We start from the raw sequence: 144,179 nt of genomic DNA, 5'->3' as shown, positions 1-144,179 counted from the left end.
GAGTAGGGCAAGGTAGAATAAGTATTCTCTTTGAAAAGGAGTTAGTGGATTGAATAGACTTGCCAGCAAGAGACCCAAATTTGAATTCTGCCTCATTCATGGGTAAGTCATTTCCAATGAATGAATGAATGAAGAAGAATTTTAGTAGCATGTCTTGTACAAAGGACTCTACTAGCCCAAAATGGCAATATGGATAGAAAAGTCAGACCCTGCCTTCAAAGATCGTACATGTTGGTTGTGTGACCCTGGGTACATCACCCAAGCTCTTGTAGTTTCTGAGTCTTAAAATTATCACAGAATAGTTTCTGATTTGCTTAGTGGAGGGAGTTTTCTTGTCAGCAGGTCTCATAGTAAAGAAATCACAGCTCTAGTCCATGTGTGACGTGCTGGGGGTGCAAAGATAAAATGAGAAAGTGCCTGATTCAAAAATGTTTACAGAGCTTTACTGGGCGGGAGATAGAAGTTGGAGTAAATAGGGGAAGTCTGAATGGATACAACAGGTAAATAAATAGATATAAGTAACAATACCCTGTTGTAAAAATTAATCATTTTAAATAGTGGGGCAATATAATTGTTTCAAAGGCTCAATTGTTTCCCAACTATTCTACTTTAGAGACTTTTAGATAAAAAAAATTCTGATTTCAGTCACTATTTCTAGGAGACCATGGTTAGAAAAATTCCTAAACCTAGGGAGAGGGTGGGCTCTCTGCCTAACCTAACATTTATATCTATCTCTAGTTAATCCCTGGACTCTTTGTGGTGAAAGGTGATATACTGGAAATATTTAAGTAATGAAACAGCAGCTTATTGGATAGTTTCTGTGGATTCATGGGCATCAGAAAGGGACCTTGAGGAAAGCGTATACCTATGCTTGGTTACCATGGAGTGCTCCTACTCTGGGATACCTGTAGAACCCAGGACAATCCTCGATACTTTCCTTCAGTGTTCAGGCCCCTCTTTGCTTCTCAAAGGCACGTTCAAATGCAAGTCCATCCCTTGGAACCCAAACTCAGAATCTCTATCCTACCCCCAATTTTGAGATGTTTACCTAATTAGGTTATTAGGATTATTGCAGTGTGTGTATGTGTGTGTATATATATATATAAACAGACACCTTGAAAACATAGGTTCATTTCCAGACTACCAAAGTAAAACAGATATTGCAATAAATAGAGTCCTATGAATTTTCTTTGTTTTCCAGGACTTACTAAAGTTATATTGACTCTATATTATATATAGTCTGTTAAGTGTACAATGATATTATGTTTAAAAAAAACAATGTACATACTACACACCTCTTAGATTGGCTAAGATGACAGGAAAAGATAATAATAAATGTTGAAGGGGATGTAGGAATACTGGGATGCTAATACATAGTGGGTGGAGTTGTGAACTGATCCAACTATTCTGGAGAGCAATATGGAACTATGTCCAAAGGGCTATAAAACTGAGCAAACCCTTTGATCCAGCAGTGTCCTTACTGGGCCTATGTCCCAAAGAGATCTTTAAAAAGGGAAAAGGACCTGTATGTGCAAAAATGTTTGTAGCAGCTCTTTTTATGAGGGCAAGGAACTAGAAACTGAGTGGATGCCCATCAGCTGGAGAATGACTGAATAACTTATGGTATATCAATGTTATGGAATATTATTGTTCTCTAAGAAATAATAAGCAGGATGATTTCAGAGAAGCCTGGAGATATTTATATAAACTGATGCTAAGTGAAGTGAGTAGAATCAAGATAATATTGTTCACAGCAACAACAAGATTATGCAATGGTCAATTTTGACAGATGTGGCTCTTTTTTTTTTTCAGGATTAAAGAGCTGAAAAGAACTTTATTTATTTATTTTAAAAATTTTAATAGCTTTTTATTTACAAGTTATATGCATGGTTAATTTTACAACACTGACAATTGCCAAACCTTTTGTTCCGATTTTTCCCCTCCTTCCCCCTACCCCCTCCCCCAGATGGCAGGATGACCAATACATGTTAAATATGTTAAAGTATAAATTAAATATAAAGTAAGTATACATGTCCAAACAGTTATTTTGCTGTACAAAAAGAATCGGACTCTGAAGTAGTGTACAATTAGCCTGTGAAGAAAATCAAAAATGCAGACAGACAAAAATAGAGGGATTGGGAATTCTATGTAGGGTTCTTAGTCATCTCCCATACTTCTTTTGCTGAGTGTAGCTGGTTCAATTCATTACTGCTCTATTGGAACTGATTTGGTTCATCTCATTGCTGAAGATGGCCACTTCCATCAGAATTGATCATCATATAGTGTTGTTGTTGAAATGTATAATGATCTCCTGGTCCTTCTCGTTTCACTCAGCATCAGTTCATGTAAGTCTCCCCAGGCCTTTCTCAAATCATCCCGTTGGTCATTTCTTACCAAAATATTCCATAACATTCATATACCACAATTTACCCAACCATTCTCCAATTGATGGGCATCCATTCAATTTCCAGTTTCTGGCCACTACAAACAGGGCTGCCACAAACGTTCTTGCACATGTGAGTCCCTTTACCTTCTTTAAGATCTCTTTGGGGTATAAGCCCAGTAGAAACACTGCTGGATCAAAGAGTATGCACAACTTGATAACTTTTTGAGAATAGTTCCAAATAACTCTCCAGAATGGTTGGATGTATTCACAATTCCACCAGCAATGTATTAGTGTCCCTGTTTTCCCAAGATGTGGCTCTTTTCAACAATGAAGGGATTCAGGCCAGTTCCAATAGACTTGTGATGGAGAGAAACATCTACATCCAGAAAGAATCCCATTGGAGGCTCGATGTGAATCACAACATAGTATTTTCACCTTTGTTGTTTGCTTGCTTTTTGTTTTCTTTCTCATTTTTTTCCTTTTTGATCTAATTTTTCTTGTGCAGCATGATAATTGTGGAAATATGTATAAAAGAATTGCACATATATACATATATTGGATTACTTGCTAAGGAAGGTGGTAGGAGGTAGGGAGGAAGAAAAAATTTGGAACACAAGGTTTTGCAAGGGTGAAATGTTGAAAATTATGCATATGTTTTGAAAATAAAAAGCTAATTAAAAAAAACAATGTACATATCATAATTAAAAATACTTTATTGCTAAAAAATGTTAACCATCATCTGAGTCTTCATTGAGCCATAATCTTTCTGCTGTTTGAGGATCTTAGGTTGATGCTGATGGCTGTTGGACTAATCAAGAGTGGTGATTGCTGAAGACTGGGCTAACTGTGGCAATGTCTTTGTTCCTTTTTTTGGGAGGCAATTGGTATTAAATGACTAGCCCAGTATCACACAGCTAGCAAGTGTCTGAAGCCACATTTAAACTCAGGTCCTACTGACTTCAAAGCTGGTATTCTATCCATTGCACCCAGCTAGCTGCCAAGCAATTTCTTAAAATAAGAGCGCGATGAAGTTTGTGTCATGGATTTATTTTTTTTTTTCCACTTGAACACTGAGAGGTTATTGTAGGGTTATTAAGCAGCCTAATTTCAATAATTCTGTGTCTCAGAAAATAGGCAGGCCCAAGAGAAAGAAAAGAGACTGGAATAGCCAGTGAGTGGAACAGTCAGGAGATCCACAATATTTATTGGTTAAATTCACTTTCTCATATGGATGTGGTTTGTGGTGTCCCCAAACAAGTACAGCAGTAAGAGCAAAGACTACTGATCACAGATTACAATAACAAAGATGATCACAATGGAAAAGTTTGAAATATAAGAATTACTAAAATGTTACACAGAAACATGTTGTGAGTATATACTGTTGGGAAAATGGCTCTGATAGACTTGCTCAATGCAAAGTTGCCACAAACCTTCAATTTGTAAAAAAAAAAATAAATAAAAATACAATATGTGTCTGTAATTACTACATTATATAGTATATTAAAATATCTGTTATATATAAAAATTAGAATTTAACCTAGCTGCCTGGATTGTTTGATTCAGTCTAAAAGGGTTCTCTTCTTGGTAAGCTATCAAAATTAAAATGGGATGGTTTCAATCCTGCCCGCACATATATAAGGGGTAATTTTAGAAGAGAAAGGCTTCCTATAAAAGGTGGCATATGAAATGAACCTTGAATGAAGCTGACAGCACATGCGAAAGACAGCTGAATTCAGAGGATCCCAGTGAACCATTTTGCCTCTATTGCAGATTGTGAATGGAGTCTGGCACTATAGGATGGATATGAAGAGCTTTCAGTCCTTAGATGAAGAGACAATAGGGAACCAAAGAATGTTCCTGAGCAGGGGAGTGACATAGTCACTGATATTTACACAGCCAGGGAGGAGATATAACTGGTATTATTCCACTCTCATTTTTACATATGAAGAAACTGGGGTTGATAGTTTGTCTATGGTCATACCTATACCTATAGTAAGTATTAGAAATTTGAATCTAAATATTGACTATTAAGTCTAGCAATTCTTTTCATGATTATTGCTTTATCCCTTGAGGTCTGTCCGTGCTTTAGAAAGTTATATGGAGGATGACTAGAATGAAAGGGCTAAAAGCAGAGAGACTTATTTTAATAGTCCATTGGAGATGTGATTAAGATAAAGTGGGCAGAGGGAGATGGATAGAGCAGAGGCTAATTCCCTTTAGTAAGTTATTTAATCAGTGAACATTTATTGTAATTCTTCGGTTGTGGTCCACTCTCCATGACCCCATTTGGAGTTTTCTTGACAAAGATACTGAAGTAATATACTATTTTCTTCCCCAGATCATTTTATAGATATGGAAACTGAGGAAAACAGAGTTAAGTGACTTGCCCAGGATCAACCAGGTGGCAAATATCTGAGGCAGATTTGAACTCTGAAAAGTGAGTTTTCCTGACTCCAGAACCAGCACTCTAATGTATCACCAAGCTACCCCTGAACATTTATTAAACTAAGTGCATTGGGGGGAATACCAAAAATCCCTGTTTTCAACTCATTTTCCCTGAACACAACCCTTCACCACAAATAGAAATTAATTAAAAGAGGAAAAATATTAGAATTTAGAGGAGTTGGAAAATGCTTTTTATAGAAATAGGATTTTATTTGGGATGTAAAGGAACACAAGGAAGCCAGATATGAGGAGGGAAGAAGTTCTAAGCATGGGGGAACAGCCAGAGATGATAACTAGAGCCAAAAACACGAAGTCTAGAAAAGTGGAGAGGGTTAGATTATAAAGGGCTTTGAGTGACAAAAAAAAGTATTTTGTATTTGCTATTGAAAGTGATAAGAAGCTACAGGAGTTTATTGAATAGGAGGAGCAACATAATTAGACCCACACTTTAGGAAAGTCACTTTGGTGGCTGAATGAGGAGGCTCAAGGCAAGCAGAGCCACTAGCAGGCTATGGCAGTAGTCCAGATCAATGTGATGAGTTCCTGCATGAGAGCCCTGAAAGTGGACATTGTTCAATCTCTTAAAAATGACAATATGATAGATAAGAACGCATGTTCCTCTCACTCCTACGTGGGGAAATCGACAGGACTTGGCAATTCCATTCCACTAACACCTTCCCTTTTGTTCACAAGTCTGAAGAGACTTGTCTTACACAGTCCATTTATAGCCAGCTTAGGATTTGAACACAATTCTCCTGCCCCATTCCAAGGAACTTTCCACTTGCTATATTGTCTTTTTATTGTTGTCTAAGTCTTAATAGCAACTGTCTGCATCACCATTTGTATATCACTTAACTTTTGGCACAAGCCTCAGCTTCCCGGCTGTAACAAGGTGTTTTTGTGAGGATCAAATGGGATAGTGGGTTTTAAGTGCTTTTCAAGCATTAAAGCACCATCTAATGTCAGTTATTAATGCCATCTCCTTGCTTGACTCCTCTGTCTCCAAACCTCAGTTTCACCATTTTTAAGATGAAGAAAATACCCTCCCGGATTTAAATGTGGGGCTTAAATGTTAAATGAGATTAAACTTTAAGTGCTATATAAATATGAACTATTGTCAGGAGAGCTTCTTGAGTGGCAACCACCACAACAGGGTTCTTGGAGGCTGTGGTAACTGAGCGGCAGGTATTTAGACTGCCGGTCTTATCTTCCATGGTCTCCACTATTGATGTAGGACCTCTCTGACCCATCACGTACTTCCCCTCTCCCAGCTCCCAAGACTATCCTGAGTCAATCTAGGTAATTTGCTGGAAGGTCAACCTAGAGATCACCTGCTCCCAGGAAGATTTAAAACTACCAAGGGAGCATTTACTGGACCTGAATCGGGGCTACTCCAGCTGTCAGAGGGCAGTAGCTTAAGTAATTCTGATACTTGGTTTGACATAGGATCTCTTGAAACAGAAAACATCATGGAGTACAGACCACGTGGTCCTCTTATTCCTACATGACCACAAACGGTAGAGGAAACAGACCTGAACAATTTACATGGCAAATAAGAAAGGAAACATGACCTCTTAATATGTTTGTTTGACAGTAGATAAAGCTAATTGATGTTATTTCCTTTGCTGGATAGATTTAATGTTTTCATATTAAGCATAACAAACCTTTTCTTACAAGGGAAACACATGAGTAACTGTAACCAGGGCACATTAGGTAGAATTTCTTTGCTAGGATATTTAATACTGGTCTAGATAAGACAATAGAAATAGTTTATGGGAAACAGCTCCCATGTGAAGGTATAAGTGAATTTCAACAATTCTAATTCATATTTCTACTGACTTTAATTTTCTTCTACTATTTATTTTTGTAAATGAGACTGGGTATCTCAAATGTGCCCAGAATGGAAATACAACAGTCCCTGTGGGGCCTGATCCCACTATTTATCAGCACACAAGCTTAAACCTCCTCATTTCTGAGCTGAGCCTATGACATTCCCTCCTCTCCTCCCCTGCTTTCCTTCTTTTCTTGCCTTTCCCCCTACCCCTATCTCCCAGGAACTAATCAGGCCAGTATACTTGTGGACACCAAATCAACTATAGTCTTACTGCAATTTAAAACTCCCCCAAAGATCCTCAAACCTCAGTCTTCCTGGTTGCTAGAATTTATAAACCTGAATAACCATGCTTGGCCATTTTTTCTGCTTTCAACACCATCTTGGGCAATGCTATGCTATCAGATAAATTTTATTGGTTAGAGAAAAGCATTTCAAGACTTTAAAAGTCACAATTTAAAAAACAAATTGATCCCTGATCAAATGGCAAGTGCTTTAAATCTTTTATTGATATTTTTTTCATCACCTTTATTTACAAATCCATCTCTTTTCTGATCTCTCTGAGAAAACCCTACTTGGTAACAAAGGATTAAAAAGGAAAGAGATAAAAAGGAGTTCAGCAAAATTAACCAACACATTCACTAAGTCCGTATGAATGAAAATACATTTATTAAAAGTTTGATATGTTTCAGGTGCTAGGCTAAGTACTGGGGATACAAAAACAGGCAAGCAAAATGGTCCTTGTCCTTAAGGAGCAAAATTATAAAGGGGAAGACAACACAAATAGGGGAACATGAATTGGGAAGAAGGAAGAAGGGGAACACCAATGTGGGCTGGGAAATAATTTAGGAGCTGGCGCTGAGGCAGATAAAAATAACAGTTCACCTGACAGCATACGCAATATTCTATACCCATAGTCCAGCACTTCTATAAAGAAGAAAGAGGTACATTTCTTCTTTCTTTACTAATTATAGCATCAGAGCATTCAGAGTATGTTGTTGTTCTTTTCCCTTTATATTGCTGGTACTCATTGTAAATATTGTTTTCTTTGCTGTTCTTGCTTCATTTTGCACCAATTCTTTAAGCTTAACTGATGCCTTACACTGAAGTAGTGTTGGGTTCTTTCAGTGTAATATTCTCTCTAAAATATAATGTTCTATGTTGGGATTTTCTTGGGGTCTCTGGGAGCAGCCTTTGTTTCAGTTCAGTAATCACAAGTACAGCCAGGGATTAAATTCCAAATCCTTTATTGTCTCCTTTCCTGGAGCCTGTTAGCTTTCTTAGAGGCCTATCTCTCTCCTTGGTTCTGAGAGCTTGAGCTCCTGCTGCCAGTACTTTGTCTTCTCTGCTTCTGCCAGCTTCTTGAGCTCCTCCTGAATGTGTCTTGGTTTCTGTGGGAGAAGCAGGAGGACCACCACCACTTCTCTGGTCTTCCCTCGTTCTGATTCTGGCTGAGTTTGTCCGAGCTTATATGGTCTCTTATCATAGGTGTGAATCTTGTAGAACTATAGTAAGTACTAAGTATATATACTGAACTAGAGAACTGTTAAGCACCAAGCTAAATAACCATTGTCTCTATCAATTCCACCAACTTAACACCTTGTTTCAAGTTGTGGCCCATAACATCTCCCGCTTTCTTTTGTTTTAGAACATAAGGTGGTCATGACCCCCCTGACTTCTCAAGAAGGTGAGAACCCCCCAAAAAGGTGATCATGCCTTCCCTGACATCTCAGGAAGGGAGATGAAAACACCAAAAGAAATAGGAAATCAAATCATATTAGTGGGTTTGTGAAGGGGCTCACTCTTAAAACAAGTATACATAAATCCATCATTATGGGAGGTATTACACATAATTACATAAATTACATAAGCACATAGTAATATAACACAGGCTAGTAGTGATGTAACAAATAACATGAATCAACATGAGGAATTATACATGTGGTGTGAATCTTGTAGAACTATAGTAAGTATTTAGTACATGTCCTGAACTAGAGCACTGTTAAGCACCCAGCTAAATTAGATAACCATTGTCTCTATCAATTCCACTGACTTAGCACCTTGTTTCAAGTTCTAGCCCATAACATTTCAGAAAAAGGAAGTAATCTCTAATTTAAGTTTGGCAAAAGCATCTCCAACTCTACTTTTTCAACAGGATTCTGCAGCAATGCAAACAAGTATTTTCTGTCTTTTTAAAATTCTTAGCAGCAGAGGGCAATACAGAGCAAAGAATGCTTTATCCATTAGTGAAAAGAAAATTTCAGCATCTCTTTGGTTAGTCAAATCTGCCTGGCAATAAGTTGACAGTGGAGAGAGAGGTACAGCACCTTTAAAGTCTATTCTTTTACCATCTTGGTTCATCAGCTGGACCCTTTCTTGACAATAAATCTCAACTTAACCCATAGTTAATAATCAAATTCTCATTTTCTATCACTAAGCCATAATCAGGTAATATATAGCCATTCCATAATTATAAAGCAGCACTTGTTTTTATATTTTCTCCAGTATTAATCTCAGAATTCTCCATTTTAAAATGTATATATAAATCTTTGAACTACAATCCTCTTTTTTTGTTCTACTATGTATATGCAAATACCCTTCCTACTTGGTGTTTATTAAATTAAAAATAAAAATTAAGAAAAATTGATATTAAATTATTATATTCTTTTAAAAAAGAAAATATGTTCTATATGATGAAAATTCAGTTTCATCTTTCAGCCTTTGTCCTTTATTCACAAAGTTCCACATCTTGTTATATCCAAATGAACAACTGCTAGCTCTGGATACTGAAGCAACTTAACAGAGCAATTACTTGCTAAGAATGTGGAAGCAGATTTATGCCTCAGACTTCACAGCTCCACACACATAAATTAGTAAAGTTTTAAGATCTATATTTTATATAGCAATTTGTAATAAAGCAAGATATGGTAGTTTGCTGCTATATTAAGAAGTATCTATAATATCAATATATTAATAATAATAACAATAATCAAATGAAGTATTAGGATATTAAGGTTGAGGTGGAGTTTAGAATTATAGTAAATTTTTTCTCTTTCAATTAAAAAAATGTAAATGCCTTCTATTTACAAGGCAATCTGACAGCCACTGGGGACAACAATTTTTTTTTCAAGTTTCTGAGTTCTAGGAGTTTACAAACTGGTAAAGGAGACAATACATATAAGATAGTAAGAGCCATCAAAGGGGTGTTTTTTTTGGGGGGGAGTCACAAAAATGGTGAGTGGAACAACAGGGAAAATTGGCTTGATATGTACTTTCTGCTAGGTATAGCAGTATTGATTTGATTATGGTTCCAGAGCTAAAGGGTAGTGGGAGTGAGTAGCATTCAGTAGCAGAACACATGGCCAGTTTCAGTCATCCAAAGGATATATTAGTAAGCAGGGTAGATACTAATAAAATGGCTGGAATAGAATGTGACACATGAGTGGAGCTAGCTTTAGCATAATTCCAAATTTTTCTCCAGGATGATTAGACTTAATTCATAACTCTACCAATAGTGCATTATTATTTTTGTGAAAAAGGGCATAATTACTAGATCTCTCATAACTTGAGGCATTGGAATTGAGTCCAAACTGAACATAATAGGATCAATGCGATACAATATGTTCAGATATTTAAGAGTCAAAGGTTGAGGAGTGAGTAACGTTTCTGAATTTTTCAAACAGGAAAAGAAGGCAAAAGAGGTTAATAAGAACATCTGTCCTTCTTCCTCTATTCATTATTTTGTTCTGTGGCTCAGAGTGCTCTCTTTTTTTTTTTCAGCAGCCACTTTTGCATATTAATATTAATAAACATTTGTTCTATTATGTGCCAGTGTTAAGCACTGAGGAGGCAATAGTCCCTATCCTCAAAGAGCATATTAGTCATGTAAAATTTCTCATTAATTCTAGCAAGGACCCAAGTTCATGTAGAGACAGCTAGGTGGCAACTAGATGGCAAAATGGGCAGAGCACTGGCTCTCCAGTTAGGAGGACGAGTTAAAATTCAGCTTCAGGTACAATAGTTGTGTGAACCTGGGCAACTCAATTTATCTGTTTCTTTCAGTTTCCTTCTCTGAAATAAGGATAATAATAGCACCTCCCTCCCAGGATTGTTGGGGTGATCAGATGAGATACTTTTAAATAGGTACTAAATAAATGCTAGTTGTATCCATCCATATTGACTAAGACCAATACTCTCACAGCTCAAACAGACAGAATAAAATTGTGTCATTGGCCACTCTTTTGTTTCTATTTTCATTTTATTTTTTATTATGAATTCAACAAGGATAAAATAAAATGAACATTTCCATATACATTTTAGAACAGAAAAGGGCAGGAATTGAAAGATGAAATTGAATTTCCATTATGTAGAGCTCATTTTCTTTTTAAAATACATAATAAATTAAACATGCAACTCCTTTTTATTGTTCTTACATTTTTTATTAATTTTTATTTTGAACTTAACAAACATAGGATGGGTATTTGTAGAAAAAGAGGATTGTGCATGAAACCCTTATATATAGCCTGTTTTTCTTTTTAAGCTTATATAACTCAAGCTGCAGCCTTCAATGATATTCTGCTTTTCTGGGGTTACTTCTTGTCTTCTCTGTTTCCTTCTATTTTGAAGTTCTTTGATCTTTTAGGAAACATGGAAACCTCATCCTATTCCTCCTCTCCTTTCCAGCATTCCCACCCTGCTCCCTCCCCTAAATTCATTGGAAAAAGAAAAAAACAAAATCTTAATAACAAATATCTATAGTCACTCAAAGCAAATTCCCATATTTGCTGTCTAAAAATGTATCTTTCTGCTGTTGTGCCACAGTTCTCATTTAATGTCCTGACCCAGTTTCCCTACTTATCCTATTCAGTTACTCTGCCTCAGGTTATAACCATTCCTCTTAATTTTTGATAGGATTTAGGGTTAGGGTTAGGTCGTATATCTTAGACCTCAGGCTATAATCATTCCCTCTTAATGTTTGCTGGGATAAAGGTCTTTATCCATTTTAAACATCATTAAAAGACTCTTGTATCTGACATTCCCAGCTGGATTCTTGGAGGCGAAAGTCTCATTCAGCTCTGAGACCAAACCATGGATCCATCTGGTCCCAGTAAATCTCCCCATTTGATAAATTATTAAATACTCTCTAATCTCTATCTTGCTCAGTTTCTCTGGCATTACATTTTGAAGATTCCACTGAGATATTAGAAAATGAGCAGGATTAGAGATGAGACTTTTGGATCTCTGCCTTGGGCCTAGCTGGGGATCTGAATTCTTGGCCTGGATTTTTTTTAGAGCCTCTGGGAAAGAGAGCAGTTTCCAGCCACAATAGCCTGATGGTAGACACCCCCATTTCGGTCACTGGAGAATAAGTCTGCCTGGGTATCTTTTGGGGTACCATCTGGTTAAGTCTTAAGACCTGTTCTGTTCTGTCTGTCTGTGCTAGCATCTGGATTCCCAGAATTATGAAATGCTGGGCATAAATTCTGGGAGTAGGGTCTTCTGGACACAGGGGATCTTACCTGGGTGTCTAAGACACATCTGTGTACCAGTTGGCACAATTCTGGGCATTCCAGAGTATAAATCTGGGTGTCTTTTTTAAAAGACACCATCTAGCTTAAAAAAAAAAAAAAAAAGCCTCTGTTTGGATTATGGGAGGAAAGACTGGAGCTGACAACCTCCCTCAGGGCTATTCTTCCCAGATAACCTCTTAAATGTCTTCACTGCACAGTCTATGTGTGTTCTGTGTCCTGTGTTGTGTGATTTGTTTGTTTTGTTAATGTAAAGCTCTGTTAAACTTAACAATGATCAAGAAATTTGGGAATTGGTTATTTCAATGTTGCAATTGTACTTAGTAGAATTCTAAACTCTAGCTGGAGAAAACATTTGATTAGGAATTTTAGGATGATTCCAAATTTATGGAAAATAATTTTACTATTGTCTTTGCATGCCAGATTTGTTCTGAGTATTCTTTTGGGCAGTTTTAAAATTGTGGGAAATAATTTTACTGACTTATCTTTAAGTATAAGATCTTACAGGAACAATAGCTTGTTAAAGAAGTTCTGTTAATTTGCCTGACAGGGTCATGTGCTTCTAATGAGGTAAAGCAAAAAGGATCTAACTTCTGAAGGCTTCAGCTCTGGCCAAGTTGGAGCTTAGGAGGAGTCCATTGGGAATAATGGCCACGTGGGGCCAGTGGGAGAGAAGGAAAAACTATGCTGTTTCATTATTTGAAATATGATGGAAAAGAAGTTTTATATTATTGGGAATTTAAAGCTATAATTGATTGGATTTTAAGTTAAAATATAGAATTTTAAAACAAAATGCCAGTAGCTTACCTTGGGAGGTCGTGTTGTACCTCCCTACTTAGATGGTATGTTGCTTTGTAGAAGTATTGGGTAATTTTTAAATTGTAAGTTATGCTTTCAATCCAGCTCTGCTAGACATGTGGGTTTTATGCAATGTTGCCCTTCCCCCCCCCCCCTGATTTCTGCTATTTTAAAGGTAGGGTGGGATAAAGATCTTTTGTCTTTAAAGGTGAAAATTAAACTCAGCCCCCATTGCTCTTTGCTACTTCAGCTATTTGAAAATTCCTTTCCATAAGAAAAAAAAGGGAGGAAGACATAGGAAATTGGGGAAACTGGTGTATTTTCTTAGGTACTTCTGCCCCACCCCCTATCTTACTAGTTCTAAAGTATTAAATTGTTCTTTAATCTCTATCCTGCCTCAGTTTCTCCAGCATTACACTGCAAATTAAGCCCATTATTTTTTCTCAGGTGTTGAGTACTGTGATTTATTATTTCATTGATTAAGGTTCTTAAAGTCTTTCATGGTTATTTTTCTTTCAAATGTAGTTATCCATATTTCTACCATGTTTAACATATATTGAACAACTTGCCATCTGGGGGAAGAAGATGGAGGAAGGGAGGGAAAAATTGGAATACAAGGTTCTGCAAGGGTTAATGTAGAATTATCCATGCATATGTTTTGAAAAATAAAAAGCTTTAATTAAGGGGGCTTTAAAAAGCTACTGTGCAATGGGAGACTGGCCAATGAAGGCACTGTGTATGTTAAATGAGCCTTTCTGGAAGTACCTGATGATGTAGGATTCAGGGGATTCCTTAGGAGTATGTCCCTGACTGTTTCTAGTCCACAGGTTGAATATTGGCTATTAAACTTGAATTGGGTGTGCATTCAAAAGATACTTACTGGCCAAAATAAACTGTCCCCCTGCTCAATCAAATCTGACTGGTTTTCTTAATTTTACACAGGGCTAAACAGAACATTTCCAAGGTTCCTCAGGCAATTGAAACTCTCCCTTATATAACATCATTCTAATTGTTCAGGGACTTTTTTTGCACTCTAAACTGATGATTGATTATTCAAGACATGTTCTCACTTGATTAAGAGTCTGGGAGTAGTTTTTTTAATCACTTATTTAAGTTGGGTGGGGTGACCAAATTTATTCATTCAATCTCCACCCTTTTATTGGAAACTTAGGTAACATAGGGTAACACCCTATGGTGCCTTTATAACACAAAATCGGGTTGGAGATGGGGATGGGGATGGGATGGGGGTGGGGATAGACTGACAGGTGAGGGATTTGGCTAATTGCCTTTTCAATGAACATTTAGTTCTAGCTTAGCAGTAGTCAATAAAAAGTGAGTTTCTCTACCATATTGTTAGTAGGATGTAAATTGTCATAGAATACTTGCTATTCTCCTTTTCTATTCTGAAAGAGAAAGCAGGTCTCCTTCCATTCCATGTCAGGTACTTCTAGAAGTGGGCTGTCATTGACTAATCCCTCATATTGACCAATCCCTCATTTTACTCATAAAATTATCCTCCTGGTTCTGCTCAGTTCACCTTTCATCTGTTCATTCAAATCTTCCCTTTTGTCGTTTCTTTCAGCACAAATATATTCCATAACATTCCTACACCATAATGGATTTGTCTATTCCTCAATTGATGAGTTCTCTTAGTTTCCAGTTTTTTGCTACCACAAATAGAAACTATAAATATTTTTGTACCTACAAGTCCTTTTCCTCTTCCTTCTTGGAAGGTTTTCTTGGAAAGTTTAGTGACTTTGGAGGCTCAGTTCTCCAAACTACTTTACAGAGCAGCTTAGAGATGGGCACTATTTGATCCAACCCACTTAGAGCTTTATTGAGTCCCACTACTCCTTTATAATCATTATACAGATCTGTTTTAGTAGATCCTAACGTATAATTCAGGATGTGTTCTCTTTCTCTTTTTCTTCCCCTAAAAGCAGTGAAGAAATTTGGTTTAGCATAAGTTTGCAACATTTATCCCCTCACAATGAGGGCTGCTTTCTAAGACAGGAGAAAGGGCTGTTTGGGAGAAAGAATTCTACTGAGAAAGAATTTCAAGTATGATAACCATCAGGGTTAGCTTCTGGTTTTAAGATTGCTTTGCCTTCCTGAATAGCTTTCTTCTCAAGTCAATTCAACAAGCTTTTCTAAAGCAACTACTATGGGAAAGATATTGTGTTAGTTGCTAGGGATACAGAGACAAAAAAAGTTAAGTCAAACAATATTTGTTATAGATGGCAATGAGAGATTGAAAATTTAGATTTCTAGGTCATCTATTTTCAACCCTTCCCATTGTTTTCTAAGGATGGATAAAGTGCAGTCCAGAGAGATAAAGGGAGTCCAAATGACAGGGTGAACTCTGTATGACTTCAGTAAGCTCTGAAAAATTATGTAAAATCACAGAAACCAAGTCACCTTTGATCTATACCTCCAAATGGTCTCAGAGCACAATAAGCTGTGCCATTCAAGAGCAAATCAAGCTCCTATTGATCTTGTTGGGAAGACACAATCCCAAACAAGATTTCACATTCAATTGAGAAGTATCAATCTTCCCCTAGACTTACACATAAAATGCGTCTTCGAAAAATGATTATTTGCAGATCTATCTCTCCGTTGAGAAAGATATGCTGTCTAAGAGAATGCTTCTTGGCATCTTTAAATAAAGTCTCCTTTTGCCATAGCCTCTGGGAGTTAGTGAATTCTTTCACTTCTGAACTGGTCTCCCAGCAAAAGGTACCTCTCTCTTCATTCCACCTTATCATCACATATATAAATAAGTAGCAGAAGCCAGGCCTTTTAACTTCAAATATTTGACTTTCTACTAGACTGAAGGTTCTTAGCCTAGGAGTGTAAGACCTTTAAAATATATATAATTGTTATCTTAAAATAATTGGTTTCCTTGATAATTCTATGTATTTTATTTTGTGCATTAAAAAAAAATTCTTCTCATAGTTTTTATTTGCCATTCTGCCAAAGGGATGATGTTTGTTTCTTTTTAAAGAACTCCTACTCTAGACCAAACCTTCTTAAACTTTTCCCACTCGAAATCTCTTCTTGCCTGAGAAATTTTTATGTGACCTGAAGCATATAAAAAAACAAATCAAACATTTACTGATAATAAATCGTGATTTTGTGATCTCTATATTCAGTCATGAAACCCTATATGGGGTTACAACCCATACTTTAAGCTTTGCTCTAGACCATATTGCTCTTTTTTCTTGAGATTACAATTCTTCTTACCCAAACAGAAGGATTATAATTTATTGTACTGGAAATATAAATAGAAAAGACAGAAAAATGCAAGAATGGAAAAATCCAAGCCAGGAAGATTATAATTTATTATACTGGAAATATAAGTAGAAAGGACAGAAGAATGCAAGAATGGGAAAATCATTCCGACTTAACAAGGAGTGAGAATCACAGACCCAATCTAGTTGAGAAAAAGTGAGTTGGGAGGTCTCAAGCATCTTTTAAATTTCCTTTTTTTGGTTTATGTGTCAGAGGTCATGACTGTCAGCCTGAATAACAGCAGAGCTGGAAATGTGTTGACCAGCCCCAACCAAACAACTTCCAATTAATATAGCTGTGACTTCCTGTAGGAAATAGCAACTGCCAGAGGAAGCAGATGGCAGCTGTGGAAGTAGAATACAGTAAGAAAAGCTGAGCTCTTATCTATAGGGGATGTTAGACTGAAGGCAGTGGTGAAGTGCTGGGAGCACACCTGGGCCACCAGGAAGAAGGCACAGATTCATGGTGTAGAGAAGCAAACCTGGGTGTCCTCCAATAGGACTTGGTCGTGTTTTGTATAGGTTCTGAAAGATAGGTGGACTTAGTAGGGGGGAGGATTGTTGGATTCTTTAAACCCAAATTATATCTCCATTTGAATGGGAGAGTTTTGATTTCAAAGATGAACTACAAAGACTATAAATTGCATAGCAATTTCTGGGAAAAATGGGTCTTATCAAAGGGGAGTGCCTTCTTGACTCACTAGTCTATAAAGGCTTAGATAATTTTTAAATTTGTTATGTATAATCTATACTTTATCTTATTAGTTTGGTGTTGGCAAAGAAACTGAAACTATCTAGATAAGATCAAGGAAGGAGCTCAAATCAAAAATTCCCAGGGCATGAGCCATAGATTGTGATTTTATTATTGATAAACTTCCCAGATTCACCTGATCCATCTTTGCCTTAATGCATTCATGGGTTACAATTTCTTCAGTATACTAAATAAATAATATGTCTCATAGATATATTAGGTAAAAAGTATGAGATAATTAGGTAATAAATAGATCTGGAGACAAGAAGACCTGAGTTCACATTCTCTCTTAAATACTATTTAAGATATTTAAATATTATTATGGGGATAATAGCATTTACCCCCTAGTTATGAGGTCAAAATGAGATCATATTTGTAAAACACTTTGCACATCTCAAAGTGTTATATAAATGCTAGCTATTACTATAATTGTTGTTCTTAATAAAAGGGAAATTTAAGAGAATTACCAAATTCAGAGTATTTTTTTGCTATGTGTTTTCTCAGACCATAGAAATAACTATTACTCATTTCCACCAACTTGAAGAACTGGCAGTATTAGTCAGTCAACAATCAATAAGATTTTACTAAGTGATCATTATGTGTCAGACCTTGGGCTAAGATCTGGGATTATAAAAAGTGCAAAAAACAAAATTTCTGTTCCAAGAACTTCACATTCCAAAGCAGGAAATAACATATAAATAGTCACATACAAATCAGTTACATATATTACAAGTAATGATTGTTGCACAACTACAATCCCTTGAATGTATGAAACTTTTTATATTTAAAGGGTTTCTCAAATTGCAAAAAAAAAAAAAAAGGAATTATCACTCTAGTCTAAATATCCCATTTAACAGATGAGAAAACTGTGATATAGTTTACTTCAAAAGTTAGTAAGAGAACTGACATTTGGGTACAGGTCTCCTGATTCTACAGCCAATAATCTTTCCACCACACTACATTGCCATTCTGAGGGAATAAAGCTCCTTTATAAGAAACTGGACTTGGAAAAAAAAAAAAAAGCAAAATATTCATAAATCATGTGACAGCATGTTGGTTTGAATCGTGTGGCTCAAAAGAAACGTTCTTTCCCTGCCCCCACTAAGCTGCCACTACTGGTGAGGACAAAAATACCTACTGACGAAGCTTCTATTTATGACATGGCATTAAAGGTAAACAGGGCTGACTCTGCAAAACTGTGAAGTGAACCAGTCTCCTCCCTTCTTCCCTTTCCGTTTTTTCTTCTCTCCTATTCCTTCACTTCTCCTCTCTTTTCCTTTCCTTCTCATCTTTTCTTTCTCCTCTTTTTCCAGTCCTCTTCTTTCTTCCTGTTCCCTCTCCTGTTCCTTTCCCTCGCTTCTCTTCCTTTCCCCTTCTTTTTCTTTCTTTTCTCCTTCTTCCCTCCTCCTCTCTTCTTCTTTCTCTTTCTTTCATTTCCTGCCCTATTTCCATACTCTCTTCCCCTTCTATTCACGTCAGTTTACTGCCCACTCTACTGCCAACACCCAGTCTCCTGTTTTATAACTTTACTTTTGATAGGGCAAAAGTAATCTCATTCAGTTATTTACACTTGCTGATGAACTGATGACATTTGAGTGAGAATGCATTTCATTCAAGTGAACCATTTGCATGAATGAAAGGCTTTACTCCTTTTCTAGCTAAACAGATTTGGGGTGGAGATTTTGAGGGAATGAAAGGAACCTTACTATAAAGTTTAATCTAAAGTGAGGTGAAGGCAGCTGCTGAGAACCAGTTATTCTTCAAGAGTTGTTCTTAAAAAAAAAAAAAAAAAAAAAAAAAAAAAAAAGAGTTGTTCCTAGCTAAGAAGTTTCCATCACTAGCTTTTTTCAGGATCTAAAGGCTATCTCAATTTAGCATCCCTTCACTATCTAAGTACCCTCTCTTTACACCAAATGATGTAGTGGCTAGAGCAATGGCCTGGGAGTCAGAAAACCTGAACTCAATCCTGCTTTAGGTACTTATTAGCTATGTGACATTAAGCAACTCAACTAAGGACTGTCTGTTTCAGTTTCTTCAACTGGAAAATGGAGATAAGAATACCTACCTTGCAAGACTGTTTTGAGAACCAAACAAGATATTTGTAAAAGTGCTTATCAAATAGGATCACGATATCAGCAAGGTGATGCTATGACTGCAAGTTAGGGAGGGCTGTGCAGTCACCTGCCTCATTTCCCTCCCCAGATACACAGTGGGTCCTATGTATATGTGTATTTTCTTATTTTTTTCCCTGCTTTTCCCATTGGGTCCCTTCCCTATCTGAGCTTTGAACTTCACTTTTCCCTACCACTATAATTGGCTTTAAGACCAGATTTAAAGCTGGATGGGACTTTGGAGGTCATCTGTTTTAACTGGCTTATTTAACAAATCTGGAAGCTGAGGTCTAAAAGGAGGAAATAGTATGTTGAAGATAACACAGGTAATGAATTATGGGGACAAAACTTTAGTCTCTGAATCTAACCTAGTACTATTTTCAAGATATCATACTACCACTGCCCCTAGCTTTTCAGAAGCTTATTATATTTTTCATGGCCCATCTCTTATTAGTTTAAGAAGTATTTGTGTTTTTTGTATCCTAATCCCTCTGTTCAAACACTCTAGAATAAAATTTTATATCTATTATGCTGTCTAACAATGCATTCTCTACATTAATGGAGATATTTTTGCAAATCTTTATCTCTTCCAGAATTATCTTTCCAAGAGATTCTTTGAAGTTTGGAATTAAAATATACCAGTATGGGTTGCCACTTTCTAGTATATCATTTATAAGTGAGTAACCCTCACTTAACAGAGGTTGCTCTCCATTGATAGAATTCAAGCTCCTTCTGGGCAGGGACTATCTATTTTTTTGTTTTTTGTTTTTTGGCATGAAGAGATTATTTTTACCAAAACAAGGATATTGACAACACAAGCCCTTAAGGAAGAGGGTATCCTCATAGTTATTGGAGGCAGAGTTTCAGATGTGGGTAAGGCAAGGTTTACTCACAAAGCCAATTAGAATTCCTGCAAAAGATGAAACAAAATTTTAAGAAGACTTATTATAAATGAAATGAGAGCTCTATAGGAAAGATGTGGAAGGAGAATAAACAGTTTTGTACAAGTCATAAAAAATGGATTTACTGAAAACTAGAATTGATCAAATGGAAATTATTGACTCCATAAGGCATTAAGAAATATGAGAACAGAATTAAAAATTGAAAAAAAAAAAGTAATGGATTTCCTATTACAAACATGTTTAAATTAATAGTGATTGATATGTATTTTTTCTTTCTCAGGATTACATTCAAGTTTGCTGAGTAAGTTATTCTTGGTAATAAGTTCTTATCTTTTAACTTTTGGAATATTATGTTTCAAGCCCTCCTGTCCTTTGTTGTGATAGCTGCCAAATTCTGTGTGGTCCTAATTATTTTTCCTTAGTACTTGAATTCTACCTTTCTGGATATTTACAGATTTATTTATTATTGTTATTTTTTTACATCATACATGTACATTCATTTTTTACATATTTCCATATAAGTCAAGTTGGGAGAGAAAAATCAGAACAAATGGGAAAAAACATGAGAAAGAAAAAAGAAAAACAGTGAAAATAGTGTGTAATGATCCACATTCAGTCTCTATACATTTCTCTGTAGACGTGAATGGCATTTTCCATCCAAAGTTTACTGGGATTGCCTTGGATAACTGAATTGCTGAGAACAAGCAAGTCTATCACAGTTGATCATCACACAGTCCTATTATTATGTATATTTCCTAGTTCTGCTTGCTTCACTCAGTATCAATTCTTTCTAAGCTTTTAAAAAATCAGTCTGGTCATCATTTTTTAAGGAACGATAATATTCCATTACTTTCAAATACCATAACTTATTCAACCATTGATGGATATCTACTAATTTTCCATTTTTTTTTTTTTTTGCCATTTTTTGTTTGTTTGTTTACAAACAGAATTGCTACAAACATTTTTGCACAAGGAGGTTCTTTTACTCCTTTTATAATTTCCTTGTGATACAGACCCAATTGAAACACTGCTGGATCAAAGGGTATGCACAGTGTGAATATTCCTTGGGGCATAGTTCCAAATTGTTTTCCAGAATGGTTAGATCAGTTCACAACTCCACTAACAATGCATTATTGAGGGATTATCTTTCTATTTCCTGCATCTAGTACACTGCCCAGCACCAGGGGACTAATTGCATGTTGATTTAGTGCACCAAATAGTGATGATATGGCTTCTGTGCTTAGCGGCATACTACTTGTATCAATTGTCACTGCTCACATTAGAGTGCTATCTCTTACATACAAAAGGCTGATGCTTCTACTGTTCCTATACTTAAGATCGTAGAAAGAAAAAAGATCCCATTAAGAAACCAAAGGCAATTTGCCAAGTGGTACCAGATTGTATCATGTACTTCACTGTCTAGCTTGTTCGGTCCAAAAAGAGCAGCATCTTTGGTTGGAATTGTGGCCCAGAGGACTTTAGTTCAGAATCCTGATATTTTAAAAGGTAACACTCAGGAACTTATTGTGTAAAAAACCCTCACGCTACAGTTGTTTCTTAGAAATCTTTTAAACACAGGGGAGACTACTTTTCAAATAAAATAAAAATTAGAATATTAGGACAAGGGATTTTTCTAGTTCAAAAAGGATCAGATAAATAGTTGGTGTAAGGGCACTGACAACTTATTCTGAAGTAATACACAGCTGTGTTTTGCTACTATTAATTAAGAATTAACTAACATTTTTAAAGTGCCTCCTATTTGCAAAGTACTGTACTATGTGTGGATCATATGAAAAATAACAAAGTTTTTGCCCACTAAGATGGAATATATATATATATATATATATATATATATATATATATATATATATATATATACACACAGATATACATAGGCATAAGGTAGAATGTGAAAAGGGGCTCCAAATAAAATGCTCTAAAAATCTGAGAAGGGAGTCTTAAAAGAAAAGAAGTAGTGGAGGGTGGCGGGAATATATTCCTGGCATTTGACAACTGTGAGGATACACAGAGACCAAAGTGGGAGTTGTAGGGTATGTTGGTATAGAGAACAGTGAACAGCAGAGTTTGATTGGAATGTAGGATCCCTAGTAATGTTCTTGTTGGTTTTCTGGAGGTCTTGCAGCAGTCTTTCCTTCAGCGGATTAATCACAATTGCCAGGTATTAAGGTCCAAAGTCCAAGTTCTTTATCATCTCCTTGCCTGGGGGCCCATTAGATCCCCAAAAAGATGATCACCACCTTCCCTTACTGCTCAAAAAAGTGAAAACACCATAAAAAGAAGGTGGTCACTCCCTCTCTGACATCTCAGGAAGGGAGATGAAAACACCAAAGGAAATGAGAGATCAAATCAGATTAGCGGGTTTCCAAAGGGGCTCACTTGAAACAGATATACATAAATCCATCAATGCAGGAGGCATTACACATAATTTACATAAAATACATAAGCACATAGCAATATAAACACAGGCTAGTAGTGATATAACAAGATGAATCAACATGAGAATTTATGTCCATAAGTCCTAGAAATAGTCCAAAAGGAATCTATTGTCCATTAGTTCATGTGCCAGGAATTCAATAATTCCTGTAAGCTTTGAAGTACTGCAATAGTCTCATCAATAATTTTTCATCTCAAGGAATCCAATGATTCCTGCTAGTTTTTGTTCATCTTGTGTTAGGGAATGCAATGATTCCTGACGATTTTAAAGTTCTTTTACAGTCTCATTGTCAGCCATTATCTTTCAGTGTCAGATGTTTCTTAAATCTTCTCCTTTGTTTTGAGGTTTTTCTCTTTTTCTGTTTCTCTCTGATGGACAAGGCGACTACGGCTCGTTGGCACCCACCTGATTCCTTCTCCATCTGTATCCTTCTCTGTCTGTAAAAATACAAGCAAACCCTTTCTCCCAGGCAGTTAACTTATCTAATTCCCTTCTATTCACCACTTTTGGGATTTCTCCTCATCATCTGGCAATTACATTGGAGCTATTTGCACTGGACACTGCCCTGTTGGGTTAAAAAGCCTGTATTCTCCCCAATTATAATCCTGATTTGGCCCCATGTTGGGCACCAAAATGTGTTCTCTTCTTTAAAATATAATGGTTCTCTCTGGGGGCAGGTTTCTTAGGGAGGTTTTCTGGAGGCAGCCTTAGTTTCAGTTCAGATCAATAATCACCCCAAATGCAGCCAGGTGTTAAAAATTCAGATCTTTTATTACTTCCTCCAAAATAGCCTGTTTAGTTTTCTTGGTGGCCTATCTCTCTGCTTGGTTCCAAGAGCTCCCTCTGAATGTCTCCAAATCCAAAGGTTTGTCCTTCAGCCTCCAGCCAGCACAAAGGTGAAAATTGGAATGAATCTGACTCCGCCTCCGAGAGTGGGCTTGTGTATCTCCCACAGTGCTCTGTGTCTGTCCCAGAGTGCCTCTGTATCTCTCCCAGAGGGATCCCCTCTCTGTCAATCTTCGGAACTAACTAACCTGAAGCTAAGAGCTTCTTTATATAGGATCTCCCAAAGGTTGACTCCTCCTCTGAGGGAGGGATTAAGGGAGGTGTGAATTCACAAAGTTACAAAGTTAGCTTTGTGAATCTCCCATACTTGTGAACTCCAATGAGTACTTAAATACATTAGTGAGTTAGAGAATTTGCTAAGTACCATGCTAAATTAGGCAACTGACTTAAAACTTTGTAAGGATTCCAACATCATAGCAAGATGATTCTGGTTGCTGTATGACGGATGCACTGATGGCAGGGAGAAGCTATTACAATTGCCTAGTAATGCGGAATTGTTCTAGAGTGATAGCAACACAAATAGAGAAGAGGGTAAACATATGTGAAGGTTACTGGTAAAGTACAAGAGAGAATCAATAGGACTCAAGGGTTAATTCAGTATAGAGGATGAGGAGCAGAAAAATCAGTAACAATTGAGGTTTGATACTAAAGTACTAGGAGCAATGGTGTCATCAACAGAAATAGCAAAGTTGAAAGGAGACTTAGATTTTGGAGCCCGAGGTTTTAAAATTCATTTTAGGTATGTTGACTTTGAGTGACCATCCAGGAACAGTCAATAGGCAATTAGAACTCAAGGAATGAATGAGTTTGGATATATAAATATGGGAAGCAATCACTGGAGCTATGGGAGTAGAGGAAGATTGTTAAGGGAAAGAGTGTGGAGAGAGAAGAAAGTCAAGAACACACCTTTGGGAGAAGCCAGGAAGCCAGCTTGTGGACAGAAGGAAGATGAAACAAAGAGGGTGATGGAAAGAGCAGCTAGATATGGTGGTAGATAAGAGTTCTAGACTCAGAAAGGCCTGGGTTCAAATCCTGCCTCAATAAATGAGGAAACTGAATCTGAAAAAGGTTAAGTATCTTATCCAGGGACGTCCCTGGATAAGATACTTAACCTTTTTCAGATTCAGTTTCCTCATTTATAAAATGGCAATAGCATCCTCTACTCTAAGGGGTGCTGTGAGGATAAAATAACAGACTTTAGAGGGCTTTGCAAACCTGGAAATATTTAGAACTTGAATTCATAACATGGAAGCTAAGGTAAGATGACAAGGAGTTTGTAGTGGATAAATCAGCATGGTTCTCAGAACCACAAAACCACAGAATCTCACAGTTGGAAAGACATTCAAAAAGGGATAAATCCATCAACTCAGTTCCTTCATTATAACATTAACTCACAGTCCATCATCTTGGTCATGTTCTTTTTACCCTCCAGTTTATCCATATTTTTCCTCAAATGTGACATCTAGAATTGAATACAATTGTCCAGATCTTGTCTGACCAATATGTCATAATCTCTTCTCCAATCTCTATGCCTCTCTTAATAGACATTAAGATGGCTTTAGTTTTTTTTTTTTTTTTTTGGCTATTACTCAATTCATATATATCTTAGACATTTATAGTTCTAAAAAATTTATTTAAATCAAATGTACATCTTTTACATTAAACTCCAATTCACAGGAGGCATCAGCAATTATACTAAGATAAAAATCTGACCATGAGACAGTTCTGCCCCACAAAAGCTCCAGTGACTACCTATTGACTCTGGGATCAAATATTAATTCTGCTTTGGCATTTAAAGCATTTAATAATCTGGATCCAACCTACATTTCTAGACTTATATTATTCCCCTTGAGCATTCTATGTTCAGCTAAACTGGTTTATTTAATTTTCCCAGGCTGTATCCTCTCTACCACTACTCCCCAAACCTAGAATCCACTTCTTTATCATGCAATGGAGGTTTGGCACATGTTCAGGCCACCTAAGATGGCATCATCCTTGTGGAAGCACTATGGGACTACTTCTGGGAGAATGGAGGTCTTTAGCAAGATGAGATTTTGTGATGAACTACCACATGGTTGGGAACAGCCTTTTTTCCCCATTGGTTCTATAGCCAGGTTAAGTGTTTTTAAAAAGTCAAGGTTTGGGGAGGCATTTATGTCCTAAGGTAAAGGATTCTTTCATTTTACCATGGAGTAAATTGTGGCGAGAGAGTGGGAAAGGGATGCTTCTTTCCCTCACCCCCATCTGTCCCTACTTTAGACCATATGTTCCCAGAAATGAGCCTATTAACTTGGCATTTTTGCGCATTCTTTTCCATTCTAATTTTAGGGAGTAGAATCTCAGATCTGACCCAGAAGTGTGAGCCATGGGGATCCAGGAGTCCAAAAATCCAGGTCAGGTGTTGCGGATAACCCAGCAGAAGCAAGCCCTGAGGAGCCAGGGTCTAGGGATGCTCGCCAATCCAGCTGGATTTTGGACTTGGAACTTGGTGGTGGGAATTAAAAACTATGTAGAAACTGAGCTCAACTATGAGCCTAATCTCTCCCTCCACAGAGGTCAGAATAGTGTTCTGGGGGGAAATAGGGAAGGAAATTATGCCCAAGGTGTTGGGAGAAAATGTTATATCTTTTAAATAAATCCTTTTGTGAACGCTAACTGGAAGTTAATAGTTAAATAGAACTAGGTTTGTCAGCCATTGAGACCCTAAAATGGGAGGGACCAAGCTGTTGATGGCTGAGGTCCTCCAACTCTCCTAGGGGTATTGGAGAGCCCTCTGGTGAGTAAAATGTAACAGATCAACAGCAGTTATAGATGTTACATTAGAATTCGTTTGTCATTGTTGTTGAGTTCAGTTCTGACCCACTTTGTGACACCATTTGAGGTTTTCTTAGTAAAGATACTGGAGTGATTTTCTTCTTTAGCTCACTTTATAGATGAGGAAACTGAGGCAAACAGGATTAAGTGAGTTGTCCAGAGTCACACAGCTAGCAAGCATCAGAGTCCATATTTGAACTCAGATGTTCCTGATTCCAGGCCTGGTGTCCTATCTACTTCACCGCCTAGTTATCCTTAGAATTTTTAGTTTTCCCCTAAATTCTCCAAAGCACATATACTCTGGTAAATCTTTCCCAATCACCTTATTAAATCCCCTCATTTTAGAAATCACTTTATACAGCATTAAATGTATGTATTTTGTAATTATTTGCTGTTTGTCTTGCTTCCTCTTTATGCCCTCCTCTCACTCCTTTCCCTGCAAATTCCTTTAAGAACCGGCTATTTTCTTTGCTGTCTGCCCCCTACATAGTAGGCAACTAACAAATGCTTATTAAGTTAGAACTCTTCTTTTGTGTTTAGATTGATCAGTGCTCAACCCTAGGATGGAAAAGCAGAAAAGATATTACAGTCAGGAAATCTAGGGCTGGTGATTTGCAAGGTGGAAACGGCTAAAAGATAAAAGTTTGAAGGAATCTGAAAGCAAAGGTTGTGAAATCAGAACTGGATGATCAAAATAGATTAAAATAGAAACAGATCAAAATAGAAAGGATGAAAGCAGGAAGGTCTTCAGCATTTTGGGTAGACACTGTATGTAGTTAACTTTTGGGAGAACTCAGACAAGAGTCACATAGTATGTGCAGGTATGGATGGGATTCCATCTGCACAAGAGGATCACAAATATACGTATTTGTGAGTATATATACAAAAAGAAAACAATGGAAATTCAGCAGTGGGTTGAACTAGACATTTGAGAAAACTACCAACTCTAAATTCCACGGTCTCTTTCTCTTTCTTTTTTAAAGAATAATTTTTATTGTATTTAATTATTTTATTTTCCTTCAATTACACGTTAATAAAACATTTTAACTTTTTTTTTTCTTTGACCCAGGAGCAGCTTTCCACTCACCTCATCTCTCATTTTCATAGGAAATTGATACTTAAGTACACATCTACTACAAACTATGTATTACTACAAACTGGTATTTCTTTTTTTAAAATTAATGTTTTTTCACTTAACAAGCATTAGTTTTCTCTTTCTCCCACTTCATTCCATCCAAGAGGAAGAAAGTGGGAATGGAGAAGGAAAAAATAAAAAGAATGAAAAAAAAAAAGTCCTTGTTAAGTCAAGCAAATCAAATTCCTGAATTGATTGGCCATGTTCAAAAATAAAGGTCCCATCTCTCTCTACCAGGGAATGGGTTTTAATTTTTGGTCCTTACGCTGATCAGGGTTCTCAAATCTTTCAAGGAAAGTAGTTCTTTACAAAGATGCCATTACCATATAAATACTTCTGCTTCTGCCGTTTCACTTCACTTTGTATCAGTTCGTCCTGGTCTACCCCGTTTTCTCTAAATCTGTCCGTTTCCTCACTTCTGACGGGGCCAAGACTTTACATTACCCAGCGGCTGTGCCCTAATGATCAGCCCTCATTCTGACGCTTGCTGTAAACACCTGCACGTATTCTTGACTTTGTTCGCGCCTTTTCTCCTCCTCTACGCCCTTTGTGGGGAGGGGGAGGAGACTGGCCTGCAGGGAAACTTCGTGGTCAGGGAGTTGCGGTGACCCCAGGATGCTCTCCAATGACTGGCCTCTTTAATTCAGTTCAGCGGCCAAGCACTAGACGGCTGACCTTTCTCTATTTGTGGCCCACAAAATAGTGAAGCCTTTAAATGGATCATTATCTCCCCGGTTTACAAGAGTCAACACCTAGGGCAGAGGCCAGCCAGCACTTATTAAGCGCCTACTGTGTGTATGTGGGCACTGAGGATCACTGGGGAAGGGCGGCTGGACCACATTAGCCGACCAGGGCTGGGGCGGGCTGGCCCGGGGCGAGGAAGTGATCTGTCCCCCCCACCCCTTGCTGGTTTCCAGGCCGGGGAGGCTGTAGGGGCGGTGTCGGGCTCGCTGGCCTGTGTTGGGGTGGCCTGACCGGCCCGGCGGCAAGCTCCGCCTCGTGGGCTGGCATGCCACGGACGTGCGGGGCCTGCCGGCTTGGGGGAGCTCTAGTCCCCGCAGCAGCTCGGACTCGGCGAGGCTGCCTGGACTTTCGGGCTCCTGAGCTGACTCAGCTTAGCGAGCGCCGGCCGACTCCCTCGCCCCCTCCTCCCAGCCCACACCCGGGGGCTCCCTCGCAGCACAGCCAACCGCAGGGCGCCTCGGACGCGGGTCCCTTGGAGCAGAGCTCCGAGAAAGAGGCCGTCAGGGGTAAGTGGGAAGGGGCGACGACAGCGAGGGGCAGCAGGAGCACGAGCGCGCGGGGGCGTGGAGAGGTCACCGAGCGGAGCTAGCGTGCGGGGCCGGGGAGGGATATGGATGCGATGTGGCAGGGCGGGCGTTGGGCAGGACCGGGACTGCTGGAGTTGGGGTGGGAACGGAGCGCGCGCAGCTGGGGAGGGGGGTGGTGAGGGAGCGCGCGGGGCGCCAGACGGGGAGTGGGTGGGGGGGCAGAGCTCGCGGGGCGTCAGGCAGGGCGGGGCGGGGGGGGGACAGAGCGCACGGGGCGTCATTCAAGGTGGGGAAGGGAGAGCGCGCGGGGCGTCAGATGGAGGTGGGGGGAGCGCGTGCAGCAGCCTGCGCGGGGTTAGAGGGGAACGCGGGGCGCGCGCCCGCGGTGTCCCGGGGCTGAGGGGCCGCGAAGGAAAGCTGGAGCTCTGTGGGGCGGAAGGCAGGGCGGGAGGCGGGGCCGACCGCCGGGGTCGGGCCGGATTGACTCATTCCCGGCGTACAGTTTCCGAGGGGGCGGAGGTGGCTGACCAAGGGGCAAGAGCGGACGGGCCGCGGCGGAGAGCAGGTCAGAGGCCGGGCCGGGGGCCGGGGCGGGGGGCTGGGGGCGGGGCCGCGCCTGGGGAATGAATTCCGCTGCTGCGTGGAAGAGGAGGAGGGGGTGGGGCAAGCCAGGAAAATGTCCCGGGAAAAGCGGGCTGCCCTTGGAGGCCTCGCGTGCACTCGCTGCGATCGGACCCCTGCCCACGCTGCGGGCGCTTTGGAAGAAGGAGGGACGGGGTCACGACGCGGCTTGTCCTGGGGTTTCCACTCCCGAGTCATTACGTAGTTGTACTTGTTATCCCAGCCGACGTTCTTGGGGGGCGGCGCGTAGCCCTCTGAGCTTTAACCGACGACCCTGCGAAGTAGGTCTCCGTAGGTCCTAGCATCCCTACTTTTCAGGTCAGGAAAGAGGCCGAGGGAGGGTAAGTGACTGGTGGCTCAGGATGCCCCAGACGCGCTCCTCCCCAGCCTGGAACGGGGAAGTTTGTGACTGAAGGGAGATGAATGAGGCAGGAAACCAGTCAATGACCCGTCCGCCTGGAGCCGCACGTTTGGGCCCCCGCGTCCACCCGAAACCCATGGAGCGTCATGGGTGGGAAGGGAACTTGTGAGATCGGGAGAGGTGGAGGGGAACAGAGCTGCGTTCCAGGGCGAAGTGAGCAGCCGGGAATGGGTCCTGATCTTCAGCAACTCTGCTGGTTATTTCCATTTTCCCTTGGAGGAGGGAGGGATCGTCTAAGATGACCCAAGTCAGTGAGAGCAGCCAGGAATGGAAATAAGATGACTGGAGTCCCGAGCCGGAGTGTTCCCTGTTCGCCCAGGTCACGGAATCTCTAAAGAAAGTCCTCCACACTTCTTGGTCTTATTTACCCTTTCTTACCACGCTAACCCCGAGTTTGATTAGCAAAAGGATCTGCCTTTAAATAGTACAAGTGATAACGATCACTTTGTGGCTGAAAAATATGTCCCTATTAGGGGAGTAGTTACTTTGGATGCAGCTGGGTTAAGCGGTAAAATCATCAACCCTGTAAAAGATCATCAGTTTTCCTCCATTCCTGTTTGTACATAACATCCTGTTTCCTCTATGGACCAGTAGGAAAAAAAATTGCATTATTTCAGCATTATGCATTTATGGTTAACTATATTTATTGCAGTAATTTAAACTCTACTATGACCAAAGAATAAAGACTTTTCAAGGTGTGAACTAATAAGACTGGGCATATAATTTTTAAAAGTTTATCTTAATTAGTGGTTACTTTGGGACTATAAGTTTGTTGGTAATGCCTATATTTGGAGTTTGAATTCTCTAATTTGCTCTGTGTGTTGATGAATTAAAAAGGACATTAATGAGATTATTTATTCATGATTATTATTTTGCCTTTAGACTGATGGCCCGAAGGGAATGCAGACATCATCTAATCCACTCTCCTCATTTTTATAGATAATAAAACAGTCCTAGAAAAATCAGCGTTTTCTGAGAATGATGGGCTCAGCCACATATGGACCTTCCAAGATTTTGCTGAATTAAAAAAATTTTTTTTAAATCTTAACAATGACGTGAACCATGAAAGTAGGCAAGTTCCATGATCTCTCTAGCTCTTGGTTTCTTTATCTCTAAATTAAACTATATTATTTTAAGTGCCGGGCTTTAAAATTCTAGAATTTTCTTATGTACTTGATGTAATTTTTTTGAATTCTTCCAAGGGAACCTTTTGATGTACGTGATTTTAAAAAGATGCTGTTGTGATTACAAAAATAGAATTAAACGCAATAAATATTTCATTTAAAACATTCACATTTGAAATATAAAATGTTTTCTCTTTTGCTCTGTGATAGACAAGTGTGGTATCAAACGGATTGTATATAAGGTTCCTTGCAGCAGCATATTAATTTAGAAAACCACATATTACCGTCTATATCCTATTGTATTTTTATTTATATTCAATATTTCCCATTTACATTTTAATCTGATTTGGGCCTCAGCAAGCAGTGTTTGACACCTCTGATGTACATAATATACATTGTCAGACTAGAATGATATGCAATGAAATGCAACAAAAGACGTCTTCTGTGATGTACTTGAGGAACTTTGACTCAGAGAAGTGATCCCTGCCTAAATGAACATTAGCTGTGTGCAAATTTATTTGCTATATAAATATCTCCACTTGTCATATTTGTACCTGTTCTCATTTTCACTTCTTTTTATAGAAACATAACTACAGTCCAGTTCTCACACAGAGAAAATAGAATGGCTGTTCCCTCATTTGCTTTCATATATTTGAAGTTTGAGGAACAAGGTGTTGAGCCTTTCACCCTTGTGTGTCTCAGGTGTTCTGCTGAGTGTTTAATGTCATATTTCTGTCAGAACTAACTCTTGTTTTGATTTGGAAAGTTTTAAAAATTGAATCATAAAATGAAATCTTAAAAGTTTATTGAACTCTTTAAAGATAAAATTATATTTTCTTCTATCTTTAATATCTGTACAACTCCATAATAGCAAATAGTTCATTCATTCAACAGATATTTATTAGAAGCCCAATGCAATATGCAAGATACGATAGAAGATCCTATTTTCAAGGAATTTATTGAAATATATCACAAAGGCAGCACTAATAGTGTCCCGTAGAGACTTGGCATTATCTCTCTTATTTTGAAATTATTACTTTGATATTTCATTGATCTATGATTTCCTTCTCATTATAGATCACATTTCTAGCCCTTGGTAAATTGCTTCATTAATAATTCAGAGGGAAAATTAATGTTATCTGGTGGCCAGCCTTCTGATGATGAGTCTATCTAAACCCTTTAATGTCTAGTTGGGGGTAGGAGTTGGGACTAAGAGGAGGAAATGACCAGACTGCTCACACTATAAAAGATGAAAACATGAAACAGTTGTCTTTCTCTGATGCTTTGTGCCCAATTAGTCATCAAGCATTTGTTAATCACCTATGAGGTCCTGGGGATATAAATTAAAAAGTGAGACATTTAGTCCCTATGTTAAGAGAGTTCTTGCAAGCCCAGGTGAGAAAGTAGAGCATTTCAGGTAAAGGGGAACAGCTGCCTGTTGAAAGCCTTTTATCTGGAAAACAGCAAGTACAAGTGGGATCTCCCAAAGTAAGGGGAATAGTGGCAGGGCTCATCCTGGAAAGATAGATGAGCAGGTTGTAGATGAGCCAGGAATTTGTTTTGCTTCTAAAGAAGAAACATTTTCCTGATTTCTTCCATTTTGATCTCTCAGCAACTTTGGAACACTGTGCTGGCCTTCATTTATTTCATCACCCCCAACTAGCATTCAGGATTAGTTACCCAGGTGAATCTGTGTAGAATGGAGAATGGAGAATGGCAGACAGCATTCTACTTATCCTTTTAAGTCATGCCTCCAGGGGTCCTCAAATTTTTTAAATACGGGGCCAGTTCACTGTCCCTCAGACTGTTGGAGGGCCGGACTATAGTAAAAACAAAAATTTTGTTTTGTGGGCCTTTAAATAAAGAAACTTCATAGCCCTGGGTGAGGGGGATAAATGTCCTCAGCTGCTGCATCTGGCCCGCGGGCCTAGTTTGAGGATCTCTGCCTTAGACTATGTTCTTCCCACCAACTCAGGTGAGTTCTTTCCCTCTCTGCTCTGTAATTGTCCCTAATCCTAGGTTCCCTTTTGGCCCATATATTTAGATGTGGAAAATCTAAGACTTTTGCCTCCTGTCGACATCACTCTCCAACCTCAGATAATGATGGGGCCTTGCTAAAGGGCCTCAAGGTAGGACTTGGTGCTGTAAGTCAAGATTACTGTACTCTGGCGGTGACTGGATCAAATTCAAGTGGAACTACTTGACTAAGCCCAATAGAATTACTGGGCTATTATTTTTCAAGATTTTGCTTGTTTTTTTTTTTTTTTTTTTTTTTTTATATCAGCTAAATCAATCAACATATGAGCTGTGTATAACAATCTTATACAGTATCCTATACCCACAGGCTGTTATCACTGCATTTTTTCTCTAGGGTCAAACTTCTGGATGTTCAGTTTTGGATTTTTGGTCTGTCTAATAATAATAATTAGTATTTACATAGAACCTGCTATACGCCAAGAGCTTTACAAAGATCACAACCTTAGGAGATAGGTGCTGTTATCATTTTTGAAGAAACAAAAGCAAACAGAGATTAATGACTTTCTTGGGGGTACAGAGCTAATTCAGGATGGATTTGGAACTCAGATTTTCCTAATTCCAAGCCCATAACTAACTATTGTGGCATCTAGCTGTCCCAATTTTTTTACACTGTATTTGTTGGCTTCCTGGTTCTGCTAATTTGATTCTGGATCAGCTGAGTAACATGTTAAGTGTTTTGCAAACCTTAAAGCACTATAAACACTGGTATGTCTTCCCATATTTCTCCGAATTCTTCATATTCATTTTTCTTACGCACAATAATACTTAATTACATTAACACATTATGTTTTGTTTAGCTATATGCTAGTTAGCATCTATATTGTTTTTAGTTCTTTGATACTCAAAAAGCATGGCTATAAATATTGTATATAGGACATTTCTGGTTTTGATCTCATGGTATATATCTAACCATGGATCTCTGGGTGAACTTATTCTTTTTTTTTTTTTTTTTTTTGGCTGAGACAATTGGGGTTAAGTGACTTGCCTAGCGTCACACAGAAGGGTGAACTTATTCTTGATGAAAAGCAACAGCAAAAAACCAAACTGCAATGGATTTTTTAAGCTACTGTACTCTGTGAGCACTTCCAGTGAACCAAATGATACATAGTGGAAATAGTTTCTATAAGGATTTTATTTGAAATGTGTAGATATAGAAGGAACAGGAATGGTTAACTAGGAAGAGAGAAGTAAGGATAGAAGAAGAAGCAGCTGTATTTAAGGGGCTTTGGGTCCTTTAAGCTTTAAGCTATCAAAGACATTTGTCTTTTCAGATTTCTCTCAATATCAGAAAACATCATAAAAGAGATAGATGTGTTCTTAATTGGACAAACTGAACCATTTTTCCATTTCCTGCTGGGTGCTATCATTTCCTTTTGCTATCACCCCTCTCTTTTCTTAGATTAATATCTGGATTCAAAGTATTTTTTCTCTCTCAGAAATCTGAATTCCTTTAAAGTATGTTAGACATTTTTCTTGAATTTTATATTGATTTTTTATATATTCAGAGAGATTTTAATCTTTTATACCACAGTTTAATTGCTTATTTAGATTAGTCTGAAGACTCCCCAAAGTCTTCAAAACTCTGAGGCTCTAGCCCTGGACAGGAAATAATATGGATTAGAATTTTTAGTTTTTTTCAAATTTGTTTTTGCCTTCTTACATTCTGTTCTTATAGTTTAGTGTGCTTGACAGGCTGGGGAAAAGAGAGCTGCTAACCATAGTTAAAGGGCTGTCATATGGAAGAGAGACTGATTATTATTATTATTATGCTTATTACCATTCATCCATTCAATCAGGTTCACAACTTAGGAGTCCTCCTGTTCTTCACTGTCTCTCATTCTCCTCCTACATATCCAACCTGTTGCCAAGGCCTTTCATTTTCACCTTTGCAGTCTCTCTCAAATACACTCCCTTCTCTCCTCTGACACTGCCATGACTCTGGCACAGGCCCTCTTCCCTTCATTCTGTGATTATTACAGTAGTCAGCTAGTGGGTCTACCTGCCTCTAGCCTGTCCCCTCCTCAATCCTTCCTCCACTCAGCCACCACAGTGGTTTTTCTAACGTGTAACTCTGACCCTTACTCAGTCAATTCCAGTGACTCTCTGTCACTTCCAAAATGAAATAGAAAATATTGAAAATACTGTTGGGCGTTCAAAGCCCTTTGTAAACTGTTTCTCCATTTCTAGACCTCACCTTTTGCACATTTCCCCTCCCATTCATGCCATGATACTAGCCTCCTTGCTGGTCCCTGAACGAGTCACTCCATCTCTTCCTTTGGAAATTTTCCCTGGCCCACTCCAGTGCCTGGAATGCTCTTCCTCCCCATCCCTGTTCCATATTGTTTCCCCAGTCAGACTGAGTTCCTTGAGAAAAAGGTGCTGCCTTTTACTTTCTTTGTATCTCTATCACTTAGCCCAGTTCCTAGAACATAGTAGGCACTTCATAAATGTTTACTGGCTTGACTGTCTGACATGTTACTCTTTCTGCTGTAGAGTTTCAAGCAGAGCAGCTGAAGTATAATGATTGTTTTTTGGAATTCAGTGCCTCTGACGGCCAAACTATTAGGGTTTGTGACCAACTACAGACAGGTAAGCAAGTCAATAAATCCAACTGAGTTTCAATGTCCTTGTCTGTAAACAATGGATTTATTTCCCTCAAAGATCCTAGGCAAAGTAAGATGTCCTTAGAATGTGAATGGAGGACTGTGTTTAAAAGACTCAGAATACAAAATCATAATTTAAAATGTGGAAAGATTCCAATTCACATCATACATCACTCAACTCTAGCTGGCTCATTCTCAGGCAAATATTTTATTTGCCAAGTAGAGAAAGATAATTACCAAAAGTAACTCTGGTTTGGTATATAACTGCCTTTGTAAAATCTTAAAGAAAAAGATGATAGAAGATGGAACATTATAGAGAAGAGAGAAATAGTAAAAGGTAAAAGAAAGAAACTTTGTTAAGAAGCCTAATAAATGCCTAATGGCATTGAAAGGTAAAAGGGAAGAAGCCTAATAAGTGGAAAAGAAATGAAAAATGCTGCAGAAATTTTTTTAAACAAACCTTTTCTCACAAAGACATCACAAGAGGCAAAAGAATTAGGCCAAATATAACTAGAGGAAACCAGTGCTCAAGGTGAAACAGCCAATGAAAGCATTGCAGGATTGATTTATTAGATGTCTGAGAGGGAAAAAAGCATTTTATGAATGTGGGAGGAAAAAAGCCTCAGACTTTACTAATATTACCACAAGGCAACAAAACCTCATTAACTTTTGACCTATATGCCTACTTTCCAGTTTATATATTAGATTTTTTCCCCACTGAAGCAATTGGGGTTAAGTGACATGCCCAGGGTCACACAGCTAGACAGTGTTGTCTGAGATCAGATTTGAACTTAGGTCCTCCTGACTTCAGGGCTAGTGCTCTATCCACTGCACCACCTAACTGTCCCATAATAGGAGTTTTCAAGTGATATAGAGTAGAGCATTTTTTTTTAAATCAGAAAATTATTTAATTCAGCCTTATCATTGCATCATTTCAATATTATGCTGGTGGTAAATTTTATTTTTATTTTTTTCTTAAAATATACATATATAATTTTCAACATTCAATCTTGCAAAGCCTTGTGTTGCAAATTTTTTCTCCCTCCCCACTCCCTAGTCAGCAAGTAATCCAATATATGTTAAACCTTCTATACATTTTTCCACAAATATGCTGCATAAGAAAAATCAGATCAAAAAGGAAAAAAATGAAAAAGAAAATAAAATGCAAGCAAACAACAACAAAAAAGTATTAAGTATTCTGTTGTGATCTACGCTCAGTCCCCACAGCCCTTGCTCTGGGTGCAAATGGCTCTCTCCATCACAAGACCATTGGAATTGGCCTGATTCACCTCACTGTTGAAAAGAGCCATGTCAGTCAAAATTAATCATCAGATAATCTTGTTGCTGTGTATAGTGTTATCTTGATTCAACTCAGTGCACTCAGTATCAATTCATGTCTCTCCAGGTTTTTCTGAAATCAGTCCTGCTGATGATTTCTTATAGAACAATAATATTCCATAACATTCATATACCATAACTTATTCAGCCATTCTCCACCTGATGGGCATCCACTCAATTTCTTGTTCCTTGTCACTACAGAAAGGACTGCCACCAACATTTTTGTGTATGTGGGTCCTTTTCCCTATTTTAGGATTTCAATAGGATACAGACTCAGTAGAATGACTGCTAGATCAAAGTGAACACATAACTTGATAAACCTTTGAGTGTAGTTCCAAATTGCTCTCCAAAATGGTTGGATCAGTTCACAATTTGACAGTACATTTTAGATTGTTACATTTATTATGTAATATGCCAGCAAACTTTAAATTCAGTAAATTTTAGAAGTCAATTCTACGGTACAATTTGGTTTAAACCAGATATAAAACCACTCACCAAGAGGCCATTCTTTCTGACTGAACTCCTTGCTTGAAGATCACCCACACTATAAAATGAGGTGATAGTCTATCCTCAGGATTGTTATACAACAAAAGACAATGAAATGCCTTTCAAATATTGAAAAAGCAGTGTTTTAATCAAATCATAGTAATTGGGTTGTTTACCATTAGGAAAATTAGGGAATTTAAACTGGAAATGCATGTTTTTCTTCTTAAGGGAGAACAAATTTGCAACACAAAGTTTTTCAAGGTTGAATGTTGAAAATTATGTATATTTGAAGAAGTGGTCTGTCTTCAGCCCTTACCTTTAGAAAGACTGAGGAATACTGGTTTATAAATGGGATTTTGTAAATTAAGGGCAACTTTTTTCCCCTCAAACATGTCATGAGTTAGTCATATGAGACTATTTAATAGACTTTCCCCACTAATGATACTAATAAATATAAAAATGTTGAACTTGACTCAAATGCTAAGCCTAATCATATCTTTTAAAAGAAACAAAAGTGTGAGAACCTGGTTTTTGTAGCAGTTTTAACAAAACAAAAAAAATGTCATTTAAATACAAGTTTCCCTAACCTACATAATACCTTTTTTAGGAGTATTAAAACAAAAATTTTGAACAATGATTCATAATTACAGTTCTCTAATTAATGTAACCAACTTAGAGAGTAGAGATGTATGTGATTAAAAAAACTAATTTCATAAGAAACTTTTTGTAATAAGGCAAAAGGCAAGTATTATTCATTGTTTTTTTTTTTTTTTTTTGAGATAATGCTATCAAGTGTGTGCTTTTTACTTTGTTAATGAAGGTGAAGAGATTTTTGTTTCAAGGATATATTTGGGGTTTTCCAAATAATCTTATCAATGTATGATTTCCCCAAATCATTCCTTTGCTTTTTTTGGCATTTTATAAGAGAACTGTGGTGTCTGACCAATCTTTTTTTTTTTTAAATAACTTTTTATTTACAAGATATATGCATGGGTAATTTTTCAGTATTGACAATGGTAAAACCTTTTGTTCCAGTTTTTCCCCTCCTTTTCCCTACCCCCTTCCCTAGATGGCAAGTTGACCAATACATGTTAAATATGTTAAAGCATAAGTTAAATACAATATATGTATACATCTGACCAATCTTTGGATCCATTCAGACTAGATTCTGGCTTATGCTATTTTTCTAGCTTGGCAAAGTAGATCGAGTTTTGGGCCTGGAGTCAGGAAGATCTGAGTTCAAATTTGCTATCAGTTATTAACTGTGTGACCCTGGCAAGTCAGTTGAACCTTTGTGTGCCTCAGTTTCCTTAACTATAAAATGGGAATAATAGCACTTACTTCATGTAATTGTGAAGAGCAATGAAGTAATATATGTTAAACTGCTTAACAGTGCCTGGCACAAAGAAGGACTTAATAAATGTTTATGCCCTTTTTTCCTTTTCCTTTTTGACTCTGTATGTACACATTTCTGACCAAAAATCTTGTCCTTCTCAACATCACCATTATGAATTGACTCACCTTGCAAACATGCTGCTTGCTTGCTTACCTCTTTACCATCTTGCATTTATTTATTTTTCGAAAAATGTATGTGTAATATTTTGTTTTCCCAATTACATGTAAAAACAGTTTTAAACATTTGTTTTTTTAAATTTTGAGTTCCAAATCCTTTCTTTAACTCTCCCCTGCCTTCCTCTGAGAAGGCAAACAATTTGATGTAGATTATACATGTGCAATCATGCAAAGCATATTTCTATATTAGTCATCATTACACATTTAACTGAAAGATGTAGACAATACAGGAACCCGCTATGCTTATTGCTTGTTGTCAATAAAAAAGAATTTATTTTGTAGAACAAAATGCCATTTTAAAGGCTTAATTCTGAGGAAGTGTTTGTTTTCCTGTTCGCACATTAAAATTATTCATAATTCCTTGAAAGATGGAATAGAGATAACCTTTTTCAAAGCCTCCCTGATAATAAATATCTGGTAGGTCATAAAATGGAAAGATGTTGCTTCTTCATTGTGTTTGCCCCAATCACGGAATAGATCCAGCACCAACAAGAGGATTTTCTTGTGAGGGCCTCCAGAGGTTTCTAGCTGTGGATGTCCTTGTCCTGGCTGTCTTAAGAACACTGAAGAGCCTTCTTGACTGTCTAGTGAATGCTTTCTTCAGCATTGCTTGTTTTTTTTTTTTTTTTGTTTTTTTTTTGTTTTGTTTTGGTTTGGTTTTTTTCCTGCAAATGCGCTTAAAATTTCTTTTCTTTTCTTTTTTTTTTTTAAACTTTTTATTGACAGAACCCATGCCAGGGTAATTTTTTACAGCATTATCCCTTGCACTAACTTCTGTTCCGATTTTCCCCTCCTTCCCTCCACCCCCTCCCCTAGATGGCAAACAGTCCTTTACATGTTAAATAGGTTATAGTATATCCTAGATACAGTATATGTGTGCAGAACCGAACAGTTCTCTTGTTGCACAGGGAGAATTGGATTCAGAAGGTATAAATAACCTGGGAAGAAAAAAAAATGCAAGCAGTTTATATTCATTTCCCAGTGTTCTTTCTTTGGGTATAGATGCTTCTGTCCATCCTTGATCTATTAAAACTGAATTAGCTCTCTTTATTGAAGAGATCCACTGCCATCAGAATACATCCTCAAACAGTATCGTTGTTGAGGTATATAATGATCTCCTGGTTCTGCTCATTTCACTTAGCATCAGTTCATGTAAGTCTCGCCAGTCTTCTCTGTATTCATCCTGCTGGTCATTCCTTACAGAACAATAATATTCCATAACATTCATATACCACAATTTACTCAACCATTCTCCTATTGATGGCATCCATTCATTTTCAAGCTTCTGGCCACTACAAACAGGGCTCAGCATTGCTTGTAAAACAGTAGCAGTAAATATGTGACCAGCTCACATATGCATCAGGTAGAAGCAACTTGCTTAAAGCCACTGCTTTCAATTTGCCTTCCTTTTCTCACCACTTAACTTCTTTTTTAATCTTTAAGAAGGCATGTACAGAGTAAAGATAAGTTTGTAGCTTATTTTCTAGTTTCTGTGTAGTTGTAATTAGCTAATTGAAATACATTTAACCTTATTTTTCTCATTTTTTTTCAACTTGATGCAGTTTTTTTTTTTTCAATGAAAAGGAATTGACAAGAAAGGGAATGGTAAAAATCCCTGTTTCCCTAAACGTATTCTCAGTAGTAGAAGGTGACCAGGTCACTGTAAAATTAGCATGGTGAGGTTCTGGGGCAGCTCAAAGAAAAGGCAATGTATTTAACCTTATGAATGTGGTGGCTTTGCTCCTGGGTGACAGCAGCAGCCTCACCTTGGCTAGCCTTGGAGTTATATCCAGCTCTTGTCCCAGTCCCTCCCCTCAAGTGTGCCTTTTCCTGAAATTAACTGTGCTGCTGATAGGCACATGGGAGGGAGGGGGGATTAAAAGAGAATGGCCCCTGCTGACATTCTGGCCAGAGGTTCTGGGCCCAGCACAAACTCGGCATTGTTATGAGGTGATTCTCTTAGGATAAATGATTCCGCTCTATCAGCAGAAAAAAGTTGTAAAGGATGTGCCTTATATTGTGTTCAACTCCCCATCCCCTCATCCCCTTCTCTGTCCCTTTCATTGTAGTTCAACAATACTAACATCCCCAGCAATAGAAAAATCTTTCTGCTTCTCTGCCATCTCTGAACAATGACTCACAACTCTTCACAGAAGTCACAAGTTAGAGAAATAAAGGAGGAAAGAAAGCTCACTATAGGGAAGATGGCATTTGTTAAGGACCTACTATGTTCCATGTTAGGTGGAAAGGGAGAATTTTGAATCCCTCTTACTAAATCTGTGTGACATGGACCTTATTTCTCAATCCAAAAAAATGAGATTGGGCCAAATGATCTTGAATTTTCTTTCTAGCTCTATCATGATTATTTGAATCATATGTTTTATCCATCTTCTCTATCCATGAGAATGGGTTTCAAACTGAAGTGTGTTTTTTTTTTTTTTTGTTTTGTTTTCTTTTTTTTGCTACTAGGAACTCTGGGACAATTGCAAAATAGTTCCTTTCATTGCTTTGTGTAACTGAATAACTGAATTAGACTTTTAAAAGATGTCACCATAAATATCCACATTTTTATTATAATTTTAATATTAATTTTGACGTCTATTTTAGGTAAAGTTTTTGTATTTTTAAAATGATTGGCTAACTTCTCTTAGAATTTAGTGTGTTATTCAATGGCATAATAACCCACTTTGTAATATGAGCATCTTCCTTGTTGTTATGGCTAATTCCTTTTTAGGGTTAGTCTGGCATTCAATGGCTGAAGACATCATTTCTCTTGACTTCTCTTTAAGCTCATCTCTTTATTTCCCTCCAGTTCATGGGTTTTTGTTTAGATGTATAGAAATCTGTATAGGGATATTTCTTCTGTACAAGGAAGGTGTACAGCTAGGTGGCTGTATAGACTACCAGGCTGAGGGTCATAAGGACCAAGCCCCTGACACTTACAGGCATCCAGGGCCACCTCTAGTTGTTAGGATTCTTACAAGGTACTTAGATGGTGGAATTGATAGAGACAATAATTATCTAATTTAGCATGTTCAGTATGTTAATCTGATCCTACAAGGAGATGTTATGGGCCAGAAATTGAAACAAGGTACTAAGTGGAATTGAGGAGACAATGGTTAAATCTAGTTTAGCATTGATTTAACCCTACAACAAATAATGGTTTCCTAGTGATACAATGATTGGTGTATACTTAGTGTGGAACATAGAAGGAGGCCAGAAAGAACAAGACCACTAGAAACTCTGGGAGGAGGAGACAGATTCATTCCGTCTTCCACCTTTGTGCTGGCTGGAGACTGAAGTACAAACTTTTGGATTTGGAGACATTTGGAGGGAGCTAGAGGCAGAAGCTGGCAGAGGCAAAGGACTAGTGGCAGGAGCTTTTAGAACCAAGGAGAGAGATAGGCCTCTAAGAAAGCTAACTGGGCCCAAGGAAGGAGACAAGATTTGGAAAGAGACAATAAAGGATTTGGAATTTAACGTATGGCTGCGTTTGGGGTGATTATACTGAACTGAAACTAAGGCTGCCTTCAGAAGATCCCCAAGAAAGCTACTCCCAGGGAACATATTTTAGAGAAGAATATACATTTAGTCGTTCTAATCTCGGTTTGGCCACTGGCCACAGGTAGCTCTGGAAAGGAGCTTGAGGCTGGTGACTTTGCCCAGCCCTCTCTCCCTCATTCAGTTCCCTGGCAGGTCATGGAGTTCCCTCCCTGATGGCATGGTCCTTTTTGAGAACAAAGGAATGTTTGTAAACAACCAGGCATTTACTTCCCAATGCTCAATACAGTGCCTTCCCTCTGTTAATTAATTCCTGGTTGTTCTGTACATAGCTTGTTTGTACATAATTATTTGCATATTGTCTTCTCCCTTCTATTTTGAGCTCTTCTTGAACAGGGATTGTGTTTTACCCTCCTTTCTTTCCCTTGTGGTTAGCATAGTGTCTGTCGCGTGGTAGGTACTTAATAAATGCTTATTTGATTGACACAGTACAGCTAGATATAGCTATACAGATAGGAACAAATCCATTTAGTTGTACTATCATCTAACCTCATTTCTCTTTCTTTATGTTGTATCACAATAAGGCCTCCAGCATTTCTAAGAAACTAGAGGGTTAGAGACACTTTTCATGTCCTTTTTCTCCTTGAGAGACAAGTTTGTTCTTGAAGATATAATTATTTACCTTGGGGATAAAAAGAAATAATGGTACCTACTTGTTAGATCACTGCAATGGGTTTGTTCGTATCTTTATCTCATGGGGAAACATTTTCCTTGTTTACTACCACAGAAGTTGCCTGTCTCTATTACTCTTCATGCATCTCATGTGCAGTGATGCTACACTTCTGAATATCAACTTACTTTGCAAATAAGAAGTTTATTCAATATAGATCTAAGCAATTGTTATATACAATAATTTGTGTAGTTAAATTTTTATGTAGCTAAATTGCTTAGCTCAGACACTTCCAGGATATTCATTAGTCATAAACTTAAATTTCACCTGTGATTGAAATGCATTCAAGATACATTACATGTAAATTTGTGTATACCTCTAGCCCTCCCCCTCATGGGGAGTCTTAGTTTCATCCATTTGGAAATTTAGCTTTTTAATAAAATTTTCTTTAAGCAAAAGTTAAGAGAAGTCCATTGTTAAGAGAAATGTGTCCAGGGAGGCCCTATATTTGTTTCCTGGGTTAATTGAGCCAATTTCTTTAAATATAGATAGACCTAGATTAAGCATAATCCATTAGTAGGTGATTATTGGTATAGGTTAAATCTAGTCCGAAACACATCTTCATTTAATCCATGTGAAGCCCTTTGTAGTACTGAATCACCTTCCAGAGAACATAAAATTCCTTAGGAAAACAAAATAGTGATGGGAAGCAAAGTGTAACCCAATATGAGCACTATGAAATCATGTTAACACAAGCAAGAGAATATGATGGGTTTTTTTTAATAGCATTTTCCCAAATATATGTAAAGTTAGTTTTCAGCACACAATTTTGTAAAGCTGTGTATTCTAATTTTTTTCCTCTGTCGCTTCCCTCCCTTCTTCCCAAGACAGCAAGCAATCTGTCATAGGTTAAATATGTGCAATCCATTTAAACATATTTCCGTTTTTGTCATGTCGTGCAAGAAAAATCAGACCAAAAAGAAAAAAAAAACTTGAGAAAGAAAAAACAAACAGGTGAAATATTATGCTTCAGTTCACATTCCGTCTCTATAGTTCTCTTTCTGGATGTGATTGGCATTTTCCATCCCAAGTCTATAGAAATTGCCTTGAATCACCACATTGTAGTGATGATCATCACAAAGTAGATCAACATCAAACAGTTGATTATCAAATAATTTTGTTACTGTGTACAGTATTCTCCTGGTTCTGCTGAGTTCAGCAACAGTTCATGTAGGTTTTTCCAAGCTTTTCTGAAATCATCCTCATTATTACTTATAGAACAATAATATTCCATTACCTTCCAATATCCAAATTACCATTTGATTCACCCGTTTTCCAATTGATGTGTATCCACTAAAGTTCTACTACAAAAAAAGCTGCTACAAACATTTTTGCACAAATCATTCCTTTGCTTTTTTTTGTTATCTCTTTGGGATACAGACCCAGTAGTGAGACTGCTAGATCCAGGGTTTGATAGCTCTTTGGGCATAGTTCCAAATTGCTCTCTAGAGTGGGTGGATCAGTCCACAACTTTATCAACAATGTATTTGTGGTCCAGTTTTCCCACATCCTCTCCAACATTCATCATTATCTTTTCCTGTCATCATAGCCAATCTGAGAAGCCTGAGGTACTACCTCAGAATTATCTAAATTTGCACTTTTCTGGTCAGTAATGATTTAGAGCATTTTTTCATATGACTAGAAATGCCCTTAATGTCTTCATCTGAAAATTGTCTATTCAGATCCTTTGACCATTTATCAATTAAGTAATGACTTGTATTTTTATATTTTAGAAATATGTGTGTGTGTATGTATGTATATATAATATATTTATATGTATATATTTTTTAAAAGAAATTTAACAAATAGGGAGTGTAAAAAAAAAATTCCCCCCTGCTTTCTACTTCACTTTTAATCTTAGCTGCATTGGCTTTGTTTGTGCAAACTTTTTTATTTAATGTGATCAAAATTATCCATTTTGTATTTCATAATGAATATTCTCTAGTTTTTCTTTAGCCATACATTCCTTTCTTCACAGATCTGACAGGTAGACTATCCTTTGCTCTCCTGATTTGCTTGTAGTATCACCCTTTATGTTTTTTTTTTTTTTTTCCTTTGCTGAGGCAATTGAGGTTAAGTGACTTGCCCAGGGTCATACAGCTAGGAAGTGGTAAGTGTCTGAGGCCAGATTTGAACTCAGGTCCTCCTGACTTCAGGGCTGGTGCTCTATGCACTGCACCACCTAACTGCCCCCACTCTTTAGGTCTTAAAAGATGTTTTCTTTAAAAAAAAAAATCCCTTGGATTAGATTCTGTAAACGTTTCGTACCCTAAGATTCAGCATTATCATTTTATATTTTAAAAATTCCATTTCTAGAGAAGCAGTGCACTTTACAGACAGGCTTGGCAGAAGTCAGCCAGGACTTTGTCTTCCATCACATCTAGTGGAAGCTTCGGAACATGCTCAGACACTGGCCAGGGATCACTTTGGCCTCCCCATTTGGTATACTTTTGGCATAAGCAAAGAAAGTAAATTGTCAGTTGATGAATCCCACGTACTTCTCTTATTCAGGTCTTTTCTCCTGGTTTTCCTAATGTGGCCACAGTAAGAACATAAAAAGGAGCTCTTCCTCACAATTCATATCAAACGCTTATGTGGACTCAAAAGGGAGAGAGAGAAAGAAAAAGAGGGAGGAGAAGGAGAGAGAGGTAAGAGAGAATGAAAGAGAATGAATTGAGAATAGAAAGAAGATACTGTTGGAAAGCAAACAAAAATTATTAGTTGACTAGATAGAATGGTCCAATAGTCCAAGGCTTGCAGGTCTGGGTGAGCAGGATTTTATTGAGATGAGTGAAATTTCTGCTGTTCTTCTGCAGCCAATTCCCTGTGTAATTACCTATAAAGATAATGAACTTCAGTTAACATAAACTAGGGGAGGAAATGTTTCCCTTGCTTCTCTTTTTTCTTTGCTGAACCAGATTTAGTCTTTATTTCCTGATGTTTGCTATCATTCTCTCCTATTACGAAGGAAGAATGCTTTCTCTAGCTCCTAACTCCAACGGTCTGCAAAAGGTGAAAGTTTTGTTTTTAAGGTTGCAAAAACATTTCTTTTAGACAGTTTATGTTCTTCTGAAATGTTGATTATAAATAAATGAAATAATGGTTGTTCAAATATTCAGTGATTTCTCTTAATGGCAGTGCTTATGTTTGTAAGACTTTGAAAGAAAACCTAGAAAGATGGTGTAGGATTTTACACTTTTTTTGGTAATATAAGTCACACCAAAATCAAAGAAGGAAGAAAATAAATAAGCTTATACCTAAGGAGAAGAGGTAAGGAGATTCACCTCCCTCCTTTACTCAGAAATGAGTGGGTATCATTACTTGTACCATCAGACACAGGTGATGTGTTAGTTTTGTTGAATGCCTTTTTTTTCTTTTTTCTTTTTGATATAAAGAATGACTTGCTGGAGGGAGTAAAAGATTTTGAAAATGAAGGTTATTTAAATACAGAATTTTTTTTACTTGATGTAATTTTATTGGTGTGGGGAATTCCAGATTAAAAAAACAAACAAACAAAACTACATATATCAGTGTAATATGACATTTGCTCTCCAATGTACAGTTTTAGAAAGTTGCTTAGACACTGAAAGATACCCATGATGATCCACAGGCATCACTGAGGCTCTTTCTGCTTCTTTTGTCCAGTTTTTGGGGCATACCTTAATATCTTTTGTAAAAGATCAACAAAAATTTAGAATAATTTAAAAAGGTATAGTTTGGTAATTACTTAAAGAATAGAAGGACTCTGAAATTTTTGTTTGGTGACCTAGATTACTTTCTCAATTCAGTTGGTGAGAAAAAGTATTGCCATTCATTCTGAAGGAATAGATATTCATGATCTTTGTGTCATATTCCTAATAGCAAAAAGATTCAGTCAGGCTTTTGAAATAAGAATTACATTCTGATTTCAGCAAATTTTTCAAGAATGGTATAGCTGGAGACTGAAGTTTTCTTTAATGAATTACTTTAACTGCCTTTGAGAATCATACATGCTAGCCAGTCAACAGGAGCCACTTCACTATGAATTGAGTGATATTGGAAAAAAAAAAGACTGTATGAGTTAAATGAATGACTGATGAAGAAGGGAAGGTTGTAGAATAGTAAGTAATACCTTGAAACCAGGTTTACCCTTATAATTTCTGGAGAAAAATCTTTATAGCCCTGTTATTTTTGTTTTTGTCTTTTCTTTTGTTTTTGTTTTGCACTAAATGTTCATTCTCACACTTAACCACTTTTCATTTAGTAGTGACTTTTATTTGCTAACCACAACTTATCAGCAGGGTGTAATTCTCCATCTTATAGATTCAGATATACTGTTTTATCTACAGGCCATTTACTGGCTAGTATGTTCTTCTGTACCGTCCCCAGGTTTTCCAAGAAGGTTTTCCTCTGACATTCATAGCATCCAGTATTATCTTCTTTCTCAGATGAGCCTTAAATTAGATAGAGAAAGATAGCTTCTTCATTAATAACAACAATATGAAGGTGCCTGTTCCAGATGTTGCAGATAATGTTAAGAATCACTACCTGGTTTTGAATTTAGAGATGGCACATCCAAAGTTTTCATTTCTATAACCATTTCTTTACCTTGCACTACAAAAAAGTAGCAGTCACTACAGTATTCTATTTGACTTGCCCGTGAAAGGAAGATTTTGGAACAAACTTAGGCAATTAAGTACTTATTTAGCACCTATTATATGGCTCAGTAAGTATGTGCTAGGTGCTAGAGTTAAAAGTTTAAAAAAATGAAATGTTTTAAATCTCTCCTTGCCAAGAAGTTGCATTCTAAAGGGGGAGGAAACAAGCATATGAAAACATATACACAGTAGAAATATTAAATGAATAACTACCACTAGATAAAAGATAATTGTAGAGGGAGAATATTACTGCTGCAAACATAAAAGGCTTTGTGTAGAAGATGAGATCTGAACCATATCTTGGTGGAAGAAGGGGGCTCTGAAGCGAAGATAAAGAGAAAGGACATTTCATGCTGGAGGGACAATCTAGGCAATAAGGTTGAAGTTGGAAAATGGAGCTATCAGCCAAAGGGAGAAAGAAGAGGAATGTCCAACATTGGGAAGGTAGCAACTTGGGTAAGACTTTAAAAACCAAACAGCAGTCTTTGTTTATATCTTAGAGGCAATAGGGAACCACTGGAATAAATTGAGTAAGGGGTTTTATGGTCAGATGTGTCTATAAGGAAAATATCTTTGGTAGTAGTGAATAGTTGCCATGTCAAATTCAAATGGAATTGGGGCCACTAAAATATATACCATGATATCTTTTGGCCAAATACTGATTTGGAAAACTACATGTTAACATTATCTGTGTTCTATTGTATTTTTTATCCTTGGGTATATCTTTTATTATATTGTTATTATATATGTAAAATGTAATATTATTATATTATGCTTGGGTATATCTTAATCTTGTTTTATTATTTGGCTGTACTGTGAATCAATGTGTCTCAGGGATAGTGTATTTGACATCTCTTATGTATAGGATGGACTAGAGTGATAAGAGATTTGAGACAGGGAGAAAGAATTCACGAGTTATTGGTTTGTGGAATGAAGGAGATTAAGGAGGCCAGAATAATGCTAAGATTACAAACCTGAGACACTGGAAGGATGATAGGACCATTGGGGAGAAATTGGGGAAAAGATAAGAGTTTAGTTTTCAAGATGTTAAATTTTATGTTTTCAATGTTTTCTAATAATACAAATTTGATAGGGAATTAGAAGATATAGAACAATGTGTTAATCAATGCTTATTGATTTCTTTATGGATGGATGATTTAATATAATAGAACATACTATGAAAAACTCCTACTGGCAGAGAGGTAAAAGTCTTGGAAAAAACCCAGAAATATCTGAGAACTGTTAATAAAAAAAGTTTTTTTTCCTCCTTCAACGAATTTTCTTAACCTCTCTTCCTACATGAACACAATTGCAAACAACAAAAAAATGTAGTTCAAATCAATTTTTATCATAGACCATTTCATTGCCTCACCTTGACTCCCTCCTGCAATATATTAGCAAGACCTTTGCATGACACATCTGAGACTCTCATTTCTTGGGTTAGATTCCTCTGGGTTCTGAAGTGTGAAAGGAATGTCTGTGTTAAGAATAACACCAAGAAAGACATAGAATAAAAGGATTATGTAAAAGAGTCTCAATCCAGCCAGAGCCAACCTGTAGTTTTAGAAGAGTGTGAGGATGAAAATGATGTACCCAGGAAGCAGAGTTCTAACAAGGGCCTAGTTGAGTCAGACTGAACAGATTAAAGTTCATATGATAAAAAGTTTATTCAGTATTTTTTATTATTGTTGTTCTCTCTCTCTCTCTCTCTCTCTCTCTCTCTCTCTCTCTCTCTCTCTCTCTCTCTCTCTGTGTATGTGTGTGTGTGTGTGTTTTGAAAGAAAATAGGAGGTTGATCTTTCCTTTTCTTAGCACTTAACACTCTGGAGGACACTAAGCCCAGATCTTTGTATAACTTTGTTTTCTATCATGTAGAACATTTGGTCTAACATTTTTCTCTGCCATTTATAAACTGCCCAGAACTAATTGACTACATAATAACAAAAATAGTTCTAGATAGAGATAAATCTTATATAGTGATCTGAATAAGCTATACTTTTCAACTTAATATGCTTAACCTGATAATTTTATGAGTAAGTCAAATTATACATGAAACTTTATTATTCAGAAGTGCTTCGGAAAATAAATATATATATTTCAATATTTCTAATAAAAGTTTATAAAAATTTTCCCTGACCAAACTTGATTTAATATTCAATTAATTAATTAATTAATTAAGTTTATTAGCCATTAATTATTTATTTAATTTGATAAAAGTAGGAAATTCAGTTTTGTGTCCATGATATGTTTCTGCTTTTGTTCATTTTTTTTTCCTAAAGCAGCTTTTTTATTGTCAATTTCAGACACTTGTTTAGATGGTAGGACCTAAAACTATTTATTAAATTATTTGGTCCCAGTCAGTCAAAAGTTTGAGTTTATGGCCTCAATAGGCTTAGTAGGAATGTGTATGTCAGCAGTCTTTGGATATATGTAGTATATCTATAATGAATAAAAGAATTGTTGAAAACCTCCCCATCATATTATTTTACTCCTTTGGAAGGTGGTCTGGCACTTATATTTTAAAAATTATTTCTTTGGAAATTTTAAGGGTTATTATAAAAGGACTTGTTAATTTCAAATCATCATCAAGCCCCTGTGGGAATTTTAAGGGTGGGCATCCTGGAAGGAATAGCTATAAGTAAAAGAGTATCCACAGAAATGGATAAGAGAAAAAATTGTTGCAGGTAAGTTTGTGGGGTGAGAGAAATCTATTATTAGAAGTATTGTACTTAGGAAATCAAGAAGTAGAAGGAACTACGGTACAGTGTTCATCCAGTTATGTTTACTTTGATAAATAGCAAACAGGAATTCTCTAAGGAGTGGGGTGGCGTTTTATCCAATAGAAATATAGAACTTTTTGGAACATCATCTTCAGCTTTTGCAAAAGATTGTGCCCATTTGGTAGGATATTGCAGGTGACTAAAGGCCTATTTTCATTTAAAAGTATGTGCAATATAAGGAATATGAAAAGGACTTGTCCTAGTGAAAAAGGTATCCTAAGAAAGATAACAAAGGACATTCTGTGATGAAAATTTTATTTAAGTTAAATTGAGGAGGGGACAGGTCCTACAGAGAGATAGCTCTGACTAGGGAGGCTCCATAATTCTTTAGAAGTGATTGGCAGTGTGAGTTGCAGGGGAGAATGGAGCAACCTCACTTTTTAAGGAGCTGCCTGCTTCTGAATATCTGGCAATTGGAGGGAGATCCAGGAGAGATAGATGGCAGGCAGCAGAACCCAGGCTTTTCAGAGAACAATGCATTCCAGGTGTCATTTGTCCCAAAGATAATGTAGCTGGAGAAGGCCAGTCCTTGTTTTGGGAGCAGTGCCACAGCCCCACCTTGCAGCGCTGCCCCCTCCTCTCAGTGGTTCCTTTGTCTGCCAGTTCTTGTGACTTGAGTTCTTTCATGGTTCCTTCTCTCTCTTCCTCACCAGATGTTGGAATCTTTACAAATTGTTAAAGTCATTAGAGTTGATAGCGACAGTAATTATCTAATTTAGCATGGTTCAGTTTCTAATCCTATAAGGAGATGTTATGGGCCAGAAGAAACAAGGTACTAAGTAGAACTAATTGATACAATGCTTGTGTTCACACCTTTATTCATTGGAGTTCACAAGTATGGGAGAGTCTCAAAGTAAACTTGGTAACTTTGTGAATTCTCACCTCCCTTGAAGCTCTTAGGGCCAGAGAGCACTCTGGGAAAAAACCCATAATCCCGCTCTCTGATATATAAGCAGAGGCCCAATTAGGAGAGTTCAGCTGAATTACATTGGAGAGGAGCACTCTGGGCCAGACACAAAGTACTCTTGGAGAGCCAGAAGCCCTCTCTCAGAGGCAAGAAAGATTCATTACAACTTTTACCTTGGTGCTGGCTGGAAGCAGAGGCAGAACAAAGGACAAAGTTGCAAGAGCTCCTCGGAAGCAAGACAGATTCAACTTGGTGCTGGCTCTGGATGCTGAAGAAAGCAGAGGCAGAAGCAAAGGACAAAGCTGCAAGAACTCTTAGAACCAAGCAGAGAGATAGGCCTCTAAGCTAACCGGGCTATATTGGAGGCAGTAAAAGATCTGAACTTTTATCACCTGACTGCGTTTTGGGTGATTATTACCTTTGACAACTTTGGCAACTAAGACTGCCTCCAGAAAACCTCCCCTGAGAAACCTGCTTTCTCCCAGAGAGAACCATCATGTTATATTATTTTAAAGAAGAACAAGAACTCAACAACCAGAGTTTAATGTTGAGAAAGATATGGCAGCTCCTCACACTGAAGTGGGAGTTATAGGTCTCTTCTAAGGGTTTGCCCTGACTGGGGTTGCAGCCCTCTGCCAGCAGGGGGGCTTTTTCTGGGTGGGGGTCTTCCACTTCTCCTCCAGTTGGGCTTTTCTTTGTGCTGTCCAAGGGAGGTGTCTGGGGAGCTTCCAGTAGACACTGCAGTTGTGGCCTTTTAACGCATTATTGGGTTCTTCATACATCCCGAATGAGAATGATGACGACTCTTATATGCAGCACTCAGAGATGGAGATGAGTTTTAAAGTATCTGGGGAATAGTGCCATTGCGGTCCAGCCTTTGCTCATGAACCACTTCATTATGGAAGTCTTGAGCCATGATTGAACTCCTTTATGCTTGATCCATTTCCTAGGATAGAAATAAGGTTTTCAAGGAGAGGTGCTTTAACCTTTTTTCTTCTTTTTTTTCCCCTTAAATAAGACTACAACAGTCTTGATCAGTGTCTGGTAAGCATAGATGCAGGGTGCCATTTATTGCAGATAACTTGAGGCTCAATAAATACTTTTTAGAAGAACTAATAGTATTGTCCTATGCTGGTATCAGTTTAATATGATGCTTCCTGAGGGATATCTTCTACTAAAGTCTGGGGACTTTGTAAGGAAGAAAATAAATTCCTGCCTTCACTTAGCATTTAAAAGTTATTCCAGGGGTTTATGAAAAGAAAAAAAAGTTGTTTTTACAATAATATCCTTTCAACCCTTTAGAATCTTGTCAAAAAGTAAGCAAAAAAAAAAAAAAAAAAAAAGCAAACAACCAAAAACTCATTCACTGCCTTATAAAAGTTACTTCAAACACTAAAATCTTGCTCTTTCTCCTAGGAAAAGACCTTTAGGCTCACTCTTGAAACCTGGTTTGCATTATTTATATAAAAGTATTTTGAACCTTTGTTATTTGGTAACAAGTAGATAGATTTATGGTGGTAAACTGGATAAAGAAAAACCTGAGAGGCTGTTTATGTCTAAACTCATTATAAACAAATAATTTTTAAAAAAATTTTATTTTATTTAATAATAACTTTATATTGACAGAATCCATGCCAGGGTAATTTTTTACAACATTATCCCTTGCACTTGCTTCTGTTTCAAATTTTCCCCTCCCTCCCTCCACCCCCTCCCCTAGATGGCAAGGAGTCCTATATATAAACAAATAATTTTAATAAGAAATAAGGACAACTAGGAACAAATAGGAACCAAAAAATGGTTAGAATTTACAGGGCAGTACACTAGTAGATCTTAATAATAATGAGTGTTAAAGAAAATATTACATGTAAAAAAGCAAGAATGTAACCTGAAATCTTTATTCTGAAAATGTTTTGTTATCTGGAAAATTCACTTTTGCCAGATAAAAGAAATTTTAGTGTTGTAAAACTGAATAGATGCCTGCAAAAATGGCTTTTTCTATATCAAATTGTACTTTGTATGGTTAAAAAATTTGTAGGAAATGTATTGGTGGAGGAGAAAGCAGGGAAATGTGAGAAATAGCTCCTCATACCTCCTTTCTTCATTTTCCCATGGGTATATGAAGTCAAAGATTTAATAAGTATTATTTGTATTCAGAAATTTCTTTTTAATTTAAAATTGTTATTTTATTCTCTCATTTACATGTAAGAACAATTTTACCATCTTTTTTTTTTTTTCCCAATTTTCAGTTCTAGATTCTCTCCCTCCTTCTTTCCCCTCCCCTCCTCTTTGAGAAGGCAAGCAATTTGATGTAGGTTATACTTGTACAATTATGCAAAACATATTTCCATGTAAGCCATGCTGTGAAAGAAAACAGATAAAAAACACCAATAAAAACAAAGAAAAACAAAGAAAAGTATGCTTTTACCTTTATTCACTGTCAGTTCATTAGCGGTAGATAGCATTTTTCTAATTTTGCTCATATCACTTTGCATCAGTTCATGTAAGTCTTGCTAGGTTTTCTGAAAGCATTGTGCTTCTCATTTTTTTTAGAGGATAGTGATATTCCTTCCCAATCATACAACAACTTGTTCAGCCATTTCCCAATTGATATATGTAGTTTCAATTTTCAATTCTCTGCCACCACTAAAAGAGCTGCTATAAATACTTTTGCATAGATAAGTCCTTTTTCTTTGGGTTTCTTATTTCTGGCATACAGATCTATTACTTGGTCAAAGGGCATGTATGGTTTTATAGTCCTTTCGGCATAGTTCCAAATTGCCCTCCAGAATGGTTGCAGTAGTATACAGTTTCTGGAGTGCTTCGGTATCTTAATTTGTCTATATCCCCTCCTGCTCTAAATCACTATTGATTAGAGAAATGCAAATTAAGACAAGATGACAGGAAAAGATAATGCTAAATATTGGGAGAGGATGTAGAAAAACTGGGACATTAATACATTGTTGGTGGAATTGTGAACTGACCTAACCATTCTGGAAAGCAATATAGAACTATGCCCAAAGGGCTATAAAACTGCATACCCTTTTGATCCAGCATTTTTTTCTGCTAGATGTGTATCTCAAAGAGATCATAAAAAAAGGAAAGGGAAAAAGAAAAATGTGGTAGCTCTTTTTGTAGTGGGAAGAAACTGGAACAGGGTGGATGTCCATCAGTTGGGGAATGGCTGAATAAATCATTGTATGTAAATGCTGTGGAATATTATTGTTCTATAAGAAATGATGAGCAAGATGACTTCAAAGAGGCCTGGAGGGACTTACATGAACCAGTGCTGAGTAACGTGAGCAGAACCAGGAGATCATTGTACACGGCAACAATAAGTTTACATGATGATCAATTCTAATAGATGTGGCTCTTTTCAACAAGATGATTCAGACCAGTACTATTGATCTTGTGATGGAGAGAAGCCATCTGCACCAAGAGAGAGGACTGTGGGAGTTAAGTGTGGATCATAACATAGCATTTTCACTTTTTTGTTGTTGTTTGCTCGCATTTTGTTTTGTTTCTCATTTTTTCCCTTTTTGATCTGATTTTTCTTGTGCAGCATGATAATTGTGGAAATATGTATAAAAGAATTGCGCATGTTTAACATTAAATTTTTTTTTTGTCATTTTCCTTGGGCAATCTGATATGTATGGAATGTTAGCTCAGAGCTGGTTTAATTTTCATTTCTCTAATCAATAGTAATTTCATGCTTGACATTTAAAAAAGAGTAAATTTTTTTGATGGTAATTGGGATTAAGTGATTTCCCAGTGAAAGTCAAATGTCTAAAGTCAGATTTGAACTTGGATCCTCTTGACTCCGGAGCTACTGCTCTTCCTACTAAGCTACTTAGCCAATTCTCCTAAATTTCTTTGTAGATGACCCCAAATCTTTTAAGGAACTTTTAGATCAATTTTGAAAATTTTGAAATTTAACTATATCAACATAAACTGTCTTATTCTTAATTCCCCAATAAATGTAAATAATGTGATGTCCAAGGTTTAGTTTTATAGTTTTTGATTCAAACTATTAGATGTTCCTTTTAGACAGTTGATTGGATATACTTAACATTTTCCCCCTGAGATTATAAACTAAACTTAATGTTATCTAACTATACATATGGAGATATTGTATTGCACTAGTTTAGAGGTTTCTAATGTATGAGCTGTGAACTTGATTTTTTTTTAATAGCTTTTTATTTACAAGTTATATGCATAGGTAATTTTATAGCATTGACAATTACCAAACCTTTTGTTCCAATTTTTCCCCTCCTTCCCCCATCCCCTCTCCCTGATGGCAGGTTGACCAATACATGTAAATATGTTAAAGTATAAATTAAATACAATCTAAATATACATCTCCTAACAGTTATTTTCTGTACAAAAAGAATCAGATTTTGAAATAATGTACTATTAGCCTGTATGGTTAAAATTACTAATTCTGTATTTCCTGCCATCATAATATCCCCGGATTGTGCTTTTCTTTTTCTTGCCCCTCCTTACTTCCTTCCCTAGTATTAAATTTATGGGCCCTACTTGTGTCATGCAGCTCTCCCTCTTTAGGATCCCTCCCTTCTCCCTTTGAATCCCTTTCCCTTTCTTGTACCCTTCCCTTATTACTCTTTTTCCTTTTCCCTTTTCCTCTCCTACTTTTTAATGAGGTGAGAGAAGACTCTCTTTAAAATAAATATGTCAATTATTTTCTCTCTGAGCCAACTCTGATGAGAGTAAGATTCATACAATGTTCCTCCCCCGCTCTAAGTTCCCTCAGATATGATAGGTTTCCCTTGCCTCATTGTGGGATGTAGTTTCCCTCTTTTTATCTCCCCCTTTCCCTCTTTCTGACACTATCCCCTTTCCATTTCTATTTCCCCTTTTTATGTTATATCAGTAAAATCAAATTATACATATGGTTTTTATGTATATCCACAACAGAAATACAGTTCTCAAGAGTCCCTTTTACCTTTTTCTGCTTCTTTTAAGTCCTGTGGTTGGAGATGAAATTTTTTGCTTAAATCTGGTTTTTTTCTTTAGAAACAAATAGAATTCCTCTGTTTCATTAAATGTCCATCTTCTTCCATGGAAAAAAAATGTTCAGTTTAGCTGGATAGTTTATTCTTGGCTGCATTCCAAGTTCTTTTGCGTTTCTGAGTATCAGATTCCAGGCCCTTCGATCCTTTAATGTTGAGGCAGCCAGATCTTGAGTGACCCTTATTGTGGCACCTCAGTATTTGAATTGTTTTTTCATGGCTGCTTGTAATATTTTTCTTTAGTCTGATAATTCTGAAATTTGGCCACAAAATTCCTTGGAGTTTTTATTTTAGAGTCTTTTTCAGAAGGTGTTCGATGAATTCTTTCAACTCCTATTTTCCCTTCTTCTATTACTTCTGGGCAGTTCTCTTTGATGATTTTCTGTAAAATAGTATCTAGGCTCTTTTTTTTCATCATAATTTTTGGGTAGTCCAATGATCCTCAGGTTATCTCTCCTAGATCTATTTTCCAGGTCTGTTGTTTTTCCAAGTAAATATTTGACATTTTTTTTTAATCTCTCATTCTAAAAGGAATCCTTAGGCTTCACAACATTGTCAGAGGAGTCTGTGACACAGAAAAAGTTAAGAACCCCTCAACTAGATGATCTCTGAACCAAATATTAATTTTTTTTCTATTATTGAGAGTGACACAATGTACATCAGGAAACTAAACAATGCGATGACCATATTCTTAAGAAGCTTAGTACACAGGGAGTAGACATAATTTCTATTCATACTTATTACACACTAGGATTCAAGATCCTACATGTAATATCAGTAAAAGCATTTTCTATCTGTATAGTATTTTCTTACTATTTGATAAGTTTGTCTCAACATTTCATTTTTTAAAAACTAGGTTACAGGGCAGCTAGATGGTACAGTGGATAGAGCACCAGTCCAGGAGTTAGGAGGAGCTGATTCTGTGATTGATTCCAGAGAAGTTACTTAACACAATTGCCCCACAAAAAGGGGAAAAAAAAGATATTTAAATATATTTGATTACTTGATGTCTAGGGAGGAGAAAGGGGGGGAGGAAGAAAAATTTGGAACACAAGGTTTTGCAAGGGTGAATGTTGAAAACTATCTTTGCATGTATTTTGAAAATAAAAAGCTATTATTAAAAAAAACAAACAAACAAACACCTGTCACTTGAGTGGAGCTTGCGGCACCCTCTGAGTAGGTCACTTGATAAGTCAGAAAGCATTTTTTTAGTTCTTACTGTGTCCTAGGCTTTGCTAAGTGGAGAAAAAGCAAGAGTTTAAAAAACAAAACATGATCCTTGCCTTCAAGGAGCTCACAGTCTAATGGAGAAGCAGCTTATAAACAATAATATAAGTAAATAATCAACAGTTATGAAGCACTTACTGTGTGCCAGAAATTCTGCTAAGCTCGTTATAACTGGTGTCTCATGGGTGCTATTACTCCATTTTACAGGAGAGACTGAGATAACCAAGATGGACGGGAAGTGCAGGGAGCTCCACAGCATAGTGAGTCTGAGGCTGCATTTGGTCTCCAGCTCTAGCTCTCGCTTCATGGCCCCACCTAGTGGCCACCTTTGTAGTACAAGAGAGCTAGAGGGAAAATGCTTCCTCCTCAGAGTTAAGGCACCAGCGGGGAGGGGGATCAGGAAAGCCTTCCTAGAGAAAGTTTGAAATGCTGGAGATGAGGAGAGAGCATTCCAGTGCATTGGCACCCAGTCAGGAGATGGATTAAGGAACAGGAAATAGAGTAAGGAGGCTAATGGAGCTGGATCCCGGAGCACACAGAGGGGAGCAAAGCATGAGAGGAGGGAAAGGCAGGAAAGCACCACTTTAGGAAAGTCTGTTAATAGGGAGCCCCTGGAGTTTATTGTGAAGAGAGGTGGGGTGACATGGGCTTACATTTTAGGAAGATCATGTTTGCATCTGAGTGGAAAAGAGACTGGTGTGGGGGAAGGTAGGGAGACTTTCCTATCTGTATGGGTAGAAGGGGTCCTGCTTCTGCTTTCCTAAGTCATTTTAGTTTATGAACCACTACTACAAACCTACATTTCCCTAACAGGTATCTCTTCTAACTCCCATAGGTATGGAACATCTATTACCCTCCTTCTCTCTAAGAGCAATCATCAAATCCAATGAGAAAAAGACCTTGAAAGATTAAAAAGCACTTCCAAGTGCAAATTACATGGGATCTAGTAAGAATTAGTCTTGTTATTAGGGATGTCCCCCAAAATAGGATAGTGACATCTCCACGTCTCCTTGATTAATCTGAACAAACTATGTTATCTAATGACGACTTTCTACATCAAGTTGCTTGCTGTCTTGGGGAGGGAAGAGGTAAGGGAGGGAAGAGGAAAATTTGGAACACAAAATCTTCCAAAAATGAAAATTGAAAATTATCTTTACATGTATTTGGAAAAAATACTATTGAAAAAAAAATAAAGGTGGTTTTGTTTCTATGACGTTTTCAGTTTCTAATAGAACTATTTTTCATCTTTTCAGGTTTCTAAGCCATGGAACCTGGCTCAGTGGTTCGTGCTATCTTTGACTTCTGCCCAAGTGTATCAGAGGAATTGCCCCTATTTGTAGGGGATGTCATTGAGGTGCTAGAAGTAGTAGATGAATTTTGGCTGTTGGGAAAGAAAGAAGATGTTACAGGTAAGAGGTCCACCACTTTTTCATCATACAAAAAATGGAATCTAATTCTTTTCCAGATTATAATTAAAAGTGAATATAAGGGAAAAAACAAATAAACAGTAGCATCTTATGATCTTATAGTACTTCTTTTATTTGAACAGAGGACTATGAGAGGCAGCGTTATTTAGGGAAAGAATGCTGGCTTTCAAATCAGAGGAGTTGGATTCATACCCCACTGATACTTGCTCCTTCTGGACAAGTCACTTAACCCCTCTGAACATGAAGGATTGGGCTAAAAATGGCTTCTGTGGGTCCTTACAACTTTAAATATGTGCTTCTATGAAATGCTGTATCCTATATCCATTTTGAATGCCATTCATTGGTAGTGACTTATCTCTTTTCTTCAAGGAGTACAATTTGAGGCCATTCAATGGCACCAACCCCTAGCCTTAACTTCATTCACTTACTTCTTCCTTCTCTTTTGCTATGAATTCTTTCTCTTCTCTAGTCAGTCCTAACTGTTCTTTTCAAAATCTGAATAATTTTCTCATCAAAACCTGATTTCAGATTTGGAAGGAACCTCAAAAGCTTTTCAGAAAGTAAAAGTTTTAATCCAAACCTGAATAAGAATCCACTCCATAACATAATCCACAGATGGCCATATAATTTTTGCTTAAAGACTCTAGTGAGGATGAACCTACTATTAAAACAGCCATTCCATTTATTGTTCTATGAAAAATGAAAAAGCTGATTTTAGAAAGGCCTGGAAAGATGGTCGCAAACTGATGTCGAATGAAACAAGCAGAACCAGGAATACATAGTACACATTAACAGCAAGATTGTGTGATGATCAACTATGAAAGACTTGGTTCTTCTCAGGGGTTCAGGGATCCAAGGCAATCCCAATAAACTTTGGCTAGAAAATGCCATCTGCAATCAGAGAGAGAACTATGGAAAATGAATGTAAATCAATGCATGTTATCACTTTTTTTCTTTATTTTTCTTTTGTTTTTTTTCTCTCATGGTTTTTCTCTTTTGTTCTGATTTTTCTCTCAACATGATTCATAAGAAATGTGTATTAAAAAAATAATTATACATATACAACCAGAAAAATAAAGAAAAGACAGTCCATTTCACATTGAATAGATTTTATCAAACAAATTTGTCCTTATACATCAAGCCCAAAGTTGTATCTTCGTAACTTATGATTTCTTGTTCTCTACTTTGGGGCCATGAGTATAAATCTAATCCTTCTTTCATTTTGCCACCCCTTCAGATACTTGAAGACAGCTAATATATTCTCCCTAAGCCCTCTTTTTTCTGCTCTAAACAATCATAGTTGTTTCAACTAGTTATCTTTCTGGCATGAATTTTAGTCCTTTAACTCTTTTGAGTACCCTCTTCTGGATGCTTTCCAGTTAAATGTCTTTCTTAGAATGTTATGGCCAAGACTGAAGATAACATTTTAGATATGGTATGAATGGTAAGAAAACTTTCAGTTCTGTAGATTTGGATAATGTGCCTCCCGGAATGCAGCCAGAATGAAATCTTGTTCTTCTAATGCTCTAGGACTTTCACTACCTTTGACATCATACAGCATCATCTAACTATGATCATTAAGATCCTTTGTTTATCTTTCCTCATGCCCTCATCTCCTAAATTGATCCCGTCTTCTTTTATTTCAGTCAAACTGACTTTTTTTTTAATCATTCTTTGTAGATTGACATTTTAAATCTATCTTTGCTCGTTATCTTCCATTCTAGAAGTAGTTTCTTAGTTTTCATTCACCAGATTGCATTACTTTTTGTAAAAATTAGATTTATGTGTTTCAGAATGTCCTCATTAATTAGACTACACTTTAATAGGTTTACATTTTCATTTGAATAATTAACTTTGTATAAATTTTTTCCATTAGTTTTGTTTAATGTAGATTTAGAAGTCCTTGAAGATTGTCCTTTTATCTTCTGTGTTATATACTTAATTTATTCCTTTAAAATGCCAGTAATGTCAGATAGCAGTAGATGTTCAGTAATTGCTTCATACTAAACACATATCTCAAGGGGAAAAGTTTCATGTGTTTTTTTATGTCTTTCAGAAAAAAAAAGGTACATCTGAAGTTTTTGTTTCTATTTCTAGGACAATTCCCTAGCAGTTTTGTGGAGATTGTGACCATTCCCACCATAAAACATGGAGAAAGGCTGTTTGTCTGCATATCTGAATTTTTATCCCAGGATATGGATAGTCTCTCCCTCCATCGAGGTAAACTGGTGATCTGGGGAGTAGAAAAAACTGCTTTAACTCAGATGAAGAGAATTCTTATTAGCTTGGTGACTCTTAGGCTAGAATTATGTTTAAGTTCTCAGTCTTGAGCTAGGAAGATCTTCTGTCATGGTTGAGAGAAATGAAATCAAGAATTAGGTGATGAATGACAAAGCAGCCTCATTCTTCTCTTCTAGTTCCTAGATGTGGTTGGAGGTTTTGTCTCAAATTGAAATCTCCCCACAATCACTAGGGGTTAGTGTGAAATCAGTAATTTTAGAAAGATAATTTTATGCACATGTTTAGCTTATGTTGGATTACTTGCTATTTAGTAGAGGGTAGTGGGGAGTGAGGAAGAAAAATTTGGAATACAAGGTTTTGCAAAGGTAAATGTTGAAAACTATTTGCATGTGTTTTGAAAAACAAAAAGCTATTATTGTTACTTTTTTAAAAACCAATTCTAGCCACATTTTTTAATGTATACCTGCACTTTCTTAAAAACTACATTGTTATGGTTTTTTTGAACTTTTAAGTATGGGATATATCACAAGGAGGATCTTGGGATCATAGTATTACAGAATGTTAAGGGAATTTAGAGATTGCTGAGTCCAGCCCTCTTACTGTTTTTATTTCAAGGAAATATTTCTTTATATAGAAACTTTTAAAAACATGATGAATCCTTAGAAGACTAGAGAGCAAAAGTGGCAGATATTTTAAGTATTTAATTGAGTTAGTTTCACAAGAAATCAAGAATTATGTTGGAAGGAAATCCATTCAACTCAAATTTCTGTTTGTAAAGAAAAAAACTGAAGATAATATTAAATGAATCATTTTCACATTTTTCCATGTTATTTGTAGCAAGCAACTGCAATCTAAGACAGTCTCCCAAACAGTCTTGTTTTACAGACAAGGACACTGAGGTTTAGAGGTAAAGTGGCTCTTTACTGTCTGTGTCGCAAACTGCCAGTTTCTGAGGCTGGCAGGTAAGAACCACCCTACTGTGCCTTCAGTCCCCTTCACCATCTTCCTTCCTTCATGCTACTCCCTCTCAGACTCTTTACACTCCAAGGTAAATTTTAGCAGATAAGAATACTGAGAAGCTACAATGAAGCCTGTATACTCCTGGTTAGAAGGTGATATAGAAAGGAAACATGAACCAGAAAGAATATGGATCCTTTGGCACTATGAGAAACTGATTATTAATTAATTATTAATAATAATAATGAGAGGGTTGAACTCATCAGTCTCTAAATTCCATTTAGTTTCTAACATTCTATAAATCTATGATTCCAGGACTCTCTTTTTAAATGCTGAATAAAGAGAAATGAAGGCTCAATTCAGCATTATTTAAATGCCCACTCTATTCAAAGTACTAGATGAGGTACTATGAAAAAGGAGATCACGAGAGTCCTAGAAAGCATGCATTGTGGATAAGAGTTTAGGAAAAGTGAAGTTTAGGAAACTGATACACATGAGTATTTTATTTGCGATGTGTATTTATGTTTTTAGGATTTAGGGGAATTCAAGTAAATGTTTTTGTTCTAAAAAAAAAGAAAGCTAAAGGAATATGCTGTATTTACCATCTTGTAAATACCTTATGAATATAAAAATAAAGGGTCCCTATATCTTGGGAGAATGAAGTTCTGTGGATAATAGCTACAAATTTCTATCTTTCCTCAGAATCTGAAATTGTTCTTCTCATAAGTGCTTTTTCCCCTCGTTTTTTCCTCCTTATTTCCCCCCTCATAGTATTGCTACAACTCGCTTATCTCCTCACTCCAGTATTGCCCACTAACACTATTTTGTTAGCTTATCCCTTCTTCTTTGAGTTTAAAAAAGTCTTTGATAGAGGGGTGCTATAGGCTGGTAAAGATTGTGGAAGCCCTGGAGCCTTGTGGGATGGAAAAGTCTGTGGCCTCTGCATTAGCTTATGCTGCCTTTTTAAAAACCTTTCCTCCTTTCCCTACCTCCCAGAGAGTTCACTAAGATGAATAGAAATAGCCAGATAATACTGTAATCTTCTTCTGAGGAGTAAAATGTTCCACCCTTGGATCTCCAGCAGGTGTCACCTATCTCTCCCCATTTTCTTTGATTTTTTCTTTACAATTTCTCATTGACTCCGGAAAAATTAAGGTGTTTTTGAGTTTTGCCTTTAAGTTAGAAACTAGCTTCTTTCTGCTGGAGTTCCAAGAGCTGGATTAAGCCCTGGCTTTGAGTGCCATTGTTCTCTGAAGACACTGGGAAGAAGGAAAGTGAGAGGAAGGAGCTGAAATGTAAGAGGAAAAAGAAAAAGAGAAAGGACAAATATGGAGAGAAATACAACAGTGCTGCCCATAACCATTTCAAAAGGCCTACATTACTTGTCCCCAGTTAAGACCTGTTTTGCAAGTCTGGTGACAACTTAAAGGATGATAACAGTCAAGAAAGTGAGTGTTTCCTTCAATGATGCAGATCAAAGCCTCTCATTTCTGTTTTACTTTATAATACTATCTATTATTTGGTATTTGGTATACTTAAAGTTTGAAAAATGAAAACAAAAGACTAAGAAAATCTAAATTAAAAGAAAAAAGGTCTGGAGGCTTTAAGGGCTCAATTTGAGTCAAAAGGGATAAAGCAATCAGAAAAAGCTAATGTGATTTTAGTCTTCAGTATAATGCAGATTGGGGTTCAGGTTATTGCAGCAATTGCTCTGTCCTTTAGCTCTTTCAAACCATATTTAGAATATAATGGTTAGATCTGCAGTATTTTAGGAAGGATACTATTGTATAGCTAGTTGCACAGACATGCAACCAGAGGATTTAGGGCCTAAATGGAGACACTTTCGTCTCGCATATCTACTCTAGCAAAATCTTGAAATTTTCATTTGCCTGAATGATGATCAAAAAATCCAAAAAGAAACTACATTAATTGATTTCCCCTATACCAGAGTTGCACAAAAAGTCAGTCACTCACAGATAGTAGGAAAGGAGATCTGCAGTAAAGCCAGTAATAGTGAACGAAGGCAAATAAGTCAGAAGTCTCAGTGCAGGTGGGCCGCTTACATACTTAGCCTAGTGATGTCTGCATCTGGGCGGGGCAGCAAGAGGATCTCTTGCCAGTGTCCTTTTCTTTGACTCTGGCACAAAACCACTTCCCACCTAGAAAACCCCAGAAGTTTGAAAGCTGAAGAAAGGAACCGTGGAACCCTGATAGAGCAGTGGTGTCAGGTCCAAACAGAAAAAGAAAATCACAAATTCTTCAGGCAGTGAGTTTGACATCTTTGTGTTAGAGCATTAGCAACTAGGATGGTACCCAGATCTCCTTTCAGGATGATGCAGGCACCCAGAAATTTAGAAGCCCTCATGATTTAGAAGGTCCTGAAGATCAGTGCTCTTAATCTAAAAAGATCCAGGGAGGCCTGACTGTGGGATATGAGAGTCACTGCAAGAATTCAGAGAACCCTGGAAGAGACCAAACAGAACAAATCACTATACCCCTCCCCATCAGAAAAAAAAGGCACAGCAGAGGACAGAGCCTGACATTCACTCCAAAGTAAGGAGGGAAAGCAGGAGAAATGAACCAGTCAAAGTGATGCTCAGCATAAAAAATATTTTAGATTAAGAGAATATCTCTGTAAAAAAGTATAAGCAGTTACTCAAAGGGGGAAAAAAAGATTTTCTAAAAGGAATATCTAGAAGAAATGAGGCAAAAAAAAAAGAGAAATAAAAACTGGGGAAGAAAGAATTAGGAAGAAAATAAATAGCTTAGAAAAGAAAGTAGAAAACCTTACCTAAGAAAAGGAATCTCTGAAAATTAACATGCTGGCCCTGGAGCTAAGAAACTTGAGTTAAATATGTTTTCAGATGTTGACCTTGGGAAAGTCACTTATAAACTTTTTAATTTCCTCACCTATAAAATGGGGAAAATAACAGTATTTACCTCCCAGGGAGATAATTGTAATGCTGGAGAAACTGATGCAAGATAGAGATTAAAGAGGTTTTTTTTTTTTTGTTTGTTTTTTTTTTGAATTATAGCTTTTTATTTACAAGTTATATGCATGGGTAATTTTACAGCACTGACAATTGCCAAACCTTTTGTTCCAATTTTTCCCTTCTTCTCCCCATCTCTTCCCTCAGATGGCAGGTTGACCAATACATGTTAAATATGTTAAAGGGTAAATTAAATACAATATAAGTATACATGTCCAAACCGTTATTTTGCTATACAAAAATAATCGGACTCTGAAATAGTGTACTATTAGCCTGTGAAGGAAATAAAAAATGCAGGCGGATAAAAATAGAGGGATTGAGAATTATATGTAATGGTTCATAGTTATCTCCCAGAGTTCTTTCCCTGGGTAGCTGGTTCAATTCATTACTGGTTATAAATAAATTACATTTATTGGAACTGGTTTGGTTCATCTCATTGCTGAGGATGGCCAAGTCCATCAGAATTGATCATCATATAGTATTGTTATTGAAGTATATAATGATCTTCTAGTCCTGCTCATTTCACTCAGCATCAGTTCATGTAAGTCTTTCCAGGCCTCTCTGAAATCATCCTGCTGGTCATTTCTTACAGAACAATAATATTCCATAATATTCATATACCACAATGAGATTAAAGAGTTTTAGTAATTTATTTGAAAGGGAAAGATTTACTGGGACCAAACGGATCCATGGTTTGTTCCCAGAGCTGAATGAGACTATTGTCTTCAAGAATCTAGAAAACAATGTGAGTTCTCAATGACATATATACATGTGGCTCAGCCACAGGGGATAGACAGAGGCAGAGGTGGAATCAGAGTGCTAAGATCCGGGTGGGGAGAGGCACTGGGGATGGGAGAGGCATCTGATAAAACAGTACCTAATATTCTGTTAGATTGGGATGGGGAGAGTATTTTGATATTCTAAAATATAAGATCTTTTATCCTTATCAAATATTCTGATGATTAAGAGGGAGGGGTGGTTTTGCTGGATTGAGCAGAACAAGTAGAAACTGAGGCAGAACAATTCAGGGAAACTGAGTTAGGACAATTAGGGAAACTGAGTCAGGACAATAAAAGAGAACTGTGGCACAACATTCCACACTTCTCTCTTCTGAATATTCAAATCATTGAATTACCTTCCTCTAGATACGTCTTAAAACCATAATTTTTTTTAATGGCTCCCTATTGCAATCATGTTAGGTCCTCTGCAGTTGAGTAGCATCTTAGCCAGAGAATCCAGTTGGAGATGGACAGTTCACTGTGAGTTAGGTGGTCTGCAGTCATTTGTGTATTAAACTCAGCCTCTGCTTATAGGGAATAGCAGTGCTCAAGATAGTCCTGCTGCCCATCCTAAGAGGGATACCCCAAGTCTGTCAGGGACTCCAAAGGGGGGAAAAAGTGGGGCCTGGAGTAGCTCCACCTGTCCCCTCTCAATAGAACAGGAGCTGCTAGTAGGATCCAGATTTCTGAGCAGATTATGCACGGTTAGACCAAGGCAGGCATCCCTGAACTTTTAGAGACATGATACCAAACTGCAAGGTCCTTTGAGATTGCTGAATTACTAATTAAGGAACTGGAGTTATAGGAGTGGAGAAACAGATCAGGACAGGAAATTGCCAAAACTGAGTCTGCCAGGACAATTCCAACAGAATAAGGGATTTCAAAGTTAAAGCATAACCAGCAATTCATAGTCCAGTAATTTTAAGCAAGGAGAAAAAAGGAAAAAAATGAAAAAGGATTTCCAATTCAATTGGAACTAGTGAGATAGGGGGTGGAGCAAAAGTGCCTAAGAAAAATACATCAGTTTCCCCAATTTCCTATCTCTTCCTCCATTTTTTTCTCATGGAAAGGAATTATCAAATAACCATCCCACATATAAATCCCAAGAGTAAATCAAAATTCCTATACATAACAGACTAACAGTAGGGTTTCCTAAAAATCCCTCAAACATAACAGCAATAGTTACACAATTTTAGCAATTTCTGTCCCAAATCTTAAAACACAGTAATAGTTAAAATTTTAACAATAATTCATCAAGCACTTTCTTACTCCCCCACATCAGTCCAGATTACATCAGGAAGAGGGGCAATGGTCTCAATCTAAGCTGCTTCAGGCTGAGAAATGGGCGAAGGTGCTCAGTCCAGGGAGGAGGATGGGTGTGGTATGGCGTGCTGACGATCAAAGCTGTATGGTCCCAAATATGGCTGTAATTTGACTAAGATCTAGAAAAAACACAAATCTAACAAACAGAGGTTAGAACAGACTAATACAAAATGTGAAGAGGCCAGTATGAATTGGCCAGCAGCTTAATAGGTTTTCTTCACAGACAGGCAAGTGGCTGTCAGCTATAGTCCCAATAGATAAAACAGCAATTAGGCTTTTGTCCTCTCGTTAGTTAGAAACCTTAAAAAAAAAAAAAAAAACTTGAATATCCAGATACGATATCCAGTAACAGATAGATGACCCAGACTAAATACTTATTTGCCCAAGTATTTAAGATGTAATGATTACAGATAACTAGACTGGAAACAGCAAGGTAAGACATAATTGAATTGCATTAACAGTTTCTATTGACCATTGCTCTGATTATAGAAATCAGTCACAGTAGGAAAAAAATGCAGGGACATAACTATAACATATCATGAACAATCAAAACTGATCCCTAAGCTTATAAAGGATAAATAGCTACTTTAACCCAGTTTTACTCCAGATAATTGTCCCAATGGAGCTTTAAAACTCCCAAATAATATTAACTACAAGCCCAAGAAATTCTGTCTCCAATAACAAATCCCATTAACCAAAGTTTTGGATAAATCCTAAATAGATTTTTACCATGACCTTGTATGGATACAAATCAGTTTGCTTTAAAATACCCAATACATAGACAAATATCCCAAATTTCATATTGTCCATAACAGAAATATTTTCAAAAGGGCAAAGAAAAAACCATTATTTTCAGAAGTCTTTTAAATGATGGGCATAACCTCAGGATACAATCAATACAATTAAGTAAACTTTATACAGAATATCCTAATTCACATAAGAAAATCTGAAAGAGTTTAGAAATAGCCCTACCAAATTATGGATCACATTTATGACCATATTCTTTAACCAAGGAAACCATTATGTATATTTAGTCAATTAATTTAAATCACAGTTTACTATTTTTAGCCAAGAACCAGGTGGCTACAACTTGATAAAAAACCAGCTGGAACACACTTAGTGGGGGAGGGAAGGGGGAAGGGAGGAGGGAGAATTCCACGTGGCTATCCTTCCTTCCTCCCCCCTCCCCACTCCCCCCCATCCACCTCCAAAGAGTCAGGGGGGAGAGAAGGCAAGCTAAACTTCTCAGAAATTAACACCCATTGGTGTCTTATAATTCTGAGAATCCAGATGCTAGCACAGACAGAACAGATAAACAGATCAGATTATATCCAAAAACATCCAGATTTACTCTTCAGTGGCCAATATGGAGTGTCCACCATTGGGTCATAGTTGTGGCTGAAAACTGCTTTCTTTCCCGGAGACTCTGGAAACAAATCCAGAGGGCCAGCCTCTCTAGGCCAAGATCCCAGATCCTCAACCACCCCAAGGTCCAAGGCAGAGACCCAAAAGTCTCTAGTCTCTAATCCTGCTCTCATTTTCTAAAATCTCAGTGTAACCTCTAAAATGTAATGCCGGAGAAATTGAGTCAAGATAAAGATTAGAGAGTTTTAATAATTTATTTGAAAGGGAGAAATTTACTGGGACCAAATGGATCCATGATTTGGTGCCAGGGCTGAATGAGACTATCATCTCCAAGAATCCAGTAGCGAATGTCAGATACAAGATTCTTCTATAGGGTAACAAGAATAATAACACAAGGGGGGAAGTACTTGTGGATGTTCCAAAGGTTTGAAGAGGGTAAGGAAAAAGGAAGGTAAAAAAGGAAGATTCTAATTAGTAGGGGGTGGGGGGGGAGTTGCAATTTCTTTTAGTTAGGGAGTGAGAAGAATATTATATGAAAAAAAAAAAAGAAGGAACATGGGGAATAAGCCCTGGATGTACCTCGTATTTAGAGGACAGAAGTGCTGAACTTGCTTCTGAGCATGTGCCCACTAACTATTTGGTTTAGAAATGTTTTCAAATTCACTTTTTTAAATAAGAGTCAAGACAAAGGAGGTGAATGATTCTGGAGTGGCAGTAGCCATAAGCAAAGCAAACTTATTTATGCTTAAAGTAAGTTTAAAAGGGAAAGGAGAGTAACTAGAACCATGAGGGTGCCCCATGAATTGGAACACGGTTGCATAAATCAGTGTGATGGGATATCACTGCACTAAGAAATGATGAAAGGGAGGACTTGAGAAAATCCTGAGGCAAAACAAGGCAACTAGCATCACTATTGTGCTTTAATTGTGGCTTGTTTGGGGAACATGGGGAAGAAAGAATAAAGTAGAAAAAGTGCTCAGCAGAGTACAAAAGAACAGCCTATGAGGAAGCAAATGAAAGATTGAGCACTCATGAATATAATTTTTTTTTAATATTATATAGCCTTTTTTGAACTGGTAATTTATTGTTATATATTTTGATTCCTCCTTAATGTTGTGCTGGGCATATGACAATGTTCTCTCTCACTCTTTCTCTTTTTAAAATTTTCCTTTTGTTTTTTTAAATAATAAAAAAAAAAAAAAAACAAGCATTACTATGTGCCAGATACTATGCTAATAAGCTTTGGGGATACAGATACATGCAAAAGGAAAGTTCCCTCATAAGGAACTCACAAATGGGAGAATGGCATGATGGAAGGATGTTCAAGGGTAAGAAGGTTCCAGGAACAGAGAGAGGATCCAAAATGAGAAGGCAGCTAAGTTGTGGTAGCAAGACTCAAGAGTCAGTAGCACGATTGGTAGGGAAGTAAAAGTACCATGTACTGATGCAGAATGAAGTGAGTAGAACCATGAGAGTAATGTCTACAGGAACAACTTTCTGGAAACCTGCTTTGAAAGAATTAAGACCATTGAGTAATGCCATGACCAACCCTTTCTCCAGAGGAACAGTGATGAAGAATGTTATTTACCATCTGACAGAGCTAATATACTCAAGGTGCAGAGACATGGATTTTATACTCTGGCTATTCTCTGGGTTGGTTTTGCTTGACTATGCTTGTTTATTACAAGGAATTCTTTTTTTCTTTATTTTAATTTGGATGGGAGGAGAGAGCATTAACAATACTACTTAACAATTTGAAAAGATGAATGCCAATGAAACAATTTTAAAATTCACAGAAGAAAATAGAAGGTAGTTCAGAAGGAAACACCCATAAGTACAATGGTTTTAGAAGTAACATGGACTTAGTTATATACTTTTTTGGGGTTATTGTTAAAAAGTAAGATATATGTTTTACCTATATTGGATTGCTTGCTGTCTTAGGGAGGGTGGAGGTAAGAGAGGTAGGGAGAAAAATTTGGAACACAAAGTCTTAAAAAGCAAATGTTGAAACTATCTTTACATGTATGTGGAAAATACAATATTGAGAAGTAAAGTAGTTAAAAAGCAAGGTGCATGAAATGGGGATTCACAGTTTTATATATACTTCTTTTTGTATGCTGCTGTATATATAGTTATGACCTTTTTTGGTTTTTAAGTTCAGAATAAAATTTTTTGAAAATGCAATCAAAGGTATGGTTCATAAATTTTGATTTGTAGGGATGCAAAAGATTTTTGGCTCTAAAAATAGCCATGTTAACAATTATTCTCTTTTGAAAATCTAGTCTTAAACCTCCCATATTGGTATTCAGGAACCTAGGAATGACCACCAACCTTCTTCTCCATATGAGAGACCCATCGGAGCCAGTGAGAATGTTCTTAGAGAATTGCTTCTTGTTACAGTGAAGAACTCCTGCAAGGACTTCCCTAGTCACGTTGGTCTGACTACAATTACTCCATTTAGAAACTGGAAGCCTCCTGCCACAAAAGCAGATGTTGGCTACCTTAGTTTGTGATGATAGCCACATGATCAACAGCAGATTAGCATCCCCTCAGAGGGGCCCATTACTAACCTTAACAGGCCTTCTGGGCTGTCACATGAGCCACAGCTGCTGGGTTGAAGTAGATGTCTGCTCATCGCTTCTTCTGGTCTTTGGGTCATGATAGTCGCAGTAGTGAATTAGTGCCTTCCATCCTACTATAACACTGACATGCCAGGCATTGTGCTAAGCACTTTACAATTATACTTCTTTGGGATCCAAAAAACAGCCTAGAAGATTGCTGTAATCGAGGGATCCAAGCTCACACAGCTAGCAGGTGGCTTGAGCTGGATTTCAAGTGTGGTCTTCCTCATTCCATGCTGAGTGTTATATTGGGGCTGCCCATCCTGAAGTTCAGATTCTTGGATTAGAACTGCCTTCTTGTGTGGTTATTATAACCATATGTTGAAAGCAGCCAGAAAGGATTTGAGAGGTCATCTGGTCCAGCCTTCTCATTTTGTAGGTGAGGAGTCTCTGAGGAGCTCAACAACTTGCTTACAGCCACCTAAAACCAGATGGAAAAGAGCAGAGGGAGGATTTCAACCCAACTTCCAGTTCCAGGGTTCTGTCCACTGTACAAGTCTCCTCTTCCCATCTTTCAATCTTTGCTGCATTGCAAGGGGAGCCAGTCACAGCCTCCTGCACAGTTCTTGTCCATGCACTCATCTAAGTCTAGTGGATGCCAGTGCAGCACCCAGGCTTGTATGCCTATGGTACCAGAACAACACTTTCTATTAAAGAAGCAGTTAAGAAACATCGGCTAATTGGCTGTTTGTAATCCTTCTGGGGAAAATCACAGTGACATTTGGATAGTAGTATTGGTGGCGATGTTTCAGTAAACATCTGTATTACGCCAGAGAGAATTAGTGGAGAAAGACCTGGCCTTGAAACTGGGAAGCTGGATTCAAGTTCTGCCTCTGAGGTATACTGGCTATGTGACTTTGGGTCCATAACTTTCAGTAGGGAAATGAATAGGAAGTAAGCATTTATACAGTGTTGCCTGTATACCAGACACCGTACTAAGAACTTTTGCAAATATTACCATTTTATCCTCACAACAACCTGTGTGGTAAGTGCTGTTATCATTCCCATTTTACAGATGAAGAAACTGAGGCAAACAGAAATTATGTAGTTCACACAGGTCACACAGCTAGTCAGTGTCTGCAGTTGGATTTGTATTGAGGCCTAGCACCCTTTGCACTGTACCACCTAGCTGTCAACTCTGGACACATAAGATTTACCTATAACGTTTGTCTCTGTGACTTTATCAAGATTAGGGGCTCTCAGTGTGGAAATTTACCTTTGCTGATGCGGTTGCATTTTATAGCTTTAGGGAATTGTCTGCCTCTTCATTGTGATCTCTCTGCATCCACTCATTTCTCCTTTACCCTTCATCTTTTTTGTCAGAATCCACATCCTTTGCTTTTAATAAACAGCTATACTCTTGAGTCATAATCACTCTGTACTATATTTTATGTTTTTGTGGAGAATTGTTTCTGTGTCAAAACAAAATAACAGTTTTAAAATAATCCATTATGCCTCATTCCCACTTTTATTCAGTCCATCAACACCTTTACAATTCTTTTTGACTACAACTTTTGGTCCCTGTCTCAAAAAGTATGTTATAACAAATTTAGCTAGGAGCTCAGGGATTGAAAAAGGTTCAAAATATTGTTCCCTTTCTACTTGACTGGAAATTAGGAAACTTAAGCCCATTCCAGTATTAGTAGTAACTGGATATGTAACCTGGACAAATCACTGACCCTGTCTGCACCTCATTTTTTTTCCAGCTATAAAATAGGAGTTCAGCCAATCATTGTTCACCCCTTGCTGTAAGAAGAAAATTAAATAATGCTATGTATTGGAAAGTGCTTTTAAGAGTAGAAGTTGTTATATATATTGTTTATAATATCTCATTATGATTGATTTAGGATTGGGGTTATTTTGTTTTTGCAGGCAGTTGGGGTTAAGTGACTTGCCCAGATTAAGTGATTAGTTTAACAGCTAGGAAGTGTTAAATTCTGAGGCTGGATTTGAATTCCTGATGAACTCCTGGGCCAATGCTCTATTCAGTGCTGAGATACCAAGCTGCCCCAGGGATTGGATACTTTGATAGGGCCTTCGAAAAGACAAGGTTTGGATACAGATATCTTCTTGCCAAAAGTTTTAATTTTGTATTAGGAGACCTATCCTGGGCCACTTTGCAAGGAATTTAGTTACTGAACCATCAAAGGTATTTTGCTTACATTTATCTTTACATCATAATGCATTTTTGCCTTTAAAATAATTAACAACACAAATTCCCCAAGACATTGTCATTAAGGAGATGTTGGGAGATTCAGTTGTTCCCTTTGTTTAGTCAACATTCTGAAGATATACTCTCTCTCTCTCTTTTTTTTTTTTTAATAACTTTTTATTGATAGAACTCATGCCAGGGTAATTTTTTACATTATCCCTTGCATTCACTTCTGTTCCGATTTTTCCCCTCCTTCCCTCCACCCCCTCCCCCAGATGGCAAGCAATCCTTTACATGTTGAATAGGTTATAGTATATCCTGGATACAATATATGTGTGCAGAATCGAACAGTTTTCTTGTTGCACAGGGAGAATTGAATTCAGAAGGTATAAATAACCTGGGAAGAAAAACAAGAATGTAAACAGTTTATATTCATCTCCCAGTGTTCTTTCTTTGGGTGTAGATGCTTCTGTCCGTCCCTGATCAATTGAAACTGAATTAGCTCTCTTTATCGAAGAGATCCACTTCCATCAGAATACATCCTCAAACAGTATCATTGTTGAGGTATATAATGATCTCCTGGTTCTGCTCATTTCACTCAGCATCAGTTCATGTAAGTCTCGCCAGTCTTCTCTGTATTCATCCTGCTGGTCATTCCTTACAGAACAATAATATTCCATAATGTGAAGATATACTCTCTAAGGTTGTCATAACATGGTCCTCAGTCTGTTTTCATCTTTTGGCTTTAGGTGACTTGGTGATTCTGGATGGCCCTCCCACCTCTGGCTGGCAAGAAGGTCGAAGTTGCTGGGGCATCAAGGGCTTTTTCCCGTCATCATGCATACGAGAACTTTGCCTTTCCTCCAGAAGCCACCAGTGGGAATCTCAGAGTGCCCTACTTCACATACCTGAGTATTCGATGGGCCAAGCCCGGGCACTGATGGGACTTTCTGCTCAGCTGGATGAGGAATTGAATTTTAGAGAAGGGGATGTAATTACCATTATTGGCATACCTGAACCAGGCTGGTTTGAAGGAGAACTTGAGGGCCAAAGAGGTATTTTCCCAGAAGGCTTTGTGGAGCTTTTAGGACCTTTGAGGACAGTGAAAGAATCTGTAAGTACAGAAAACTCAGGATACATCATTAATGGTATGTTAGATGTACCTCACAAAGAGAAGAAGACAGGACCAGAGGAAGATGAAAATGAATTGGGGGCTTATGGTATTGCCCTCTATAAATTCCAAGCCCTAGAGCCAAAAGAACTGGATTTTGAGGTGGGAGACAGGATCCAGATTCTGAGGACATTGGAAGATGGCTGGCTGGAAGGAAAACTGAGGGGCAGGACAGGCATCTTTCCTTACAGATTTGTAAAATTGTTTCCTAGTCCTGCAGTGGGAGAACCTATAAGTATATCCCAGGAGAGCATTCAGAGTAAGAATTCCACAGCTTCTTTGAGTAACCTGGAGACCTCCTTTGTAGTCCATGAGAAAAAGAACAAGCTTCACGAATGTGATAGAAAGGAATCCATTTGTACTGAAGCATCCATTTTGTCTCTGAATCATCTGACTTCAGATTGTGAAGAAGATAAAATTCTTTTCCAGGAAAGGGAGAGTATGAGTGAGCTTCTAAGAATCCCAGAAAGGGGCCATGATGAGACTCCTAATAGAAGCTTTCTTGAAATTGATTGCACAAAATCAGTCAATGGCATTTTCCCACAAACTTCAGTTATTTCTCAGGCCCCAAAGCAGAAAAACCAGTGTTTCCACAGTACAGAAGAGACTGGGCACCCAAGTTCAGAAGGATGTTTTAACACTCTTCCTTCAGAAGCAAAGGACAGGAGTAGCCCTTCTTTATCAATCCCAGAAGGATGTTCTCTGCCCCAAACCCTTGGGGGTCTTGTGAGCACTCTTCAGAGCAGTTCTGTAGCTTCGGGCTGTGGACTATTAAAGTCCAGCCAGCCAAGCTCTAAGCCTGAGGATAAGAGTGACTGGACTAAGGAGCAGCAGCATAAGATAGGAGAGCCTTCCTCCAGCTTTAGCAGCATATCAAAAAGGGATAAGTTCCAGGGTGGTCTGCTAGCCAAGGTAGCTGTCACTACAGCATCAGTCCTTGCGCAGGGAGAAAGCAGCACTGATCTGGATTCTAAATTGACTGAGCAGTTGGTACAATTTGAGAAGAGCCTGTCTGGATCCAAGGCAGAATTGGACAAGAAAATATCCCGGCACTTTTCCATCATGGACTTTAGCTCTGAGAAGGACATTGTCCGTGGTTCTTCCACTCAGCAAGAGCCACCTGGAAGGCGGAAGGTCCTGAGACCACCCCCTCCCCGTCCTTGTGCTCCAGCCTCAACCTCTCCACACTTGGTGGTGAGCCAGAACCCGAAATCAGAATCCCCCTCTCTTCCAATGAGGCCCTCCCGCCCAGCTCCTCTTCCTCCTTTGGCATCACAGAGGATGAATTCAGCATCAACCAGAGGCCATCTTCCTGGTCATCATTACTGTGATACATTAGAGAAAGAGAACTCTAGTTATATGGACAGAACCCTGGACCCAGCCTCCCAGTGTTCCTTTCTGCTTGTCAGAATTCAGGAAATGGAGCAGGACCTGGAGGAATTCAGCAGGACTCGGGAGGAGCTGAACCTGATGCTGGAAGAAAAACAGGATGAAGCACTGAGGGCAGGGACACTGGAGAACCTGGAGTTGTGTGACTATCACATTGAAAGGCTGAATATGGAACTTCAACACCTTCGAGGTCAGTAACACGGAATTGAATTGTACATGATATACATTCATGTAAAAAGTTAGGGCTGTGTTCTGATTTCTCACTTATAAAGATAAGTTACTCTGCTATTTTACTTCTGGGTCTTACACGATTTTAATTGTTCTCAGCTTGCCCTTCTACTTAGGGGAGCCTGTGAAAGTGACTTAATCTCTTTCAGCCTCAATTTCCTCATATAAAAGTGAAGAAACTTGTAAGGAAATTGTTTTTTTTTTTTGGTAAACTTTAAAGGATTATATTGATACACAGGTTATTATCATTTCCATAGGGTTGTTCTGAGTAAAGTTTTTTGTCCACTACGTAAATGGGTCCTTTTTATTAGCTTTGACTTGGTAGTTGGTTGACTTCATTTAGTCCTTCATGAAATCAAATTTCCTTTTAATAATGACAATTCCATAAAAATGGCAGGCTCTATATATGGTGCCTAAGGATAGAATACTCTGATTATGTCTTCTATCAATCTGACTGCAAAGTCAGTAAAGAAATAGGTGACAGGATCACCTGTCCAGCCCTGGAAAAGTGATTCATACTAACCATACTGATAAGAAACTATGTAAACTAGTATGCTATTTTTTAAAATAGCTTTTTATTTACAAGTTATATGCATGGGTAATTTTACATAGGTAAATTGACAATTGCCAAGCCTTTTGTTCCAACTTTTCCCCTCCTTTGCCCCACCCCCTTCCCTAGATGGCAGGATGACCAATACATGTTAAATATATTAGAATATAAGTTAAATACAAAATAAGTATACATGTCCAAACCATTATTTTGCTTTACAAAAAGAATTGGATTCCAAAATATTGTACAGTTAGCCTGTGAAGGAAATCAAAAATGCAGGTGGATAAAAACATAGGGATTGGGAATTCGATGTAATGGTTCTTAGTCATCTCCCAGAGTTCTATCGCTGGTGTAGCTGGTTTAGTTCATTACTGCTCCATTGGAACTGATTTGGTTCATCTCATTGTTGAAGATGGCCCCGTCCATCAGAATTGATCATCATATAGTATTGTTGTTGAAGTATATAATGATCTCCTGGTCCTGCTCGTTTCCGAACTCAGCATTATTTCCTGTAAGTCTCTCCAGGCCTTTCTGAAATCATCCTCTTGGTCGTTTCTTACCAAACAATAATATTCCATGATATTCATATACCACATTTACCCAACCATTCTCCAATTGGTAGGCATCCACTCTGTCTCCAGTTTCTGGCCACTACAAACAGGGCTGCCACAAACATTTTGCCACATACAGGTCCCTTTCCCTTCTTTAGTATCTCTTTGGGGTATAAGCCCAGTAGAAATACTGCTGGATCAAAGGGAATGCACAGTTTGATAACTTTTTGAGCATAGTTCCAAACTGCTCTCCAGAATAGCTGGATATGTTCACAATTCCAATGTATAATGTATTAGTGTCCCTGTTTTCCCACATCCCCTCCAACATTCCATATTATCTTTCTCTGTCATTCTACCCAATCTGACAGGTGTGTAGTGGTATTTTAGAGTTGTCTTAATTTGCATTTCTCTGATTAATAATGACTTGGAGCATCTTTTCATATGGCTAGATATAGTTCCAATTTCTTCGTCTGAGAATTGTCTGTTCATATCCTTTGACCATTTATCAATTGAAGAATGACTTGATTTTTTATAAATTAAAGTCAATTCTCTATATATTTTGGATATGAGGCCTTTATCAGAACCTTTGACTGCAAAAGTGTTTTCCCAGTTTATTGCTTCCCTTCTAATCTTGTCTGCATTAGTTTTGTTTGTACAAAAACTTTTCAATTTGATAAAATCAAAATTTTCTATTTTGTGATCAATAATGATCTCTAGTTCTTTGGTCATAAATTCCTTCCTCTTCCACAGGTCTGAGAGGTATCCTGTGTTCCTCTAATTTATTTGTAGTCTCATTCTTTATGCCTAGGTCATGAACCCATTTTGACCTTATCTTGGTGTACGGTGTTAAGTGTGGATCAATGCCTAGTTTCTGCCATAGTATGCTATTTTAAACAGTTAGCAATATTAAACTTATAATTTGTCTGAAGAGATCTATCTTGCCTGAGAGCCAAGACCTATTATGCTTCCTGGTGGGTAGGTGTTTTGCATACCAGGTTATAGATGAGAAAGTTGCTTGCTAAAATGATCTTTGCCATCATTTACTGAGGTTGAATTTCAACCAAATAGAAATTATTTGTTGATCTGTAGGTATAGACAAGAAGAGTCCTGCAGTACTGATAATCAGGTAATATTTTAGGTTGGGAAGCATAAACCAGTTCGTTATATTTACCTCCCAGTATGGACAATGAGAGAGCATATACTTCCATACTCAGTTATATTTGTTCTAGAAAATTATAATTTAAAATAATTGTGCAAATTATTTAGTTACTTGGCTGTGGCACTCACTTTCAGTGACTTCTTAGTGCTTCTGGAGATATTTCTCAGCTTGGTATTGAAAGGCTTTTAAAATTTGGCTCTAGCTGGCATTTGGTATTTCTTATTTCACATTGCTCTCCTTCCCACACTCTACATTCCGGCCAAACTGGTATATTTGCTGTTCTTTCAATTCAGCTTGCCTTTTTTCCATCTCTATCCCTTTGCACATGTGATGGTTCCCTTTAATCTAGGACATATTCGCTCTTCCTTTCTGCCACTTAGAATCCTAGCTTCTTTAAAGGCTCCACTTATAAGCTATCTTCTGTGGAAGTCTTTCCTGATGCCTAGGTAGCTAGATTCTGACTAGCCCCAAACTGTCCTGTGTATAATTATTTATTTTATATCTATATTAATATATATATTATCTAATATCATATATAATAGTACATAATCTACTAATATAGATATATAGATATAAATAGCCTTTAGGGCAGCTGGATATAGCAATGGATATGTTATGGGCCAGAACTCTGTACTTGAAACAAGGATTCTTACAAGGTCTTACTGAGTTAGCACAGTGGAATTGATAAGACAATGGTTATCTAGTTTAGCATGGTGATTAATAGTTCTCTAGTTCAGTATGATTGATTTAATCTTACCACAAATAATGGTTCCCTAGTGATACAATGATTGGAAACTCAGCCAGGATCAGACTCAGAGGAGGGAAGTAGGAGGTGGGAGCTCAGAGCCAAGGAGAGAAATTCACTCCATCTCACACCACCAGGGTGGCTGGCCTGTTCTCCTACATTTCCTCCATTGAGACCAAACTAGCTTGGGTCCCAGGCAAGGAGACAATAAAGAATTTGGACTTTAACACCTGGCTATTCTTGTGGTAATTACTTTGTTGAAACTAAGGCTAATCCAGAGACCTACAGAAAACCAACTAGAACGCTACATGGCTAGATATATATAATATAATATAATCTATTAATATATATCTATAAAATAGATATAGATATCCTTTGAGGCAGTTGGATGGAGCAATGGATAGAACGCCAGTCCTAGAGTCAGGAGGAGGACCTGAGTTCAAATGTGGCCTCTTATACTTCCTAGTTTTGTGACCCTTGGGCAAGTCAGTTAACTCCAGTTGTCTTGGGGGAAATATATTAAAAAAATATCCTTCCACAAGAATAGAAGTTCTTTGAGGACAGAGACTGTTTTTGTTTTTGTATTCATACTTAATTGGTAATTAATGAATATTTATTGGATTGGCTTCCATTAAGAACTATAGAAAGGTTTTCAAAAAATAAAACTACCTAATGAAGTCTGTACTTTTAATGCTCTAACCTTGATTGTTATTAAACACCCTAGTGTAGCAGAACACATCTTGAATCTGGCTTATTCTGAATAGCAGCTCCAGGCTGCAATTTAAACATGAAAATTTGGTATTCATTTTTTGCCTACAAAAAGCATTTCATGCATTTATCCCATTATTTGGCCAGGGACGGCCTGTCTTCTTGTTTTTGGTTCTTTCTGTGGCTTCTCTCATCTCTTACACCATACCATTGGGTGCCTGGGAAGGTGAAAGAGTGAAAGAGCTCAGGCCAGTGCGCACCCACCAAAGTGTCCTCTGGCAGTTAACCATTTGCTCCTCTTTCTTTTTAACAAGTTTGGCTTCCCTTTAAGTCTTCCGAAATATCTGTAGAAAATTGCATTAACTCTTGGAAATGTATAACCTGACTAGTTGCTAACAATCTCAGGAAGTTTTTTTAAAAGGGGCAGGAAATTATTTCTACTGAAAATTTTAAACAGTTTGAATAGAATAGAAAAAAATTTAAACACAGTTGATGTATTGGTTTCCTCAAAGTGGGATACCTATTTGTTCTCATTGGAACCCCTCCATACCTCTGTACTTCCTTTGTGTCCCACTGTATTTTAGGGCATTACCTTTGCTTTGATTTAACTTTGTCCCCCATATTTTGATCATATTATCAAGCTGTATGACTTGTATATCTCTTCTGTCTTCAAGCCTCCTCTCCCCACCAATCAATAAGTATTTATTAATCTCCTATCAGGTTCTGGGAATGCAAATAAAAAGAATGAACAAATTCCTGTTCCCAAAGAGCTTATGTCCTAATGGGAAAGGCAGGTATATAAATGAATATGTACAGAATTAATCTTAGAAGGCTAAGTACAAATACACACAATCCTAGTAGTAACCTCAACTTCTCCCGATCAGGCTACCACAAAGCTATGGATAGGATCTTAAAGCTCAGATCTAATCTTTCATTCCCCTATTCAACTAACTTTATTGGTCCCCTATTGCCTCTGGGCTCAAAGATAAATTTATTGATGGCTTTAAGGCCTTCATGAACTTGACTTCATTGATCTTAGTTCCTTTTTTGCATTCTGTTGCTTAGCCAGTTTGGCCATTTCTCTCTTCCTCATATTCCATTTTCCATCTCTCTGAATTTGTGCTCTCTCCTCCCTTCTCCAATCTTCCCTGATTTCTGCAATAGCTAGTGCCCTCCCTTCTAAACTACCTTTTATTTATTTTACATTAATTTTGTATTTACCTATATGTCTGCCTGTTGTCTTCCCAATAGAGTGTAAGTTCCTTGAAAACAGGTTTTTTTTCCTTTTTCTTTTTTTGGGGGAGCCTCTGTATCTCTAGTGCCTAATACAATGCCTGGTAGATAATAAGTGCTTAATAAATACTTGTTGAATAATTGAATGAATGATATTTTAGAGGGATTTCTGTTACAGTATGATAATTTGTATGGATATTTCTATCCATAAAACTAGAACCAGAATCTAGCTTCAAAGAACATTCTCAGATCATAATTGAGAGACAGTAATAAATTCTTATTCTTTGTTAGGTTTCCATGGCTGGTTATTGCTTTGATCAAAGGTAGTTGTTTTTCTTTACAGTATTATTTAAATTGTTCTTCTGGTTCTGCTTACTTTATTCCTAGTCAATTCAAACTAGTGAGGTTTCTTACAGTATAATTCGCTGGGGCAGAAGTTACGAGGACCTGGCCTTTGATACTTAGTGGCTTCCAGGGCCATCTCCAGTCCTGATCTCTCTCTGGCCTCTGGTCCCAGCTGGTTCTGGAGGGGAAAGCAAGGCCAGTGACCTTGCCCCAGCCCTTCCTCACTGAAATTCAGCTCACTTGTGTCTCATGGTGTCACCTTCCCGATGTCATGGTCCTCTTGGAGAAGGAAGGACAAAAGAGCAACAGTATAATAATATTCTGTAACATTCACGTAGCACTCCCTTAGATTCTAGATATTTTCTCTCCCTTCCCCACCTTTTCATCTCACTTGGAAGATCAAGAAGTTTGTTTTTTTGGTGACTATTTGCTTTCCAGTGTTCCTAGGGAAGATCAGTATTATCTACCCTCTTAAATGCCTCTCTTCTTTGTCCTCACATATTTCCCTTTTGAGTTTGGTGGCGTTTTGAGTATGTATGTTTTCAATCATCTTTTTTCCATTTCACATAAGAGCAAAATTTATCCAAGGTAATAAGGTAGTACAGTTTAGGTCTAGATTCAGGAAAACCTGAGTTTAAATTTGGCTAGAGCTACTTCCTAGCTGTGTGACCCTGGGCTAGTCTCTGTTTCTGCAGCTGTAAAATGGGGGTATTAGTAACATCTCTCTCGCTCTCGCTCTCTCTCTCTCTCTCTTTTTTTTTTTTTAATAACTTTTTATTGACAGAACCCATGCCAGGGTAATTTTTTACAGCATTATGCCTTGCACTCACTTCTGTTCCAATTTTTCCCCTCCCTCCCTCCACCCCCTCTCCCAGATGGCAAGCAGTCCTTTACATGTTAAATAGGTTACAGTATATCCTAGATACAATATATGTGTGCAGAACCGAACAGTTTTCTTGTTGCACAGGGAGAATTGGCTTCAGAAGGTATAAATAACCCGGGAAGAAAAATAAAAATGCAAGCAGTTTATATTCACTTCCCAGTGTTCTTTCTTTGGGTATAGATGCTTCTGTCCATCCTTGATCTATTGAAACTGAATTAGCTCTCTTTATCGAAGCGATCCACTTCCATCAGAATACATCCTCAAACAGTGTCATTGTTGAGGTATATAATGATCTCCTGGTTCTGCTCATTTCACTTAGCATCAGTTCATGTAAGTCTCGCCAGTCCTCTCTGTATTCATCCTGCTGGTCATTCCTTACAGAACAATATTTTCCATAACGTTCATGTACCACAATTTACTCAACTGTTCTCCAATTGATGGACATCCATTCATTTTCCAGCTTCTAGCCACTACAAACAGGGCTGCCACAAACATTTTGGCGCTTACAGGTCCCTTTCCTTTCTTTAGTATCTCTTTGGGGTATAAGCCCAGTAGAAACACTGCTGGATCAAAGGGTATGCACAGTTTGATAACTTTTTGAGCGTAATTCCAAATTGCTCTCCAGAATGGCTGGATGTGTTCACAATTCTTCCAACAATGTATCAGTGTCCCTGTTTTCCCACACCCCTCCAACAAGTAACATCTATCTCACAGCATTGTGAGAATCAAATGAGATAATTTTTGTATATGTGATTATTATTATTAGCACGCCTAGCACATATTAGATACTTTATAAATGCTTGTTTTCTTCCTTCTTTCATAGTTTTTACCAGTTTTACCAATATTAATATACTTTCTCTGTGCTATAGTATATATGTATATACACATAAATATATTCACATGTATATAAAATAATTTTTTAAAACATTATTTCCTTTTAAAATTTTGAGCTTCAGATTCTCTCTCCCCTCAGGGATCAAAAGATCCCTTTTGTTTCTCACCCACTGAGAAAGCAAACAAAATGGTGTTAATTCTACATGTGAAATCATTCAAAACTTATTTCCACATTAACCATATCACAAAAAAAAGAAAATAAAAAATTGAGAAAGGTATACTTCACTTTGTACTCAGCATTCATCAGTTTTTTTCTCAGGAGGCGGATAGCATTTTTTCATCATGAGTTCTTTCAAATTGTCTTGGATCATTGCATTGATCTGAGTAGCCAGGTCTTTCACAATTAATCATCATTACAATAATGGTGGTACTGTACACAATGATCTCCTGGTTCTTCTCACTTCACTTTGCATCAATTCATATAGTCTTTCCCTAATTTTTTTTCTGAAACCATCCCCTCACTAGCGCAGTAGCACACCAGTACAATCATATACTACAACTTGTTCAGCCATTCCCTAATTAATGAGCATCCCTTCAATTTTCAATTCTTTGCCACTACTAAAAGAGCTGCTGTAAACATTTTGTACACATTGACCTTTTTCTGTTTCTTTGATCTCTTTGGGATATAGATCTAATTGGTGGTATTGTTGGGTCAAATGATATGCAGAATTTTATAACCATATGGATACAGTTGTTTTCTACGATGATTGGATCAGTTCATGGCTCTACCACCAATTCATTAATGTTCCTATTTTCCCACATCCCTTTTAGCATTTGTCCTTTCTGATAAGTATGAGATGGTACCCTAGAGTTGTTTTAATTTGCATTTCTTTAATTAGTAGTAATTTAGAACATTTTTAATATGACTACAGATAATTTTTAATTTCTCCTTTTGAAAGCTGCTCCATTCATATCCTTTTAGCATTTATCAATTGATAAATGTCTCCTATTTTTATTATGTATTTGAGAAATGGGATCTTTATCAGAGAAAGTTGCTATAAAAATTTTAAAATATTATTTCATTATTTATGGTACTTAAGCATAATAGATTATGCTTCAGCACTTTTTAAACTTTGTGTGTGTCTTTCTGTTTCACTTGTGCTTCTTACAGACAACATATTGTTAGAGTCTGATTTTTAATACATTCTGCTCTTTGTTTCCATTTTATGAATGAGCTCATCTCATTTCTATTCTCATTTATGTATTTTCTGTATTTTCCTCTATCTTATTTTCTTATGTGTATCTTTTTTTCGTTCTGAGTCTCTCTCTCTCCTTCTTTTCCCTCTTTCCCTCTTTTTATTCTGTCCCTTCTCAAAAGTCTGTTTTGTTTCTGATCATTGTTACTCTTAATCTTCCCTCCATTTTATTATTTCTTCACCTTCCCCTCTTCCCTATTTAGTTGGATAGATTTCTGTACCCAATATATATAATTTCTTCTCTTTGAACCACTTCCAGTGGGAATAAGGTTCAAACCTTGCCAATCATTCCCCCCACCTCATTTCCATTTTTTCTCCCCATTGTAAAAGCTCTTCCTTGCATTCTGAGAAAAGTTTCGTTATTCAACCTCTCCCTTCTCCCTTTTCTCAGTGTACCTTTTTTCTCATTTTTTGATTTTTTTTGGGGGGAGACCATCCCAAAACATTTAACTTAATACATTCATGTTTTCTTTCTATATAGACTCCTTCTAATTGCTCTAATAATGATAAAAGTTTTAGGAGTTACAAGTATTTTCTCATATAGAAATGTCAACAATTTAAGGTTAAATCTTGTATGATTTCTCTTTCATATTTACCATTTTGTGCTTCTCGAGTCTTGTGTTTGAATGTCACATTTTCTGTCTTTGTTTTTCTCATTAGGATTGCTTTTAAAAGTCCTCTATTTCATTAAATATCCATTCCCTTCCCTCCCTTGCTCCTTCAAGGGATTAACTCTGTTTTGCTGGATAGGTTATTATTAGTTGTGATCCTAGCTCCTTTGACTTCAGGAATATCATATTCCAAAGCTTCTTGTCCTTTAATATGGAAGCTGCTAAATTTAATGTGATTGTGATTGTGGCTCCATGATTTTTGAATTGTTTCTTTCTGGCTTTATTGCAGTATTTTCTTTTTGATGTGGAAGTTTTAGAATTTGGCTATAATATTCCTGGCAGATTTCATTATATTTTTTTTTTTATCAGTTCTTAGCATATAAAATAGAGGCTTGGGGTATTGAAGCGGAAAACGGTTATTTTCATAGACATGTAAATCTACCAAGTAGGTTTATTAGAACCTCTCTGTGTTCTTCTAAACTTTCTCTTGAATACCAGAAAATAATATACCCATCTTGGCAGATAGATTCTGCTTGCTGCTTTTTTCATGTCATGTCATTGAAACTTTCACATGTAGAGAAGAGGAGAAACTACAGAAAGAAACAAAGACAAGGGCAGTTTTGAAAATAACCTTTGGAACTATTTTTTAAAAAGCTGTGTGATATGGGGAAATTCATTTCCACTAGAATCTTCTTTTTTCTGTTCTATTGTTATGTGGAAATGTGTACCTGTGGTCATGTGCAAAATAAAATACATTTTCTAAGTTGCCTATAGTGCTTAGAGGGTTAAAATCCAAATACTTTATCTCTTTCAAAGTCCTACCTCCTTCACTTGGGGCTTGGCTAGTTTTCTGGAGGGCTTCCAGAGTCTTGGTTTCAGTGGAGAAGCGAAGGAGGAGAGTCTGCCACCAAGGTGGTGTGAAATGGAATGAATCTGTCTAAGTCCAAGGATTTGTGTTCCAGCCTTCTGTCCGCTTGTCTCTGAATCTCCCTGGCTGAGGCTTCTAGCTTATAAGCTCCATACTGAGTACAAACCAATCATTATATCACTAGGAAACCATTATTTGTTGTAGGATTAAATCAATGCTAACCTAGATTTAACCATTGTCTCCTCAATTCCACTTAGTATCTTGTTTCAAATTTTGGCCTATATCATCTCCTTATGGATTAAATCAATCATACTGAACCATGCTAAATTAGATAACTATTGTCTCTATCAATTCCACTGACTTAGTACCTTGTAAGAATCCTTTGTTTCAAGTTCAGGGTTCTGGCCCATAGATTATGTTCCTTGAATAATAAGGCTGGTATTAAAAATACATTTCTTTTGGAGAATGAAGGGAATGCTCATAGATTAAGCAATATCTAAACAACCTGATTATAATGGAATAATGTTATTGTGCTATAAGAAATGATAAGGAGGATGATTTCAGAAAAACTTAGAAAGTCTAACATGAATTGGTGCAAAGTAAGGTGAATAGAATCAGGAGAATGTTATATACAGCAATATTGTATAATGAAAAACTATAAATGACTTAGCTATTCTCAATATCACAGTGATCCAAGATAGTCCCAAAGGATTATAATGAAGCATACTATCCTGCAGAGAAAGAACTGATATTGTTTGAAAACAGGGAAACATGGTATTTGAAAAAAAGCTTACAATTCTTTCAGTCACTAAGCAGCAAATCATGAAAGTTTTTATAAAGTGTGATCATCTAATATAGTTATATATAGCACAAAGTGATGATTAAGTGGAATTTTAATTGTATTTCAGTATTTTAGAAAATTTAAATAACATTTCAAATGTTTGGGTTTTTTTGTGGTAAATTTGTGCCATTTATATTTAAGTTAAAAAAACTCCAACAACTTAAAATTGCATCTAGACTTTTGGACAACTTCATATATTTATTCCTTAGAATGCACCCTGAGTCCATCACCTCTTTTTTAGAATGTTAAGAGAATGTTTCTTTCTTTTATCCCATCTGTTATTTGAAAGAAAGTCAGGGGAAGAAAGCATGTTTGCTGTCAGAGTTTACCAAAGGGGAGAAAAAACATGTCATTGAAACTTTCAAATGTAGAGAAGAGGAGAAACTACAGAAGGAAACAAAGACAAGGGCAGTTTTGAAAATAACCTTTGGAACTATTTTTTAAAAAGCGGTGTGAGATGGGGAAATTCATTTCCACTAGAATCTTCTTTTTTCTGTTCTATTATTATGTGGAAATGTGTACCTGTGGTCATGTGCAAAATAAAATACATTTTCTAAGTTGCCTATAGTGCATAGAGGTTAAGTTATTTGCCCAGAGTCCTACAATGATTATGTTTCAGAGGTGGTACTGGAATCCAGGTTGTTCAACATTTTATCCACTATATCAGTTCTCCTTTTTAAAATGCTATGTAAATGAAGACATTAGCATAATTGCTAGAGAAGCCAATTTTTCCTCCCACATAAAAAAAGATTACACACATAAACATATATTACACACATAAACATATATGTTTAACCACAATAGCAAATGCTGTTCAGTAAAGCCCCAAGAATATCTCTGAGCATGTCTGTGAGAGGCACATACTTGAGAGGCTGGACCATTTTGTATGTCTTATTCTAAATTACTTAATTGAGAAGGGATCAGGATTCCAAGAAAACCATGGTGAAATTAGAAACCTGATACTTTATTGAAGTCTATATCCTTTTTCTGGGATAGGAAAGATGAAATTCAAAAATATGTGTTGAAGACTGTTTTAGTTAACAGGTGTTCAATTGACCAAACAAATTTAGGACTTTGTAACCCAAATTAGACAGCTTTTCCTAAAAGGAGAAACTAGTTTTCTGTCTGAGGCTTTGAATGTCTTCATTAAAATTATTGCTGTATGCTGGGATGTGTACAGGGAGAAGAAATTTTGCTTCTTTTTGTGCAGAGCCAACACCCTGAACCAGATGTTAAGCATGTTGAGCATATTTGTTATTCTACATCTACTTAGAGATCAGAAAGTCTGCCTCCTGTCCAGGCATCCAGCTTGGCAGGAAACTAGAGGCAGCTTTCTAAGAGCAGAAATCTTCAGACACCCAGCTGTGGAGGCTCCCTTCTCTGCCTTCTCTTAGAAGGACATCAGCTTCACATCACCACTCGGAGTATAACTAAGAGAGCTCTACTGTTACTTAGTTCTGGTCTCTGACCTGACCTTTAGGCCTAGACCAATTTCCTCTTGGACATTTAAGCTGGATGTTCCAGAGCCATCTTGAACTCATTATCTAGAACAGAACCCGTTATCTTTCTTCTTAGATCTCCTCTTCCAAACTTTCCAATTTCTTTTGGTCTTTCAATTTCATAATCTCAGCATTCGGTATTATCTTGCCCTCTTCATCTTTCCTCATCCTAGACCTTCAATCATTTGCCACTCTTTCTGATTTATATCGGACCATGTATTACCCTTGTCTTTACTCACATGCAGCTTCTACCATAGCTCAGAGCCCAAGGTAGAAGTACATTCTAATTAGTTTTCCTGCCTCAGTTCTCTCCCCAGTCTTAGTCCTTGTACACACTTCTGCTGAATTCTTCTTCCAGACTAGCTCCAGTTGCTTTCTCTTGCTTGACTTTTTTAAGCCCTATGCCAAATTTTTCAGTTTTGTTAACCATTATTGCCCTCTCTCATTTTGAGATCCAGCCATATTGCCTTCTCTGCTTTTTAAAAATCTCCAGTTCCTATTACTCTGTGTTTGCATAGAGATGCAGCATATCTGATGTGTACTATCACCATCCTTGCTTTTTATTTTTAGAATCGCTCTCATTTTTAAGACCCTGCCCCACTTACTATTCTGCAGGAAATCTTTCCTGGCGACCCTGACTGCTTAGTATCTTCCCTCACCGAATAGTATACTTAAGTACTTTGTATATATCTATGATTATTGATTTTATGTTTGTCTTATTTTTTTAATATTTATTTTTTGTTTTTCCCAATAAAATGTAAGTTCCATGTTAGCAGGGATTGTTTTTACTTTTTGTACTTATATCACCAATCACAAGCAAAGTGCTTGGTATGTAGTAGGAATTTTAAAAATACTTGTCAATTGATATATTTCCAAGAAGCTGCCATCTTGCATTGAGAAAGGGAATTTCCTCATCCAAAAGTTCCTTATATTAATGAAATCACAGATCCTGTCCCATTCCTTTAAAAATGTTTATAAAATGCTTTCCTCAGAAAGATTATATGCCTGTCTCATTAGTTTAAAGCTCAGATTTGAAGCCAAGTCACCTTAGTCCTAGTCTATCAGTCTGTTTCATTACACTAAGCTGCCTTCTAACTACTCAGACGTTTGTCTGAATGCCTTTAGGATAAGTGTCATCTATATTACACTGATTTTCTAGTTCTGGGGGTAAAATTCTGTTTAGGAACTCCCCATACTACTTTAGATCATCTCAAGGCAGAAAAGGCCGAATCACTTGACTTTTTTCCAGTCTCCATTCTTCTTGACTTCTCTGCAGCCTTTGATACTACTATCAATTACCCTCTTTTCCCTAATACAGTCTTCTCTGTAGGTTTTCATGTTATTATTCTTTCCTGGTTCTTCTCCTGTCTATCTGATTATTCTCTGTGTCTCTTTTGCTATTCTATGTCTCTTTCGCTGGATCTTCGTATCCAAGTCATTCCTGCTAATTATGAGTGTCCTAGAGGGCTCTGTCTTGAGCCTTCTGAGCCTTCTTCTCTTCTCCATACTATTTTACTTGGTTATTTTATTTGCTCCCATGGATTCAATTATCATCTCTGCTGACAATTCTCAAATTTATTTATCTAGTATCTCCAACTGCTTACTAGACATCTTTAACTGTATGTCCTGTAGACATTTGAAACTCAAATGAAATTCATTATCTTTCCCCTCTCTCTCCTCCCCTTCTAAACTTCCCTGTTACTATTAAGAGCACCATCATCCTCCCAGTCATTGAGGCCTGTCTCATCTTGGACTCCTTACTCTCCCTAACCATCTCCCCTCCCCCACATATCCAATCTGTTGTCAGGACTTACATTGATTTTATTTTTGTAATGTCTCTTTTGTATTTACTGACTGACTAATTTAAACTTTCAGATTAGATCTAATTCTAGTCCTTTTGGTTCCTTTGGATCTAAGATAATCTGAAATCTGAATCTGAACTTCTTTCTCTTCTTCCAAGGATCCTGCTTTATATTAAATAGACTGCTGAATTTACCTTAAAATAGATCTGATGGATCCCTCCTTAAAGATGTAGTTCATAAAATTGAGATTGCCATTGCACATATCCCACAATATTCACTTTAATGTCAGATTTTATATGCTTATATTATATTCTAATGCCTCCATTAACAAAAAAAGCAAGAGGTTATAACATTTTTTTCAATTTTATCTAATTTCTTTAAGTTTTTAGACTATTTTCCATGTTGTAATCAAACTCAGATGGTTTGGTTCAAATCAGTCTGCTTCATATTTTGGATAACTGAGTATTTTATTCGTGAATAATTGGCTTCAGATACATTTCATTTGAACCCCTATTTTCTGAAGTAGGGGAAGGGAATTGCATCGCATAGTGTTTCTTTCTAGTTTCATAAGATGCAAGTGAGATGAAAGAATCATAAAGACAGGATTTAGAAGATCCTAGGATCATTTAGTCCAAACTAATTATGTTATAGCTGAAAATAATTGAGCTTTGGAGAACCTAAATATGTTTTTATATAGTAGTGAGGAACAAAATGTCTTGAAGTATAATAGAAGTATTGCCCCCCTAATACTCAGTCATATAAAGCATCAGTGGAAGAATATAGTTACTGGTATAAGAAGAAGCAGGAGATTCTGTTACAGAAAATGAAGAGAGGAAATTTATAAATAGGAGGACCAGGAGTTGGAGAAATTATTTCTTACTGTGATATTAAGACTGAGCAAAGAGATGAAAATTGGGATCACTAACACATTTCCTTCTCTCTCTCTCTTTCTCTTTTTTTTTTTTTTTTTTTTTTTTTTTTTTTTTTTGCTGTTGTTGTTGAGGCAATTGGGGTTAAGTGACTTGCCCAGGGTCATACAACAGCTAAGAAGTGTTAAGTATCTGAGATCAAATTTGAACTCAGATCCTCCTGAATATCCAGTGCGCCATCTAGCTGCCCCTCTTCTTTACAATTCTTAAAACACTCACTCTCTCTCTCTCTCTCTCTCTCTCTCTCTCTTTCTCTCTCTCACACACACTCTCTCTCTCTCTCTCTCTCTCTCTCTCTCTTTCTCTTTCTCACTGTGTAATCATGAGGGAACCAAGGCAAAGTTCTTCCCATTCAAAGTTCTTGTTTCAGGATTCAGTAATGGTCAAAATAGTGGAAAATGCAGAGCTAAGATAGTATTCGAGGATTATAGAAAAGGAAAAAGAAACCCTGAAATAATTTCTGAATCCCAGATGTATACTGAAAGCAGAGAGATACTTTCAGTATATTCCCATTTTCTTACCAGCAGATGAATCCAACCCAGACTTCTGGATCAAAGGTCCTTTATTTCACTTTTCTTCCCTTCTGCTGTTTTGTTATATACTATACCTAATATGCCTTTGACCCATTATTTATCCTTAGCTATTATCTCTTCTCAGTTGATTTAGTAGGTGTGTTTACTATCGTTCTAACCATATCAAGGCTTTTCATTTGCACTAGAGAGAACAAAGTTCCCTCCATAATCATTCTTGGAAGGTCTCTTCAGATCATAGAATAATAGATTGTGATAGCTGGAAGAAAATAATTATCTAATCTGACCCGTTCATTTTACAGAATAGGAGTCTGGGACCTAGAAATGTGAAATGATTTACCTAAGATCACACAATTACTTAGTAATAGGCTAGCATTTCTGTCCCTTACCTCCCAGTCATTATTCTGCAGATTCTTTCTCAGGATGATTTATGGATCACTGATGTCCTGAAAAATGGTTTTGCTAGCCCATTGGCATGGTGATGAAATCAGAGTTTGGGCTGTGATAGGCAGCAGCATTTGGGTGAGGAACGCTCCTGGGCACGCGTTATTAGCCTGTCCTTATGTTCTTCAGTGTGGTGAAGAAATAGGGCAAAGCAGAAATGGTCAGTGCATTGGGGAGAATGGCATTGGGGTCAGGAAAGGGAATGGCAGATATTCTATGGATTCAGTAGTGGGGGTCTCTCAGCTGGCCTAACAGCCATTTGTGAGGAGAGTTAGTAATCTCTGGTAATGTTTGAGTTGTCCTTGTGGTGATCATAGAACCAGAGAGCCAACTCTACATTATAACCTGAAAGGTTTGTAAATGGGTTGTTGACTCTGGAAGTCCCGGGAAGGCATCCACTATGTCTCCCACCAGGATTCTATGTGTAATCCTAAAGGGTTCACTTGTGAACTCACATCCACTGAATTCCTCCTAATATTAAGTCAGAAACTGAGGATCATCTGGCCACTGATTACTACCCTAAAATCATTTTGATCACTTGATCTCTCTTCGACATCAATTAGCCAACTGTAACATTACACACACACACACACACACACACACACTCTCTCTCTCTCTCTCTCTCTCTCTCTCTCTCTCTCTCTCTCTCTGAATTTGAGCCTTTGAAATCAGGAGCTCATTCTCTTCTACTACTTCCATCCCTGGGAATAGGAGATTCTCTCCCAAAGTGGTGATTGTTGACTCTGAGTTCCTCCCAAGTTCACTTTTTTTCTTGTAGGACTTGTTGTCTTGCCGCCTAGTCCAGTTCATCGCTGGGCTTGCTTCATCAAGTTGATGTTCAGGGCTGGCTCCTCATTGAGCCACCGGCAGACTCTGCTCTGAACTCCAATTTCTGAAAATCTGAATTTTCTGACCTTTCACAATTCATAAGGTCATAACTTGTCCTTTATTTGTCTGATATTATCACATAAAATCAGAAAAGAATAAACAGGAAAAAATAGCACCTACATGAGGAGATAATGCGGCTTGTGCAGGTGGAAGGTCACTGCCCCTTTCACTGCTGCTACCCCTCAAGAATTACAGCTCTTCTTGCCTATTGTAGTGTCACTTGAGTGAAGTTGGGGACCCCAGGATGTAGACAAGGAAGGCTAGTGCTACAGTGCTGCATACAGCATGAGATGGGAGCTAGCAGAGGAAGATAAAGCTAGCAAAAGTCACTGAGGGAAAAGAATTACAATATAGGTGGGGCTTGGTTAGGGAGGATGGTTCTCTAGGGATACCTGGTGGAAAGAAGCACCAAACCTGCAAGGGCTAGTCAGATTTTAGTGTTCTCTGAGGGTGTGTGGGACCATACAGTGGGGAGGGAGTAGGGAGTAGGGAACCTGGACCTGCTGTGGAGATAATGGTGAGGGAACTAGTGCTGATTCATGCTGGGGAGGAATGTCCAAGGAATTGGGCATTATTACTGATAATCACATTCCCCTTTGGCCAGAAAACAGTCTTTTGTCTGTTACCACATGCCTTCCTTTAGCTAGGTCACCCAGGGAATTTGGGCTTCCCTTTTCATTGCCTCCATGAACATGAAGAAAGAGAAATCAGTTTCATCTGTTCAGGCCTTAGCTCAAATCTTACCTTCTGAATGAATCCTTTCCAGGTTCCCTTCCCCAGCACACATGCAGATTACTTTCACTGTCCTGCATCCTATAGTTTTTCACAAGTTGTCACTCCCATTAGAATGTGCTCATCTGGAGAGTAAGGACTAAACCCAGGTCTTTTTCCTTTTGTATCCCTAGTTCATTGCCTAATTCAGTCCCTAAATGCTTTTTGGTTTTAGGCAGAAATTGTTTTTATAAATATTTCTATGGTCTGTACATTGGCTGAAGTCTTTCTACTTTCACTGTCAAAGTCATAATCTTTGCAGTCCACATATTTAGCATTAATTTCTCTATAATTCCTTGGTCAAACCAAAGGCTGACGACACTCAGTTCTGGCTTATCACCATTTAAAAGGTTGATTACATTGCATTGCTTGCATGGGGAGCCAAGGACATATGGACACAGATTCAGCATGTTTAAGGGGAATTTAAGTCTAGGAAATCATTAAATATATCAGTATAGTATCATAGGATGTATAATATATCAGGGACTTGAGAGAAGAAGGAATGTAGATGTTGCAAGGAAATTTGAAGATCATAGATTTTGGGTTCACAGGAACCTTAAAGTTCAGTGAATTTGACTTCATTTTAAAGATGAAGTGACAGATTAAAACCTCATCACCTCATTTTATAGATCGAGCTCTCAGAGAATCTTGATTACCATTAATTGACCAGCAGTTAATAGCAAGTCTGGGACTAGAAGCCAAGCTTCCCAACCAATTCTTTGGTCTTATTCCTTTTTGCTGTGATCAGGAACTGGACAGAAGTTTAAGAACTCGGAAATGAAAGAGATGAGTTAAAGAGCCTTAATAATTCTAAATATAAAAAAGAACATGAATATTCTTGAGACTTCTTAGGCAGGGTCTACATTTTAGTAAAAAGTTTGAAGTGGTCTTCTGGGGTAGTCTAGTATTCCACTTATATTTTGTAATACAAAAATTATCTTCATCTGACTGGAGTAGGGGGAAATAAGTCTTTTTCATTTCTTCAGCACATCTAGGAGTTTTAATATTAGTATCTTATAATTTTATTATTCTATTTCTGGTAACCTGATATTTTCCATAATAAAGCCATACAGAAAGAAAGAAAAGCTGACTTCTAGAGTCTGGGAGAAGGCTTGAATTTTGGAGGACAGGGAAAAGAGAATGTTGGATTCAGAAAATAGAGGAAAAGGGAAAAGAATTGGGAGGCAGCTTGGATTTTACATGAAATAATTTTATTTGACCACTTAACCTAAGTATTTTTAAGGTAGTTTTGCCTTTCACCTTGCTTTTCTCGACACCCCTATCTGTTCCTCCCCGCCATTCCAAAGGCTTCAGCCTTTACCATGACAAAGCAGCCTAGCCAGTTTGACCAGCTCCTGGGAAACACCAAACAATACTTCCAACAAAGTCACATGATACTAGTTACTAATTACCTTCCAGCCCAGATGGGGAAAGATAAAACAGCTCACTTACTGATTGGGCATTTAGGTTTAAATAACTATATACTCTACTGCGTTCCAGCAGAGACATCAAGAGAAGGGAGTGTTTAATATAGAGAAATACCTGAAGAGGAACACAGCCCTGGGCGAAGCTGCACCTGCCTGAATTTTAGCACAGCATATATCCATAGAAGAAAGAGAGTTGTGGAGTCGAGAATGTGCCCTCATGCCAGGTTTATTATACATTAAATATGGGTGAATCCCAAAGGATTCGAGAAGAAACAGAGACAGTGAAAAAGGATCATCGAATTCCTAGCTGGGAGTATGAAGATTGTAGCAGTATACAAAAGAGAAACCCTACAAAATTGAATAGTCATTATAGAGAACGTTTGGATTTGAAATACAGGACCGAGGAGCAAAAAAATAGAAAACGGGAATGTGGTTATTGGGAATTCGGAAAGGCTGAACCAAGCTTTGTTGACTCCTGGAATGTGGATTGTTACCATGAAATTCTTAAGGAGACCACACAAAGTATGAATGAGGACCATGGTGATTATATAAAACTGAAAAATGTAGACTCTGGAAGACTGAATTCCAGAAATGAGGATGACTGTTTTTCAGAAAGAACAGATCTAGACGGGACAACAAGGTATGGGAAGAAGTCTCATGACCACTTTGCAGATTACAGGAATTTGAATTGTGATCCTGAAGATTTTAAAAAACGTGGTAGGCAGAAGATAGACTACAGTATTTTAGATGATTGTTTGGGGAATTTTGATGACCTTCAACCCCCCAATATGTGTCCCAGAAGTTTTAATGACAAATCTGAGGATTTTCAGAAAGCTAATTACTTTGATGGGAACCTGAAATATTTGCATTATGAACCAAGGAATTATAGAGAAATTAATGCTGAATATGTGGACTGCAAAGATTTTGATTTTGACAGTGAAAGTAGGAAGATTGTCAGCCAATGTACAGACCATAGGAATATTTATAAAAACAATTTCTGCCTAAAACCAAAGACTCAAGTTATTGATCAGATCGCTTTTCATCATGAAAAAGAAAGTTATGACACTCAGTTTTTAAACTGTGAGTATAAACTTCAGAACTGTAGAAATCTAGATTTTCAAGACTTGAAATATAACTGCAATGACAAGTCACTGAAAGACAGAAGGCTTACCCTGGATAGTTTGGAGAACAGTGGGAAAGGCACAAAAGGTCATCGACCTGGGATTCCTCAGAGTCCCCCAGAGCTGAGGCAGGTCTGGGATTTGGAGGACAAATTGAGGGGCTCTGACTTGTGGGGAAGGAACAGCCTTTACCGGCGGACTGCACCCAGCACCCTGAGGCGCTCAGAATTTGTGCAGAACAGGAAAAGAAAAGGTACTAAAAGTAGCTGCTTAAAAATAGACTGGAAAAGTCATTCCCATGATGTGTCCCTTAGTATTGTGGTGATCATATCACTGCATTCTTATTTAGACTGACGTTGAGGACTACCAGCCTTATTATGAGGCTCTTTTGAAGTACCTTCCCAAAGCAAGAAAGTTCATTATAGTGTAAACGTGTAACATGGTCATTGAAATAAGACTGGTTTCTCTTAAGGATCTTTTTTGAACCCTCAATGTCCTTTCCAGTGTCTGTAACTAAAATAATCTTTCTCTTCACTCTGAAGCTTGTTTTGATTTATTTTGAATGCAGTCAGTGTTCCATGATTGATCAGAACACGCAACCTAAGAATTATAATAATGAACTAACTCTATTATCCTACTTTGTTTCTAGGATCCCCCACACTTACAAAAAAATTCTAAAATCATTAATCATAATTTCTTTGATCTGACTGTAAAATGGTTTTTTTCCCCCTTATATTTCTTGCTGTTTTCTTTCTTGCTCATTTCTCTTTTCTTCCTCCTTTCTAGCGACCTTTGGGTTTGTTTATTCTTTGTATGAGCTCTCTATTAACACCTTAAATTAACTCTCTCATTCTTCTTGTCATAGTCGAAGTAGAATTTATCAGGGTACATTATGTTGCTCTTAGTCCCAAAAGCTGGTTAGTTTTCAGAGAGAGACATAAGGAAATGAAGGATTTTTTTTTTTTAATTTCAAAGTGAAACTCTGATTCAGAGTGAGACTCAGGCTTTACCCTGAACTGAAACTTATCTTCCAGATAGAAGACTGATTCTCTTCCCAGATTATCCTGATGTAGTAGAAAGATAATTTAAAATCAGGTGAGATTTGACTTTGAATTTAGTTTATGAATTGTGTGGTCATGGACCAATTAGTTAATTTTTTCAATACAGTTTCCTCATCTGTAAAAGGGGATTAGTAATATCTATAGTACATGCCTCACAAGATTGTTGTGAGAGTCAAATGAATGAATATTTCTTCAGCACTTTATGAACTTTTAAATGCTATGTAGATTAAAAAAAATATTAGTCAGATTTGAAACATGGATCACTATAAAAGGCCCTTAAATGGCTCCCTGAATGATACTCTGAGTTTGAATCTTCTATGAGATTACTCTGAACCAAAGCAGAGCTCTAGGGAATGATCTGTAACTCCAAAGAACCACTGGAATCAGATAAAGCTCTTCAGTGTGCGGTAGAGATAGTATTGTGGCTGCATCTGACCTCATGTTGATTTTTTTCCTTTTTCACCTTCCTTTTGTGGTTCATCCACCTTACCTTGATGTTTTTTTCCTCCTTTCTTTGGTTACCTATTGTATTGAGCTGCAGGCCTCCTTCCAAATTTGATTTGCTGAAGTTGCATTCCTTCAGGGCTATTAGATTATGCCCAGTAATTTCTCTGAAGATTTAACTGGTTATAGCTCAGACACAAGTTGACCAACTTCATTTCTATTTGTAACTTTCACTTCCATACCTCTCTTAATACAGATAGTATATTTTCTCCAACTCAGTTAATATCCCTTTCTCTTCTGTTTTGCAGAAGTGATATTCCTGTTGATTTCTCAAAGTCACATTTAAAATTTTGTTATTATTCTAAAAATATGATGTTTTTCATTCATTAGGCAGGCTGGTATAGCACATGGTAGACAACCCTTATAGAAAGTCCTAATTAGAATGAAAAGAATTTTATACCTTGGAGATAATCTAGTGCAAATTAATTATTTTGCACAGTGATTAAATGACTTGCTCAGGGTCATGCACAAGTGAATTACTGGTACTGCAGAGTCCATTTTCATCATTAACCTTTACTTTGCTTTGACTTATTCCAGGTTATTCCAGGAGATTTTGCTGCCGAATAATCTTGAGCAGGTGATTAGCCCCAAGTTAGCTTATCCTTCCTCCCATGAGGGGTATATGTTAAATCTAAAGTTGTCATACAGATGGTTTGGTACAATCCAGCATATACTCAGGAAGGTAAACTGAGGATGACTGCAGAGACCTAAGTCCTTAGTGTTTTGGGAGTCACAGAAGTCTTTTTTAGCTCCTAAATTCTAAATTTGCACTCCTACATTCTCAAGATCTGCTAAGTTACAAAATAACACATCCTCTTTAGCATGGAAATAAGATTTTGCATATGGTATGTATAATGGGCCTTAAGGGTGAGATGTGATTGCTTCTCTTCTCACATTCCTCCTTTCCTTTGTGCCATTTCAATTCAAGGGACATAGGTCCTGGACCATCATATCACACTGTGTTCATAAACAAAGACAGCACACACCCAATTACACATTTCTGTTTTTTATATCTCTTCTGAACAACATACTCTGATCTCTACTTCTCAGGCTCTACTTTGGACTTTCTGGCATTTAAACTAATATAGAGGTGAGACGTTATCACTTCTTCCAGATTCTGCATCTTCCATTTTGAGATCTTTCATTTTTTTAATTAGTCATAACCTCGTTTGTGTGGTGGTTCTTTGATGTATAGTCAAATTAACTTTGGACAATTCATTTTCTAGGCCTCAATTTTAATATTTGTCAAATAAGATGTTTGGAAAAGATCTCTGATCCTAATGTGACCTTGGCAAGCTATCTTATATCACCTTATAAGAATATTTTAGGAATATTGCCAAGAAAGCATAAGCTTTATAGATGTCTATATATCTTTTAAGTAGATTTCTGATTTTTTGAATTATCAAGCATTTATTTATTTTTTAAAACTCTCCCACTTCCTGCACTCACTTAAAGAGAAGGGAAGAAAGAAAAAAAAGAAAAGGAAGAAGGGGGGGAAAAAAGAAAAAAATACAGAATACTTGCATAATCTAAACATTGTTAGATAAAACATTTTCATGTTCCCTTCATCCAAAAATGCATTACTCATTCTGCATATTAATCCAGCATCTCCTTGTGATGAGGGAGATGTTATTCTTCATCAGTCCCCTGAAATCATAGTTGATCATTTTATTGAATAGAGGTTTTTTTGAATAAATTTTTAATGTCTTTGGGTTTTTGAATATCACTATGATTTTTCTCAGCATCCTTTCCCTTTGTCACAGAGAATCATCCAATATGACAGTATTTTTTACTACATGATAAATGGGTAAGTATCTACTTGTACAAAGCTCTGGAAAAATCAGAAAAAGAGATAATCCCTGCCCTCAATAATGGGGGAAGGCAGTACTAAAAAAGGAAGCTAAAAAGGAGAGGAGAGGTGGTTTGATGATGGTGTAATCACAATCAAGCACATTTCTCCAGCTTATTTACATCTATTTTTATTTCTAAATTGTTTTGTAGTTGTATTCATATAATTCTTGTGTGTATTTGATAGACAGAGTTTGTATTTTGTGCTTTCTATAGTTATTTCAAATGGAATTTTTCTTTCTTTTGCTCATGGGTTTTATTAGTAACATACAGAAGTGTTGATTTGTGGATTTATTTTATCTTCTGCAGCTTTCCTGAAGATATCAATTTAAGTTGATTTTGTAGGGTTCACTTTAAGTCTACCTTCACTTCATTTTATTTATTATTATTATTTTTTAACATATGCTTATTCTTTCAATTTCTTTTAATTGGTTTATTGCTATGGCTAGCATTTCTAACACTGTATGAAATAGGAATGATGACAATGGATGGCCTTGTTTCACTCCTCAATCTTATTAGAAATGACTGATTTATCCTTTGATAAATATGATATTGACTCTGAATTTTAGATATATTTTATTTACCAAGTTAAGGAAAAATCCCATTTATTCCCATATTTTCTCATGTTTTTTAACAAAAATGGGTATTATATTTTGTCACAAGCTTGTTCTGCGTATTTTGGAAAAAAAATCATTATTTGTTTTGTTGTTCTTATTAATATGGTACTTTTGTTTATAGTTTTCCTCATATTAAGCCAGTTCTGGATTTCTGGTATAAATCTGACCTGGCCATTATGTATTTTCTTTGCAATACATTGCTATAGCCTATTTACATTTAATTAAAAATTACTAAAATTGTTTGCAATTTGTTCATTAGGGATACGGATCTATAATTTCTTTTTCAATTTGGATTCTTTCTAGTTTATATATCAAGACTATATGTGTCATAGAAAGAATTTTCTTGTATCTTCCTTTACTATCATTTTAGTTTGTAGAATATTAGAATTAATTGTTCTTTGAATGTTTGGTAGAATTCACTTGTAGATCTCTCTGGTCCTGAGTTTTCTTTGGGAGTTCATTTATGTTTATGATAAATATCTTTGATTTAAGATCTCCCCTCCCTCCAGGAAAAGAAAAAAATCAAAACAAAGCAGCTCCTACTTTTATTAATCCAATTTTTTTTTGCTTTCAGTTTTGTTACTCTCTTCTTTGATGTTTAGTTGAAGTTTTAAAATTTGTTCATTTTCAAGTTTTTTTAGTTACATGGTCAATTCATTAATCTAGCCATTCTTTCTTTTACTAATTAAAGTGCTTAGAAGTAAAAATTTTCTTGTAAAAACTACTTTGGCTTGTGTTTCAGAAATTTGAGTGTAGTGTTATATTGTTATCTTTAAATTATCCTTTTATGATATATTTTTAGTCACCAACATTCCCCCCCCATGACATTTACTAGAATTAAATTATTTAGTTGCTAGTTATTTTTAATACTTCCTTTAATAGTCCTTTAATTAATCATTGTAGTTACCGAAGAATTGTGAAATTTACATACTCTGTATGTAATTGGTTTTTGCAAAGGTACCATAACAATATGTGTGTTCCTTTCAGTTTCCCTTCAATAATTACCAGTTAGAAGTCTATCTTATTGAACTTTTCTAAAATTCTATTAAGGTTCTTTCTTAATTGCTTTTTTGTTTAATTTTTTCTAACTTTGAGAGGTGGTTATATTGGTTTCCCCACTTATTATTAAATAAAATAAAACAAAATATTAAAAAAAAATTTATATATCAAATAGAATAGCACCTAAATATTTAAAAAAAAAAAAAACAGTAACTTTATATTGACAGAATCCATGCCAGGGTAATTTTTTTTACAACATTATCCCTTGCACTTGTTTCTGTTCCGATTTTTCCCCTCCCTCCCTCCACCTCCTCCCCTAGATGGCAAGCAGTCCTATATATGTTAGATATGTTGCAGTATATCCTAGATACAATATATGTTTGCAGAACCGAACAGTTCTCTTGTTGCACAGGGAGAATTGGATTCAGAAGGTAAAAATAACCTGGGAAGAAAAACAAAAATGCAGATAGTTCACATTCATTTCCCAGTGTTCTTTCTTTGGGTGTAGCTGCTTCTGTCCATCATTTATCAATTGAAACTCAGGTCTCTTTGTCAAAGAAATCCACTTCCATCAGAATACATCCTCATACAATATCATTGTCGAAGTGTATAATGATCTCCTGGTTCTGCTCATTTCACTTAGCTTGATATATAAATGTTAAGTATTAAAATTAATTCACTGTGATATCTTTTGGCAAAATAGAAATTCCTCATTTGTTTCTTTTAATTAAATATTTTTGGTGTTGACTTACCTGAAATTTTGATTGCTGTTGTTGCTTTTTTAAATTCATTTGAGACATAGTAGATTTTGCTCCAATCCCTTATTTTTAACTGTGTGTGAATTTTGGTATTTCAAATGTGTTTCCTACAAACAGCATATTGTTGAATTTTGCCCTCTTCCTGTTTTATGGATGATTTCATTATTTATATGTTTGTTTTAATGAATGACATGGAAAGGACAAATTTCTCAAATGAAGAGCTAGAATTCATTCATTTAAATGATCATTTATACACTTCAAAGCTTTCCAGAATTGCAAGATAAAGTGTTGTATTTATTAAAATGTTACAAGAATACTAAGAGGGAAAGGATTCATCCAAAAAAAAAAAAGTCATCTATACTTAATAGCTGAACTATTAAAACCTTAAGTAATTTAGGCTTGATCTGTTAGTCATTTAGTCTTTGGGATTTTAATTAGACATATTTATGCATATGAAAGGTATTCTTCTTATTTGTGGATTTGGAATTTTTTTTGAGGGGTAGTTGGGTCCTGTCCAACTCTTTATGACATCATGGATCCTTGCATACCAGATCCCTTTATACTTCACTATCTCTTGAAGTCTGTCCAAGTGTATCTTTGTTTTTTTCCATGACACAATCCATCTTTCATCCTCTGTTGTTCCCTTTTGTATTCAATCTTTCCCAGTGAGTCCCATCTTCTAGTTATGTGACCAGGCTTCAGCTTCAATATTTGATCTTATAGTGAATTGCTTGAAGTAATTTCATTTAAGTATTAACTTATTTGATCTCCTAATTATCCACAAGACTTTAAAAAGCATTGTTTTTGTGGCATTCAACTTTTCTTTTAGTTCAACTTTTACAGCTACACAATTTTTTTAAAAAAGTTTTTTTTCCTCATTTAGATTACTTTATTGCTATTTTTTAATCATATTGATTTTTTTAAATTTTATTTTTTAATCATATTGATTTTCAAAACAAGTATGTTAAAAGTGGTCAAAATTCTCAATCACCAAATTATGTGCAGGGATGGAATCTTATGTAAAATCAGATTCCCAATACTTTTTAAAAAATTTTTATTATAGCTTTTTATTTATAAGATTTATGCTTGGGTGATTTTTCAGCACTGACCCTTGCAAAACCTTCTGTTCCAACTTTTTCCTCATTTCCCCCTCCCCTTTCCTGTAGATGGCAGGTAGACCAATACATGTTAAATATGTTAAAGTATATGTTAAACACAATATATGCTGCACAAGAAAAATCGGACTTAGAAATAAGGTAAAAATAACCTAAGAAGGAAATCAAAAATGCAAGTGGACAAAAACAGGAATGGAAATGCTATATTGCGGTTCACACTCATTTCCCAGAGTTCTTTTGCTAGGTGTAGCTGGTTCTCTTCATTATTAAACAAATGGAACTGATTTGGTTCATCTCATTGTTGAGGAAAAATGTTTTTTATTTCCAAAACATATGCACAGATAATTTTTCAACATTGAGTCTTGCATAGCCTTGTGTTTCAGATTTTCCCATTCTTTTCCTCATCCCTTTCCCTAGATGGCAAGCAATCCAATATACGTTATACATGTTAAGATACATGTTAAATCCAATGTATGTAAATATATTTATACAATTCTCTTGCTGCACAAGAAAAATCAGGTCAAAAAGGAAAGAAAATGAGTAAGAAAACAAAATGCAAACGAACAACATTAAATAGACTGAGAATGCTATGTTTTTGGTCCACACTCAGTTCCCACAGTCCTCTCTCTGGGTATAAATGGTTCTTTCATGACAAAATTGTTGGAGCCTACAGTCATAGAATTCTACTGGAAAAAAAAAACATAGCTTTGATTATAAGGACCTTTGTTGGCAAGGTGATGTCTATGCTTTTTAATATGCTCTCCAGATTTGCCATAAATTTCCTTCCCAGGACCAAGAATCTTTAATTTTCTAGTAGCAGTTGCTGTTTGCAGTGATCTTTGAGCCCCAAAATATTAAATCTGACAATACTTTAATTTCTTCTCCCACTATTTGCCACTAAGTGATGGGACTAGTTGCTAAAAGTTTAGTTTTTTGGAAGTAGTAATCCTATTTTGAGTAGACCTTTGGGTAAGCCTTCTATGGAGGAGGAATTATGCTGGGTGATCTAAGAGAAAAGAATTCCTTTTTCAAGCACTTTACTTTCTACTGGGGAATATATAGACTGATAAGCAAAGAGATAAGTGCATACAAAATAATCTGAAATAAAGTAACAACTCAGTCTTTGAATAGGAAATAACTCCTGAGTAAATTCTTGAAGGTAGAAATTCTACGAGAAGGGAAGGAGGAAAATCATTTTATGTATGAGAGAAAAGGCCATGCAGAGATCCTAAGTTAGAAAATAGAATGCTTTGGAGCTGCAAGGAATAAGTGGGTCAGTTTGGCTGGAATGGAGAAGGGCTAGTAATGTGAAGGGAATCTGGAAATGTAATCCAAAGCCAAATGGTGATTATGAGATTTGAAACTATGGGGATTCCTTGGCAACATTGTCTGATGATACTTTATGAGAAAATAAAGAGAGTTATGAAGAAACTTCACATCCTCTGAGAAACTTAGGGACCTCCAAAAGGTGAAAGAAAGACACTGGACTTTGAGTCAAAGGACATGGGAGGAGCCCTGTCACTTATGTATGTATGACTTTTATGACTTTTGAATGAGTCACTTAACCTCTTTATCTTCCATTATTTTTTTTTCTATAAAATGGGATTAATAGAAGGCCGTTGGGGAGGAAATTAGTGTGTAAAACTGTCAAGTACTACATAAAAGTGAAATGCTATTATTTAGAGCAAGGTAGCAGGTAAAGTAAGGTTGGAAAAATCCCTTCAAAAAATTAAGAGTTTCTGATCCCAGGGAAAGAAAGAGATAAATATAAAAATATGTTTTATATATGTCTCTCTTTTTGTGTGTATTATACATAAAATATTCAAATGAAATAGTTTAAGTTGATTAGTTTCTAAGTGGGAATAGTATAAAACATTCAGCTTATTTACTTTTAAAATAAAAGAGAGGGATCAGAAAACTCTATATGAAATCATTAGTACAAGTGTTTTGCCTATTTTCAGAAGAAGATTTTGAAGCTCAGGGAGATTAAGTGGTTTGTCACAGGGTTCATTCTCCCCCCTCCCTCCCCTCCAAGTTCAGTTACGAAGCACTTCTTATCTGATCAGTCTTAAGATTTCCATAATTAGATTAAGAAAAAGGAAAAGGAAGCCTAGGATTTAATTCCCTGTTGTTGTTTGTTTGTTACCTCTCTTTATAATAGTAGACAATTTTAGGACCATAGTATTATAGGTTCTTGAATTTAAATCTAGAAAAGACCTTTGATATCATCTAATCCCGCTGCCTCATTTCACAAATGGGGAAACTTGAGGACCAGAGAAGTATGACCTCTCTCTGGAATAATCAGTCAATCAAGTAAACATTTATTAAGGGCCTACTATGTGCTTAGGCAAAAGACAGTGCCTTACCTCAAAGGAATTTACAATCTAATGAAGGAGATTACACACAAACAAATATATACAAAGCTGTATACAAGATAAATAGGAAATAATTGACCGAGGATAAAGGGGTTGGGAAAGTTTATCACCTGATTGGTTATTTGAAGAAAACTCTATTTGCTAGCGGCCAAGGAATCAGGAAATGCCTCACTCTGGAAAATATGCTGCCTTAGCTTAGCTTTCAAGGGAACTTGGGATCCAAAAAAAAGAGAGAGCTAAAGGGGAAGCCCTTCTTGGGCCTTGATGCAGCCTATCCAAATGCCTGGAGATGCAATATATTGCAAACTAGCTATTAAATTAGTTTGGCTGCTATATAGAGTGCCTAGAGAGAGTGTGACTGAAAAAGTAGTTTGGAGCCAGATTAGGAAGAGCTTTGGCAGATGTCTGTATTTCATAATAGAGACTATAGAGAGCCACTGGAGTTTAGGGGGCAAGGGAATGACATTGTCAGATTTGGGTTTTAGGAATATTACTTTTGCAGGTGTGAGAAAGATTAGTAAGAAAGTAAGGAGATTTGAAGTAGAAGGACCAAAGTGAGGTTATTTTAATAGCATTTTATCAGTGTTTTCCCTAAATTGTGGTTTCTAGACTGAACACAATATTCCAGATGTGCTCTTACCAAGAAAGAATTATAGGGGATTATCATGATACTTACTGCTTACGGTTTTAAAGTTATATTTGTTGTAATGCAAGCCAGGATCACCTTGGTTTGGTTTAGTTTTTGTTTGGTTGACATGTTACATTTTTCATTTATTTTGAATTTGCAGTCTCTAAATCCTCCCCCCCCCCCCCCCAGATAAATTTCTGTCTAAATATAACATCCCTGTTTTGTGATTTTTTTTTGAACAAAAGTGTTAAGACTTTGCCCACATTCTTACTGAGTTTTTGTTTTTAGTCATTTGGTCTTTATCTACCTTAACTGGTCAAGATCTTTTTTTGAATTGCTGCCTCTGTTATACTAGAGACTAGTTCTTTCTTCTAATTCTGTGTCATCTTCAAATTTCATAAGCATGTTGGTTATACTTTTATGCAGATCACTGATAAAGATGTTAAACAGTTCCTCACCAAGTCTGGATCCTTGGGACACTCCACTAAGACACTCTTTCCAGGTTGACTTGGGACCAACTACTCTCTAGAGGCAGCCATTCAACCAGTTGTTAAATCACCTCATTGTACTATTGACCACAGTGTAGATTGCTCAGAGCTAAGCTCCTTTCCCAAGTCAACATTCCCCAAAGTCTCATAGCTAACTAGAGTCAACCTCTTTTCCATTCTGCCCTCTTGATTCTGTTTTTTAACAAAGTAACCCATACTTCTCTCCTCAGAATAGCATGATAAACTATATTGATATATAGATAAAAGAGTAGTTACAATATTTCTATACTACTTTTGTTACTTTGTCCAAAAAGTGGGGAAGGGTAGGAAGTGGGAGAATACAATGCATGTGTGGTACTAACTGAAGCCATACTTCCTTTTCTAGATATTTACTACCATGCTTAGATACAATTTAGAATTTTGCCAGTAATTGAATTCATATTCATTGGCTTCTAGGTTACAAGTTCTATTTTCTTCTTTTTCTGGAAAATTGGAACATGATTTACCCTTCTTCTGTTTGTAGCCCTTCTTCTATTCTTCACAATTTTTCAAATATCATATCTACTATCTTCTTTGTGATAGTTGATAGAATATGAATTTTGAGTCAAGAATATCTGAGTTCAAATTCTGCCTTATTAGCTATGTTATTAGCTGTGTTAACCCTTATTAGTTAATACTTATTAGCTATGTTAATCCTGGGCAAATCACTTAAGCTCTTTTTAACCTCAGTTTCCTTAATTGTAAAATAAGGATTGTTAATAGTAAATGTGGGATGGCCCAGGCAATTCAAGTACAAAGAATGTTTAAATAATTCTGTTGCAATGAAGTTTGTTGTCCACTTTTATCGGGCTCTCAGTGATCCCATTTGATTTAGGGTTTTCTTGGTAAAGATAACTATAGTGCTTTCGCATTTCAAGTTCATTTTACAGATGAGGAAACTGAGGCAAACAGGGTTAAGTGACTTGCCCAGGGTCTAGTAACAGTTTATTTGGCTAGATTTGAACTCACATAAATGAGTCTTCCTAACTCCAAGGCTGGTGCTCTATATATTGTACTCCTTAGTGACCCTAGTGAAGATTAGGGGAGGCAACCAGTTAAGTAGACATAAAACCCTAGGTGACTGGGACTAGAGTTTTGGGAAAGTATCCCATTATAGTTAAGTTTCTTTCTATATAGCTGATTACTTATCTTGAAAATCTCATTAGGGTGGTTAAATAAAATTCAGGGAAATAATAAGACTAAGTAAGATCTGGAAAAGACCTCAAAAATCATGTAGTACAATGCCCTTATTTTAAGAGAAAACCCAGCCTAAGTATGAACCCCCTTGATTTCTCTGTACAGATAATTTTGTGGTGAGTTCTGTCAAGGGAAGAGGTGGGAGAAAGCATAGGAACAGCCTGCACAGGACTAGAATAGGACCAGAAGTCAGAAGGAAGACTCTTAGGTACAGGAAATTCCTAAAATCCACTTAAGTATGAACAAGTGAGATTTTATGGCATAGTGCAATGTATATGCTCTGATTTTGAAGTTTATTTTTTGTGATTGGTTATTATGAGGTACTGGGGTATATACTCAGTAGTAAAGGGCATGTTCTTTTATCATTGACCCCATTTTAGGAGTTTAATCCATTTTTTGACATCATATTGGATTATCCTTATTTCTACTTAGGGATAGTTTCTGTTTGAATTCTAGAAAAGAGAGAAGTTCTCAATTGATACTTACATTTCATTTTCAGGTTTAAAAAGTGTTTTACATAATTATTTCATCTAATACCCACATAACACTAATATAGGTAGTTCCAGGCATTATATCCATTTTACAAATTAAAAAATTAAGGCTCAGAGAGTTAACTTGTCCACAAATTACTGGTTCACAGTTACACAGCTAGTGTCAGAATCAAGTTATTCTACTTAACCTTTCCTAATACCTGTTTCTGGCATGAATATGATTTTACTTAAATTATGTCATCTTCATGTTTTATATAAACATATAAATTCTAAGATTATGTCTTCTCTCTTTTGTATCTCTTAGAGTCAATAATGGTGACATAGTGATTTTGAAATACTTATTCACTGATTGAATAACACTTTGAAAAGTGGACTTATAGTTGACAAAATGCAAAAGCTGTACGAAATTTGATGACTTGGGAAGAGGCCAGTAATTCCATAGGTAGAGGGTTAAATACATTGTCAAGAATATAGTCTTTCACTCTATGTTGTTTTTATCCTCCCTTAACTTTTTCTTTGTTAGGAGAGAGGTAATGAAGTATGGAGAAGAGGTGGGGTAAGTTCAGAAATGACTATTGTAAAAATAAAAGGCATCATCAGTAAAACATTTTTTAAAAATAAAAAAATGTAGGGAGAAAAAGTTTTTGAAGTGTAGTAATTTGAAATAATTCTGGAAGAAAGGTAAACAGAATCCAGATTGTGAAGGACTTTAAATACAAAATGGAGGAGTTGATGTTTTCTTCTAGTGTCAGGAGCCCCTGAAGATTTTTGAGCTGGAGTTTAAAGTAACATGATTGGGATCTGTGATTTAGGAAGCATATAATGGGAACGGTTAAAGAGGAAAAGTTGACTGAAGGGGTGGTGGGACAACGGTGCCCAGTTAGAAAGCTATGGGATATTGTAATATAGGTCCTAACTAAGCCTTATCAGTGGAGGGGAAAGTACAGATTTCTGTAAGATTGGTTATAGAGAAAGTTGACAAGACTTGGTAAGGGTATTGAACCTGTGAGTATGGCTCCAAATTTGTGATTCTTGTTAAGGGCAGATTTGAAGGAAAAAATGAGTTCATTTTGGGCAATTTGACTTGGACATTCTAAGTGTCAATAGGTGATGAGGGATTTAGAGCTCTGGGAAGAGATAAAGTCTAGATATGTGGAGTTGGGAGTTAACTGTATAGAAGTGATCTTTGAATCCATGGGAATTATTGAGGTCATAAAATAATAATGGTGACAATAATACCTGCACTTTAAAATTTTCAAAGCACTTTACACAAACTATTTCATCTGATTTCATAATAACCTTATACAGTAGATATTATCCACATTTTTCAGAGGAGGAAACTAAGGCATGTCTAAGTAAATGTCTGAGTGGGATTTGAGCCCCACCCAATCTTAAAACCTCTTAATTCTTCTCTTCATTCCCCGAACTAGGGCCTCTTTTGAGTAGAGCCTGTTCTCCCTTCCCCCTTCCCCACTTTCCACCCAGGCTCAGGGGCAGGGCTTGGTATGTGGACAGCCTCACTGAAGGAATCCTGCTATGGCCTGCTTTGGGAGGGGGCCTAACTGCTGGCATCCCCCATAATGTTCACTTATTTCTGCCTCTCTGGCTGGGAGAAAACAAAAAAGTACCCTCTCCTCAAGGAGTTGATCTTTTGGGTGAGAAAAAAGATGTGTCCATCTTTTCTCCGGCTTTAGAATGTGAGCACCTTAACTCAGGCATTACTTTCACTGTTTTTAAATCTTAGTGCTTAACTTATCCAACCAAGCAATAAACATTTATTAAGCACCTACTATTTGTTTATCAGGCACTTTGCTAAACCACTGGATGCTAAAAGGCAAATGGCAATCCCTGCCCTCGGGACTTCACTATTCAATGGGGGAGACCACCTGCAAGCAAACAGATACAAAGCCAGCTATGTACGGAATAATTAACTGGGGAATGAAAAGGGCTGGTTGGAAAAGCCTTCCTATAGGAGGTGGGATTTCAGTTGGGACTTAAAGGCAGTCGGAGAGGTCCGAAGTGGGAGCTGTGAGGCATGGAGAATGGGGTTCAGAGAGGCAGTCTTGTTCTGGGCAGTGCCGGGAGGCCAGGCTTCCTGGATGGAAGAAACCCCATTGGGGGAATAAATAAGAAAACTGCACAGGTAGGAGGGGCCTGGGCTAGAGGGCTTTGAATTCCTTTTAGAGAATTTTGCTTTTATTCTTGGAGCGAGCCGGAGCTGGGGTGGGGGATGGGGCTTATGACACCCTGGGACGTGTTTAGGAGATGAGTTTGGGGGTGGGTTGGGATGGGGAAGGGCCCAGGTGATAAGACGGAGTCTGAGGGAAGAGCTTTAGGAGAGGTGCCATGCATAGACCTTGGCCACTGTCCGATTGTGGGGTCATGGGTGGGTCGAAGGTCCTGGTGATGAGAGGGAACCTGGAATGCCTGTGATGCCTGAGGGCTGAGGGCTGAGGGAGACTGGTGTTTTCTCTTGTTGGAATTGGGAAAGTAGGTGATAGGAAGGATTTAGGGGACATAATGAGCTCGGTTTTGTAACTCTGAAAGGCATTGGGAGATGTGAGATTGGTCGTTAACCAGAGATTGGGACTAGATAGGTAGATTTGAGAGTCATCAGTATAAAATTGTTAAATAATCCCTAAAGAGACCTCTCCAAAAGGAAAAAAAAGAAGATAAAACAAAAAAGTACCTTCTCCTCAAGGAGTTGATCTTTTGGTGAGAAAAATTGTAAGCCAAATGTGATTAGCAATATCTTATTGTTAAACCTGTACATAAAATGCTAGCAATGTTCTTGCTTCTCTCTGGAAGCCAGAAAAATACTTTTGTATTTTGTATTCAGACTGTCCATTATTCAGCTGTGTGTGTGCATCGTGTGCATGAGAGAAATTTTGTCAGATTTGGGAGTCAGAAAAACTGGCTTAGATTTTTAATCTGCCTCCTTGATTTTGAGCAAATCAGTTAACCTATGAAAATGAAATTCGATATAGCTAACTTTTATTCGGAGTCAAACTTGAATTGTTTTGGAGACTAGTCAGAACCATCCGAGCTTGAATATGATTTTAACTGGAATGGTTTGTTTAAAAAGTATCTTCACCCTATTGCATATGTTAGTATTTTAACTACTCCTGAATTTAAATTTTGTATTTTTAAAGACAAAACAAAAAATCCATTGATCTTGCTAAGTAGAGCGCCTGGTGTCATGGAGTACTCAAAAAAGGACTGAACTAGTTGTTGATTGTATTAAACTTAATCACCATGACAAAATGAAACCAAACTTCACTATATATCCGAAATCTGGGACTTTTTCCAGTTAACTTTCTGGTTGTTCATGAAATGCTGTCGAGGGAGGAACCACAGGAAAAAGAAATATCAAACTGATCCAAGTTGCCAGATGTGGGAATACTTCTTTTAGGGATTTTACCATTGGGGTTTTAGCCAATTTTAAGGGAGGGGTAGTTACTCTGAAAAACTAGCCAGAGAATTGTCCTCTTCCTCCCACTCCTATGTATATAATTCCACCCAGGATTTGGAGCTGTGTTTTATGAATTTGATTTTTGGTGTTTGAAAATCTGAGAAGAGGCCTTTAACACTTTAAGACTAGATGGGTTTGTGAATTGCAAAGTTAAAAGGACACAAGATAAAACTTTCTCCAAGAGAAGCAATACTTTCTGAAGTTCTAAAGGAAAGGATCCCGTGGGGGATGGGTTAAGCTGGTTGGAGAGAGGTGGTGAAACCGAAAACCGGGATTTAGCATTCTATTGCAGTCTGGTAGAGAGAGAATATGCACTAAATTTAGGTTAGAATTATTTGCCATCCAACAGTTGCTAAGTGTGTTGTGTTAGGCATTCCTTTTTAACATGTTAAACTGATTTAGGGACCATTAAAAAAAATCAGCAGTTTAATAGGGGAAGGAGCAGAAGAGACCTAATAGTAAGTTGTTGAATGTAATATTAATCAGGAAGTTGAAACAAGGTTGGGGTAGGTAGGTAGGTAAGAAGGGCTAGTGGGGAAATAGCATTTATTTGCTTTGTGATCCTGAAATACAATTTAGAGCTGACTGGAGATTTGTCACATTGTTGTTACTTGAAGCACATGCCCATAACTTCTTGCATTCATTTTCATCCAAGGGTGTACTAATTCAATTCAGTTAAAAGTTTAGTAAGTTCAGTATGGGGTGTTAGGTTCTGAGGTTGGAAAAACCTGTCCAGTACCTGCCTTCAAGGCCTTTAATTTCCACTGTCTTGTTTGTTCCTGGCTCTTAGAACAATTTCACAGGATAATAGGATTTGGAACTGGAAGGAATCTTTCAGTGACTCACCCTGTGGAAAAACTGAACCATAGGGGATATTTAAATGATTTATCTTTGATCATATTTTACAAACCTCAACGCAGAATACTTAGTTTGATATTGTTGTGGCAAAATTTTATTAAAGATACTTTCTTTTTCTGAAGTCAGAACTGTCCAGAAAAATTCAGACATTTGGTGGTCATATCCCATTGAATAGTAGGGGAAAGGGTGGATGAGAGGCTGTGGAGAGGGAAAACTACTTCTAAAGATATCACTTTGTGTGCTTAGTGAAGAGCCCCTCCCAGGTCACTTGGCTTAGGCTGACTTTTTTTCCCTTGGGGTTGCTTCCACTTCAATCTAATTCCTCCAACTAAAAATTCTGTTTGTTGATTCCTGAGACTGCTGAGCTGACTACTTTAAAAAAGAAGAAAAAAAAGGAGGCAGGGGAAACCAAGGTCTCTAGGCCATCCAAATTTTCTTTGACAGGAAAAGCATGAATTAGCACCATGTGGTAGCCTTGATTTAAAAACTCATCTTTAAAAAAAAATTCTTTTTGCATGGGTGAAGAGAGCCAGGAAATGACAGCTGTAGTGAATGAGAAAGGCTTGCTCTTTTAGCAGTTGTTCTTCCTCTTCCACCAATCCCAGTATTCCAGCTCCACCCTTTAGAAGCAGCCTGGCTGAGATAGCCTCTGGGACTCTGGGCTATTCATATGGAAATGTTAGAGAGTGAAGACCCTATACTCTGGGTGTGGGGGGGACTTGAAGGGAGTGAGAGATTCTGGAGCTGTGGGGAAGACACCCCCAGACTCGACACTCCTTGTTTCTGACGCTGCAGGGACCACTGGGGGTTGCAGTCAGGCCTGGAATAGATTGGTAGGAAAAATAAGTTCCTAGCTCTCTCTTCTTTGGCGTCCTGCCCTCCTTAAGAATAAGAATCATGCCGAAGTGATAAGATTTCCACTGCCAAAGAAAGGAGGAGGACCCAAGGCCCAGTTAAAGCAAACTCCAAGGTGAGGGATGGTGTGGAAATAGCTGAGAAGCTGAAATCTTGCAGTGGTCCGAATGCTCCCAAATCCCCACCCCGGATCGCTTGCCTGCCCCTGTCCCCACCGATCTGTGATCTCTGGATTCTTCATACCATTTCTGTTTCGGAGTTAAGGGTGGTGGCGTGGGGAGGGGTGTGCATGGCCTCTCTGAATCCTCCCTTTTTAATGTCTGGTGTAAGGCACACTGGTAATGGTGATGAAATGAAAAGCTGCCAGCAAAGAGGACTGTGTAGCAGGTTTCTAGCATCACCTTTTTACTTTTAAGACCATCTTAGGAAGAGACCCAGAAAAATAAACTGGACTTCATTTTCCCCCATGCATTTTCTCTCTTTGAGCATTGAGGAGTATTTCAATATAGTTTATTTAGTCAAACCACTTTGCACTCATATGGTGCTTGGTATTTGAGATTTTGAACTGCCAGTATTTGAAACGAATCCTTTTTGCAAAGCTACTGTTTCTCTTTGATGTGTTTAAGAACAAGAAGTCTGCTATATTTGTGGATCAGAGAACTAGAACTGGCCATCCAGTCAAACTCATAATTGGAGCGTGGTGCAGCAAATCCTTTTTACAGTTGTATTTAGTAAATGGTTGGTCTGGTGAAAGGAGTTTTAGTCTGGAAGTTGGGTAAAAGGCCTACTTTAGTTTGAGTCTAGATAAATCAGTTTACCTCTTAGCTGTTTTTGTTTGTAATTAATTATTTACTTTTTAAATGAAGATAATGTTTAGGTACAATTGATGTAAACTGAGATCTTGGAAATGATGGGGGTACATTTTTAGTATTTAATCTGAACTGGTTTTTTAAGTTGATCTGACTGTAACTCAGTTACTTTTTCTGTGTTGCTAGTTTCTGATTGCTGAATAAGAGTGTATTGGAACTTTTTAGCTTTAACTGAAATCTAATAAGGTTTTTGATCAAGGGAGTGGATAGTTCTTCAGGGAATTTAAAAGGCATGAAGTCAGTCAGATAAACAAATTTTTCCAGTAGGTAATTAAATTGAGTCTAACAAGATTTTAGTACATTTTTAAGAATAATGAATTTTCTTTTATTGATCAAAAGAACATTTTTAGGGCTGGTATCCTGTTGGATTTAGACCCAAAAGAAATTTAAAAGATTAAGAAAAAACTTTAAATAATATTTATTGGGCCTATAGAGCCATATTTAATTAAGTGGGAGTTATATTTTAAATAGACAAACCCTGGAATTTTAGAACTAAAAAATTAAAGATAATCAAATCCAACTTTGCAGAATTGAAACCAAACCGCAGATCTTAAAATGTGACCAAGTCAGTATTAGGATTCTAGACCCTAGGTTTCTTTCCATAGTCATTCTTAACTTCCTTATTCACCCTTCCCCCAGTTTTAATTTTGTTTTAGAAAGGGAAATCAGTTTGCTTATTGTCTCTTGGCTGCTAGGTAGCTCTGTTGGTGAGTAAGAAAAAGGGGCCTGGAATCTGGAAGAGAGATCAGAGTTTAAATTCTGCCTCAGATACTTACTAGCTGTTTAACCTGGTCCAAGTCACTGTTTGCCTCAGTTTTCTCAGCTGTAAAATGGGTATAATAATAGCACCTATTTCCCAGTATTGTTGTGGAGATAAAGTGAAGTAATAATTGTAAAGTATTTATCACAGTGCCGGGCATATAGCAAGTACTCATAAATGTTAGTTATTATTAGGCCTCTTGAAGAAGATGATGCTTAAGTGGAGCTGAAGGCTCCAAGAAAGGAGGTAAGGAGTGAAGTGTTTTAGACAAAGGGACACTCTATACAAAGGCGTGGAGATAAGAGATGAAATGGGTGAAAGGTAGAACAAGGGTAAATTTGAGTTCTTCCTGATTCTAGACCTGGTGCCCAAATTCCTGCACTAGCTATGGAAGGCATAGCCGATTACTGTTAAAGGAAGAAGAGGAAGCTCTCAGGGAAGTCTGATCCAAGTTTCTCAGGAACTTAGGACTCTGAGGAGAGAAAAGTTGGTGAAAACTCCTGTGATGAGTGAACAAGTGAGTTAGGGGAAGTGTCAAACTATTGCCTAGCTAGGGTGAGGGTCCATTTAAGATGATGCAGCATAAACTTATAGAGGATGATCCAGTCACTTGCTTTTGTGATTTTTCAGCAGTGGTGAAGATGGCAGGTGGTACAGGTGATATGAGACTGTGGTTTGGACTGAGGAGACCTTTGATAGGATAAAGGGACAAGAGACTTGAGAACATGGGGCAGAATTTGAACTAAGTCACCAGGCCTTTCCCTGTCACTCTTAATCCCAGGGTCTTCCCTCTGTTAATTATTTTCTATTTATCCTACAGGATAGTTCACTTTGTATGCATTTGTTCCCATGTTGTCTCCCTCCTTTCATTGTAAGCACCTTGAGAATGGGGACAGAAAAGACAATCTTTTGCCTTTTTTGGTAGTCCCAGCCCTTTGTATAGTGGCTGGCACTTAGTGGGTGCTTAAAAAAGGCATTTTGACAGAATGGAAAAGGATGTTGAGGTTGGAAAAGGAAAGAGTGTACCTAGTGCAAGGGCAATGATCTGGGAAAGAACTGAGAAGTAGAGGGATAAAGCAGTTAGCAAACAGACCTGCTTTAATTTCTATAATATGCTAACTAGCAAGATTTTTAAAATATATATATATTTTTTGTTTTTCAAAATACATGCATAGTTTTCAACATTCACCTTTGTAAAACCTTGTGTTCCAAAATTTTCCTACCTCCTTTTCCTAAACTGCAAGTAATCCAACATAGGTTAATCATGTACAATACTTCTAAAGGTATTTCCACATTTATCATTCTACACAAGAAAAAAACAGATCAAAAGGGAAAAACAATGAGAGAAAAAAAAATCAAGTAAACCACAAAGGTGAAAATACTATGTTGTGATTCATATTCTGTCTCCGTTGTGTCTCTGTGGGTGCAGATAGCTCTTTCCATCACAAGTCTTTTGGAATTGGCCTGAATCACCTCATTGTTAAAAAGAAATGCATCCATTAGAATTATCATTGCATATTCTTGTTGTGTTCTCTTCCTGGTTTTATTCACTTCACTTAACATCAGTTCCTATCTCTGTAAGCCTTTCTGAAATCATCCTGCTAATCGTTTCTTATAGAACAATAATATTCCATAACAGTCATATACCATAACTTATTCAGCCATTCCCCAATTGATGGGCATCCACTCAGTCTCCAGTTCCTTGTCACTACAAAAAGGGCTGCTACATGTGGGTCCTTTTCCCTTTTTTATGATTTCTTTGGAGTACAGACCCAGTAGAAACACTATTGGATCAAGATCTATGCGCAGTTTGATAGCCCTTTGAACATAGCTCCAAATTGCTCTTCATAGAAAGATATTTTATAACCTTTAGGTAGCAATGTTTTTGTAACATAGACATAGCAATGTAGACAATGTGGTTATCCAAATTGCTTTCTAAAGAATGTTTTCAAACAAAAAATGCTAAAAATAAATATTAGCAAAATAAGATGTTTAAAATTTGATAACAAATTATAGATCTGTTTTTAAGTCAACTAATAAACTCTTGGATAATTTGATTTTTTAAAAAAAGGAAAACTTAATTATCAAAATAAGAGAAAAAGGAGAATTCACAATAATTAAAGGTGAAATAATGGGGGAAAAAAAGAATGAATAGTTTCTAAAATTATAGCCAAGTAGAGTTAAATGAAAAACCTGGACTTTCTCTTGGAAATTCTTTTTATTAGATATGTATATAAAATAACAATGTTTTCATTAAACTATAAATAACTTGGTTTTTCAGATCATTAGAAATATTTTCACTTTCAAAATAAATCCTTTCCTCCCTGGTCATTTGAAATAGGTCACTTAAATTAACTCGTGAATCTAATATGCTTCATTAATCAGTTAGCCAAGAAACATGCTTCATTATAATATCTATGGTAATAGAAAGAACTATAAGAGTTTCTTTTGGCACATTGATGAAAATTTGTTTTAGGTCTTGAACAAAGTTGTGTCCTTTTGTGCCAAACATAAAGCTCCCAGTATGGTTCTTCAGCCCCAGACCCCAGAACCTGACATTCTTTAAGAAGCACCAGGGGTATCATGTGTTATCATGAATGTTTTCTGTTTCATTTGAACCACTAAGTCTTCTCTGATCCCTTATTTACTGTTAACCTTTGCCAGTCTTATTGTGGCTCTTCCTAGAGCAATAGTTGTTCATCATCTTTCTTTGATACTAAACCTAGACCATTTACCTTCCTTTTTTCCTCTCCCCTCCCCTGAACTCCACATTCTTTACCAAGAGCTCTGGGTAAGTTTCACTGTGGATAGTTGGTTGAGTATATAGGGTTCTTATCAAAATAGGATAGGTCTGTGTGCCTAAGAATAGCTTAAACTACTAGGGAGGAGGGCTCTGTGGATTCTAGAGCAGATTCAGTGGCCATGGGGAAGGAGAGACATTGTTAGGAAGTATTTGTGTTTGTGAACATGTAGTAACATAGTCTCATTTGTTTACCAGAGGAAAAAGTTAGGTATTAGGAGAAGTAATGTCACACCTAGAATCGTTCCCAGAAACTTTTAGGGCTCATCACATATTCTGAAGAACTAATCTCTTATGAATTTTATATATTCAGTGCTGTATAAATATGTAAATCCCAAGTGAACAGACTCTTCTGAGAACTACCAAGATCTTTGTCTTCCTTTTGGGCTTCCAAAATAATTTCTTTTGATAAAATTTTTGTGCCATAGTTAACGATTTAGATTCCTAGAATGCTGTATCTTTTAGGGGAGTGTGGAAACATTAAGACTATGATTTCATTGATCGAAGGAATGCCAGGTAAGGCAACTTTTCTGTCTTTTTTTCTAGAAATGACTCTCCTCTCCTCTCAGTCTGCATCCCTGGAGTCCCCCTCTGTGTCCGTGACCTCTGATAACCCAGAGCAGAGAATGCTGGAGAAGAGAGCCAAAGTGGTAGAAGAACTCCTCCAAACTGAAAGGGATTATGTGCGAGATCTTGAGATGTGCATTGAACAGATAATGGTGCCCCTGCAGCAGGCCCAGGTAAGACAAATGGGGCAAAATGCTAGCACCCTAATATATTAGAATAGTGAAACTTTTACCACAAACAAGGCAGTGACTTCCACTGATATAATTCTAAGACCCTTGGAGATAAATTGGCATCAACTTTAGGCTCCATTGTGATGATAGTATTTGAGTCAGTTGCCATCTCAATAGCCTTGGTATTCCTCCAAAATTCCCTGTAAATCATGCTCCTTAGGATCCTAAGAGTGGCAGCAACCTAAACCTAGCTGCTCTGACTGAACCTATACTGAGAAGTATCCTCCACGGATGTCAGTAGGGATGGTAGCGACCCTATTCAGTTAAGAATTCCTCTGGACATATGGCACCCAACTTCCTAAGTATTTCCTGTTGATGGCTCTAAGCTTCTAGGTACAGGATGAAAATTTGTGCCCTGGAATGCACTACCGTGGCATCATCACGGTTTCTATCAGGAACATTTCATGAACAATGATGGTACATTGTTGTTATTAAACTTTTGATTCTGGTAATGTGATTGCTGAAGAAAGAGCTCAGTAAGTTCTGGGATGAGTTTTCAATGTCTACTCTGGTAAACTTGTCTTTATGTGTCATTATATATATTTGTCTTTGTTGTCTCTCAGGTGCAGAACATGGATTTTGAGGCACTTTTTGGAAACATCCAGATGGTGGTTAATGTCTCAAAGCAGTTGCTGGCTGCTTTAGAGACCTCTGATACTGTAGGTATGGATGTCAACTATTAGTTTTCCCTAAATGAAAGCTTCTTAAACTGTAGCTTGTGACCCAAATTGGGGTCACATAACTGAATGTGGGAGGAATGTCATAGAATCATAGATTCTTAAAAGAGAAAAGTATCCTAATGAGCTGATGGGGCAACTATATAATTTTACTTAGAGGGAAATTTAAGCCACAAGTAATTTAAATAACTTATTCTGTTACTGCACACTGCCTGTGCAAATCTTGCCCATTTTTCAATTGACTCAACTCCTACTTTTTGCAGGAGCTTATTTGTATGATAATATCATAATTCCTTCACATAATTGGTAATTACTAAATGAATACCTTATCTGAATTAATCATCTTCTATCTCCTCCCTCACTTTAAAAATATTTCCATTTCTGTTAGTGGTGTCATCATCATTCCAATCTCTTGAGCTAGAAATCTTGAAGGCATCTATTGGTGAACTGAAGATATGCTCATAGAGGGGAGGGTATTAGCAGGGAAACAAGCAAGACTTTTTTACAAGTGATATTAATTGTTTTTCATCTCACAGGGGTCTGAAAAATGTAGAGAATTTAAGATCTCATTTTACTTAGTCTTTGTTGACTGAAGCATTTGTTTGAGTCCTTTTAGTAAAGTCCCTTCTGTCAAAATGATTCAATATTACTTGGAAGATAAAACTACAGCTATAACTGTTTTAATGATTCCAATAAATATCTACTAAGGCTTAAAACAGGAATATGCTAATGAAAGGTAATTGAATAGCAATTTTGCAGAAACAGAGACAAATCCTTCTCTCTTCCTTTTCAACTCTGGGGCCAGCTATTGTCCATTTGTGCTTTTTCAGATGTACTCATTGTTGGCAAAATTCTATACAGTGTCCATCCAAATGCATGTTAAAATCTGAGCAACAGACATTCTTTATCTATTGCTCTTTCTTGTATGGACATAAGCCAAAATCTTTTGAGTCAATATTGCTCTTTCCCAGAAGGTTCTGAATGTGCTGAGGCTTGATGCAGTCAGAACACTTGTTTCATGCGAAGAGGAAGCACTATCCACAAAGCATTCCTCCTGGATCCCAGAGTCTTCACTGGAACTCTTCTACCCAAAGAGGCATATTCCTGTTTTAAGCCTTGATATTTATAAGAATCACTAAAACAGTTATATCTGTCTTTTATCTTGCAAGTAATTAATCATCATTTTATAACTTTAATAAGTAGGTATGTTAGAAAAAAATACAGAATAAAATAAATAAATGAACAGAAACTCAGATACTTCTTTCCCCCTCCCCCATTTGATAATATTTTATTTTTTCCAATTAGATGTAATGATAGTTTTTAAAGATGTTGAGTTCCAAATTTTTTCTCCCTGCCTCCCTTATCTCCCCCTTCTCTAGGATAGTGAGCAATCTGATATAAATTATATACAAGTACAATTATGTTAAACATATTTCCATATTAGTCATGTTGTAAAAGAAGAATCGGAACAAAAGAGAAAAACCACAAGAAAGAAAAAAAAAGTGAAAATAGTATGCTTTGATCTGCATTCAGTCTCCGTAGCTCTTTTTTTGAATGTGGATACATTTTCCATCGCAAGTCTATTGGAATTTTTTTGGAGAAGACTTGAGTCTATCATAGTTGATCATCACACAATATTGCTATTACTGTGTATAATGTTTTCCTGGTTCTGCTCCCTTCACTCAGCATCAATTAATATAAATCTTTCCAGGTTTTTCTGAAATCTGCCTAGTCATCATTTCTTATAGAATAATAGTCTTCTATTACGTTCATATACCACAACTTAGTCAACCATTTCCCTCAGTTTACAATTCCTTGTCTCCACAAAAAGAGGCTACAATTTTTGAACACCTTGGTTCTTTTCTTTAGATATTTATTACAGAATATTTAAGACATTTAGTCAAATGTAGTTGAAACATAAAACACTTTTCATGATAACAGAATTTAGAAAAAGGACCTATAAGTGTTGTCTATAAAGGTCACATGGAGGTAAGGGGAGATGGGCTTTAAAGAACAGAAAGAATATTTATTCAGTGAGAAACAATTAGAAAACGAACCTATTTGGAGCAGAGAATATTGGAGTAGTAGAAAATAGGGATAGGATAAATGATCAGATTTTGGAGGGACTTAAAAAAGACAATTAAAGAAGTTTAGATTTGATTCACGGGCATTAAGGGACCATTGTAACTTTTTCATTCAGTTAGCAATCATTTGTTTATATTCCAGTCTTTGTGCTAGGTGCTGGAAATACAAAGACAAAAACAAGTCCTGCCTTCAAGGAGCTTATATTCTTTTTTTTTTTTAATTATTATTATTAAAGCTTTTTATACACAAAGCATATGCATGGGTAATTTTTTCCAACATTGACTCTTGCATAACTTTTTGTATTTGTTGCATAACCTTCCCCCACTCCCTCCCCCTAGCTGGCAGGTGGTCCAGTACATGTTAAATATATTGAAATACATGTTAGAGCCAATATATGTATACGCATTTATAGTTATCTTGCTGCATAAGAAAAAAGAGATCAAGAAGGAAGAAAAAGAAAAACTGAGAAAGAAAACAAATTGCAAGCAAATAACAATAGAGAGAGTGAGAATGCTATGTTGTATTCCATACTCTGTTCCCATGGTTCTCTGTCTGGGTGTAGATGGCTCTCTTCATCACTAAACAATTGGAATTGTTTGAATCATCTCACTGTTGAAGAGAGCCACGAAGGAGTTTATATTCTATAGGAAGAGATCACATATATACATATAAATACATGTAAAATACATAAAAGATTCATTGAAGATGAAGGACTTATCAGGGGAATTAGGAAAGTACTCGGATAGGAAGGGACGTTTGAATTGAGCTCTGAAGGAAACTAGAAATTTCAAGAGGGAAAAGTAAAGACAAAGTAAATTCCAGAAATGAAAGATAATCTGCAAAGGTAGAGAGACAAGAGATGGTATATTGTGTTTGACAGATTAAATAGAAGAGTGCTTGAAGGGAAATAATCTACAATAAGGTTAGAAAACTAACTTGGCAACTTGCTAAATGCTTTGAATGTCTTTTTTGAATAGAATGACATGCAGTACTTTGTTTTAGGAAGATTACACAGGCAGCATTATCCAAGTTAGTTTGGAAAGATTGCTGTCAAAGAGACCCACTAAGAGACTTTTGCAGTAAAGAAAAATGAGGTGTTAAAGCCTGAATTAGAATGGTGGCAATAGGAATGGAGAGGAGGAAGACTCTTTGAGACAGTGCTAAAGGAGTATAGGGTAAAGTTGAGGGGAAAAGCAAAGATGATTCTTGAGACTATACTTTGGTACCTTGGGGAGTGATTGTGCCATTTACAGAAATATATGAATTAGATTCTTCAGTAGAGTATGATGGATATAGAAGGTGCTGTTTCCTGTCAGATTTGATTATTTTGTATGTTTATTATCTTAAAATTTTTGATTGTTGTTGTTACAAGGAAGGATTTCATAAAGGGAAATGATTAATATCTTAAGTAAGGCAACAAATAAAATTTTTAAAACAATGTTAATTGGTTGAAAATCAAAGCAGAAATATCCTTAAAAGAATTAAAATTAGGGGCAGCTGGTTGGCATAGTGGGAAGAGAACTGGCCCTGAAGTCAGGAGGACCTAAGTTCAAATCCAGCCTCAGACACTTAATTCTTACTAGCTGTATGACCTTAAGCAAGTCACTTAACCCCAAATGCCTTGCCAAAAAAAAATTTATTTGAAATTATAAGACTGAAGACATATGGTAATATAGAGGCAAAGTAATTTTTTGGAGTCATAATTATAAAGGAAAAAGTTGTACCATTGGGAGAAGATAAACTTTTTGAGGGAGTAAGTATGGAGAGAACCAAAGGCTAAGGAAATTTATCTTGGAGAAACTAATATTCCCTCTTTGAATAGTTCAGAGTGCCAATGAAATAGACAGAAAAGGAACAGGTAAAGATTAGTTTTGTAGGATTTGAGAAATCTGTTAGATATTTTGAAAAGTAAACACTGGTCCAGTGATTTCAAATGTAGGCAAGTCAAGAAAAATGAGGATTGAGAACAGGGAACTGGATTGATATAAAAGGGAAGTTGTTAGCACTTCTTTTAGAAATAATAGTTAAAATTGTGGAAAAAGAAGCCAAAGGAGTCAATAGATGCTGAAGAAATATTACTATGGAATCATTCATGCAAGAAATTTGTGCAAGGAATGGTGGAAATTGCATAGTATTCTAGTGATGTTTTGTTTTTTTTAGCTAAGGGTGACATGCATAGGAGTGTGTGTATGTGTGTGAGAGAGAGACAAAGAGAGGGAGAGGGACAGGAAAGATGTTTTATGGGTCAAAATCTTAGACATTGGAATGAGATTGAGGTATTAAAAGAGTAGTTTATCTTGGCAAAGAAGAGAGCCATCTGTTTTTGAGAAAGGAGGCTAAAGAAAAAGATGGGCAAAAGCATTGAGAACTTTAGCAGACTGGCCAAAGGGAATTGAGAATTTCCATCTGATGGCCTCAATGTTCTCAGTACTCCCTAGTCAGTGAGGGAAATTGTTAGGTTTTAAAGGTTTATTTAGTATTTAATGAAAAATAAAAACAGATGAAGGGTGAGAATTTCTTTCTAATGTAGTTTTCAGTGTTTTTCTTTTAAAAGCACCACACCTCACTTTAATTTTTTTCAATATTCTTACTCTTTTAATTAGTAGTAAACTAGTAATGAACTTGGTAATAAAGGAAAAATACCAACTTTTAACTAAACGCCTGCTTATATAATACCTTAGAATTAGAGTATAGTGCTTTGAGATATCTTAAGTATCTCAAAGTGAATTTGATCAAGGAGAAGGAAGCTGTTGGATTACTTAATATTCCTCTCTGTTTTAAAGGACCAGTATTTTTAGAGCATCGGGATGAACTTGAAGGAGTATACAAAGTTTACTGTCAGAATCATGACGAGGCCATTGCACTGCTGGAGATCTATGAGAAAGAGGAGAAGATCCAGAAGCATCTTCTAGAATACTTGGAAAACCTTAAGTAGGAACTTTGATTTTTTTGTCCCTCTCTCAGTCTCTGCTCTTTTTCTCTTTCTACTCTTACTTCCTTTTAACCCTGTCCTGTTTCAGAATTCAGCTTAATATGTCAAACAGATGTTTTTGAATCATCAAGTTATGAAACTGGAAGGGGTTTAAATAGCCCAAGCCTAAAATCCCAAGATAACTGTGGAACCATTCCAACTTTCTGGTGACCAAAAGTGAACTTAAGATTCTAATACCTACTAACCCAAGGTTGCAAAGTCTGTTATTATTTATTGATTTGGGGAAGGTAACACAAGACAGGGAAGGAAGAGAAGATTGAAAGAAGGGATAAATCTTTTGTTTTTAATTAAATATCTTATTAGACATAATTTTTTAGATTTACTTATAGGAACTTTGAAATTCCTATTCTTTTTAACTTTTTTGAATTAATTTAAGTTTGGAAGTTCTAGAAATGTTGAGTTAACATTTCTAGGTCATTGGGTTCTAAATGACTTAAAACTTTCCCTAAAAAACATCAAGAGAACTTGTTCCAAGTAAATAATTCCAGGATAGGTACAAAGACCAACTGCTGTTACCATTGGCAAATCACTAAGCCACATTTCCCTAGATATAATAGTTCTATCTCTTTAAGGGAAGCTGCAAATAATAAGATATATTTAATCACAGATTCTTCACACACACACACACACACACACACACACACAGACACACACAGTATGAAATTTGATTTTTCACTTTCCCTACTAACATTTGAGAAACTGTCATTCACCAAACCAATCATTTGGGGCAGGGGAGGAAGGGTATATAGATCCTTTATTTTTATTAAAGCTTTTTATTTTTCAAAACATATGTGTGGACAATTCTTCAGCATTAGCCCTTGCAAAACCCTGTGTTTCTATTTTCCCCCTGCTCTCCTCTAGATGGCAAGTAGTCCAATATATGTTAAATCTAATATATGTATACATATTTATATAATTATCATGCCACACAAGAAGAAAAGAGAAGCAAAATAAGATTCAAATAACAACAAAAAGAGTGAAAATGCTATATTATGAATCACACTCAGTTCCCTGAGTCCTCTCTCTGGGTGTAGATGGCTCTCTCATTACAAGATCATTGGAACTGGTTTGAATCATCTCATTGTTGCAGAAAGCCACGTCCATCAGACTTGATCATTATATAATCTTCTTGTTGCCATGTATAATGATCTCCTTGTTCTGCTCACTTCACTTAGAACATCAGTTCATTTAAGTCTCTTGAGGCCTCTCCAAATCATCTTGCTGATTGTTTCTTAAAAAACAATAATATTCCATAACATTCATTTACCATAATTTATTCAGCCATTCTCTAATTGATGGACATCCACTCAGTTTCCAGTTTCTTCCTACTACATAAAGGGCTGCCACAAACATTTTTGCACATGTGGGAGAGATATAAATCTTACTCAACTACTAAATCCCATGTCCAAGCCTTGTTTTAAGTACAATAGCAGACACCTGAGTAAAAGAATATTTTAAATTATGAGGTTTATCTCTTCTTTCAAGTAGTCTAGATAAGGCAGGAACTTACAGTTTCCTTTTTTCCTATGTGATTTGGTATAACAAGTAAATATCCATGCCTTGAGATTAATATGAAACACCTCTAACAAGTTGTCTTTTTTTTTTTTTTTAATATTCTCTATCTTATAGGAGCCTGTACAGCGAATGGTAAGTTCCCTGTTTTTTGTTTTCAGTCTGTTCATTTGTCCATTGATTTTTTTTCTCCCCATATAATCTTTTATAAGAATATAAATTATGTTTTGCATATAAATGACCCAAAAGTTGTATTGATTGTTAAAATATCTTTATCTTCTATAGGGGTTGCACAAACTACATTAACTTGGGCTCCTTCCTCATCAAACCAGTGCAGAGAGTTATGCGTTACCCACTGCTGCTAATGGAGCTCCTGAATTCCACCCCAGAATCTCACCCTGACAAAGCTCCTTTAACCAATGCTGTCCTTGCTGTCAAGGAAATCAATGTCAATATCAATGAATATAAACGTCGAAAGGATTTAGGTAAGATTGGCATGGAAAAATCCTTAGAAAAGAAGGTTATGAGAAGAAAACCCCTTGCATGGGAATTTGGCAAAAGAGATATTTGGAAATTAAAATAGAGTGGTGGAATTGTATGGGGATGTAATTTTTATAAATTTGTTATTTTAAACTAAGTAACTATAAATAAAAACCAACATTAAGATACAGAAATATATAAATGAAGTCATAATATAGCTATTAACTTCAGTTCTTTAACTATGTAACTTTAATAAGATAATAACAAAAGTAGTCTTGTTTTCATTTTTTTTTTCTGAGCTCTTTTATTCCTGTTGTATATTTTTAGAGATTTTGTTATAATTTTTACATACATAGGTATAGTCAGTATCTTTCTCTTTCTTCAGTGAGGTTGGTATATTAGGTCTTATTTTGGTATTAAATCCTAATTTTAGAGCCAAATACTTTAATCCCTATCAGTGTTTTAGAGAGTACTTGTTCAGTTACTAATTTGAGTTTTGTACTTTAGTCCTTAAATACCGTAAAGGAGATGAAGACAGCCTAATGGAGAAAATCTCTAAACTTAATATCCACTCCATCATTAAGAAATCCACCAGAGTAAGCAGTCACCTAAAGCACCTCACTGGTTTTGCTCCTCAGGTATGATCTTAGAATATCCTGGACTACTTAAGAGAAAATTGATGTACTTGTTCATGATTAGCAGGTGTAGCTATCTATTTACAAATTCTCCATATGAATTTGAATAGAAGAAAAAGCAGTTTTCTCAGGAGTAGAGTCTTATTTGTCTCTTAGACTATATACTATAACTTAGGGACACATTTCTTCACTAATCCCCAGGTATTTACTACCTTCCCTCTATTCTCACCGTGAGATAACTTTTCATTCCAAAAATTCTGTCCCTTCCTTTGTCAATTGTTTTAATATGCCACTAGGAACCTGAAATCACTGGCTCTGTGTATTAATTTACTCTTTGAATACATAACTAGGAATTCAGATGCATCATTCAAGGAACTTATAAAAAAAAAACATACATTAAAAAATGAGAACAAAATATAACTTAAGTACCTAATTAATGTGTTTTATGTAACACATAATTCACTGGAAGACACAATGAATGCTGGAGATTCAGGGGAAACTTCATGGAAGAAATGCGATTTGAGATGATCTTTAAACGACATAAAGAAATTAAGTCAGTGAAGAGGGAAGAGCTTTGCAGATTAAGGGAATAAGAAGGAGAGCATAGAGGTTAGAATTGAATGTACCCATGCCAGGGACAATGATGAGCAACCTGACCAGACCAGAACAGTGTTTTGTGAAAGTGGGAAATGCATTTGGATAGGTGGAGACCTGAATTATATATGGCTTGGAAAGATAGATGTAGAAAATTAGCTTTGGTCCATTGGAAATTGGGAGCCAATTGAAATGAAAAGGTTTTAATTAGGCATTGTGCCTTGATTGTGGACAGAAAGAAAAAGCATGTCTTTTTTGTTTGTCTTGTACAGATAAGAGATGAAGCTTTTGAAGAAACTGAGAAGAACTTCAGAATGCAAGAAAGACTTATTAAGTCTTTTATCCGAGACCTTTCCCTCTACCTTCAACACATTCGTGTCAGTAAATAACTCGTCATGTTTATGTATTACATACTTACTTGAATCTGTCAGTACATTTTATTTTCATATAATAAGCAATAAGTCACCCTTATAAGTTTTTTTCTCCAACCCTGTAGGATTTGTTAACAAATTATTAAAGAAAGGAGGGCAGCCTTTAATTTTGAGCGTGTTTCATAAACCTTGAATACAAACCAACCCGATTTCCCTATTTTACAGATTAAGAAAAGGAGGCAAAGTAACAAAGTTGTACAAATAGTGAATAGTAGAGCTAAAAGATGAATCCAATTTTTCTGACTTTAAATCTAGTCTCCTTTGAGCTACAGTAGGCTGCCTTGCTTATAGGCATTTGCTATGATTCTTACTCCAGGAATCGGCATGTATGAAAGTTCTGGCTGCCATGAGCATGTGGGATGTGTGTATGGAGAAGGGAAATGGAGACTTGGAACAATTTGAGAAAGTACATCGTTATATCAGTGACCAACTCTTCACAGATTTTGTAAGTTTCTTCCTCTGGTACTATTTCTAACAAGTTGGCCTCCTTCCTATTCATAACTATCTTTGACATCCAAGTACTGAAAAAAGTTCTAGAAATGTGAATATATAGGAATTACTCATAGGCTCTTGAGTTGTGCTAATATCAGGGTTTTGGTTATGGAATGTGATGTGCTAAGTTAAATTTAAATTCAAGTCATACAAAATTAAGGCAACCAAACCTAATTTGCAATTTGAATATTAATATTTTTAGGTCTATACTTGGGCATTATTGTTATATTAATTGGTGAAACCTCAAATGGAAATCTAATTAACATAACTTATTAAACACAGTTGTTTGCATATTGGTGAGTGTTACCAGATTGGGTAGGTGAATAGATAGAAATTTAAAATGAAGTGCTTTGGATGAATTTTATTTTGGAATGAATCCTTACAAATGTGTCTATATTCCGGCATTGGAACAAATAGTGAATGTGGGCAAAGAGTGCCGTCTGTGACAAAATTAGGCTAGGATTATAGGTCCAGCAGACCAAGTGCTTTGTCCAAACAATGTTCCTTTCTCTTCCCCACAGAAAGAAAGGACAGAGCGGCTTGTCATTTCACCCCTGAACCAGCTTCTGAGCATGTTCACCGGACCCCACAAGCTGGTGCAGAAGCGCTTCGACAAGCTGCTGGACTTCTACAACTGCACGGAACGGGCTGAGAAGTTGAAGGACAAGAAGACGCTGGAAGAGCTGCAGTGTGCCCGTAACAACTACGAGGCCTTAAACGCCCAGCTGTTGGACGAGCTCCCTAAATTCAGACATTATGCCCAGGGCCTGTTCTCCAATTGCATCCATGGCTACGCTGAGGCACACTGTGACTTTGTGCACCGGGCCCTGCAGGAGCTGCAGCCGCTTCTCACAGTGAGTGACCGTGCAGTGGGGAGTACGGGCAGCTTCTTTCTCAGTCAGGGCAGGAGGCAAGGGTGGGGCAGGGCTATGTGGTGATACTGGGAGGTCCCAGTGGTGAGCCTGCCGCCAGGCGAATCTGGCTGCAGTTTGTATTCCTGGTCTTCCTTTGTGGCTGTCGAGGTGGTGCCCACTTTGGAAGTTTTTCTTATTCCATAAGGACTGAAGCCTTGGAGCTTGCTGCTTCTCTGAGCCCGAGCCATCCCTGCCCTTGAAGACCTCTTGTTGTGGGAAGCTTGGCACTTCCCATGGAACTCGTCTTGGCCTCTTGGAAACATCCACCAAGAGGCCGCTGGGTGGGCCGTGGCACTGCCGAGAAGCCCCTCTGTCAGGGCGCCGCAGGCCTCGGCTGCTGGCCTGTGACGGCGGCTCCCAGAGGGAGCCTGGCTCTTTCTCCCTCTGCTTTCCCGGCCTCATCCTTGCTCTCCTCTTGTGGCTTCTAGCTGCTGAAAGTGGCTGACAAAGAGGGAAACCTCATCGCCATCTTCCATGAAGAGCACAGCCGCGTTCTTCAGCAGCTCCAAGTCTTCACTTTCTTCCCAGAGTCTCTTCCAGCCACCAAAAAGCCCTTTGAGAGAAAAACCATGGAGCGCCAGTCATCTCGGAAGCCTCTTCAAGGTTTGGTGAGTACGAGATGAAGTTTGCGTACCCAATCCAGTGGGGTAAGAAACAGAATTTATAGGGAGTTCATGAGAGTGAATTTTGTAGCATGTAGAAAATAAGAATTCTTTGATTCTTGTCTCTATTAAAGTTGCCTGGATTGATGAATATGTTTGTTGATAGAATGTATTTATGCTGTTCATTTCTGCGAGAAGCATTCTTTGGACTTGATCTTGATAATTAGAAGGGAACTAAATCCTTATTGAGATTATAAAATATCTGTACAGTGAAAGAAATAATTTTTAAAAAAAAATTCCAACTTTTGGTATCTTTCTTTTAATTAGCTTTTTATTAATTCCTTTTGTTTTTATATCAACCTGATCCCTACACAAACCTAATGAGCTTTTCCCAAAAACAAAGAAAAAACAGCCAAAATAACTCATCATATGTAACAACTTGGGCAATGTCACCCACTTCTTCCCGTCCTCAAAGAAGAGAGGACGAAAGATGTACATTCCTTCTTTAAGGTCAAGAATAGTCATTGCAGTGACATGGTATTTGGCTTTGGTTGAATGTTCTTTTCATTTACGTAATCGTAATCATTATGTGTGGTTTTCTACTTTATTTAATTCTTTCAGCTGTTTATCCTTTTTCCTCCCCTAAATTCTTCATATTTGATTTTCTTATCTCACAAGAATATCCCATTGCATTAATATACAGGTTATTAACTCATTTCCCAATTTATTCATGTGCTTTAAACACCTACTTTTAGGCTACCAAATTATATATATGGGGGTAAAATGATTAAATTTTTTTACCCAACTAGCAAAACAAACACAAAAGATCTTGACCTGTACCTATAATAAAGCCAAGTAATCTTAATGATAATAGCTAACATTTATGTAGATTTTACTATTTGCCAGACCCTGTACTAAGTATTTGATAATTATGATCTGGTTTGATCCTCACAACAACTCTGAGAGGGAGCTGCTATTCTGATCCCCGTTTTTACAGATGAGGAAAATAAGGCAAACAGATGACATGACTTCTCAGAGTAGCATAGCTAGAAAATATTTGGAGCTGGATTTAAACTGACTCGAAGCCTGGTGCTCTAATTACCTAGGCCTTATATTTTAAGAGAGAGGAAATTTTTGCCATTCCTTTTTTTTTATTTTTAAAGCTTTTTATTTTCAAAACATAGACGGGCAGCTAGGTGGCACAATGGATAGAGCACCAGTCCTGAAGTCAGGAGGACTTGAGTTCAAATTTGATCTCAGACACTTAACACTTCCTGGCTGTGTGACCTTCGGCAAGTCACTCAACCCAACTGCCGCCGCAAAAAAAAAAAAAACAAAAAACAAAAAAAAAACACATATAGACAGTTTTCTCCATTCACCCTTGCAAAAACTTTGTGTTCCAAATTTTTTTTTCTCCCTTCTACTTATCCCTACCTCTCCCAGAAGGCAAGCAGTCCAATATATATTAAACATGTGTGATTCTTCTATACCTATTTCCATTTTTATCATGTTGCACAATAAAAATCAGATCCACAAGGAACAAGAATGAGAAAGAAAACAAAATGGAAGCAAATAACAACCAAAAAAAGTGAAAATACTGTTTTGTGATCCACACTTAATCCCCACGGCCCTCTCTCTCTGGGTGCAGATGGCTCTTTCCATCATAAGAACATTGGAACTATTTACAAATCAGCATAAGGGCCCCCCTTTTTAAAAAATGTGCCCAGCAGAACATCAGGGAGGATTCAAAATATGTAACAGCAGATTATTACATCAAGAAAATACATATTATATATGTATTATTAATATATATATTAGTAAAAAAAATTATATTTATGAATATCCATTACTTTCTTTTAAATTGTTCTTTGGTTCTCTGCTGTGCACCTTATTCTTTTTTCTCCCTTCCATCTTCCCAAGCAAGCTACAGTTAAAAAAAGATTTACATATATATAAGTAGATATATAAATATATACACACACTCACACACACATCTTTCCTATCCCTGCTGATTCTTTCCTTAATTCTATTCCATAACATGCCTTGCTATTACTTAACCTCCCCCATTCAGAGATTCCTCCTTCATCTTTTTCTCTCATCCTTTGCTTTCCCATCCACCCATCCCTTCCCTCTCCCCACCTTATTTATAGATTTTGGAGGGTGCTATAGCCTTCATAATATATGTGTAGTGTTGCCTATTGAACCTATTCTCAATGTGAGTGGGTTTTCAGAACTACGAGCCCTCCTCTCACTTCTAATTCTTTTGTGTCTATTCTTCCTCTGCACCTCATTTGTATAACATGATTACAATTTTTACCTTAACTCTGCCAGTCTTTTTTTTTTTTTTTGAGATCACCAATTGTTGATGTGAATCTTAAACATATATATAATCTTTTATATTTCCCGTGTTAAAAAAAAATAACAAATTGTCCATGTTTAAACAGTTTGTCCATGCTGAGTTCCTTAAAATTGATCTTTGATATTGGCTCTTATATATTAAAATTTTTGTTAAGTTTGAGTTTGGTTGATTAAAAGTCCTGAAAATCTGCAAGTTTGTTGAATGTCCATTTTTTTCTCATTCAAAATGGCATATAATTTTGTTAGATATGGTATTTTTGGCCACAGGCCTAGTTCTTTTGATTGCTGGTAGATTTGATTCCTGTGGTCTTTAATTGTAGTTGCTGATAAGTCTTGTACAATTCTAATTGTAGGTCTATCATATTTGAATTGTCTTTTTTTCTTGTTTCTTGCAAAATTTTCTCTTTGATTTGGGGGTTTCAAAATTTGGCAATAATATTTCTGTGTGTTTTCCACAAAGGATCATTTTGAAGTGTTGATCAGTAATTTTTTTTTTTTTTATTTCTACTTTCCCCTCATGTTCTATCACTCCAAGACAATTTTCTTGGATTATTTCTTGCATTGTTGTGTCAATTTTTTTTTTTTTTTTTTGTCACAACTTTCTGGCAATCCAATTCTTGTATTTTCTCTTCTTGATCTGTTATCTAGGTCTATTGTTTTTCTTATAAGATGTTTCGCATTCTGTTCTATTTTCTCATTTTTTATAATCTCTTTTGTTATTTCTTGGTCTCTTATGGCTTCATTGGCTTCCCTTTGCTGATTCTAATTTTCAAAGAGTTATTTTCATTTTTGAGACTCTGTACCTCTTTTTCTAGAGGTTAACTTTTTTTTTTTTCATAATCTTCTTGGTCTTTTTGAATTTTTTACTTTTCCTCAATACCTCTCATTTGATTTTAAAATTCTTTTTTGAGTTTTTCTATAAATCCTCTCTGGGCAAGGACCCATTTCATGGAACTCTGGGATAGAAGCTTTTTTTTTTTTTTTTTTTTTAATTTTACTGAAGTGTCCTCCTCTGAAGATGAACCCTGGTCTTCCCTGTTCCCATAGTATGTTTCTATGGTGGAGTTCTTTCTTCTTTGCCATTCAAATTTTTTTTAAATAAGAGCTATTAGTGTAATCACTTTTAATCATCATTTAGGGAAATGGTGCCTTTGGCTTCACCTCAGCTCTCGCCTCTTCCCAGGAACCCCAAACCAAGATCTCCCCACCTCCTGCAAGTGTCCACAGCCAGCAGGATCCCCTATGCTTCTGCTTCTGTACTCACAGGTGCTGGTTTCTTCTCGCCTAAGGTCACATCATGAGGAGCCATTTTTAATCAGTTGTCCTTCTGTGTGTTACTTTTCAGCCAAGCTACATGCTGCAGTCTGATGAACTCCGTGCTGCCCTGCTAGCGAGATATCCCCCCGAGAAACTCTTCCAAGCAGAGCGGAATTTCAATGCTGCCCAAGACCTTGATGTGTCCCTTCTAGAGGGAGACCTCGTGGGCGTGATCAAAAAGAAAGACCCCATGGGCAGTCAGAATCGATGGCTGATTGACAATGGAGGTAAGTATTTGGGAGGGCATTTGGGGCTAGCTGGTCAGCAAGGACAGATTGTATTGTGAGTTACTTGTGAATTTGCTCCATTCTAGAAATATGCTAGACTATCTTTTGATCCATGCCTCATTGAATCAAATGTCTGAAAGAAATCTCAGGACATTATTTGATTTATTCTTTTCATTTGGATAATACCATACACAAAGATGACTATCCATTTCTTGTAGCTCTTCAAAGGAGACTGTAGCTTATCTTATAAATATATTTGGTAAAATATTAATAAAACAGCCAATAAAATCTGACTTTTAATAGCTAACTTAACTCCTTCTTGACATGACTTAACCCTTTTGAAAAGCAGCACATTATAGTGGAAAGAAAATTTGAGGTAAAATAGGTTCCAGTCCTAGGTGCTGTGGTTACTATGTGAGAAAATTACTTTCCTTCTCTGATCCTCATTTCCTCTTCTTTAAAAGTAGATATTTGCACCATCTCATGAATGCTATTATCACCTCTCTGAAGATGATCCCTAAATCTATATATCCAGTCTTAATTTCCCCCACATTTCCAACTCTTAAATATATCCACTTAAAATTCTCACTGACAGTTCAAGTGTAACAACATAGATAAAAACTAAACTGATCATTTTCTTTCTTTCTAAACACTCTCCCCCAAAACATCGCTGTTTCTGTTCATTGTATTCTTGTTATCCAAACTTCTAAACCCATCCACTCACCACATCCAACTTTTTTACTCCTGTCCCCTTCTTTCTATTTACAGCTGCATCCTAATTCAAGTACCTGTCACCTCTCACCTGAACTGTTCTTATAGTTGTATTGGTCTCCTTTGCTTCTAGTTTTCTCCCCTTTCCAGTTTACATTTCACACAGCTATCAAAATAATCTTACTAAGGACTAATTTTGTCACTCCCCTGTGGTTTCCTGTTGCTAAGATAAAATGAAGTCTCTTTAGCTTGTCATTTATGGCCCCCTATAGTCTGTCTCCCATCCCTCTTTTCCTAGTTACTAGTGCATTCCTGAATTTGACAAATCATATCCTACATTCATGAACTTGTAGACGTTCCCTTCATGCTTGAAATGCATTCCTTCCTCATCTCTACTTTTTAGAGGCTTTGTCTTCCTCAGCTAAAATTGTTTTTTCCAGTGTCAGATTTCCCTAGGGATTTTTGTCTGGATCTTGTCTGCCAGGTTATTCCTTACTTACTTCAGCTGTACATTTCTCTATCTAATTCTCTGTACAGATATTGATTCCCCCAAGAAGAATGTTAGCTCCTCAGGGGCAAATATCATTTTATATTTTTGTACCTTGAGCATTTAGCAGAGGGGAATTTATAGAGGAAACCTTGAATGAACATTCCTTTCACATGATAGTGTTCTAGGAGTGGTATATTTTCAGTAGGCATGAGTGGTCATTATTGGACTAGGGGGTCGGAGAAACCCTGCAAAACAATTTGTTGGGATTTCAGCCAGACATATCAAATCATAGGATTTTAAGATAGGAACTTTAGAGAACAATGAGATAAAAAAATATATTTAAAAAAAATTAGTTTTCTTTCTAATCCTGTTTTATTTTAAGCATTTAAAAGCATTTCTCTGAGACAGGTTTTGTCTTCCCTGGATTGCCAGAGAGGTTATATACACTAAAGATTAAGTGCTCTAATTGTGTCCACTGAGGTGAAAGGACTCACATGGTGTCTTTGGGCTTAGAAGAAGTCAGAACTGCTGACTTTCACACTTTTGTGCTTTCCATTGGGACGTATTTCTTGACGCAATAACCTTGGAGATAGAAATTTGGAGTAGATGATAGGCCAGTTGGTAATTATAGTCTAGTTGAGTTATAAAAACCAATTCCAAAAGTATAGTAGGAAAAAAGCGTGGTCAGAAAACATTTGCTGCAAAGAAAATTTTAAAGGTTTTATTTGATATAAACTCAGTATCCTCTGGGTGATGTGGCCGTGTTGTTGAAGTGTACTGAAAGAGGAAGTTCTCCCTGAGTTAGAGAGAATCACGCCCCTCAGGGAGTGTTCTGAACAGCCTGTGTTAAGAGGGACCGTGATGAGCTGGAGCGTTTCCAGAAGAAGGTGACCACAGTGTTGAGGGGCGTGAAACCACGGCAAGAGAATTATCTGATCAAACTGCAAGACTAGTTTTTTTGTTCTGTCATTCAGTACCATCCGACTTTGTGTAACCCCACGGATCGTGCCCCACCAGGCCCACTGTCTTTCACCACTCTCCCAAAGCCTGTTCTCATGCATGTTTCCATGGTACCACCTAGCCATCTCACACTCTTCTGTCCCCTTCTTCTTTGGTCTTCAATCTTTCCCATTATCAGAGTTTTTTCCATTGACTCTTACCTTATTATGTGCCAAAGTCATTTAAACTTCAGCTTCAGTATGAGACCTTCCAGTTAACAGCTTGACTTAATTTCTTTACATATTGACTGATTTGATCTCTTTGCTGTCTAAGGGACTCTTGTCTCCAGAATCACATCAAAAGCATAAATTCTGTGGTGTTCAGCTTTCCTTATAGTCCAACTAAGAGAAGACTTAGGAGATATTATTTCTGTCTTGATATATTTGAATGGTTGCCTTATGAAAGCAGAAGTAGATTGAATACATAAATCTTCAAAGGCAAAGCTAGAAGTGTGAAATGCGACTTCTTGTCAGACATATTTTACACAGTCTAGAAAGAACTTCTACCAATTAGAAGGGTGCAAAAGTGAAAGGAGAAGCTTCTGAGGGATGTTACTCATTTTGGCATAGGCAAGGAGGTGGGGTTGGGGTCCCTCTAATAAGCATTAGTGAAGTGCTCTTTGTGTTAAGTGGGGAGAGAGGATAGGACTGTAGTCAGGAAGTCAGCCTCAGACATTGATTGGTAGATATTATTATTATTGCTTGAAGAGTTTAAAAAATCACTTTACAAAAAGGTTTAGATATATATTTTTTCATTGAGACAGTATAGCAGTCCTATAAAATAGGTACTACAGATGTACTACAGGTTATCCCCATTTCACAGATGAGGAAACTTGAGATGTAGAGAGATTAATGGCAAGTTGCTCATTGATCTCACAGCCAATCATTAGAGGCATAATTTGAACGCAGGTCTTCTTCCTGACTTCAGGTGCAATATTTGGCTCACTATTTTATTGCTTTGCTGCCTTGAAAATGGCTGACCTTTGTCTTTATTTACTACAGTCACCAAAGGCTTTGTGTACAGCTCCTTCTTGAAGCCCTACAACCCACGTCGGAGCCATTCAGATGCTTCTGTTGGAAGCCATTCCTCCAATGAATCAGAGCACAGCAATTCATCCCCCAAATTCCCCCGACAGAATAGCAACACTGCCTTGTCCATTAACCCTGGAAATGTAGTGGCAGAATTCACAACAGGACCACTCCAGCAGCCTGCTCAGCACTCTTCCTTGTGGCACCAGTCAGGCCAGGAGGACGTCCATACTTCTTTGAACTCAGTTGTTGCTGAGGAAATTCCTTCCGGATGCCTCTTAGACAAAGACTCTCCTTCCCAAACCAGGTCATGGAATACTGTGGACTTAGTAGATTTAGCCAGAGATTTTGATCAACCGACTCCTGCTGTGAAGGGCTACCGTCACTCCAGTCATCCTGAAACAGTTAGCCAAGTAGTACCACGACGCAATGGGCAGCCTAGGCAAGGGGGAGACCTCTTAAAGGGATATTCAAAGATGCTGCCCTCAGTAGAAGACCAGAACGAAGAGCTGGAAAGCATTACGGCAGCAGGCAATCAGGTGAGGGCTACTCACGAACTTCTTATTTACCAGTAAGAGATAGAGGATGATCAGGATGAGAACTGCTTTCTCCTTTGGGTTGGTCATGTGAGGGCATAAAGAGAGAATCTGGTCATTGAGAACTCTCTGTAATTCATCCTTAAAGAGCCACTTTGGGAACCTTCTATGGGATCACCGTGTTGACTGAAGATTTTCCAGGCTTAAGGCCCTAAGACTGAATCTTGGTTGCAGATGCTTTATTTCTAACTCATTCTTTTCTCTCACCCAGGTTTATTTTGCTGTCTACACTTTCAAAGCCCGGAGCCCAAATGAATTGAGTGTATTGGCTAATCAGAAACTCAGGATCCTTGAGTTCAAAGACGTTACAGGAAACAAGGAATGGTGGTTGGCTGAACTGAATGGGAAGAGAGGCTATGTTCCATCCAATTACATCCGAAAAACTGAGTACACCTGAATCTACACTGCTTCCTGTTCAGTCCTGCTTTTGTTTCCATTGACAGGAGGGGTTCTAGAAAGGAGCCCACTGAAGAAAAGAGAGAGAGAAAAGGGGCCTCACACTACTTGTCTGATATAGAGGGGTCATCTCCACTGTTTAACCTCGGAATGGCAGAGTACAAGACAGAAACCTTGTTGACTGCAATGGAATTATGAATGCTGCTGCTCATTAGAATTAGTAGAACTGAAAAATGGGCTCCCAAACTTAGAGGTAGACCATACATCACAAGGCCTGGAATCCACATGAGGAAAGAATATTTACAACCAGAAAACTAGTGTTCCTGCATATCAAAGTGATGGTACCTTAGCCTCAGGGTTTCAGAGGTGACTGGCACAGCTTGCTATGCTGTAGCTTGGTTTGAGCTTGCACACAGCCCCAGGATTGAGTGATGAGATGCTAACTTGGATCAAGTGAAAGGGGATGGTTATTTGAGTTGTGGCCTGACCTGTGACCTGTTTCAGACTTTACATATGGCAGTGACCTTGTTGGACCTAACAGACCTAATGATTGTAAGCCCCCTTGATACCACAAGTCTTGAATACACAATACTATTATATCCCCAACTTGAAAAAGTTCCCAGATACTAAAAATCCTTGTATTAACATTTCTCCCTTCCTTGCTTCTGGTATGTAAAATATCAGCTTTTTCTTTACTCCTTGTAAGGTGCTAGGAGCCCTTCAACTGAATGAATTCTTTCTCCTGTCTTGGGGCATAAAATAGTTCTTCCCATTATAGTTCACCCAAGTGGAAATGACCCTTTTTTTATTATTACACTAAATGTGAACAATATTATTACATATCCTCTCTCTGGGTGGCTCCACAGCCCCAAGCCAGTAGGGCTAGAGTTGCAGCCATTCTGTAGACAGCTTTAGAGATATATTGGGATATTTGGGCCATACCAGCATGCTGGAATATTTCTGGGGATGTTTTACCCTCAGTGCAGCGAGGCCTTCCTTTTCTAGAATATCCCTGGATGCTAGGATAGTATTCTCCTTCTCTTGTTAGACTAGGATTTCCTAGAATCATTAGGGAGTTCTCTGAGGTGAACTGAAGCTGGAGGAGGAGAATAGGGCCATATAGTCAAAGTAACAATGGAATTGTGTCTATGTCTATATCATAGACACAGGATTGTCAAAACAAGCTCTATCTGCTTCTTATTTTCTATCAGTTCAGAATCTCATCCCCAACTTACATTCATGTTAGGGTCATTTTCCATTAAAACATATTACAGAGCTGCTCCTCCTCACCCCTAGGCATTATCCTGTTTGTTTACAAGAGCTTTGCCATCCTGGAACCACTTATGATGAGTATTCAAAAGAGTGGTCTCTCTGGACCTCCCCTTTCAACTTCTGCTCCTCAAAATCAAGCCATCCTTGAATGAATTAGGAAAATAACAACTTGCCCTTTCCCTCCCAGCACTGGGAGATGTCTGCTGCTCTTACTAGGGGAGAAGAAAGAGGTTCTCTCCTTTACTCTTGGACTGTAAGTCGTTTTTAGAGTTGTGGATACTGAACTAGTCCTTTTTGTAAATAAATTTTTTTTAAAAAAGTGAAAGACCCTTGGCACATTTTATCTTTTATCCAATATATTTTTGGTCTTTGGACATTTTCACAATAAATTTCATAGAAATAAGCAACTTTATAAATAAAAAAATGCTTTCTTCAGGATTCTTTGTTTCCTTAAACTTAACAGAATGGGAATTTCTGTCCCAGAAAATGTAGGTCAATACTCATCTTTATTGCAGCATAAATTTATGTATGATATGGTCAAAAGATAACCAAGTTTTATTTCAAGGAATACTCAGTTCATTATTTGAGACACTTGTAGCATGGTTTGACCTGTACATAACGGGTTGAGTAAAAAGTCTCTGAGTTCAGGAAGTTTTTTTTTTTAATATCTTTTTATATATATATAATTTATTTGTGTATTTTTTCAAAATACATGCAAAAATAGTTTTCTTTTTTTTTTTTTTTCAAAAATAGTTTTCAACATTCACCCTTGAATTCCATATTTTCCTCCCTCTCTATTTCCTCCCTCCCCTAGACAGCAAACAATTCAATATAGATTATGTATATTTTCACAATTATCACGCTGCACAAGAAAAATCAGATCAAAAAAAAAAAAAATGAGAGGGGAAAAAAAACCAAGCAAACAAAAAAGATGAAAATACTATGTTGTGATCCATACTTGGTCCCCATAATCTCTCTCTGGATGTGGATAGCTCTCTGCATCACAAGTCTATTCGAACTAACCTGAATCATCTCATTGTTGAAAAGAGTCATGTCCATCAGAATTGATCAGTATATCTTATTGTTGTCATGTTTAATGATCTCCTGGTTTAGTTCATGTAGGTCTCTCCAGGCCTCTCTGAAATCATCCTGCTGATCATTTCTTATAGAACAATAATATTCCATAACATTCATATACCATAACTTATTCAGCCTTTCTCCAATTGATGGGCATTGACTCAGTTTCCAGTTTTTTGCTACTACGAAAAGGGCTGCCATGCATGTTTGCACATGGCAGCTCAGGGAACAGTTTTAAAGCAGTGATCTTGATTAAGGCATATCTGGTGAAAGAAAAAAAGATCTCAGGCAAATAGAGATTATGTTAAATCCTGTAAGAATTTAGCCAAGGCAGCCCTGTTTATAGTGGCTAGAAGCTGGAAAATGAAAGGATGTCCATCAATTGGAGAATGGTTGAGTAAATTGTGGTATATGAGCATTATGGAATATTATTGTTCTGTAACGAACGACCAGCAGGATGAATACAGAGAGGACTGGCGAGACTTACATGAACTGATGCTGAGTGAAATGAGCAGAACCAGGAGATCATTATATACCTCAACAATGATACTGTTTGAGGATGTATTCTGATGGAAGTGGACCTCTTCGATAAAGAGAGCCTTAATTGATCAAAGATGGACAGAAGCAGCTACACCCAGAGAAAGAACACTGGAAATGAATATAAACTGCTTGCATTTATGTTTTTCCTCCCAGGTTATTTATACCTTCTGAATCCAATTCTCCCTGTGCAACAAGAAAACTGTTTGGTTCTGCACACATATATTGTATCTAGAATATACTGCAACCCATTCAACATGTAAAGGACTCTTGCCATCTCGGGGAAGGGGTGGAAGGAGGGAGGGGTAAAATCGGAACAGAAATGAATGCAAGGGATAATGCTGTAAAAATTACCCTGGCATGGGTTCTATCAATAAAAAATTATTTAAAAAAAAAAAAAAGAATTTAGCCAAGATGTGTCTGTCCTTCAACAAGACAGCAGTGTATTTAGCTTGACAGAAGCCATGTAACTTGGAGGCAAAGAGATCAAGACCTTGTTTTTGAAAACTTGGCCAATAAACTCAATGAAGTCAGAGAAGAAAGAGCAGATCTTAGAGACTTGAAGAAAAAAAGGATGTCGGCATTGAAGAGCAAGAGGCAAAACCCCACATTTCCTTGCCTAGATAACTCAAAGAATGGCAGTGCCCCTGAACAAAAATTAAGATCACTGAGAAGAGGAACCAGTTTGTGGAAAGATCATGTACTTAATTGTAGAGAAGTTGTGTGGCTATTTGGAAATCAAACGTCAGAATCCCCGTTGAGAGGAGACTTGGAAGTTTGGAAGTCTTGGCTAGAAACTACAGTTGAGCCATGGCAGCTACTAAGCTCAGTCAAGGAAAGAGCAGAATGTCAAGCCAGACGACCAGAGGCAGTCCCTTGCTGTTCACCTATAGGAAGAAGAGAACAAGAATTAGAAAAGCAAAAAGAAGGGTTGTTCAGAAGAGAATGTTGGGAAGCAGGTGGGGAGGAAAGGGAAGATGCTTCCTAAGTGGTTTTAGTCTTCCAGGTGGGTGGTTAGGATCTCCTGATTGGCTGCATGAATAGGGTATCTCTGTAGTCCCTTAGGTACGGAGGCAGCATAGTATGATCCAGAGGAGAGATGGCTGACTGAGAGTTGAGGATCTGGTTCTACCTTCCACTTTGTACCATGGGCAGGTCCCCTAATCCACTTGAGCCTTAGTTTGCTCAACTGTCAAATGAAGAGGGAGGGCTAACTTGTAAGGGGTGTTCCTGCTCTAAATCCAATCCCAGGTCTCAGCTAGAAGATTGACTTTGGAACCACAGGAGAGATGTAAAGGAACACTGTCCAAATGTCCTGTGTATCTTAGCAGCCTCTGCCCTACCCCAGCCTACCTTAGTTGTGTCTAATAAGAATAATAAGATAGCTAACATTTCCATAGAGTCTGCTGGGGACTATGTACTTTACAGATCCCCAGAACGGTTCGGGGAAGTCAAGTGTTGTTATCTCCAATACTGTGGAGCTTTCCCAGTCAACGGGGGAGTAAAACTAGGCTGCGTGCTTGCTCCCATGCTTTTTAGCATGATGTTTTCAGCCATGATGTCCGAAGCAGTCAGCTACTGCACTGGTGGTGAATTCTTCAATTTGAAAAGGCTACAAACTAAAGCTAAAGTGGAGGGAGTAATGGTCCACGATTATGTAGATGAGGTGCAACAGAGAATGGATTGATTCTCTCTGCTGTTTGTGCTTATTTTAGTCTAATAGTTAACACCAAGAAAGCAGGTGTGTTCCATCAGCCAACACCATACCATCCATATGTGCACCCATTGGTTATAGTAAATGGAAAAGTTTGGAATGCTGTAAGTTCACTTACCTTGGCAGTATACTTTCCAGGGATGTTCATATTGATCGTGAAGTTGACACATACAATGCCAGAGACAGCCCAGAGTTTGAGAGGTTTCAAGGGAAAGTGTGGGAGGAGAGCTATTAGACTGACTACCTACAGAGCCTCGTGCCGAGACCTCCTTGTTGTCTGCCTGCGAAACCTGGACAGTACCAGTACTGTGCCAGGAAACTGAATCGCTTCCAATTGAATTGTCTCAGGAAGACTCTGAAGACCACCTGGCAGGATAAGGTAGCAGACACTGAGGTCCTTTTGCACACCAAACTGCCAAGTGTTCTAAGTGCTGCAGAGCACACTCCATTGGGCTGGCCATTGTTCAAATGCCAAATGTATGCTTGCCAAAAAGATTATTTTATGGAGAACTCACAGGGCAAGTGCTCACAAGGTGGTCAGAAAAAGTGATACAAGGACATGGTTAAGGTCTCTTTCAAGAACTTTAGAATTGATTGTGTGATGTGGGAGACTGGCATGGGATCACCTGGCATGGCGAGCCCTCATCAGAAGGGGCCGTGTTCTGTGAGCAAAGCAAAATTGAATTCATTCAGAAGAAACGTGAGATGGGCAAAATTAGAGAGTCTAACCCAGATATTCATAGGGCTGTTTGTGTCTGACCTGTGGCAGAGCATCCTGAGATTGTACTGGTCTGATCAGCTACAGACGGTCACACTGTAACTCGACTCTTAACTTCGATGTCATTTTGGTCCTTTTTGAGAACCAACCAATCCCTATTTAACTGTTGAAGAAACCAAATTGAGTGATTTGTCCAGTCACAGAGCTAGTATGTATTTGAGGTAAGATTTGAACTCAGATCTTCTGACTCCAGACCCCAGCGCTGTATCCACCATACTTATCCACTATTGCCTCTATTTGTAACCTGCCCATAGAGCATGTTATTTCTAAAATAAGATTGCATTTCACAAAGTTTTCTGTTTGGCTTTTACTAAACATTTACAGTATTTTAATTACTATAGAGCATAATACAAACCTAGTTCATCTAACCAAAGGGCTTTTAATGTGAGGTCTCTTGAATATGTTTTTTAAATACTTTGTTAAATTTCATTATGGTTTCCTTAGTATTCTCATGTTTTATTACATTCACTTAGAAGCCTCATGCTGAGAAGGATGAATAGGTGCCCCAGATTGCCAGAAGGG

The 144,179-nt window shown here is 37.1% G+C and overlaps 1 protein-coding gene across 2 annotated transcripts; it reads left to right on the top strand.

Moving 5' to 3' along the window:
• The first annotated feature begins 58,803 nt into the window (after nt 1-58,803).
• DNMBP (dynamin binding protein) lies at nt 58,804-139,989 on the top strand. 2 transcript variants are annotated; one of them, XM_051981853.1, is made up of 16 exons: nt 58,804-58,983; nt 61,099-61,221; nt 74,179-76,179; nt 118,493-118,686; nt 119,307-119,406; nt 124,289-124,436; nt 126,127-126,144; nt 126,295-126,494; nt 126,997-127,127; nt 127,991-128,095; nt 128,466-128,594; nt 129,163-129,495; nt 129,984-130,163; nt 133,861-134,059; nt 137,261-137,826; nt 138,095-139,989. In XM_051981853.1, the coding sequence occupies exons 1-16, from the start codon at nt 58,839-58,841 to the stop codon at nt 138,278-138,280; spliced, it is 4,758 nt and encodes a 1,585-aa protein (XP_051837813.1). In that variant the 5' UTR covers nt 58,804-58,838; the 3' UTR covers nt 138,281-139,989. The 2 variants fall into 2 exon arrangements, with proteins under 2 accessions (XP_051837813.1, XP_051837814.1); XM_051981854.1 differs by lacking the exons at nt 58,804-58,983; nt 61,099-61,221; nt 74,179-76,179 and adding an exon at nt 95,188-96,465.
• The last annotated feature ends 4,190 nt before the right edge of the window (nt 139,990-144,179 follow it).

The sequence above is a fragment of the Antechinus flavipes genome, chromosome 2 (assembly GCF_016432865.1).
Source record: "Antechinus flavipes isolate AdamAnt ecotype Samford, QLD, Australia chromosome 2, AdamAnt_v2, whole genome shotgun sequence".
Classification (NCBI taxonomy): domain Eukaryota; kingdom Metazoa; phylum Chordata; class Mammalia; order Dasyuromorphia; family Dasyuridae; genus Antechinus; species Antechinus flavipes.
Note: the sequence above shows the minus strand (reverse complement) of the source record. Positions and strands in the feature narration are given on the sequence as shown.

What these genes read in the sequence shown, in the direction of transcription:
- DNMBP (XM_051981853.1), top strand. Translation starts at nt 58,839, where the DNA reads ATGGAACCTGGCTCAGTGGTTCGTGCTATCTTTGACTTCTGCCCAAGT. An exon ending in AAAGAAAGAAGATGTTACAG is followed by an intron (nt 58,984 to 61,098) that starts GTAAGAGGTCCA and finishes TTCTATTTCTAG; the next exon opens with GACAATTCCCTAGCAGTTTT. An exon ending in TGCCCCTGCAGCAGGCCCAG is followed by an intron (nt 118,687 to 119,306) that starts GTAAGACAAATG and finishes GTTGTCTCTCAG; the next exon opens with GTGCAGAACATGGATTTTGA.